Genomic DNA, 118420 nt, shown 5'->3' with positions numbered 1-118420 from the left:
CCCGTCCCATATAACTATTTTTTTCCATGTACTATAGCCACTTTTATGAAAATCTAAACCAAACACAATTGTATGAATTGTCTTTAATGTATATCTTAATCTGCGCGAGGGGAGATTCAGATTGAACGTTTGGGGCCATTTCTTCATAGAAAGACTGATTAGACATTGGAAGGGGCTGCCCAGGGAGGTGGTGGAGTCACTGTTCCTGGAGGTGTTCAGGGAAAGACTGGACGAGGCACACGGTGCTATGGTCTAGTTGACATGGTGGTGATTGGTCATAGGTTGGACTCAATGACCTCAGAGGTCTTTTCCAACCTGATTGATTCCGTGATTCTGTGCATTTGCACAAGCACTACAGCAGCTGCCAAAGGACAGTAGATTCGTGTGTCGTTTGGTGCCTTACAGATGAACCCGGCTTTGTGGAGAAAGGGAGGTTTACAATGCAGTTACTGCTGCAAATGCATCGAAATCCTCCAGTTTAACACCAGCAGCAACATCACAAAGACACCAGATATATCCAAAGTGGCATGCATGAAGTTAAATCAGAAAGATCTTCAGCTTCTCCTTGAGAAATAAGGGTGGGAGGTTGCTTGTTTAAGTAACAAGTTGAATCAAACCCATACAGCAACGATGCTATCTATCAGATGTCAAGATGCTTCAGATAGCTACTGTAATTTAAAAGTATGCTCACTAATAAGAGGTCTCTCCTTCTAGGTCAAAATCTCTTCCCTATTTGTACAGGATATGCCCAATGCAAAACTATAGAAGGACAATTCAAGCAGTCAACCGAAGGAAATATGAAACTGAAGAGAACAAACTTTAACTAAGGGTCTAATCCTGGAAGTTGCTTAATATCCTCTGACTGGATTACAACTAGTATTCTAGAAACAAAATGCTTTGTTTAGATCTGCAAACATTGCCACTAGGATGACAAAGATAAATATCATTCATTACTGAAGTAGGATCTCGCTCTACAAAGTGAAATGAACTGATGTAAATTGTTCTTTATGACATCCAGTAAAAGGTATTCTACATTTTTTAACAGTTTTAAAAAATCTAATTCAAGATTACATAGAAAAAAAATTTCTTACCTGCCCTCACATATGAAAAAAATACTAACATCTGATGAAGATGTCAGAAAGTTACATTTTTCCAAATAAGTATAACTCGCTTTGCTTCCAAAACAAATTACAAAACCAGCTCCAAATCACAAGCTCTGGGAAGGACTGCTGACTTTGTCAGGTGTCATTCAGTCCTCACATTCCCTGCGTCTGTTCATAGAATTCTGGGATATGCAGACACAATCACTGCTTTTTGGCACAGGTGCAAACTTTTCATTAACAATAAAATATAATACTGCCCTGTAGCCGTAGGTGACCCAGATGCAGTATGTGCTGGAGTTCAGTCACATGTTTACATTGCACCCAAATTGCTAAAATCTTAGTAACGTGCCACGCTTGGTATTCCTACTTAATTTGAGTCTACTATGATTTTATTCCAAGTAACTGAAAGCTGTTTGCCTTTGCAAAAGGGATGGCTTTTCTTAACAGCCTGATACACTGATGAAAACTTGGTTATCACCATAGCAATCACTTCCACATTCAGGAGACAATGATATAAACACCGGATTGTGACACCACTGACTAATCTGCCGGTCACAATCTAGACTCTGCAACACCACTGGTAGGTGTATTTATGTGATGTCACTAACTGGGTTGCATCATCACCAAGTAAAATCAGGCAAGAAGCACAAAGGGATTTAGCAGAGCTTTGGCTGGGGCATAAAGCCATGCCAGCCTGGTGTGGCAGCACTCTGGCAGGACTCCCCTTGCTCTGCACTGGTTGGTGTTCCCTACAACTTCTTCCCTCGCTCAGCCTTTTCACCTCAGTCGCACTGCTCCCCTCTGCCTTTCATGTCCTTCCCTTTACCTTTCCTTCTGCCTCTGTCCTGCCTTCAGCATTCTCCTTCCCTTCTTCATGCATTCATTTCCTTTCAAACGAATTCCACTACAAACACGTAAGGAACCTCACTGTAATTGTACGGCATTGGAAGCCATCTGGCCAAGCACTGTCTCGTTCACGCTTGCCCCTCTTCCTAGACTGTCTTTTGACACTGCCATCTAGAAAAACTGGGATTTATTCTGGACAAGAATTAGCTACTGTTATGACTTACTTAACAAATATGGTTTTAAAATCTCATACCTGATAATTACCATCTATGCGCACTGGTCATTCACACCTGTGTAATAAACAAACAAGTTGCATCAGGTTTGTAGCAGTACTTTTGATTTCACAAAATGTGCCAGAGAGTCAAAACAAGAAACTTTCTGCTTAATCTAAGCCCATAAGATACAAGGGCCAGGCTTCAGAGTAGTCTGTAAAGAGCAGCGAAGCTTCTATACCCTCCATTACACACCATGCCAGGAAGGCTTTCCTTCTCTGCAACAGGCCTGTGGTCGCTAAGGGTAGAGCTGGAAAAGTGAGCCCAAAGCTGATTGCTGATCCCTGCAGAATAAACCTGAAGGCATCAAAGGGCTTAAAAAGAAAAAGAAAAGCCCAGAGTTTTCTTGAACTCACTAGAAACTGAGGTGAAAGCAGGTATAGTGGAAAGGAATAGACAAGTGAGCAGAAAACGAAGCAGGAAATGCCTTGTAGGAAAGAGATGGAAAAGCTGGGGGTGGGGGGAAGGATGAAGAAATAAATGAAAGCACAATGTGTGAAATATGAAAGATAATGTAGACACTGTTGCAAGCATACAGACTATTCAGGGACAGGAGATGCAGTTCCATCAGCCGGACTGAGGACACTCTGAAATTACCACAATGTAAATTAATCAATTTTGCAGCAGCCTATATATTTTAAAAAGTCAGCCTGAAAACTGAAGTTTTACTGACGATAAAATCTTTAGCATGTCATCCGGACTCACTGAGCATTTATTGTCTTTACTCAGCACTGCGCTTTCTCCAGGACTGACTGCTGTGTCCATAGGTCTTGCCACATGGGCTGACACTGGTGTACCGAGAGAGCAGCATGTGCAGGTCCTTCACTGCACACTGTGCCCTGCCCTGATCCGCTTTGCTCCGCAGCACGGAAACCACCCAGCTGCCCAGTCAGGAGTTACAAATGCCCCGGGTCCCAGTTCAGCAAATAAAAATGGTTTGCTACAATTTTATACCAACACAGCATGACAGAAGCATCCCAGCATCCAGATCAAGCTCTAAGATCACAACACAGGCACCGAACACACTCAGTGGCATTGCCATGACGCAGTGGCAAGAGCTGCAGCCACTGCTGGGACAACAGCGTGGTCTATGAGCAGGCACAGAATGCTTCTAGAATAGAGAGCAGCCATGTGAGACTTAGAAGTAAATACAAGCACATTCCTCTGGTACAATACCTGATGTACTGCTGGAGGCAGAGTGCAGATGCTGAGGACTGGGGGGGTGTGTTCTGGCTCTGGAAATGTTGCCATTAACAGTTGTACAAGGGCAGCAATAAGCTCACGTGAGGACACAAGCATCCATCTCCTGTTCTGCTAATCCTTACTCTTGTTCACTGTTTCAGCAGCATCCTAGCAGAAACAGCAGTGAAAGGTCTTTCACATATGCCTATTTCCACTCTTGGCATCCCCTTTATGCTCTCCCTCATCTAATCTGTCCAGGAACCAAGGAGATTCACACATGAGGAGCAACAAAATCTGTAACTGTGGAGGAGATGGTGCAAAGAAAGCATCCTGCATGCAGTGAGAGACGCTGCTTTGACCAATCCACACACTAACATGCTCAGCCAGGAAATATGTGCTGGGAAGCCCATCTCATTTTGGATCAAAATAGGAGACTCATTACGCAGTCATCCTGACTTTTCTTTGTCTGTGAAGCAGAATAAAATTGACATGGGGAAAAGAACATATGAACTAAGGGCAGACACCTTATTCAGGGTTTTAACATTTTCAGGCTTTATCTGTTCCAAAGACCCTGTGGGTGCTGGTTCTTTTGCTCCTGACCCTGCAAAAGCATTCTCTTGACAATTTACCACAAATATCCTGAAATAATTTTTTTAATCAGATCAAGCTAAAGTCTTTTTTGTTCATAAAGGGAGAAAAGTAATTCAAGGAAAGAACTTGTGAGCTTTCCAAGAAGTTATGATATTCATTGCCTTGCCTGCAATACTGCACGAAACTCTCTCAAATCTTCTAAACACTATTTGTGTTCCAGGGTTTGTGCTAAAGATGGATTAGGAAAGATGTAATTGCAGTGAAGCCCATGCAACTCACTATGGCCAATAAATTAGACTAGCATTGGTTGCAGGCATTGGACTTTGCTGATTCTCATTCTCTGGTTAAATCAGGTTCAGGGCCTTCACTCTGTGTAAGAAGTCAAGGGGAAAGTCAAACACCTCTCCTTCACGTCTGGAAAACAGTAAAAAATTTAAAAAGAAAAATGTATTTGACCGAGACTAAGTTGATATTGAGAACACAGACATACTGAGGTAGTGAAAGACTAGAAAGGGTAAAATACAAGGTCTGCTGAAGGCTATAACTTTAAAAAGAAAATGAGACATCTGTCATATTTCTCCACTGAAACAACAGAAAGGTTGCATTATTTAGGAGACTTCATAAAGCAGATTTACTTTTGTACTCTTAAAGACAGGAAAAAACTGTGTTAAAATATAACATTCAAATTAGCAAAACAACTAAATTCACTTCAGAAGATACATAACAGTCTTAGAATAACTGATTTGCTACTAAGTTAATAATTAAGTCTTCTCAATATATACTGTTTCAAAAGTTTAGTCTAAAAAACTTCACTTGCCTTTATCTACATACTTAAGAACCGTCTGTCATTCAAGTTTTAGAGTGAGAAACAAAACACGGTGACCCTCTTTACTCAGCATTTCCAGAGGAGTAAGTACAAAAAAGTAGCCAGCAGAAAACTGAGCTTTACCTGGACACTTTCAGCAAATAATTACAGAAAGGAGCTTTAATTTCAAAATGGATAGAAGAGGTGGTTGGAAGTGCTGTGTTGTGCAGACACCCCACCCTTCAGCTATCCACAGGCAGCTGTCTGTTCCACCAGCTTGGCTCCTCCTTCGGGCTGTATTAACTGGACCCAGAGTAGCTGTCCCAATAGAGCTCAACTACACTTCACTGAACATAAGGCACTCCCGTGGCTCAATAGCTTCTTAAACATCATTACTCCAATGTAAGTGTTGATTGATTAAACTGGATAGAACTAACATTAAGCATTTTTGGGGCACACCCTTTATTTTAAACCTGACTCTTAACCTATGTGTCCAGAAGGCACATGGCTCTTGATGATTAACTACAAGCTTTATTCCAGTTTATTAAAGTACAGCCTTAATTTAGCCTAACATCTAAGGGAGCTTTCTTACGTTCGTAACAATGTAACAAAGAGCACAGTATTTTTAATTTACGAAGCTCAGATTTTACTACTACAGTAGTTTTAAAAGAAAGGTATACCTATAATTAAGTGCATAAGTCTTTCAAATAACGACTTCTGAATTAAATTAATCCTTTATGTATAACAAGGTGTCTTTTAAATAGTTAATTCAAAACTTTAACAGATATTACAGTAAAAAGCATGAGACAGTCGCTTGAGCAAGCAGTGTTGAAAACAGTGTATTATACTTCTGTAGATTTTTAACCTATACAAATACTCGTCTAGAAAAAGATCAATGAATAATCTTACCAAATACTTACAAACTTCAGTAATTCACTCAGGTGAGGTCAAACCTAATAGATAATGGCTAATTTTAAAACACAAACACCAGACACAAGATGAGATTTAAACTGGTACGTTCCAAGTCCACTAAGGTAAACATCAGTTCAAGACACACCTCACTAGAAGTTTGAGGTATCTGGCACAGACTTAGATGTACTAAACTGTACCCACTTATGAAATCTCTAAAATATACCAAGTAACAATTCAGTCTGCTCTTTCCTCTTCCTCTATCAAGCACAGTTTAGCTCTGTATGGCTAAAACTATGCCTTCTCATTTCCATGTTACAGTCACTTTATAGGACCACTGCTCTAAATCCCTGTGCTAAAATAACTAATTAAAATACCTGAAAAAGTAAAAACTTGCATCCAAACTGTGTCTTGTCTGTCACTTCAAGTCAGGACACCATTCCTAATTACCTCCTGCCTCTACTGAGTCAGCAGAGCCTCCTGGTTTGCCAGTATTTCCATGTAACTCTTTAAAACTTGCCTTTAATAGTCTTGTCTGCTCTACTTGTGCTTGAAATACTCCTTTATCACTTAGCTCCAGACAGGTAGGGCAGCACATCACCTCTTTTATCATTCACCTGTTCCCAACTTTTAAACAACAGCTTCATGGATTGAACTGCAACAGATTTGAAACTCTTCACAGTCTACTTGCTAAACTGATTACCTTCCCAGATTACATCTCACTGACGTGCTTGCTCAGGAAGGAAGCTATTACTCTTTGTGAAGTCTGCAGGCACCATTTTTCTTAGTTATAATAATACTTAGAAACAGCTGTTGATTTCAGTTTTGATCAAATAGATTTGGCAAGTTTCTGTACTCCATACTGGTGGTTGGAGTTGCTGAATTTAATTTCATTCAACTGAAAGCAGCAGTGTTCATTTGGGTATCTATACAACATCTCAGTTCAACATATGTATATGTTATGGTGTCTTTCATGTAGTGGCAGCACCCAACTCCATTTACACGTCATCTGGGACAGCGTAAAAACATGGTGCATAAATAAGATGGAGCATAAGAAACTGTAGAATGGCCAAGGCACAATCTGCTGAAGATGCTGAGCTATAAAGCAGTCAGAAGTTGTTCAAGGCTATGACAGTAGCCTTGCGAAAGAAGAACAAGAGGAGGACTTAGCAGTTACCACTGCACAAGGAATAGCATGGGATTTTACACCAGGTATAAAAGTATCTACAAAATCTGTGATGCCTGAAGTGGAACATGGACCTGTAAGGTGCTAACATGAATGAGAGGCTCAGCCATAAGAAGACACTGGAAGATATACAGGATGCAAGGAAATGTAGAAAACAGTGCCAGAGTTGTTCCAGAACAGCCTGTTTAGAAATAATGACTAAAAAGTAATGTGAAAGCATCAACCAACTGCTCCTTTTATTTGTTAACATAGTATTTAAAAACAAAACAAACATTATTTTCTAGAAATATATTTAATGTCATACAATGGTAGGTAAAAAAATAGATATTTTAATTGCAAAATCTCACAATAATTAGATGCTAACATGCTGTCCAGTATACTTCAAGTATGTACAACTTATGCCCCAAAAAATGGTTATTTCACAGCTTTCTGTTCACTCTGATGCAAAGTAATGAAATAAATGGTGATTTACAGTTTCCTTGGCAGTTTCCTTTCCCAGCTGGATAACCATGACTTAAATTATAGATAAAATGACATTAAAACTAAAGTACAGTAGTAGATCTCAGCACTACTATCTTAACAAAAAATTTCCATGCCGACAAAATAATCAGTATAAGTTTAGATGTACTACCATGGTTTGGGATCCAACCAACTAATTTACATGGGTTTAATATGGGGAGTTTTAGGCCACTTTTACTTCCTTAGGACTGTGTTGTATTTTAGCTTTTTATAGAGCTTTTTATTAAAAAGTTTGTGTTCTATCATACACACCTCGTCATGGATATAAGAGGGCTGAATCCTCAGAAGAAAGGAAAATAACCTTAATACAAAATGGTAACTCTGGGGAAAGTCCACTTCTCTGTAATGAGCCAGATGACCACACAGTCTGAAAAGAAATGGAGGGGAGAAAGGAAAAAAAGCCCTAAATTACAAGTGCATTTAGTTAGTATTTAGCTGCATTTATATATTTATTGTAATTAGAGGCAAACTCTACATTTTACCAATAGCATAAATCATGACTGTAGTTTACAATGTCAATTCTGTGAAGTGATCCGCTCCTGCAAAACCTTAAAGTAGAGGACTGGACCAAGACATGTTCAGAGCTGGTGCAAAGTAAGAAGGAAAAGCCTGCATAGCTTCTCACATTACGAATCACAATCTGACTCAACCAGGCAAAGAATATGTTCTTTGCCTTTTGGGACTAAATGGAAGCACTGTTTGTTCTGCCAGCTTTTAGCAAATGTAGCAAAGTATGAAAATGGCTACCTCACCCTATTTTTGAAATTTCTAAGAGTGTCCAATTCAGACACCCCAGGCTCTTTACTCTGTTCTTTGCATACTCTCTCCGTAGGGTTCCCCTCTCATCTTCCTCACAGTATGTCATGGGATAATAACCCATTCATTTATTGTCCTTTGTGTGCTAAATACAAATTGCTTGTCTAGAAACAAGAGAGAAAAGTTAAGTCAATGGAGTAACACCGGAAATATTGAAGCAAACATTGACCAGCTCAACAGAGAGTAATTAGTGCTGGAGCAGCCTTCTGCTTAATTACTTTGCAGCTTTCGTGGTGAAAATGTTAAGATGGGACAGAGGATAAACTGCAAAGATAGCTCTGTAAACATTAAGTTCAGCAGCTTAGGTTGGAAAAATACTCCTCTGAGTAAGTCTCAAAATTGTTTTTAATAAAAGTGGTAAGTTTAAAATACTACAAAATCTAGCTGCTTCAATTTTGGAAAAAAAATACTACACATTGATATGGGGATTCAGGTGCTATTCACCATATAAACCCTATGCATCTCCTAACTTACTGGGTATTGCCTTGGGATGTGACGAAGCACAGTTTAAAATTTTCCCTGTCTCTGATTCAGAGCAGCTGTCTTAAATATTCACCAGAACAAGGACTGGGATCTGTCTGTCCCAATTTACAGGTAAGTGTGCTAATTACTAGACTATAGAGCCATTTGCTCATTCCCTCTGGCCCAGCAAACATTTACATTTTACCTCAAACCGGAGGAACAGACAGACCTGTCCCAAGTGCCAGAGAAGCCGCACTTCAAGGAGTAGAGTCTTTGTTTAAAGCCTCCCGAAGTCTGGCAGATTGGAAATCTGAAACTAGGTCTCTCACACTGTATATCCCATTCTCTGCCCTACCTTACACTCCCCAAAAGCATTACAACATTTTTCACACATTGTAATACCTCATCACATATAGAATCATAGAATAATTTAGGTTGGAAAAGACTGTTAGGATTATTGAGTACAACTCCTGTCACTTAAAGACTTCCACAGAAAAACAGTTTAGAATCCAGTTTAAAACGGAAAGTTTTAAAATAAAAGAAAATGTAAAAGCATTTCAGCAACCATTTGACTGATCTCAGCTTTGCTGACACTGTAATCACACTTCAGTCCTAGGATTAAACCATTTCAGTAGTCCCAGTTAGGTCATGCTGATTTTTGGGGAAAGAGAATTTCTAAGTTTGTTTTCAGTTCTACTATACATACACACACTTGCATAGGATAAACCCTTATATCTGAGGGAATAGATGTTGTTTTCCAATGTTAAGTAAGTGTCAGATGTATAATTAACTACTTGCATTGCAAATTATATAATGGGAAATTTAACTGGTAAGAATTTAAATTCAAATCTTGTTTTATGAAGGCTATGACAGTTTGCCATTAACATTTTCATACATTACATATGAAAATGTAGGCTTAAAAACAGACTTTGCATGCAAGATTATTCACACAAACATACACCAAAATATCCACTCATTCAACGCGTACATAAGATTTACTCAAATCTGTGGTAAAAGGATTATTATCTATACTCCCTTAAAAAAAAAAAGGTTCTTATTCATACAAAAGAATGAATCTATAGAACCAAAGCTCTTGTAATGTAACACTGTGCTTGCATTATTCCAACCTATTTCTGTCACAGTGGATATGTGAAAAGTAACGTGAAAAGGAAAATAAAGATAAGGAAATAAATCCACAGAAAGACAGAAAAACTGCATTCATGTAAAAACTACTTATTTTAAAGGGGAATATCTAATACTTGAAAAATCCAGAACATATCACTAGGACTGCGTTGGGGCTATTGATCTCTGAAGAATACCATTCAGAAGTATATACAGATAAAGATTTAAGATGTTATTCAACAGACTAATGAAATCTCATTTTACGCGAATGTAACCCAACCTCTTTTCCAAAAAAATGCCCTCCAATTACACACATGAGAAATTCAGGAGACTCCAAGCCATCTACAGAGTTCATCTTTTCCCCTGATAATCACCAGTACATTCCTCTTCTGGATTAGGGTTTCATGATACAACCAATGGCAGAACCAAAGTCTGTGATCCAGAAGCCATATGTACTTTACCCAGGGAACTTATAAGAAACACTATTTTAGATATTTCCTATTCCTCGGAGCAAATACTGCCAAAGTCCTACATTCATTCAGCAGAGCTTTTGATGTCTGTCTCTGGCCATTGTCAGCACCCTTCCAGTAGAAAACTCACCCATTTTTGCTGAATGTGAAGTGAGAAGGTATTAAAGGAAGAGCGAGATGTTTGACACACATCAGGCAGATACTTAAATATCCATATAACTTAGTACAAGACTGGATTAGCTGGACTATCATTCTCCTTGCTATTTAGGTCCTCTGAAGAAAATAATTTTACTAACAAATAGCATGACTGTTTTGATATACACTTAATTGAAAGAAAAATTTTCCTTTCACTTGTAAAGGCAGGATTTGGGAACAGTTCTCCAGTAAAGACAGACGCTAAACTTCCTCAATAGCACAAAATATTTTCTTTTCTCACGTTTTGTCTTTTTCACTTTTCCAGTAAATGAAGTGTCTTCTTTTACTTTTCTCCATGCAAATAATACAACTTATGATTGCTGATACACTTAGATGAAATAGTGGTAAAGACCTTTTTACTTATAATTATTTTTTTAAAATATGTTCTGGAGGCATTAATTGCCTGCTTATTTGAACTCCTGTTAATTTTAACTTTGACTTTGATTAAGGACAACACAAAAGTTGTATAGTGACTTAGATAATCAATTTCCTATGCTTTTTTGGAAGCCGGGGACAGAGGAATGGAACCATTTTCCCATTCTTTGGAGAGCTGTGGCACAATTTTTTTTCTAAAATACTATGGAGAAGTGAAGTGAGTTAATCTAGCTGCTACTCTTGCCATGTGACTCTAGTTGTTGATTTTGTCTCATCTCCTCTCTTCTCAAAAGCTCACTTTGATCACTCCTCATGTTACAATTTGTCTACTCACAGCCCAAGACTATCCATTCCACACATGCCCCTTCCTACAAATGATTGGAACTATATGTGAACAAATAGCTGTGTACACACCCTGTACTTGTCATTTGTAAAAAAATATATACAGGTCTTTACTTTCAGGAGAACCTTCCAAAATATATTTTACAAAAATATTAATACTTACTTCTCATTACACAGTTTAACTGTACACAGCCAATAGTCAGGGTTCATGGCTGTAAGTAAACCACATTTTTCTTGCAAAATTCCCTTCAGGCTATGCCCATGAAAACAATTCCCATCTGTGTTTTCTTCAGACCACCTTAACTGAAAACTTGAAGGATTTGGCTTTTCACCACGTCGCACCGAACCAGACAGCTTGCCAAACTGATTTTGTAAATTCACAACCATTTCTGTACAAACAGAAAGAAAACAAACCAAGGCAAAAGTATTAAGTATCAGAATACTGTTTAGAATTGATTACTACAGGAAGAAAATGGGGTACCTGTGGGTTTTTTTATTTCTTTTTTTTTCTTTAAACCTCTCTGAGAAATACTGAGAAATCTTGTAAGTCTGTATGTTCTCTCTGCCACTCTATTTAAAATTCAAGCTTTTACATGTTTTAGTGAAAAGATTTTGAAATATAATTCAAAATGCCATGTCTTTCATACCTAATGATATTAGTAGTGGGGCACTCCTACTAGGATTTTTATGCTGATAGAAAGCACATTCATACACACACAGACTCAAGGTTAAGCTTTTCATAGTGCAAATTTCAACTGGGAAAAAAATCCAAGAAAAAAGCCCACTCTCCTTTGCCCACTGAATGAATGACAAACTTCCATAAGTTACTGAGAAGTGCAAGAAGGTATCACGATAGATCAGCACACACAGTATGACTGCCTAAGCCTGTTTTCCTAGGATAAAAAGAAGGTTAAAAACCATTGTTGTTGGAGCTTCGACTTCTTTTCATGACCTGGATTTGAAGAAACTCATTCATACATTGAAAAAAAATCCCTGAAAAAAAATCCTAAATTAATCCAAGGACTGGGAAGTTTATCTTTCAAGTGGATGCTAAAATCTATAATCAAAACCAAAAGCTTAGGAAGGTTTCTGAAAACCTGTATCTAGAATGTAAGTGTTCTTACATGTGATACTCTTTGTCTCTACTACTGTACATTTGTTTTAAGATGAATCTTGTCTGTTACAATGGCATTATGTGATATTCCCAATCACAGCAGCAGTGGTCTTCTTCTAGCTCCATGAGGAATCTCTTTTATTATAAATGCAGGAATTAAAGGGCATCTGAGCAATGATCAGTTTGAAATAAATCAATCTAAACATGCTTTTCCATGGAACATGAATTGACTGCAGGATCATCCTTACTGAATTTTGAAGAGTAAGAACACAAAAAAACTCTCACTGTATTCTTGAAAGAGAAATCCAACATGAGTAATTCAAACCAAATGGGATTATACAACTTGTTTAGAAGTCCCTGAAACTGAAAGAGTATATAAATGGAAAAATACCGCTTACCACACTTGACATCTCTCTCCAAATACCTGCTGCTTTCTAGATAATACTAAATGTAGAATGAAGAACTTCAGAACTAATTTGGTTGAATAAAATTCTAGTTTTACATATTTCCATAGATAAGTGGGTTTTTGTTGTTTTATTTGTTTGCTTTTATGTCAGTGTAAACCCCAGTAATTTCTTATAAGTACTGCTAGAGCTACTAAAATACAGTAACTGTAGCTGCATTCCACCATGTGCAGGTGGCTACTTAAGAAAAGCCTTCCTTGCTTTCTGCAGTAGATTCCAAGAAAGAGTGGGAGAGAAGAGGGACATGCAAGTCTACCAAAGGACATAACAGGGATATTCATACCAAAGGATATGGAAGCTATGGAAGTCCAACAACAATTCACAAGGAACACAGTGATATGAAGGTAGCTGACAAAACAGTGAAGATGGGGACAGAGTACTCCTTCCCAGATGTGTTTCAGTATGTTGTTGGGAAGACTGGCAAAGGCAGTTTCAGTCATGTATGTTTGAAAAATTCCAGCCACGGGTTGTAAAACAGTACTACATTAATTGTACCCAGAGATGAAAGAGAGGAGAGAAAGTATTTTACGATGTAAATGTTATCAGTCAGGCCTGCAGATTTCCTATGATGGGAAAAATCTGAGCAGATTTTTGCATTGCTGGGAAGAAGCAAAGTTTACTCACGTCTTCTCTTTAGAACTCTAGATTTATTCTTGACTGAATAAAACAGTGGTTTTTCACATCTCCACAGGTACCTACCAGTAAGAAACATAAGGATTGTTAAGAAAAAGAAAGCTAGAGCAAACAAATGAAAGAATAATAATTTCTTACAAATACTGCTGGAGTTTTAAATTAAAACCAAAATAATCTAATGGTTAGTGCTTTTAAAATCCACTCTCCCCCAACAGACTCAGAAAGTGTTTTTCAGAGCAGGTAAACCAAGGCATGTAAGCCTAGATGTACTGCAGTCAGTTAATTGTTCAGCTGTACAAACTATAGTCACAGAAAGTGAGTATTTAATTAATAAGCTTGATAAACATTATGAGTGTAAATAAAAAATTAAGATAGGGACTTAATCATACCATTCACTCAAGCTTGGTGGAGCAAATTTCTAACCTTTTTAATTTCTGTGAGGATCAGGATTTCATGTAAAACTGTCTACTTAAAGAAAAAATACTTTAAAACTTCTTACTTGGCTCTTTGTTCATCCAATTTCTTTTGCTCCACATCCAAGGAATGTTTTACCACTTCGTACCACTTCTTGAACTCAAAATACAGACCACCTGAATAAAATAGACACATTTTAGGTTGGGAAGAAATGAAAGAAATGTGCAGTACACAAATGTGCAGCACAGTTAGACCTTGCATTTTCTACCTGTATACAAACCTATCCCGAATGCGATGTGCTTAAAGAAAACATACCTGACCTACTACTTCTATAAGAAAGAGAAATGCAGAAATGCAGTGAAAGAATAGCATGTCATAAGAATTGTAAAGAAGTCCCTTAGCTTAGACTTCATAGATTTAGAACAAATCATGCCTTTTCCCTCTTTTCTGGAAAGTTAAGCCCAGCAACTACCTCCTCTCTACCAAATGAACTAGTGCTCCACTGTGTGAAGTACCTTCACTTGCTTGAAAGCTGAATTCAAGGGATTAATGAAACTATACCTCAAGCCTAGGTTTAAACAAATAAGATCTAAAGAAGCTCAGATGTAAAATTTCACACAATTTCATCAGCTCATCACTGTCCATACTACTACCCATGAAACTGTACAGGGTTGGAAGGATAAACTAGACAATGGTCTTCACTGCATATCAGCCTCCCATGCTTTTGAGCACAGGAACTTCACTCTGATATGTGAACAAATACTAACCAGCACATGTAAAAGCATGAAAGTATATGACATGTAGCACAAACTTTATCATTGATCCTCCAAAGAGGCACAAAACTGAAGCAGACCAACTGGGTACAGTAAGGATAAGAATTCCAAACAGAAATAAGGTGTAGATTTATATATTTAAAATACAATTAACTCTTCTTCCCTGTGGGTGGATTATCTGCATTGTGAATTAACCAGGCTTTGCATTTCCCCATCACCCCAGCTGCACTGCATGCAATGCTTGCATCATGCTTAGCTGTGCCAGCCAGCTATCTGAGCTGCTCTGAAGGTGAATATCCTGTTCTTACAATCAAACTTACGTATGTTTTGTATTATCTGCAGTTTTGCCATTTGTGTTATCCTGCCACAGGATGTCTAGATGAAACAAATATAAATGGGCTCGAAAAGCAACAGACACATAGAGGGAAGAAAGACCCTACAGTAGTTCTTGAAATTCAAAGGTGTGAATACAAGTTCTTTTAACAACTCCTTAAACTCAGAGGTTTAAGTAAATACTCCTAAACTGCTTGGAGGGCAGTTTGGGGGGTGGTAGAAATTTGTATTAAACTTCATATGAAATATTAAGCATCTGTCACACACAAAACCATTGTCAGAGACACGATGCTACACTGTAATAACCATTTACCTGTCCAGTACTGTCAGTCTGATGTTCATGTAGCTGAGCTGAGCGGAAAATACACAACTCTGTGACACACACATACATATACATGTATCAATCACATTTTATTTGAACATAAACTGTATTGTGTATAGTTCATAGAACACACATACTAGGTAACTACAAGTATCTATTGTACTGCTTCCAGTGTGTCTTGAAGAATTGTAGGAGCTGAAATACTATTTTTTAAGGACTAGAGAAAGGATAGTTAACAACTGGGAATGGAGTCAACATAAACTGAATCTTTAAAACTCAGTGTTAACCATTATTCACTTCAGCACTCTAACTTTGGGAAAATGCCAGAGGCAGTTTTGAGCTCTGGCACTAATCATTGCTCTAACAGAAATTCTCACATCAGCTCCTCTGCGCAGCTGCTCACCATCACCCCAACATTTAAAGGACAGGGACAACATAACAGAGCATATGGATCAATTTGCACCAGCAGATTTTAAAGTAAAAAAGTGGGCAAAGAATGAGCTGCTAATTCCCAAGGGCAATGAGACTCGTTAATAAGGGAGAAACCCCATTAAGACATTAATGGCTTTGAGCCTCAGCTTGTAAAGCAGCTGCACAACTCTCACTCTTGTCACTATCATGTACTTCGAGTTTTCAAGGGAAATAAAAAGGAAAAAAAGAATCCACAGTAAGTTGGTGTATCCACTTGAAAATTACCAGTTTTAGTTAACAGTGATGATTGTTTCTAATTACAGCAGTAATTCTGCTCACACATGGCTAACACCAATTTTATTATTGACTTAAGTTTTAAAAAATAGCAGAAGGGTCAAAACGGACCCAAAACTGGATGGAAGACTTAACAGATAAACCACTGTAACACATCTTGGATCTTATCTTCAACTGTGAGCTGGATGAGGCCATGGAACATCTTCCTGAAGATTTCTAATCTTTGATTTGGTCTTTCTGCCCTCAAAGAACCATGTTCACACCATTATCTTCTCTATCTTAATTGCTGCTAGCTTTTCCACACTCTCTCAAGATTATTTGGACTAAGAAACTAGATTACATCTGAAATATGTTACACACTAAGACATTTTATTTAACAAGACTAAACAAGTTTGGATTTTATCATAAATGTGGTTTGATGCCCCTAGTATTTGCCATTTACGATCAAAGTGCATTCCCTCTTTATGTGTATCCATTCATCTTCACCCAGCAAGCACAAAATCCTAAAACAAGAGGCAAACATGCACAAGCAGAAGCAGAGGTACCTAGCAAAATGTGTACCAAACTCCCTTATCGAGCACAACAAGAATTATGCAGGTGCACTGAGGCTATTTTATGTGAGCAGAATCTACTCTTTTCTCTGAATAAAGATTTGTCCTAAAAGAATAAATGACAAAACCACATTTTAATGATCAGTAAGACAAGTCTTTTTAAGCTTGATTACAAAGTTGTTTCACTTACTAAATCACAACATTGCTTCTACTAGAATATTTATATACCTTCTTTGTTATTTTTATTTCTTTCTTCAGCAAAGTTTGAAAGTAACCTGAAAAAAAATTAAAAAATCAGGCTGTTTTGTAGATCTAAATACTGCACTTTTTACATGAAGTTCAAATACAACTGACAAAAATGACACCCTAATTTTATTCTAAGTTTCAGATTCAAACCAATGATTTTTAAAAATAAGTAATATTTCATGTCTAAAATACTTTCAGGTGTACATTTTAACCTACTGAACTGAAATTCCAATACTATAAATTTAATTCTAAAGAAGGAACGATCCAAAAAACAATCATTTGCACTATTTGAAATTTGGGCGTTGCTACAGATTTGCCTTTACACTTACCATTCATAGTGATCATCTAATAAAAACAGTAATTTGAGCACAACTACAATAACTGCTGCAGCAAGAATATCATATTTCACTTTTCTTGTTGACTTATTTCCAGGTACAAGAGTCAGGAAATCCACTTCTCCAATACCAATTTTTTTCACCACTCGACATGTCCAATTATGCAATTCATCTGATTAATATAAATAAAAACATAAAAGGAGTAGGTTAAGACAAGCTAAAAATATTTTTACAGTGCAAGTATGTCGGTCATTTGAGGAAAACAATATTTAGATATTTTAGGACCATTTGACAGCCATTTTTTTCAGGCTGAGTATTTTTAAAAATACTCAGCAACCTTCACCACACTTCCATGGAAAACACTTATGACATTACATATTCACATGGAGAAAAAAAGAATCACATATTTAATAGTGTTTTGATGTTACTCGAATGATGTTGTGAGATCATCCTGAATGTTCTTCTGGGTAAGCCTATCACAAATCCACATAAATATAGTTTCAAAAGAAACCCCAAAAGCCAAAAATTCATCACAAGCTTTTTTCCTGCATGTTGACAGAATACCCATGGGAGGACGGATTCAGCACTGCATAGAAGAGGAACAGGGGCTAGTTTTAAAGCAGCTGTTGGGGTATGAATAGCAGTTGGATCGTGGCAGGGCAGCATTTGCTGCTCCCCTGGCAAAACCTGGCAGGTTAGACCCGGCTTTACCCCACGCAGCCCCATCGTACCCTCACGCCCGCTAGTGCAGGTTGTGCCAATAAGATACAACTGCAGCTCCACAAGCAACAGTGTATCTATACAGTCTCTTATTACTCTGCTTATTTTTCACAGATACAAATCCCCCAAATTTCTCACCTTTCCTGTTCAGCAAGAAATACAGGAGCTGATTACATCACCAACAGATTCCACAAAGGTTAGCAATGTATGACTAAGTACAACCTTAATCCAGCTATACTTACAGTCTCTTGCTGCTTACAAACAGGTCAGTAGGAACTTGTTTTTAATCCTCTCGTACAAAACAGTAAAAGTTAACCAAAGTCTGGAAATTATATCTTCTTATAAATACTAGCAGTATACTTTATTTCAGATACTTTAAAAGGCCTCTTCATTAGTACTTAAGTGTCCTAAGAAACATTGCCAATTTGTTGCTTATTTTTTGGGGGGAGTTGTTAGACAACAGCAGCAGTCCTTTTTCAATTCTTAAAAAAATGTTTCTACATGACAAAAAGTATAGTTGCAAGGAAAAAGTAACGGACATTATATTCTTCTTCTACAATAATTTTCAAAGAGTACTGTAAAAAATCTGAAAATGACAATTTTCTAGCCTTTGCTTTGATTCAACTGATACTTTACAATTTGCAAAATAAGGTGACCCTCTATAGGATCATAACACTGGTGTAAAGCTATGAAATCAGAATTTCTATTCCAGAATTTTAGGCCTAAATCTGTTGGTTATCTTATTTTCATTCAACTGTGAGTAAACAGAAAACCCAGGCACCTTTATTCAATGTAACTAACTGCAAAATAAGACACTAACCCCCTACCCTATTCCCAAATTGTTGGAATACTTTCAGGAAAAAAAATTAATTTACAGGCTGTTTGTCTGTATAACTCATCTTCAGTGACAGTGGTATTTGACAGAAAGTATGGTAACCCAGCAGATAGACCAATATGTCCTAGTGTGTGAACTTTCTTTGACAATTCAATATTCAAGACTTAAGGAGTCAATACTTTAACAACATACAGTCTTAGAACTAAATCATAAATACAGTGAAACAGCAGCTGATCTGTCACACAGTGTCAATATTAAAATTAATGCTAATATGCATTATTATATAATATACAAAACATATTCTATATTAGAGAATATACAGCCATTATTATATATGAGAATTCAAGAGCTAAGCAATCAGGTCCCAACTTCATGAATCAGTTAGCTAAAGTTAATAAATCACATGAATTCAACTAGTGCCTCTTAGTTCACATGGATACTAAAAGATTTGAAATGAAGTATCCACTCCACGACTTAGAGAGCCAACACCAGAGTGCCCTTGCATATCTGGGCCTATAATACGTACTCTAAATGTTTGATGAAGGTGCTTTCTATAGAAAAAATATCTTTCAGTTCAAGCTTAAATGGGAATAAATTAGGAGGAAAAGAGCAGCACATTTCAAGTAGTAATTCAAGCCTTTTGCCAGAGTTTAATAAACCACAGAAAAGTTTTATCAGTACAGGCTAGAAAAAATATTTACCAGGTAAATTAGCTTCCATCAAGTACTTGATGCACAACATGTCTGGATGAAGAAAGCAGCTGTCTGTTATATCTGGAAAACGAGGCAGGTCTAAAAACGCCGCAAGCTCAAGCATTTTGTTGTATACTTCTTCATATACAGGCCATGACTGAAAGACACCATTAGAAGGTGTTACTCATTTGCTCTATTACCATATTTGTTAATGATTTGAAATTAGTTATTAATGTTAAATTCTGTATTGTTTAATACAGGATTATTTATACAGACTCTTTTAGCACTCTATGACTAAACACACGTGCAAGAATGGAGCCAGAATGCAGTACTGCAAAGAGAGACCTGTGCTAGTTTCAAATCCCATGAAATATATAAGGAACAAATAGAAAGTTGTTTCAGACCCGCAACCAACACTCCACCTTTTTTGTAAAGCGATAAGTATGTCTCCAGATGCTACAAAACTGAAAGAGCTATCGGAAAAAAACCATTACAAGTCCAAGTGTCTAAAGAGCTAAGAGATCAGAAAACCACAAAAGATGGAGGTTGGCAGGGACTGCATAAAACCACCAGGTCCAAGTCACTGCTTGGGTCATCTAGAGCAGACTGCCCAACCCCATGTCCAGTTGGATTTAAATATTTCCATAGATGGCAGCTTCACAACACCTGTGGGAAATCTGCTCCAGTGTTTCTGTTTCACCAACCCCTATGTACAAAAGAAAAAACGTTTTGTTTTCCCTCACACTTAAATGGAATTTCTTGCATTTCAATTTGTGCCCGTTTCCTCTCATCCTGTCACTGGATACCATTAAGTAGGATCTGGTTTTCCTCCTTTGCACCCTCCTGCAGATATTACATCACACTCGCCCTGAGTATTCTCCAGTTCCAGGATGAACAGTCGCAGCTCTCTCAGCCTACCCTCATTTGTCAGATGCTCCACTCCATCAGCTTCACAGTCCTTTACTGGAGTCACTCCACTGCATTCACATCTCCTTTGCAGTGGATAGCCCAGAACTGGACCCCAGCACTCCCGGTGTATCTTACCAATGCTGAGGAGAGGAAGGATCACCTTCCCTGAGGACTTGTGCAGTCACCACAACCTTTCAAAAATTATTGACAGTGACACTGAGATGATGCCAGCCAGCTGCCTCAGTACTTGTGGCAGCATCCCATCACAGTCCATGAATCTTCATGCATCTAGTTTGTTCATATATTCCCTAACCTGCTTCTAAAAAACTGAGGTAAAAAAAACATTAATCACTTTAGCCTTCTCCTTGGTCTTTGTGACTGTATTCCCATTCAGCAGCAGGCCCACATTCCCTAGAACCCTTCCACAGAATCTTTAATGTAATGTCATTTAAAAAAAAATTCTATATTTGCATATTTATTAGTGAAAATAAATCTACAATTCTCTTTTCAAAACTGCATGAGGAAAATTCTCCCAATTTCTACTGAAGCTTTCCTGCTACTGAAGAATATAACTAACAGACAGATTTTGACATGTTTACTCATAATGAACTCAACAGGACCTGAGGTTTGCGTAAGTATAGACTGTAAGGTTTGACCCTCATTTCTTAATACCTGAACTGTTTCATTAAACATTCTTAATTCTCTGTATTTTAAGTGATTACTTGAATTTACCTCTCAAAGCAATAATTTAGGTTGTTCAGGCTACTTTACCATTTTAAATGCATAAAAAGCAATGCTTTTTCTGCTTTCATTGGTGGTTCTAATTCAGCAGAGCACTTTATCATGTATTTATATTTTATAAAGTCAATTTGTGCATATGGAACCCTCCTTTAATAGAAATTTAGCAAGTGTTTACACTTTGTGCACAACTTCAAAACTTCCTCCAACAAGGGTGAATTCAATGTGGTTTTATCCAATAATTTGTTTTCATCAATTTTAATATAAGCTATGCAGCCAGTGCTCAAATTTTGAGTGATTACCAACATTTCATTTTCTTTTTTTAAATGATCTCCCCTCAAACTGCGTTCAGACTTGCTTAACTGTATGAACACATGCTGAAGCAAATGAATAATTCTGCCGTCACTTACTATTACACATGTAACTTTTTGCAACAGTTAGGAAGTTGTATCATGTTCATTAAAGTTTCTAAACAGTGTTAAAAATTGGCTCAGACTGTTCCAGGACTACCTTGAGAAACAAGAAAAACATGCATTACAAGAGTTCTGCAGTAGACCAGGCTCACAGTACTTTCTATTCCTTTTAAAAAGCAGTGCTAAATTGAATACCAAAATTATCTTGGAACACAACCTGAATCATATGTAACTTCTCTTGAGTGTAGTGGGAGAAAACTTAAAGTCTCAGATAATTCAAATAAGAACATTACATAAATATTATTCCTAATTAGATATGAAGGAGATATGCTTTTCCCTTTAATGAAAAGAATTAGTAGCTTCTTAATAACATATCACAGATGAAAATAAATTACAACACCAGGAATTCAGTCACTTGAAGTAATCCCCTTCTCAAACATTAAACTATCACCAGTAGAGCTATCTGCACAGTCTAATTTAATATCAAGGTACTTTAGGAATACAGCTCTTAATTGAAGGACTCAAGGTAGACACCTCCATCACCTTCTACCTGAGCTTCTCTCACTGTACCAGGGCAAGGAGACAGCCTTCCTATCCTAGGCACTATTGAATCATACCTTCCTTGCCAGGCCCAACACTTACTTTTGTCTCAAAGCTTTTGTTTGCAATTTATAGGAGTCAAACTGGTTCTTTCTCAAAACGGCTAGAAAACACTCTGTTTTGCAATGACAACCAAGGCTTTCCTTTTTTTGAAGGCAAACGAGTGGTATAAAAACTACAAATAAAAATTAAGACTGAGAGCTACCACTTGGCTCATTTTAAAAAGAGTGTTAATAGACAAAAACAGTTCCTTGTTGATGTGTGTTCATAAGATATCTAAACACATTTGGGACATGCAGATTTAGGAAGGGCATCCTAATAGATCACAAAAATCAACCAAATCAATTTCTACTTTCCAGGGCTTAACCCCCTAAGCTCAAAAACATTCACTGCAGTACTCCTGTTGCTACAACGCAGCACTGAGTCATGACCACGCTTCCAGGAGTACAGTCATCTCTGGAACTGCAAGGATAAGCTGGATCCAGCACAAGATCACACCTCCACGGGACACATCACAGCAAAGGGCCAAAGGCTGAAAGGTCGAGGACTGAGGAGACTGCTGGGTTATTTTAGGAATCAAGCACTGGCTGTTTTCACCAGTCACTGCATACCCTGCTTAATTCTGGAAGAGCTGTGAGTTCATACAGCAAATCTTTTATTCTGCAAATATTTTATTCTTTTATTCAAACATACTGCAAGGGTTAAAAGAGAAAGAACTCCCAAATTCCACACAACCAACACCATAAGTGTTGGGACAATATTAAGAAAAAGCAAGATACAGCAAAAAAGCAGCCTCAAAATTAATAAAAGTTATCACCTTCTACCTAGCTATGTATCTCTAACAACAACAACAACAAACAAACAAACAAACAAACAAAAGAACTTGATAAAACAAGTTGCACTGGAAGTCAACCAGCAAATCCACAAGGAAAGTAAGATCCAGAGCTGGGGCCCCTTCTTTCAGGTAAAATAACTCTGCTGCCAGCACCCCATGATTAAACCCCAAGGGAGGAGTACTTGGACAACAGAGGACAGTATTAGATCATGTCATGCTCTCTCCAATTGCAACTTTCACTTATCCAATCATAAATTAAAAAATTCAAGCTGTATTTCTGTGCTAAATATTAGGACAACTCCCCTGTCCATCAACATGTGGAGTCACTGAGCTCTCACCTTGTTTCAAGAACCTGGGAAACAGTATAAAAGCCACAAATAAAACTCAAGTTACAAACCCTTGAGGGCACCTAATAATTCCAGGAAGACTGACAGAAAACCCTTTTAAAGTTATGCCACTTGCTAACCTTTTCTGGAGTGTCGCAAGCTGAGATTTCTTCAAGACTGATCAACAATGCTGACAGAGTCTGTAACTTGTCTAGATGGGGTACAGAGGTTACTAAGAACTTTTCTTAAGCTTTGTCTTTAAAATCTTTGCATGTTATTCCCACATGTGACAAATAAGGTAGCTACAGGTCTTCTCCAGAAAGGAGTACAGAAGATTAGTACTACTTGAGAGTACTTCCCCCTGCCCTCCTCCCCAACAACTTTAGCTGAGCACAGGAGAACAAAATACACACTTTTGAGTCAGTGAAGAAGTGTCTAGAACAAGATTTTTATGATAATAAGTAGTCATTAGACTATTTAAGTTGGTTGTCTTTATCTTTCAAAGTTAAGTGGCATTTTTCACCCATATTAGAAAACAAGCTGGTTTTCAGGAGCAGAGGAGTCAAACTATTAGCATGATAATCAGATCACAGTAACAGGTAATTGTTTTGGGTAAGCCAAGATTGCAGCCTCTCTTACTTGTTAGGACAATATCAGAATGTTGCTGATCAACAAGTAGAAAACAATATGCACTGGCTGGCTTTCTAGAATAATTTGCGGGCTCCATATTTTCTTGTTTTAAATGTGGTCTGACTGACTCTCCTCTTAGATGACTATATAGGCCATTTCCTTCTTGTGTATCAGGACAGTACCCCTGCAGGCATTAAGGCATTACTCACATATTCACAATACTCACAACTCAGTTTATTTTACAATGATAATGTTCTATCCTTTCTGAAAAGAATTAATTATACAGTTGCTTTAAATTTTCCCTTCTATTTTTCCTTGTTTCCTGTTCAGTATGTTTTTTGCAGCACAGTTCGCTTCCTCATCATCCTTCTACCTGTGAATTTCCACCTTGAGAACTGGTTTTTCCCATGCCTGTACATTCTCTAAAGTTCTACCTTCACTTAGGCTGCTTATGTTCCACAGTGGACGTTTTTTCCCAAGTGATTTGTTTAATGACCATTTAATACAGGAATCTAATATGGTCCAACTCATTTTTGCATTATTGGCCTTTTGTAGGTCTCTGGGAGTCATTTGACATTTAGAATTGGATATGATTGCAATTATCCAAAACTCAGCAAGGCTTCATCATTTTTAAGATGACAAATTCAGCCTAAACCAAGTTGGAACAAGAGTGTACAAAACTTGTCAGGAAACGGCCTAAGAAATCCCTTTAACTTGAAGGTTTGGGAAACATCAAGTTATGAGGGTTGGAGAAGGGGTCTTACGCAACACAATCCAGAATTTTGGTTCAAACCTTCTGTAAAGCAAGGCATGCCCATACAATAAAATATATTTACTGTAAAAATAAAAAATTAAATGGCTGCCCTAATGTGTGTAAATATCTTTGAACACAGACTGCATTGAAACACACATACTCAGGAACCCAAGCAACTTTAGTTTACATAAGGTAAAATTAGGTACCAACAATGAGCACAGCAGTCAAGTTCTCCACAACACTTTGTTCACCTTACTTTGCTCCTGCTGCTCAAGTGGTTCAGATATATCTGGTCATCTGTAGCAAGAGCCTGATGTGGGAAGACACCAGCCACAGTGCATGCAGGTTACATAAAAGAATTCACAGTAGAAACAATAACTGTATCAACTGTGAAATTTACATCCAAATAATATTTAAAACTGAATGAAATGACCTTGTGAACCAATCATTACACACTTGTGGTCAGCAAGTCTAAACTTCTAGATTACTAATGATTATTTTTGAAATGCTTTTTGCGTATTCTTACAGTACTAGTGATCTGGCTACCTCCCATACAAACACATACCAATGAATCTTGCTGATGTATTTTTAAATGACACTGTTTTTCTCCCTTACCTGACCACTATCTACCTCTCAGGGACCACCACCCACTTGAAACAGTTACAAACTAATACAACAGCCATCAAACACAAATTAAATGTGTATTGTGTATTATGAATACAAACTTTTAAAAAATAAGAAACGCTCAACATTTTTTTGCCATCTAACCTAGCTGGAAAAAACCTAATATAATCAAATTTGTTGCACAGTTAGATTCCATGTAGCCTCTTCAGGAAAGCCTTCTTTGCCAGAGCATAAGGTATACAGAAAAGACAAACGCAATGTTAAAGGGAATCTTTAAAGGTTCCTTCCAACCCAAACCATGTCGTGGTTTTGTGACATTGTAAGCACTGTTACCACTGCTGCACAGAAACGTCCCAGGCTTATGATTTGCTGGTGAGTGTGAAAGTATACTGGGGAGAACTACTGCACCCTGCTCCCACCCCCTTTCCTAGGTCACCACCTGAAACAGGAAAACAGATTCCATGAACCTCGAGCCTGACTCAATGCAGTCATTCTTATGTGGACTAAATTAGTGGATAGATGTCTTCAAATCCTGATACCCATGAATCACATACAGATGCTGATGTAACAGTGAGAGGGTGTGCCTGGAATTATTAAAAGGGAACCAAATGACAAGAAGAACAAAGACAGGTGAAACTGCTACAACTCCATTTAGATAACTGCTAAGAAATATGCATCTTGTGAGACTTCTGACACTGGGAAAGACATAAAGAGACCAAGCCTGCTGTCAAACAAGAAAGAGTAACTAAAAGTTTAAGACAGGAAAAGGAAATCAATTTGTCCATCTTGATGCCAGGCAAAGAAATTGCCCAAGTTATCTGTCTGGTAAAAAATGAGAAGGGGAAAAAAAATTCAAGTCATCATTTGAAAATCATAGATGTCACACTGGCAGCCTCTCTCTTGCTCTCTCCTTTAATAACTGTTTCAGCTGCAACAGCTATTACATCTTAAAATCCCAAATTACTCCTGATCCTTGTTGTAGGGGAAATGAGAAGGATCTTTGTACAGCAAAAAGATTAATGTTAGAAAATGACTCAATAAACAACAGTTTTGCACTTTTGAGAAAAAAATTAGGTGTGCTAGGATATTAGACTGCATTACATTGACACAGGCAATTTTTACTGAAGAATTCAAGATGGCACCAGGATGACTCAGCAACCCACAAACAAGAGAAAAAAGCTAACTGAACATCCAATATAGATGTACTCCTTTACTAGGAAAAAAAGTTTCATTGGTTACCTAGCAGACCTTTCAATAGGCTCCTTTAGAGGAAGGTATATTTTTCATTACACAGTACCCAGTTAAAGTGGTTTTTGAATGAATGAGTTTCAATATTATTAGAGAGACACATGCTCGAGCATTAACCTGTTCATGCTCACAGGGTAAGTCTGACAAATATCACTTTTGTAAAAAATGTAGTTTTTCTACAGAGAGTAAAGCTGAATGGTCATAATGTATTGAAATTTAAGAGATTGAGAACAAATTTTATTGAATTTCATAAATATTTCAGTAGGTTTGTTTTCTTTCTTCATTAAGTAATGCTTTAAGACAGGTATGGACAAGCTAGAGTTTCTGTTACACAACAGCAAGCTCCCATGATAAACTTGATTACAATAACCCTTTCAGCAGCGAACTTCCTCCTCAGTTTTTTTTTCTTTCAAATAAAAGCCTCACCCTTGCTTCTTTTCATTCTGCACTGCTTTCTACTGAACAAGTACTGCGTGCACCTGTTAAAATGCACAAAAAATACAGAGTTACACAGAAAAAAAAAAATCCCACAGATAGAAAAACACCCACCCCCAATCAAAGTAAGATTACAAGGTATCTCAAAACACCAGCAGACAAAAGCAGGAATCACCGGCTTGTTTTGGAAAGTAAAAGCAGCATAGATGATTAGCAGAACTTATATAGACAGAATTTTATCCCTCATAGAAATTATTTTTTTTTTAAATAAACAAGAATGACCGGCTTCTGTCTTAATTTGAATTCTTTAAATAGTTACCAGTAAGAGAAAGAAATAAAAAAATCTTATGGCAATTAAGGTCATTCAAATTTTAGCCAGGAAAAGAGGCTCTTACACATGAGACCTGGAATGTTTTGAGAAGAGGACCTCAGCAAACAGAGGAACATGTCTAAAAGCCAGTCTGGTGGATATACTTTCCAGGGAAGCAGAAAGCCTTTGTCATTCCAGTCCAAACACTCCAGGAGAAAACAGCAAGCATTTTGACCTGCATTCATGAGTTCATTAATAGATTTAGTCAGGAATTACTCCGTTTGAATCAGACCCAAACTAAAACATAAATATGCAATCCACCAAAACCTAGAGTGTTAGACAAACCAAACGGCAGCAGTTTCCTGTGAGCTATGTGATGACTTGAAGACATGGGCTTTAGCCAGTAGCACATTATTAAGGGATACAAAATCCTTTCAAAAAGCCAGTGCGAAAAAAACCCAACTAAATATAGGGACCACTTTATAGCATTTAGAAACTCTTCGGGTTTCCTCACGACTGTGCTGCAAACCCACCCCATTGCCTCAGGCAGGTGCCTTTGTCCCAGTGTTCCACCTTGTGACAGAGCAGCACAACACGACCCCTGAGAGCCCAGCCCTGGAGGAGCAGCCACCAGGCAGCGTCGCACGATGAGAAGGAATGACCAGCAGAAAAGGATGAGAAAGAACCAAATATTCTGCAACTGAGTTGGCTTCACGTGGTGTGCATTAATGTGGGCTTAAACTCACATACTAAATGAAGAAAAGGAAAAGACACACAGAGCATCTCACCACTTCCTGTATGCTGAACTGAGACGCTATCTTGGTTTAGAAACATTGTGAGATGAAATTATTAAGGACTACACCCTAGTGCACTTACACACAGTCTCAGCTAAAGCATATCCACTTCAGCAATTCCTAAATTCCATACGCTTAACTTTAAAACCTTAATCACTATTAAAAGAAATTAAAAGAAGATAGTATTAGCCTAATCTATTCATAAATCCAAGATATATGCTTACTTTTAGGGCCAGAAGAGGACTGCACATGACTGAAGACTGTTTAGAAATATTAAGGGTATAAGCATAAAGTGCAAAAATCCTTAAACTTCCACCTCTGTCAGCCAAGGATGGCTCCCCCATGACCTAGAATTTATTTACTCTTGCATGGCTTTTTGCATTTCTCCTCTTGCCACATTTCTAGGACAGGCTTCTTGCAAGCGTTCCTTCTTCCTCCTGGCATTGGGATCACTGCTACTACTCAACAGTAAGGAAATTTACATTGTGAGTTATTGAACAAGAAATTCCCTTAGTTCCTCCACCAAAACAAACCGAAAGATCACTAGGAAAATATAAGCATAAAAAATCTTTTTTCAAAAAGCAAAGGTTTTGCCTAAGAAAAATGTGCAGTCTTCATTGCTTAGAATTCTTTGTCATAGGTTAGACATACCCCTTTTATGCAATGATTTTGCATACTTTTACCACTTAGTCATTCCTCAACATTTTTCAAGTTGAATAAAAACATCCCCAGATCTCTAAATCTGAAACTTTGTGGGATCATATTTAGTTCACCTAACTTAAAGGTTTGAAGTATGACTTAAAATAGAGTTACTGTGAGATAACTAGTTAATGGAAAACAGAGTTTTATAATCTTTAAAAAACTCTCCCCAGAACACAAAAACCACAAACTGAAACCATAACTGAAATCCCAGAACAAACAAAAAAGTGGTTGTATTACATGAATCCAAAAAGATCTATTTAGCCTTGCATCCAGTAGCAAGGAAGCAAAATATGCATGGAGGGATTTATGAACCAAGCAAGCCATGACATCATCAAACGTCTGTCCAGCTTCACACCATTTGTGGCTGAGTCAGCAATGAGATCTCTTGCTTTTTTTTTTTTGTTCCAGATCCCTTCCTCTTCATGGCATTGGTACAGTCAGCATCTGGCACTTTTAACATCCAGAACATCCACTAACACAGGGAGTTTCACCAGTTACCTACAAATGTATGAAGCCTCATCTCCTGCTGTTTGATTCTGAACCTGCAGACCAGTAACCTCTTCTAACACCTCCCAGTCTTTGTATTGGAAGAGACAACAAACAATTGTCTCCTAAATATGTTCTACAAACTACCACCACATTTTCCTTTCAGTGACTTCTTCTTTAGGTTGAAAGGTAACCAGATAATATTGTTTCATTTAGGAAAATTGTCCCTAGGTTTGATGATCGTTGTTGTGACTCTCTCTACCTCTTAATTCTTCTGCAACTTTGAGAAAAGGGAGGGTAAGAAAAGCAAAACACCCAATCAAAATGCCATACGGTATTTAAGATACAGGTGCATGACAGTTTTATACATTAACATAAAATTGTTTTGATCTCCATTTTTTTATTAGATGTCAGGAGTTATTAGAAAATAATTCCAATGTAGCTGGGCTACAACAACCCCGTGTTCAAAAACTGCATCATGAAGGGATTACAGAAAACTGTATAATTAAAATCACACAGATATTTAAACTAAGGCTGGTACCTAAAAGTAATAGCATTGATAACACCAGCTTTCAGAGAACACTACAAATTAATTTTTCTTAATAGTATTTTCTCCACACAGAATAAAGATATTTAAGTGAACTGTTGCACAGGAAGAAAGTTTGAGAAATTTCAAGCAGTATTGCTCCCTTCGTATTCCCATAACTATGAAGCTCTGAGGTTATATATCTCATCAGACACAAAAAGAGGAAGGTTTGACTTGTTCCAAACTGCTCATAACAGAGGATTCACAATTATATCAAGAAAAAAGAGGAAAAGTGAAAAAAACCAAGACTGAATAGAATTTAGAGGACTAAGCAACCTGTAGGTATACTTTTGTTTTCACTGGAACTTTTTGTTTAAAATTATCATTATTCTCTAAAAATTACTTCTGCATCTCTAAGTAATGACATGCATTTTACTTTTTCCTACAAGGTTTACTCATCAAAAATGGTCAGCAGACCATTTTATTTAAAAAACCATCTTCAGACTAGAAAATCATTTAACATATCATTAGCATAGCATTGTTGTCATCTATCAAATTAGCAACACTAAAGCAGCCGCCAAGAGGTATAAATCATTTCCACAATAAAAATTTCAGCACAGTTACCACACACAATACTCAAAATACAAAAGTATACAGAGAATTTTACTCCTCCTTAGACATTGGGATAAAAAACATGAAGCCCTAGTACAGTGATTCAGTTCATCTGTCCCTCCTAGAAGAGCACTATAATTAGGAGACTAAATCCACACCCACAAATAAAGAAACACCAGCACTTAAGAAATACTGTCAAGTTTATAAACTTCTATTCACATACTCAAAGTCTGTAATGAAGCAAATGCTAATCCTTAGGCTTTTAAGTTGATGAAATTACAGTACCATAAATAGCATCTTTGATATAAAACAATCACAAAGGATGAACTATCGTTTGCTGTATAAAAGCACTCAGCCGCATTGCATCCAATTTAGGGTAAAAATAAAGGAATGACACCAGCAAACCTAAGGAATGCATCAGCCTGAAGAGCAGGACAAATACCTGTATTTTTAGCAATGGTAAAAAGTCATCATGAGATTTCCAAGGATCTTCAGTGGTCAGTATTACAGCTTTATATAAACATAGGCCATGAGCTGTGAGCTGAGTGTTCTACAGTGACACCATCCCCACAAACAATGTGCTTTACCCTGAGCACTTCATGGTTCAGGTACAGAACTTGCTCTTCCCCGTGCTGCAATAAAGGTCACTGGTCATCTGTTTTATTATGTGAGAAGATATTAAGTTTTTCAGTATTCGAAAGAATGATGAAAAAGTATGTAGGCTTTGTTCTCAGCGCAAAGTGGGAAGAATTATCATTGTGAGTGAAAACAGCATGCAAACTTTACAGGCTTGCACAGACCTCCAGGAAAAGAGCTGAGTGTAGGCAAGAAGAGAGAAGCATCAATACTCTAATAATAGTCTCTCTGCTAATCTCTATCTGTCCTTCCTCTTGGATCTGCATTTGAGTGATCTAATGAACATACTCTTAGTAAGTGAGAGAGGTAGATACTTTTCAAAGCTTCCCAGAGAAGATCCTATCTAAGTTTATACACTTCAAACACAGGAAAATATTTGAGATATGCTCCTGAATGCAGGAAATAAAACAAAAACAGCTTAAAGTATCTAAAACAAAATGCAAACAAGGGTTTCCAATGTAAGTCGAGCAATACACTAAGATACAGGAGTGATAGTTTCCTTTTGATATTTACAAATTCAAAAAACTAGTTTTCAATAAACCAGTAATACTGATGCTACTTCTGGTCAGAACATAGATAAATCGTTTAACCAAACCTAGAAGCATATTTTATACAAACCCCCTCACGCTTTATAACAAGCTAGCAGAGATTATTAGAAATTACTAGTGATTGAATGCCAAATGACTTCTAAAATTGAGCCACTACCCTCGATAGCCCAGGTCTACAACTAGTTCCTAATTTTGGTTATATACAACAGGTAACTGTCAAAGCACTGAGCAATTGTCTTTCCTTAATCCATGAGAAACCTTCCAATTTTATATTTTCCTCCAGGCTACTTGACAGTTCTTCTGCCCCCAACATTCACAGGGAAATCGAAATCAGGAGGCGTCTTAAACTACTTAAACTTGTCAGCTAAATTTACAAAACAAAATGGCTTTTACTATGCTTGAACAAAGCTGAATTGACTCACATACATTTTTGTGGCACATCCCCATGTAATTCAAACCAGTTTTTACAAAGCAACTGAGTTGTTGGATGGTCACAAGGCACAAAGTGCTTATATGGTGCAAATATTAACAACGACATTCCACCTGCAACATTGCCTGTAATAAAGACAATAAGAGAGAGGGTATAAATCTGAGGTTCTGTGTCTTTAACCTGCTCGCCACAGCAAAACTCTGTAACATTAAACCATATTGTAACATAAATTATTAACTTTACATCATCATTTCGAATGTGGATGACAAGTCTCACACTGGGTAATACTGCACAAGGACACAAGTCCCAAGTTTAAATCTTGTTCTCAAGTAGTATAGAAAACAACGTAAAAACATGTAACTCCTAAATGTGAAAGCAGAGGCATTAGACCTCTCCAAACACAGTCATGGTAGGTCACTACACTCACAGACAAGTCTGTAATATTCCTTTTTATTGTGGAATAATGGCATAAAGGGAAAACCACAGAAAAAAAAAGATGCCCTTTCTGAAGCAGAGGAGGTGTTTGACTGCAGTGCTGTTCCGGTAGCACTCCAGGGCAATCTCCTAGATTAAAAAAAAGAAGAGAAGAAATAGCACTATAGATATTCTGCAATGAAACAAGATGTTAAGGTGACTAAGCCATAAGCAGCAGGGAAACTAAAAAACCAAACAACCCCAAAATCTTGAATTTCAATGCCACAGGTAAATGGGGAAGTCATGAAACAAATATGAAGAAAAGTAAGATTGTTTTGTAACTGGAAAAAGAATACAAATCCATATCATTAAAATCATTTGTAAGGAAGAGAAAATTTATGTCTGCAAAAAACCAAACCACTATCTGATAAAACGGAGTATTTTACAAAGGAGAGGCACAGATAATTTACACACAAGAAGCTTCAAGGAAATAACTGAGGAGTTCTCTGAAACACAAATGTTTTTTAAATAATCTTAAGAAATTCTAAACATCAAAGGGTTCTCCACATTAATATGCAATATTTAAAAAAATGTAAAAGGGGAGATTCAGGAACTCTAGAATGATTAGCTTGGCATGGATCCTGAACAAAATAATACTATGGCAATGGGAAAAATAGAAGCTAAAAATATCCTGTCAGTCAAGTAACCTTCATAAGGTCAGGAGAGGAGAGCTGACTGAAGCTCCAGCTCCCACAAGAAGCTGATCTGAAAAACCTTTTTTCTTCTTCATGGGAAAGCTAAAGGGGACCCAAATCAAAATTACCACCAAGTCTCACTGGAAGAATGTAACTCATAATTTGCTCAAAAGCCAAGAGTGGCTCTGTGGGAAACAAAGCATGCAGAACAAAGGACCAAAACAGAAGCATCCTTGATGGCAGAGGAGTAGCTTGGCAAATTCATCTTAGAAATCAGATCTCTCATATCTTCAGCAGAAGTGAGCTTTTACTGAAGCTGACACAGAATGATGGGTGACAGAAGGATTAGTGTCAGAGAAATACGGATATAAAACTGCTGCCAAGAATAAAGTCAAGCAACACTAAAAAAAGGGGGAAAATGGAAAAGAAGAAGAAAATATAAACTATAGAATACTGTAAAAGAAGAAACCAAAGACCTGGAAAGTTTCCAGGCAGCATGGAAAAGAATGATCATCTCTCAATCGTTCAAGAAGCCTTTCACTGTTAAATAAAAGAGGAAAGAAATTTACCAATCCAAGCTAGGGAGGGTGTGTGTGTGAATGCTTAAGTGTAAGGTATATATTCCTCCAACACAAATAAAATAAATCCAAAGCATCTTACAGAATAAAGCATTCCACACTCAAGTGTCACATTCTCAAAAGAGCTGAAATTTTCCAGTCTGCTTTATAAATACATTATAGTATCTACTTCAACACCTATCACAGATTATTTTTGCTAAAAGGAAAGCCTTGGATGAATTAGAACTTTTCTTAGAGCAGCAAACATTTGTTTTTCAACCTTTCAATTTCCCATCAAAGCCAACATCAGTTCACAATGGAGCATGAATAAAAAGTCCTTATTAAACTGAACATAATGAGAGCTCCCCAGAGGTACCAGCCTAACCCAACACCGACAAAAGAGACATAACTTTAATGTAGAATGATAAGCTACTAAGCCTGAAAGGAAAAAAGGATCAGGTAGAAGAACGGAACAAGAAGACTTTCAGTTAAGTGGGATAAAGAGGAGAAAAGCCCAACAGGTTTTTGACTTTCATGATTGTTCTCTCTTGTCCACGGCAGTGATTTACAACAAGCAACAGCATACTGCTGTCACTTTTCAAGGGTTTTCCATGGATAAAGGTAAGGAAGATGCAAACATCAGTCTCAGACGGAAGTTTAGGAAACGTTTCTGTATCAAAGAAAAATCAGAAGAGTAACACTGGGAGTTTTTTAAGAATCAAGACACATAGGGATGGAAATAGGTGAATTATATAGAGCAGAATTCAAACTAAACAGTGATTCTGTTAATATAACTTGGAAGTTGGATGTGTAAAAAGAAACAAAAAATAAGAAGTTATACTAAAACAACCCAAAAGTAATGTGGATGGAAACTTTATCATGTTGCAAGGTCAAAGCTCTTAAAGTAAATACATTTCTTGTTATAGAACAGCACTACTCAAGGGATCATAAAAAACAAACAAAAAAACCACACAAAAAGAGAGGAATGGAATTAAATTACAAAACAAAAAAGGAAGTATTTTTAAGATGCAGGTTTCTAGACAGCAAGGTATATCAACAACATCGTCAACACTAAAACATTCAGTGGCCTTGTAAAAGAGAGAAGGTTTCAAGCAGACTTAGAATTGTGCAGTTACTTCCATCTAAGAGCAAGGAGGAGGTGGGAAGAAAGGGTTATATAGAGAAGCCATTCCATGACCACACTCCAGGGCAGAAGTAGCAAGGATAATTTAGTAAATACCCATTCCTTTCATCTTTGAGGGCAGGTTGGTGGACAGTTCTGAACAGAATTTGACTAACACCCACCAACTTCAACTTCCTCCTGCCCCCCCCCCCTTAAGAAAAAAAGATTCTTAACTCCTTCTTTCCTAAAACCATTATTTTAAAGTTGGAGAAGAGACTGAGAGAAGGGAATTTCACTGAAGTCACACACTGGGCTCCTTGCCAAGTCCAGATACTTGTGCATGTACAGATAACCATTCCCAAAGCTCCTTAGAACAGGATCTGAAAGATTCTTATAAGACTACACCTATCCTGTTGCACACAGCACATACTCCAAGGTGACGTGTTTGTTATCTTCAATACTTCAGTAAATCATGTTGCCCAATAGCCATGGGAGTGACCTGCTTACCCATATATACATGTAGATTTAAATTTGTGTGTGTGTGAAGGATGTGAGAATCAAAATCAAAAAGTACTTCTGGACTAAAAAATCCATTTACAATCCATTAAAGGTAAAATACACCAAAAAGTAAGGAGTTTTATAAAAAATAATGAAATCTAAAGGTAAATTTGAGACAGGAAAAGACAATCAACTTTAAAGCACAAACAAAATAATTACATCAAAGGTAATTTGGTAAACAGTCCTGAGTCAAAAATGTAAGGCCAGACAGATCTGGCAAGGACAAGCTGTTGCTAGTTTAAAAGAAAAGGGATGCTTTAATCAATTTTGTATGAGGATAAAGATGAAACCCTAAAAGCAAAATAGAGGATGTGTATCTTGAGGATGTGTATCTTAAGGATGTATCCCTACTTCAAGTAGAAATGGAAGAGGGAATTTGTGTGTAGCTCCAGTGTAGGACAAATGGTATCAATAAAATAAAACAAGCTGAAAGCAAATTATTCACTGACTTTTACAAATACTAGTACTGACTTACAAACACGTTTTAACTCCTACACTAATGGGTTTTGAAGGAAATAGATATCCTGTACATTAAAAAGGAAACTTATACCTAGAAGAGAAAAGATGATTGCGCTTATCAAAGACATACTGGTTACTGGCACAAGCCAGTGCATCTCAAAGCAGAGATTTACTGTAGTTAAACAAATTGCAAAACAGCAAAAAAACCCTCTTGACCTCCTGCACAGAACAAAACCAAAACCTTAAGTATCTTATTCTTTCTTGATACATAAACAAAGTTTTAATCAAATGGAATAAGAATACTTGTTTAAGAAAAAGGAAATTTTGTGTTTCCTCTCCTGTAGTGGCAAGTTAGAACTTCTGAACTAAGTAGGAGCATCTTGTTACTGCTGCTGTTTGCCCTGTGAACCCTCTAACTATGCATTAGGTAAAATCCATTTTCCAAAGGCTAACTTCTAACATACACATGATCTTAACAGAGGAAAGAATAAATAGGATGATAATAAGTAAAAGCTTAGAAAAGAGACTTGAAGCAATGGAAAGATAAACAACTCATTTTACACAAAGATCTTCTATAAAGTACTTTTATCCTTCCTAAAATACTTGTGAGGTAGTACTTAGCTCCAGCTAGGACCTGACACCTGTCTAATAGTTATGCATCATGATAAAGATGATGAGGAGAGCTGGAGGCTCCTTTTCTCTTTACTTATGAGACGGTCATGCCAGAGCTCCCAGACTTCTGGACAGCAGTGCCCACAACCTTTGTGGCAGGTATTTTAAATAAAGTTCAGTTTGAGCAGAACGAAGAATTATGCCCTTCTTATAAGCTGTTCCATTACTAAAATATGAAGGGCCTATCTGCCACCTACACTGAAAATGTGAAATAGAATACAAGGCATACCTGAGGTTGGAAGGGACACCCCAAGATTACACAGAGTCTAATGCATCTGCTCAGAGCAGTGTCAACTACAGTAACATGCTCAGGACTGTGTCCCATCAGGTTTTGTGCACCCCACAGTGGTTCAGGGTCACCTGTTCCAGCATTCAGTCATCCTTACAGTAAAACACTTTAGTATTTAAATGGAATTTTCTGTGTTACATTTTGTGCCCGTTGACTCCTGTCCTTCCACTGTGCACCACCAAGAGAGCCTGACTCCATCCCCACTCCTCCCTGACAGGTATTACTGAAATTACTGAAATGCCCCCCAGCCTTCTCTTCTCAGTGATAAAAAAACCAGCTCTCTCAGCCTCTCCTTGCACAGCAGACACTGTAATCACCTCTAATTCCTAAAGAGTATGCTGGACAGGGAAAAATGGTCAGTGATACAGACTCTATTCCTAAGTTACACAGCACAGAAGTTCATTACAGCTGGGAAGCCTGAGACTAGTCACAGTCTTTGTACATTAAATACTACTAATAAATGACAAGATATAAAAACCCCTTGTGCATGTATATATAAACATGTCACTACATAGAAAGTAGATGTTGTAATAATGTTGCATTTATTTTTCTAAAATCTATAACAACTTCAACCTTTTACAAATTCAGCATATTTTGGGTATGTGGGAAATTGTTACTGAAAAAAAATCTTTAAGCCACTAAGAATATTTTTCTACAAGGTAAGTCTTATCAAGTTAGGCTTCATCTGCACTTAACTGATAAAATGATACTGAAAATGACTTCAAATCCTTCAAGCTACTACAATATAATTACTTCTTCATCAAATTTGGGCTGCACAGGACACAATTTAACGCACTAAACACCTGTTCAAAATAAAAAAGAAGACATATGGAACAGTCCTGTCAGTTATCAGAATTTTGGAACATGCTTGCAGCTTATATTCACCAGACTTGAAGCACAACAAATAATGGCACTAGGGCAACCTACCTGCCTGGTTATAATGGCCTTAATATCATAAACCTCTTTAAGATAATTGTCTATAAAATATTCTATACATAACACAAAGGAGAAAAGAATGCAGGCTGTATTTTCAGGATGGAGTAATACACAATCTCACTTCCTGCTCCAGGACAATAACCTCATCTCTTGTACTTCTCAAAACTCAGAAGTCAAAACTAGATACAGTAAGCCATGGGTAATCTCAGTGCTACAGTGAGAAACATACGATGTAGGAAAGAGCTAGCAAGGTTTTTGCAATTATCAGCCCAATGATGTAGTAAAAAACCCATTAAAATTAAATAAACCTGAGGAGGTATTACTAAAGTAGCATTGAGAGTAAAGTAGGAGCAGATATTCCTAAAAAGAGGAAGCCACAATGACACTGGAGAGGCTGGAAAACAAATGGTACAGTAAGCTTACAGAACTTTACCCATGTATCTCAATGAAAACAAAGTTAAGAGATTTCTTGATTAGCATCCATATCTACCTATACTTTGGAAGTGAGGGGTGCACCTCTATCTCGAAAGTAGTAAGATTATCCAAGGGCAACTGTCACCTCCTCTCTGCAAACAAGATCTCCCACTTTGGCATATGGTACAAGCTTTACAGTTGCAATTCATAAGACAAAAACACATCCAAAGGATGGAGGCAAAGAAGGACAGAGAGAACGAGAATTTAAAAGGCTTTAAAAAAAAGGTTACACCCATATTAGAACCTAACATATCTTTTCTTTTAAGGAAATATCTAAGACAGAAAAAGAAATCAAGAGGTTTTATATTAAATTGATCCTCTCATTTTTAAAAGTTGAGGTCATAATTCTCATTTATCTAAACAAGAAAGCAGTGGTATAAAAACAAAAATATAAATGCTACAACTTCTGAAGCTACAGCTCCTGAACAACTCATGACCTGCTGAATATAAGCAATATATTGGAGAATGGTAATGCTACTTGCAACATCATTATCGAGGGTTTGGGCTACAAAACCATTATAGCAGAGTAAAACTCAGCTTCTCCTGTCAGCAGAATTGCTGCTTTCTGCTCTTAAAAGCTAAGATTTTGTTTGCACACTTCAAAAATCCATAATAAATCTTTTTTATCTGTGTCACAAACACCATTGGGCAACTGTTACCACAATATATAATAATCTTAAATAAGGGAAATTTACATTTCACTCAAGACTTGTCCATCACTATTGAGCTCCTAAAAGGGTTGTAAGCCCTTATGTAGATTTTAGGCTTGGTATATTTCAACTAGTACAGCAAGAAACAGAACAAGAGATAGCACCTAAACCGTATTTTATGAAAAGAATATGGAATTACAAATTCGAAAGATAACTTAAATAAGCATAATATAATATATTATCCGAAAAGGATAATATATTGCCCTTAGATGTCAAGCCAAATCCTATTTCTGAGTATTTCAAGAGCAATTCCAAATACCTTCTTCTCCACAAGCACTTATTGATTTTATTTTAACTTAGGTAATCAGCTTAATAAGACTGGTTAAAGATTAAAGCACTTAAGAGTCACAGAGTGCACTGGTTTCTACACAGGCTCCAACACTGTGAAACATGAACCCTACTACATAACAATAGATTTAATCAGTTTATTAGTACAGTGAACAAAAGAACTAAAATGCCACAAAATAACTAGGTTTTGGTTGATTTTTTTTTTAATCTTTCCCTTTAAGAAAAAAATTACCTCTACACAAAAGATCTTAAGATCAAGTCCACATAATTTCATCTTCTCCGGAAAATGCTGAAAAACATTCAGATATGGAATATGACCTTCAACAACAAACCTGCATTAAAAAAAATGAAGACCAAATCAAGAAAGTATTTAGGATGATAAATGCATAGGTTTATTATAAAATTAATGTACAAATTAACTTCTGATTTGAAATAACATCAGTATTATGCTGCCTAAGCAATTCAATATGAAGTTACACACCCCTAAATGCTCCACAGAACAAAAATCAGTTCAATCATTTAACAGGTTTTTAAGTTCCAGCTCAGATATGACTGACAAATGATAACGTTATGGCAGTAAGCATACAATCAACATCCTTACATCGAGTTTATTCTGCACATTCTTCAGCTACTGCATTTTTGTGAAACTGCTTTAAGCCTCCTTTGAATGGTATGGAATTTATTTTTTTCAAATTTCTAAAGCCTTAAGTAAATTTTACTTTGAAAAAAACACACACTTTCTGCTGGAGGAGTTTGAATCAGGTAATGTGATAGGGAGGAAAGTCACAGAATGATGAGCAAATACATAGAACTGAATCCACATTAATTACATCTGTATGATGATTTAAAAAAAAAGTATTATTCAGGAATGAATAGAAATGGTCTCCTATACTAATAAATCAATATAGTTTAACTTTTATTTGCACTCAAGTAACGTATTTTTTTGTTAAAAATTGGCTTTGGTAAGTGGTTGACAGTATTATTTGATTTTTCTTAATTTTTTCATATATATACATATATATAAAAAATGGGACTCAACAGCACATATCAATAAAAAGCCACCTCCACACCAAACCCTTGCTCTTATCTAGAATCTTAGCAGACATCCACAACAAGCAAAGCAAGCAGAGAACAGCACAGACCCTCATAAGGGAACACACTCATTCCACAGTAAAGCACGCTGGTAGCCTCCCATAGGACTAAGATGGAAATGCCTTCCTGTCTCCTCTTCTGCAACCTAATTTTGTTATGAGTACATAAAACTTGTAGAATTTAACATTACAAACAGAGAAGACTCTTCTTTAAATAATCTTAAGCAACTGAAAACTATTTTCTCTCCTGCTGACTGTGTTATCTGCACAGGACCTCTCTGATCTCACTACACAGATTAGTAACTTCTTGGTCTACAAATATTTCATGTCCCTCCTGAGCCTACAGCAATTCATAAGTTCATCTGCCCTCTCTCAGTCCAGTGCCCTCATCACTAATTGTTCCACCTAGTGTGTATCTATTGAAGTTGACTAAAATTCTATTTAAAAGCTAGTTACTGCAAAGTTTACAGTTATATTCTATTTTTTTTAAGCACTTATCTGAATTTTCAGTTTAATTGAAAAAATTAATTAAAAACAAGATTAAAATAAAAAGTGTAGACAAGGTGGTGTTAGGTCAAAGGTTGGACTCGATCTCAGAGGTCTTTTCCAACCTAGTTGATTCTGTGATAATCAAAACTCTGTCTCAGAATTAACCCGTTGTTTATAGTAGTTTCTGAAAAACAAGAGCAATATGAAAAATCACAGTTCCCAATAGTTTTTATTCCAAGACTTTGTGTATTGATCTCTTAAATGAAGAGGTAAAAGTTGCTGCACAATCCTTTCTAATAAAATTGTGTGATGAACATTTTGCTAATGAAATTTCAGTAGCTTTCCTCAACCAGTATTAGTGTTTCCCACTCCAAGTAGAGTTGTGCACTGGCCCACGTGGTCAGTGAGGCCATCTGGCAAATCTATCCCCAGTCACTTGCCCTCGCCATCCCACCTGACCTGCTGAGCAGCTTGCACATCAGTTTCTCAGCTCATTTGAGTCACTCACACTAAATTGAAGAACATAAGCTTGAGGTATGGTTTCACAAAATTGATTGAGGCAACCTAAAATCTCAACATAACTAGCAGGACTTCCCTCCTGGTGATCTGGCTGTGTGTACTCCTGTTGCTCCTCATCCTCTTCCCCAAATGTAATCACAACAGCAGCAGAAAACCACCCATTACTCTGTTGCCTGAAAGGGTTTCTTTCCCATCATCTAAAGAACTGAGGAGGCTCACAGATGGTTCCACGAGTGAAAGAGTTGGCTGAGGGAAGGGGATGCATCACACAGGCAGGAGAACAAAAAGAAGCAAGATTGTCCTCTTTCAGCGGTGCCCCATTACTGGCTCAGCTGGGTGCCCCATTACTGGCTCAGCTGATAAGCTCTGGCTGAGTCGAGTTAAGGCACAATCACACCATTAGACCTGAAGAGCTGGAACCAGAGAGCAGCAACCTTCCGAGCCAGCACAGCAGAAGCTTGAGGAGGACAGACTATCAGGACCTTCCCTCGGGTGTGGTGTAGTGCTGATGCAGCCAAACCACCCCAACAGCTTGCTGCCTCTGAAATAGGAAATCCCACCCTCCCTTCAATCCCCTGCCACACACTCCTCCCTGCTGACAAAAGCACTTGTGTGACTTCTCAGAGGATCAGATGGAGAATCAGTCTCTTCCAGGGTTTGACTCCAACCAGATAGATACCCAGACTCAGCTGACTGCAGGAACATTACTGCATATAGGCAGAAAGAGACTGCAATGAAGCACATTAACCTGCACTAAAAATGTCCAGTTAAACTTTTACAAAATAAATTTTGTACAGATCTTCTTCTTTCAATTACTAAACCCTCCATTGGATAAATGCTACTACTAGGGCAAGAGAAAGAACAAGAATGTTTATGCAGGACCACAGCAACAGAAATTTGGAGCAGTTTAAACTGATGCTGGAACCACATCCTTCTGCTGCAAGAGACAACCAATGTCCATCAAAATGTCTTTTTTAAAAAAGTTTTCACTAACTTGGCTGTACCAAGTCAAAGCACCGCAACTGTTTAAAAAATAATGACATATTTTCTAGCTTGAAATTACTGTCTCAATAAAAAAGAATGCTCTTTTCTCTCAGGTTAAGAGCTGCTTTTACATTCTAAAATTACAGCATAAAAAGCCTGCTATGAATACAATGTGCTGCTTATCAAGTTTTTAACACTTAATCCAAAAGTCCAGATTTGGAATAGCACTTCAGAACAGTTTCTTCTGTCTGCGGTTCCTCCAAACCTCCCATTTAACAGAGAGATTGACAAAACACCTGCAAGACTATGTTGTCAGGAAAGTGCTTGAAAATGTGACTGGCACATACAGTACACAGGCCATGTTCTCTTAATTACAACAGCAATGTACATTAGTAAGGTCCAAGTATGAAAATAATCCTAGGGCCTCAGCGTGCTCCAAGGAAATGATGCATCTGTTAAAGCCACACAGTAATGCCACAAACTGATTACAAGTTCAGTCCTGCCAGCACAACTAGGTATAACCTTATTTGAAAGGCATTATTTCTCAGAATCTCAAAGTCTAGTATCTTGAAACTTTGTCCAGAACTCAACTATTTTATTATTTAGATAAATAATATACCTCTCATGGAACACCGTGAGACTATTCACAATGGAAAAGGATTTAATGTGTAGCATAGGCTTGAGAAGAAGGTTATTTTTAAACCAAAATGTTCCTTCCAGAGGAAGTAATTGTAGTGTTTTTCTGCTACGTGTGTCAAGTAGCAAGGAGGAGTATATTTTTGGTGTTGTAAATCCTTTAAAAGCTGGCAGATTGCCCCACCATAGTGCCTAAGTATGTATCACAAGGGAGGAGTGGTAGTCAGCTGACTTCAGGGTACAGAGAAAACCAAACTGAGGAAAAAACAAAGCAGAACTTTAAACAGAACTCTAATTCAGTTGGTTTAAATAAAACAATTTGCCTACAAAGACTTAAAAGGTAATGCTGAATACTTAATGTTTTCTCTGAATAATTTTCATCTTTAGTCTGTCGTTATTTTGATCTGTGTATCTTAATGCATGCAAAAATGTGAACATTGTCTGATTTTTTTAAACTTAAATATTCAGAAGTAAGAAAATAAGTATTTTATGGTAGTTCATGCAATTTAAAATTCTTTCCCCTTCTTCATCAAACCTGTTGAAAGGCAAAGACCTTAAGGGTAGGGAGGGAAGCATGATAACGTAATTACAGTCTTATACAACTATCGTATCATGGTAAAACTTTGCAATACAAATGACATTCTTTTAAACGTCATTTTCTGTGCTTAATTCAGTTTGTATGTTCAGTGCATTTAAAGTCACTGATTCATTATGATTTACTCCATTTTACACACATACATTGTATCTAATTAAATGGTATCGTCTCATTCAAATCATCTTATTTCCATTTCCAATTATTCATTTCAGATTATGCCCTTCTGTGCTATATTTGGTACTTGATTTTTTTTATCTCTTCCAGCTTTTTTTACTGCTTCATGTTTTCTCTAAATCCTTTCATGTAAGTGTGCTCACCTCTTCAGGATCTCGGTCCAAAGGATGTTCTGCAGGTTCTGAACCATTTTCCTGGATCTTTTCTGTAGCTGCCAGTTTTTAAAGTGCTAAATACAACAATATACCATTCATATGCAAACAAACTTTGACAGTTGTTGTTTGGTAGGGTTTCTTTTCCAACCACACCATTGTACTAAGACAGGAACTTGTGAGGATGTCTTTGCCTGGTATAACCCAACAGTGCTTCCAGATAAAATTTCCAAGATACAATAACCAAAGAAGAGATACTTAACTATTTATTTTTCTCTCCAAATGGGTAATTAATAATTGCTTAGTGTGAAACAACTGCTCTGTCCCAGTAATTGCATTTTACTACTCGGATTTTTGTCATATGCAAACATTATCAGACAGGTTTTACATTATTTATTTTCTAATCATTGACAAAATTACAGAGCATGCTATGGGAGTTGTGACTCGTACAGAATTTCCTTTGGAAGACAGTAGCCAGTAATAAATCTTGTTATTGAAAACCACTTTTGAGTTCTACTAGATCTTAATCTACTCAATAAACGCTTCTGTATTGCAGAGTGCTAGTTTGAATTCTGAATACTACAGCATTTTACTGAAAATTTTACAAGCATCTTTTATACAACAACATATCCAATTCTGCAAATACACAATGGCTTGTGCAATTCTGGCCAATGAAGGACACGGCCACCCTTAAAGTAAAATCAAAGGGTTAAACTGTTTTGCATAGAAATTAATTACCTAGTACCAACTACTGTACTTCAAGACATACAAACCTCCCCTTTTTCAAAAGTACTTGCAAAAGAGCATCCTTCAAAACCCACCCTTCTTGGGAAGTGGAACAGGCACTCCAGGGGAGAGAGGCCACAATGGCTCTAAGGTAAAACCTCCCTTGCATTCACTATGCTTTCAGCAGCTACATCAGTTATAAGCACCACAGGTGGGGAATGACGTACTCATTGCCTTCCCTTTTAACTCACAGGTTACATATTTAAAAAATAAAAATTAAAGAGCTGAAATCCACCATATCAACTGAAATTTGAATCAGTTTTTCCTTTATTTTATCTGAGTTTTCAATCTGATTTGCCAATGTAGTTACTTGAGTATTTCTGTTCCTTAAATTTTGGCAAAGTAGTGCTTTTTCACCTGTATTTCAGAAACACCCAATATTTCAAAAGTCATTTTAAAAGGAGTATCAGTATATGAAAGGTCTTCCAATGAAAATCTAGGAATTCCTGAACTTAAACTATTTGGGCCTGATTTAAAATATTTATTGCCATCAAGAAGAGTTGATGAACTAATTTTTATTCCTGAAGTAAATAAGGAATGTGTTCATAGCCTCATAGTAGGGGAGAGAAGGGAACTGCATTGTCAGCAAGAGCTTGACAGTCTCCATTTAGCATCAAACCCTATTATTAGAACAATTTATTTCTACTATATTAAAAGGTGTATTATTCTGAACTCTCATAATTACAGATACAAAGATACGAAGACAAAACGAACTTCCTATATTAATTTCTGTGCCCAACTTCATTGCATGAAGCAACTTTGCTACCTTTCAGATCACTATATAATGCTGGTATTGTTTATATGACGACACTGATGTAAGTCCTGGAGAATGTTTACTCATTTATATCTGACATGCTGACAACAGCAAGTATCACAAAAGTGTCATACAGACCTCCAGTGAACCTTATGAAATTTTGGAGAAGGATAAAAAGCTTCTTTAGCTCCAAAACCTTCATCCTTACAGGTCTTTGAAATTCATTGCAACTGACAGAGAAGAACCTCCTCCAAGAGCAGCTGCACAAATTGTTATGTCAAATGAAAGATAAGACAATTAAATATAGAGAACTTCTCACTATTACTGAGCAAATTAGTAAGAGGGTAACAGATCTAATTTCTTAAAAAATTGTTATTTATAAAGGCAAAAATTCTTCACTAGAGACTATTCATACCTTAAGAGCTCAGACAACGTAATCGGTTCTCTCAACCAGAGTAACGCCATGTAACAAAATGAAAGGGTCATTGGCATTGTCATCTTCAGTTTCTCCTTTTGGTTCTTCATTAAATACAAGCTGCCATCTACTGATCCAGAGTATATAGAGGTGCTTTCTTGGGTTTATGTAAAAACAGAAGAGGAAAAAAGTAATTGATATGATAGACACATGATCCATGGTATACAGAAAACAAGATAAATGAACATAACAAGGACCCTTGTTCAACAACCAGTAACATTCTGAAATAATTACACAGAGTAGTTTGGTTGGCTGTGTACTTTTCTACTAAACAGTTTAACTCTAATTTACTCATCTACCATGACATGTAATAACAATCTATTTCATAAACTGCTAATTCAATTGATTAAGACACCAGATCACATGAAAAGACAGAACTCCCTATGGTACCCATCAAAACAGACCTTTTGTTGGGAACTATACTTAAACCTGGATGTCTGGAAGGACATTAACTCCTATACAACATATAAATAACATTACTTATGAGCTGGAAATACTATTTTCCATTTGAGAGATAAGGGAACAGTGAGGAAACAAGGGAAAATTTGATGTACTTTAATCAGTGACTCCCAGTTGAGGATTAAAACACAGTTTTAAACTTCAGCACAGCCAGGACTTGAACGAAAACGTCATTTACATTGCAGAAATTTTACTGATGTTAAGGTCTGCCCTATAATCTCTAACTGTGGAAACACAGGTGTTCTTTTAAAAACTGTATTTAAATTCAATGTCAAAGAAACAACTTTAAAAAAGAATGTAGCAAATGGTGAAGAGGGTGGAAAAACCCCAAACAAATAAACAACCAAACCTCCCTACTTCCTTACTGAGATGAATCACTAAAAACTAAGAGGAACAGCAAAGAGAAAATTTAATTTAGTAGCATGATTTATGAGTTACGAATCTTTTCAGACAAATAATTTAAAAAAAAGCTTCTCTTCCCTACATCATGACCCAGCCAGGATGAAGGAAAATGCATTTAAAGCAAACCATCACAAAATCCAGCATTGACTCTGCAGAGATTTTTCTCTCTGTGTTTCCCCACAGACTGTTCACTGGTTCAGACAGGAACAGTGAGAGCTGGATGCACAGCTCCCCAGCTGGGAGCTGCAGGGCCATGGCAAGCAGCCTGCACAGAACAGTTTGGAACTGCACAGAGCTTGGCAGCTCTGAGGTTACACCGGCAGGCGACAGCCACGCCTGCGAGGGGGCAGCGGTGGAGGTCCAGCCCGCTGATACGCGGGAGGAGGACACCGCCAACAGCACTTCCATCGGCAGGGCTGGGCTGGGATGCCACCTACCGGCTCCCGAGCCGGCAGTGCTGTGGGCAGGTAACAGAGCCGGCTCCAACACACCCGGGACAGAGTAGAGTAACCTGTGTGGCTCTCACACACAGGTACGTCAGAGAACAAAAGCAGGAACATCGGTTTAATCCTTGTAGTCAACGGCTTCACCTTTCACAGGGATGCCTGTCCTCGAAGGCAGCTTCGTTATTAATTTCACATTCAATTCAATTTAAAATAATCCTCATTATATTCGTGGCCTTAATGACGGCACACCATTTCCTTTTATTTCCTCTAGCTTATGCAAGGCATGACAACACACAGTTACACACAGCTAATAATTTAAGAGTTTTTATAGGCTTCTCCAGCAGTATCTCAATGCCATATTCAGTGGAATTTGCTATTAAACCTGCAGAAAAAATAACAAAAACAATGCTTGCCGTCTGGACAAGCCTCTTAGGCAAAGAAGAGTGTTGAGGTTTCTAGTTTGTGGCAATAACAGCTCAGCAAAAATGGCACTGAAGAGCAAATTTATGAACCTTCACAAGAGTTTACAATAGACTAGAGCACACTTACTATTACTTGTGTAAAAACTTCAATATACAAAAATGTTTCTATGTTTGTCTAATTTCACAAAAATTTACTTTTAGTGTCATTGAACTCTTAATTAATTTCAAGTTAATATAGTGAAATTGATGACTACTGGAAGTTGAATTCAACTTCTGAAACAATAAACCAATAACATGAAAAATTATAGCTATTTAGGATTACCTAGCTGTTCTAAAACTCTAACAAACATAACTATAAAAGGCACAAGTACCAAGGAAGAAAGGAGTTCCTCTAGACATCAAAAAGGGGAAGAAAATTCAAGGGAATATTTTCACTAGAAAATCTTCACTCAGTTCTTTCCTCTTCATATTATATTTGTGTAACACCCAAGATTCTACATGTACAAACATACAGTGGCTCTTTACCTGAAAATGTTGTCATTTTAACATCTAAGGGTGAAAGTACTTGAATAATATTCATAAAAATTTGCGTCACCATTTTTGCACCTTTGCCCCCCTCCCTATTTCTGTTTGGATTTTCTAAAATGCATTTATTTTTCTAATTGCTTCTGATCACATTTCTCATTCTATTACCATTTCTGGATTTTACAAAATAAAGAGAAAAGCACAAAATAACAGGACTGCATTCTTCTGAGGGCAGACAGGCAATATCACAGAAGAACAGAAATGGGACATAAAGAGGGTAGTACATAACATGGAAATAAGAAACACTGAGACAGATGAAGGAAAAGGCAAGCGAAGAATAAAGCAAAAAATAAAACCTCAGGAATTTAAAATGCAAGCAAAGCTTTCAAATGGGCCTTGAAATGTACTTCCAGTATTGGATATTGCAGCACTGTCTGGCATTACACTTACTCAGTAGCACCAAACAGTCCAATTTTCTATAACAGTTGAATTTAAAAGTTTATCATTCTGCAAATATTTTCAAGCTGGTATTGCAAGCAGAAAGCAGAAACTCACGGAACACTAAAATATGACTTTTCAGAGAAGGGGTTATAGGGAAATTAGTAAAAAGAATGCAGAGACAAAAGATACAGAAGTACCAAAATACTTTAAAGAAAAAAAATTAAAAAGCTAAATATATCTATAGGATGGAAAAAAATACCCCCCTCAAAGAACAAACTCATGTTTTTTAACATCAAAGTCATGACTGACAGTTCTGGTACTGGCTAAACAAGTGCTTACTCTTCAAAGCTGCTGTGTTTGTAAACATTTAGCTTTGCAGATAAAATAGCAACTTTTTCCCAATCCAAACAGGAGGCATGGAGCAAACTTGTTATAAAACAGAACTTCCTTCTGCATTTCTCATTGTATTTACAGGTCCCGTTCAACTTTCATCTTCTAGAGTGGGGGTTGAGGGGGGAAGTCTTCCATTTCTGCTAGAATATAAAGTACTGCAGTGTCAAACAGGACTGAAAACTTTACATCTTCCAACCAGTTCCTCCAATTCACTGTGCACAAATACATTTTATATTTATTTATATTTAAAAACTACAGAAAAACTGGTTTCTAGATGGTTCAGTTCACTGCTCCTACCTGAAACCTTGCTCATGGACGAGGCAAAGCTGCAGTCAGTCTGCAGATCCCCCTCACTTTCAGAGAGGGACAGCAAGTGCAGAAGGCTGGGTCTTTCTGGTTCACTGTCCACATCAGTACTGCTCTCACGTACCTGTTTTTTGTAAATACATATTTGTATTAGCTACTGTTAGTTACTGTTTCAGTCTTAACAAACAACATAAAGCAGGACAGACACAAAATCAACAGTAAAAGTTAAAACCCAAACTGTTCACATTTTTACTTTCTCTATAAATCAACAGTACATGAAGAAATCATGGGGAAAAAAGTATTTTTAGAGGATTTCTCAATATTAAAAGACTTGTAGTGAATACATTTCAATCTGCCACAACGACCAGAAAGTTGGCAGCATATAGAATCAAAGCTTGATGAAATAAGTAACTTTAAGGGAGCAGGCAGGACACGATTGTAGCTGCTGATGCATTTTGCATGGTGATTTCTATCTACTGATTTTCTATGTCAAGACAAAGCAATATTTTTAAACAAGCAGTTTTAAATACTCACAGAAGTATTTATCTCTTGAAATAGGTAAAAAACCCCCCAGAAATAACAAAATAGACATGTGGAACCCTGTTCAGATGACATCCCTCATAATGAAATGACATTATTACCAGCCACATATCTTGAACAAAGAATGTTTCTGTTGTTGCTTTAAAAAGATATCAAACATCTCAAGGGATTTGAGCTTTCACTTACTGATAATGCTTTGACAGTTTCCCCAGCTGGTCTGTTGCAATATGCCTGTTTGCTCTTCTGAAGGTAACACCTCCAAAAATTGTACAGAACTTCATCCTTATAAATACAAATGGATGATTAGTACAATGTTTACAAGACCATTAATTGCTGAGAGAACAGAGTGTAATTTCTAACTCAGGAATCTGAGTAATATTCCATCTCTAATTTTACTAACTGTGATTTATAAAATATTTTTTAAAATTACCAGAGATACAAAATTTGATTTTATATGGTCAATGTTTTTAAAGAGGGAGTTGAGTCATTTTAAAAATTAAAATTTGTTAAAATAACACCTTCTGTAACACAACTCACTGACACCTACATACCTTCATTTGTGGACATACTCCTAATGCTTCTAAAGCTTCAGCTTGTTTCTTGAGTATAAGTTGAAAGCCTTCACAAACATACCATTCACAGACTCTATCTAAGGGGGAAAAGAAGGGGGTTTCTGTTTGTTTGCACTGGTTTGGGTTTCTTTAACCTTATGCGCACTTATTTCCACTTAACATTGTTCCTTTGGTACCAGGACAAAGACAAGTCTCTCTGTTTAAGACTTTCAGATCCTAGTGCACAGACCAGCTACACTGAATACTCCATTAACTTCCACTTATTCACAGCCTTAAAAGAAGAAAAGTTACTGAACAAGTACTGTTCTCCACACGTTTCCCAAGAATAATGTATTTCACTATAACATCTAGTGTGGGATTTGTAATTCAGTGGAGCATTGTTACATGACCAGTTTTAAAATAACTAAGAATCTGCCATTAAAAAATGAAATATGAACATTTCTTTCCCATCCTTGGCACAGAAACCTGGAACGTTACAGTAGTGAGTCAGGCAAAAAACAACCAAACCATCACGTGCTTCACCATTCTCTCCCACAGAATCATACAAGTTTAAACGAAAGAAACTTTCTCAGATATTCTGAGGTTCTAGCAAATCTCAGCACAACATGAATTTCATAAGGAGTGGGCCTGCTCCAGTCGATTCTCTATTTCTTCAGGCTGCATTACATCTACTTTTCACCCTTACCTCTCTCTGTTTACTACTAGTCTCTTCCACAAGCTTTCAGTTTTAGAAATTTTCTCTGCATTTCTCAACACTCTTTTCATTCCCCCCACACCTGTTCTTCATTACCTTTCCTCCCAATCACACCTTGCCTCTTGCCATCTTATAGGTTATCTGCTCAAAGCTTCTGCTCTGCTTCAGTGATGCTGGCTTTAACTGTTACCCACAGATACAGCTTACTCCTATAAATGCCTGAAAACATAGTGTAACATGACTGCACTCACAGAAGGGACTGTGTGAAGGTAAGGATTTCTTTCTGCAGAAGCCTGGGGGTCAATTAATGACCTTCCTAACAGGAGAAACAAAAAGCATGAAGTGCTGAGTACATGGCCCAGGCTTTAGGAGCTACATAGGATAAGGACAAGTAGAGGTGTTCAAAGGAATGTAGCAATCCACTACCACTGCAGCAGAGCAATGGTAGATCAGGACATCAGAGACAAGGATAACCCCATGCTTCATTTGGTATTGTAATGCAGCTTTATTTCTGAAAGTGGCCACAACAGTAAGAGATCTATCCAGTCATCACAGAACACACACACACACCTCCAGCAACAGCCTCACCATGATATTCTTATGGTACAGATCCTCATACATAATGAGCAGTATTCTTCTGAATCATGAAAGTATAAAAGTGACTCTGGATGAAGGATGTAATACTGGTTCAGCTACTGGAACTCCATGAAAACTCTTCTATGTAGTTTTGTGCAGGTTACAGGGACAAGTACCTTTAACACAAGCCAGTCTGAAACTCTCTAAGAGCTGGACCACCGTCATACCTCACCAAGACAAACAACTTCTCTGGTTTTGTGATAGCCATCACAAGGAAGGAACAAAGAGATCACCACACCTGAATGCACGCCACCAGTATCTTCAGCGAGTATTTACTTCCACGAATCAAAGCAGCAACACGTAACACATAGCTCACTTCAATCAAAAAAAACCAAAACACCACTGGGCTCGCAGAGGTCACCTGTGGCTCAGGAAGTCACCAAAAGTGATTGCTGAAGGTTATAGCAGCATCTAGGGGGTGTGTTTTGTTTCCACTCCCACAGTCTTTCCTAGCTATCTGCTTTTGGTCTCCATCAAAGACATAATGGCCTAGGTGAACCCTGGCTGAACAGCCACTGATGCAAAATACAGACAGAAACTCATACATACCAGTTTTTTCCTGCTTTCTTGAACCTTTAGAGATTGTCTGGACTCTTGAATTAGTCATAAAATCAGTGTTTACAACTTCTCTAGTTCTCTGCAAAACAGGAGTATTATCTCATCCAGAAATACACCAAGTCTAACTTCCATGGATTGCCCCACCACATAAAACATAATGGAGGAACTTATTCAAATTTCCTAAACTAAGAAGAGGACAGGACACTCTGAACTCTTCATTCAGAAATTGCTAAAATAGAGAATTGCTATCACAGCCATACAGGTGATGTGCACCAGAGTTTGCCTACATTTGTACTGTAGTAAAATGCAGCAACACCCAGGCAACGCTTCTAAGGCATCCAGAGAGCATCACAGGACTACAGCAACACAGCAGGCCAAGATGGCTCATTCCAAATTTTGTGATTTCAAGGAACATTAGTCTTAGTGTCAAGTAAAGCATGAAAAAGGAAGAATAACAATACTGCCTTCAACTCCTTATGTCAAGGAGAAAAACCTAACATTCTCTTAGTATACAGAAAGAAGCAATCAAAATAAACCTTTTTCAAGGCCAGTAACTTAGCTTTTTACCTCAGTAACATTGTGGCAAGATCTGCAATAATATCTGCCTCCATCAGTGAGACCCCAGTTCACTTCTGAACATTGGGCACAGCGTTCATTAAAATCTCTCTGAAAGAAAAAAAAAAAATCACAAGAGTGTTTCACAAGTGTTTGGGTATAAAAAATGGCACTATTACCAGCTACTGCACAGCTTTTGGGATTATTCATAGAGAATATTTACACCTTTTGTGTTGGCTCTGGTTGGTAACAAGTGATCATCTCCTTTGTTATCAGCCACAGGTAACTCTAAACACAGAATTTTACCTGGCAAGCACTAAGAAGTGCGTGTGTAAGCATTAGAAATCAGGGGAATGGTGATCCACGCCTCGCACACACGTGGCGTGGCTTAGAAAAATAAAAGCCACACATCAGAAATGAAAGCGGAGACAAAAACTAGAGCGGAAGGTGAAAGGAAAAATAAACTTCTGGAAATGCGAAGAAAGCCTGCACGCGCCGGGAGAGAGGGAAACCAACAGATTAAAACTAAGTGGTTTTCAGAGGCGCCCCACACGTGCGTGCTGGGGACGGGCAGCTCCGCCGGGCCCATCCCCGGCCAGGACCGAGCACCGGCCAACGCCGAGGGGCCGCGCAGGGCCTCGCCCGCCGCCGCCGGGCCCCGCTGTGGGCAGGGCCGGGCAGGACCGGGCCGGGGAAGGCAGCGCCCACCGGCGCCTCCCCCACTACCCCCGCAGCCGCCGCACGCCCGGCGGGGAAGCACTGCCCGCGCCCCGCCGGCGAACCCCGGCCCGGCGAACCCCGGCCCCACCGTGTCCTCCTCCTCCATGGCGGCCGCGCCCGGGCCCGCACCATGACAACCGCGCTCCGCGCCACTGCGGCCCGTCTGGAAACGGCGTCCCCGGCGCTGGCGTTCCGGGCGCCGCGGGGCCCCGGCCGGACGTGGGGACCTCGGGGGGGACGTGGGTGCTTCACTGAGGGGACGTAGATACAGGTGTTAGACATTAGATAAAAGGAAGAAATTCTTTACCGTGAGGGTGCTTAGGCAGCGGAACAGGTTGCCCAGGGAGGTTGTGGATGCCCCATCCCTGGAAATGTCCAAGGCCAGGTGGGATAGGGCTTTGAGCAACCTGGTCTAGTGGGAGGTGTCTCTGCCCGTGGCAGGGGAATTGGGGCTGGGTGATCTTTAAAGACTCTTTCGACCTCTTAACATTTTGTGATTCTATGATATGTGTGCTTCACCTTTGAAGGGGACTTGGCTGCTTCAAGGGTTGGAAAAGACTTCTGAGATCATCAAGTCCAACCTATGACCAAACACCACCATATCAAGTAAACCGTGGCACTGAGTGCCATGTCCAGTCTTTCCTTAAACACCTCCAGGGACAGTGACTCCACCACCTCCCTGGGCAGCCCATTCCAATGTCTAATCACCCTCTCTATGAATAAATTCATCCTAATGTCCAACCTAAACCTCCCCTGGCGCAGTTAGAGACTACAATCACGTGCAGTTTAAGACTAAGACTATATGTGCCCTCCCAGCCCGCCACCATCCTCTGTGCTGAGCTCCTGCATCCTCCCCCTCCATCTCCCTGATCAGGTACACTTGGCTGGTGACCACTGAGGCTGAGCTGAGGCTGTTGGACACAGATTACTACTGCCTGTACAAAAGGAGGCCACAGGAACTCATTTAACTATGTAAAAGTGCTTGGAGATCCTTGATGAGGGAAACTATGATCTGAAATTCACTTTCAATTAAAAAACAACACCCAAACCTCCAGATCTTGATGTAGGTCTCTAATTTCTTGCACACTAATAATAATGTTTAAAGATGTCTAAACAGCAAGATCTGTTATTGCAGTGAATTTGCCCACAAAATTGGAGAACAGGTTTAGAACCTTTTAAAAAAAAAAAAAAAAAAAAAAGGTCCACTAAGTGAAAGCATGGGAAAAAATTAAAGCTAAAATATACATAGAAAGAGGTGAGGCTGCTTTGACAGCTGTGGTTACATTGATGTTGGAGGATATGTACAGAGCTAGAGGGGAACTATTTGTGTTCAAGAAAAAAGTTATTACTCATACCAACTGTGATCTTTTTTCAGTGTGGGATGAACATTTGTAACACCCTTTAAAGAGAATTGCACATGTAATTCCTGCCATGTTAAAAAGGTGATTGTCAACCTCACAGAAATGTAGCTAATACTTTGATGAAACAGATCCTACTTGTGATTGTAATTTCCATATTTTTTTTGTGTGGAAATACTGTTCTGGGAAAGCAAGGCTGTTTCATGTGACAGAAGGCATTAGATCTATTTCTAATGAATTTCCAAGATGAAATACTACCTTGAAAAAATATCAGGGCATCTGTATCTGCGATAAAAGAGGAAGAGTTGTGCTCCAGTACGAAAGATAGGGCTTGGCTGCTGAGAGCGGTGCTCATGTGTGACTCCAGGCTGTGAGCCAGCATTAGGCCTGCTCAGTGGATTTAACTAAATTGAGGAACTCGTTTAAATTAAGCCTGGATGTGCCACTTTGATGAGGCAGGACCTTGGAGTCTGTTTTCTAATTACAGCTGGTCAATAAAATATTAAAGAAAGTGTGATCATTGGACTGCCATTTTGTAAAAACTTGAACACTTCATATTCAATGGCAGCAGTTGCAGATAAACAAGGGAAGAAGATGGGTGACTGTACAGGGAACTGTATTGATGTAATTGTAGGCATATTGGTGCAAGGCGCCAATAAAGTTTTTGAACAGGCAAGCCCTTACTCTCTGCTTTTGGACAGCCCACACTGCTTTTCTGAGTTGCATTTTCCATGTAGGTGAAACAGATGTGAAAAAGTAGCAAACTTTGGAAGAGAACTTGTACAGTGACTGATACTGATATTACTAGTTACTTATTAGTATCCAGGCTCTCCATAAAGGCAAAGCTTCTATCCGTATTTCTTCTGAAGTCCATCAACTAATTAGTGCACACTACTAATCTGGTAGAAAAAAATCAAAGCATAATAGGGTTAGCAAGTCTTATATCTGTTTCTTAAATATTTTTTGAAATGACAGGTATAAAACCGGTTTTTCAGCATATAAAATTATGTGTAACCTTTGTCCCTAATTACAAGTTACCCAAGCATACTGATAGGGGTATGATAATTTCAAAGCCAGGAGACAGACTGTCTTCCTGCTTTGGCTCACTTTTCTAATTAAGATCATTATGCGTAGTAGTCAGATTGATTTGAGGCTTAGATAAATAATACGTCCTGTTGTTTCCATTGATTTGAATTTTTAATGAACTGAGTTCCATTGCTGATATCACATTTCTGGCTCTTGACTGCAGACTTTCTACATGTGAAAATGTAAAAACTACATGTTGGACTGAAAGACATGTCCCTTGGCCTATCCTTTGGGATATTGCTCATGAAATTGTGCTGGCTCCAGGATATAAACTTCTGTAGCAGAGATTCTCCCCAGAGTCCTTACTCGTTGTCAGACACCTACTACAAAGAGTTAGAGCAGAAAAGCAACCTCAGCTGCTCCAAAGATTGTGCAGATGAACACAGGGCAGATCTACCAGATTCAAGTTTATGGCAAACGTACACAGTTATTAGCACCCGCAATTTCATCTTTGCACCATCTCTCCATGGAAGAACTCATGTTTAAAGACAGACAGAAAACAAAAGGGAAATTAGGAGAACAAGAAGTAAATGGCTTCACTCTAACCAATCCTTAGAGGAGAAAAGAGACCACACTGCAGAAGGGGTCAAGGGGAAAAGCTGTGCCAGCAGAAGTGTGGTGGAGGCAAAGGCACAACGAGTTGTGCAAGGAGCCGACAGAAGAAGGGACAAAGGTGGGAACAGCAGCAAGGCGTAGGGGTTGCAGCAAGCTCGGCAGGGGAGGATAACCAGGGAGGGGCTGAGCTCAGCGGAGCTTTGAAGGAAGCGACAAGAAGAATGAATTTAACGTTACAGCTTAGACACACCCAACATTGCCTTGTGATAGTTACTGTTTATTATACAGCTTCAGCTTTCAAATTTTATTAGTTAAATACGTTTCTAGCCCTGCCGTGAAAAACTGAAAGTACTACCTCAAACACCCAGAAGGGAAAGCGAGTATTTTTTTTTCCAAAGTTTAGTCAGGTTTTCTTAACATTTTCTTAGAACGTAAGCAACATGAATTTTGATTTTTGACTACCAAAAGCAGCAATGTTGCACCCAGGAGGGAGGGCAGTCCTGTGCACCCAATCTGGGGTTTACACCATCAGCATTTGCTTTGCACATATGCTGCAGCCCAGCCTATCTCACACAGTCACACTGCGGGGCCACAGTCTTGTTCCAGTTTCACCTGTGGCTCTCCATGCTCAGAGAACTGTTAATGCTGCATGGCCACCCAGCCAGGGGTGTTTGGAGACACAGACTGCAGGGCAGGACCTCACATTCAGATGAGCTGCTGTAGGAGGCAAAATTGTTTGGGAGGCCATGGTCATATGAGGCCAGCCACAAAGTGATTTGGGAGGTCTGTTTGGGGATGCTGAAGTCTGACTGGAGTCAAGTAAATACCTCATTGTAGGTCCTGGCCTTCTAAGGCAAAATCTCTGTCCTGAGGAGCACCAAGCTGCTATCCTGCTGTCCACACTAACAGAGACTGCACCCCTTGGTACATGATGACTATGTTAACATGATCCTACAGAGACACAGAGTAGGGTAAGGACACTTCTAGGAGAGAAGGTGATATTAGCAACCACAAAGGAGCAGAGAAGGCACTGAATGTCCCATTTCACATTCCAGGCATATATAATGCTTTTATTTTCTTATTTGTCAGAATTTATTGAGCAGTTAACATGAAATATTCCTTGAAGTTGTAATACTTAAGTTTTGTCTGTGTCAGACTTTGTCTAGTTTCCAGCTCTAAAGGGAATCTTGGGTTTCGCTATAGTGTTGTGCATCCATAGAGCACTAAAGATTGTTCTTAAGATCATTCTTGGATGCGTTTAATCCACAAATGCAGTGGTATTTTTAAAGGAATCGAGAGCCACCTTGTGGAGCTGGGATTCACAAAGGGTCTCCAAATAATACTGCTGGCAACAGCAGCTACTCACTGCTAGAAATTCAGATCCAACATGGTCCTGGAGATTGTCAGTCTGGGAAACATGCACCATGCACATGTCTGAGCATATTCATTGCACAGTGCATTACAGAGCTGCTCTGCTGACTAAACCTGGAGAGCAAGCAAAGATGCTTGTGGACAGTGGCAGACAGGAATACAAAACTGTCAGAAAAGTGCAGAAAGCAGCAGAATCAGGGAAGCAAAGTAACATATTCATTATGTACTACACAGCCTTGTTGTGTATGGGGTGTTGCTCACAGGGCATTTTTCACCATATAATTAATTAAGCCCCAAAAATGCTGATAAATTTTCTTAAGATTTCTGTCACAGGCTTTTTTTCTTGTGCAGTCATTCATTAACATTGAGAATTAGGATTGTCAGAACTCAAATACCAGCCCATGCTCTATAACCAGAGAAATAATAAAGATGGGATTACTTATGTGACACCAGTAGTTGTTTCTTTGTGGAAGTAAAGAATAGTCATGGTTCTGAGGCTGCAGCAGGGACTATGAAATGTTTCATTTACCATTTCTCTCCCACTGTTTCTTACGATGGACTCTGAGCTGCTTGTCAGTACCAATACGTGCATACCAGCATATGGTCTTGCCAAAGAAAGAGGAATTAAATTTTTTTTCAAACTCTCTTGGTCTTTTCCAAGACCTTTATGCAGCAGCAACTTTATCTTCAGCAGATTAGATCATGTCTTAAGAATGTATTTTATATAAAGACAAATTTTAAAAAGTCACTCTAAGTAATAATAGGTCTTAAATACCTAAAGAAACACACACATACACATACCCAAAAAAACCAAAAAAGAGAGCTGTGATGCTCGAGTCATTCTCCAGGTGCTAGAGAAGCCAGTGTTGAGGTAAATGGTTGATAGTCCACTGATAATCAGCCTGGTTATTGAATCATGACACAACCGAGTCCAGTGCAGTCCTATAGGCTTTTACCCACCTTCTGCTGAGTGAATTTTAGGTTCCAGAATCTTTTTAAATTAGTTACACACTGGCAGAGCTCTAAGTTAAGTTACATTTCAAAATAGATGCAACTTTCAAAATCCATGTTAAACCAATAGTCACTTGTATCTGAAAGCACAACAAAGCATGTGAAAGCAACCTGAGAAGTCATTTTTTTTAGACCAAGTCTTAACAGCCAAGCCCACCAGATCCTTTATGCTTAATAGAGCTCAGTTTTCCCCTTTGTTCAAATGTTGTTTTTGTAAACAGGAGATATCTGTGAGTATCCTTAATGGTTGTTTCAGACTGGATTAATTTTTCCCCCAGTAATTTAAATGTAACCACATATAAAATGACATGTGGTAGTAGGAGAAAATTCATAAAAAGATGCCACAAGGCTATGGCAAAGAGTCAACAACTTCTGGTTTTAAAAATATGAAAGTCTCAAAAAAACCCTGCACCTTTTCCTGTCGTACTTCATTCCATCATGCTTCCAAGAGGGCATGGTGCATGTATGCATAGAACACTGGGAGCAGGTTTCCAGTGCTTGTTCCAAAATAACATGATAGATGATTCCACATTATAATAGGTAGAGGTGAAGGACAACCAAATCTAGAAGAAATAGAAATGAGTAGAATGCAATCCTCTATTTTCAGAATGTTCCCAAGCTTTGGTCTCAAGTCTGCACTTTTCAAGTTGTCTCTGTCAAGAAGGGAATGCAGCAGCATTCAGGAGAATCCAGAAGAACCAGTAGGATCACCTTAGTCAGGGTGCTGTACTCTTCAAAACCGACATGCTTGTTCAAGGTTACAAAGAATGTTTGATAAATGCTGCTCTAAACTAGACATGGTCCTGGCAAAGTGAATGTTCTGCAAAGACAATTAAACCTACAATAGTATTAATTATACCCTTAAAGTAAAGAAAAAAGTATTGTTTCTCAATTTCTATTCCTAACCCACAATACAAAGCTTTTATGATAGCTTTTATTGTAAAGACTTACACAGGATTGTGGAGTTTAAAAGAAGAGTTTAGAAAGAAAAATCTTCTGACCTAACTACAACATTTTAAAAAGCTGCAATTAAATTTATAGGACCCCCTACAATTCATGATCTTTTTTTTGAAGAGTAGGTAATAAAAAGTAATTGTGAGTGCTATTAATAAAAATGAAAATATAGTAAAATAGAGGCATAGCTTTGCTTTGATTTACAATCTCATTTCCCCAATGGCTTCTGCCCTCCATTTCTCAACATCTATTTTTCTGTCTTTTCTTTCTGAAGAAAGAAAAGGTCACCATCCCTATTCAAAACTTGATTAAGCCCGTAAGTTACAGCATGCTATGAGACCTGGAATGCTTCACAGCAGTGTGAACATATTATGCTTCAGCAAGGCTCAGTGCTGTTTTGAGCTCACCTGTGCACTGGGGTATTTGTGGTGGTGGTGTTACTAAATAGACCAAAATGACAAAGGGATAGAGCCATGATGATTCCTTTTTTGGTCTCGCCCCTGCACAATATACTCAAAAGAACTTATTTTTGTAGATACACAGGAAGGACACAAAGGAGAGCTTTGTTCCTGCAATGATGAATCACGGAATCATTACAGAACAACACTAAATGGTTGAAACATCCAGTTCCAACCCCACTTCCATGGGCAGGGGTTCCTTTCACTAGACCAGGTTGCTCCATACTCCACACAACCTGGCCTTGAACACTTCCAGGGATGGGGGAGCCACACCTCTGGGCAACCTGTTCCAGTGCCTCACCAGCCTCACAGTAAATAATTTCTTTCTAATATCTGATCTAAACATATCTTTCCACATCTTTATTTTAATTATTAATTATATGATGGGGACATCAAAAATGCAGAAAGCTAGAACTGAGGTGCACCTGAGACCTGTTTGTTCACAGCAAATTGTATTTCAGACCTGTTTTGTCAGTACAGTTCTAGCAAACTTTTAGCTTAAGAGGGTGCATTTTGCATTGACAAAGGGATCATGCATTATAATTAGGAGGAAAATGCTGAAACAGAATTTTAAGAGCTTTTGTGCAATGAGGGTGAGAAAAGAAAAGCTAGGGATGTGTCATGCTATTTTCAGCTTTTTTATATGTTCCATCTTAATAGTTTTTAAACAATGTAGTTTCTATTGAGGACAGTAATTTAATTATGATTGAAAGTTGTCCATCTGGTGGCCTTTTAATGCCATTAAAAGTACTGATTGTTTTCCTGCACTGGTTGATTAGCTGGTTTTAAACATAAAGCTGTTTGGTTGTTCGTTAAAATATAAGCTTCAAGATGCCATCCAAAACTCATTAAAAGACAGTAGAAATTTTTTCACTTATTTCAGTGGTCATGCTCTCTTGGACACTGACTTCGCATACTGCATGTAACTTGACATACTTATGTGTGCATGCTGCAGCAATTATCACAGAAGAATGTATTTAGCCTTAGCTCACCCTTGGGAAACAGAAGTATCGCTGTCACCACTTGCAGATGCATCTGTAGATCTGCACACCACGAGTTGTCTTAGTCAGATCAGCGTGTAATCCTGGAGTACATAATTCTGGAGCAATAGCTTACTATTGCATCAGGGATTTCTCTCCCTGCCATGTTTTTATTATTTGTTTATTTATTGATACCTTCATTTCTGTTCCTGGCACATGAAGAACTTTTAAGTAATTAATTTCCTTACAGCCTCCCCTTCTGGGTTCAGTCTGCACACAGAAAACGTTTCACTTTTGCTATGGAGGTTTAAAAAATAGCAAATCTCTTTCCTTATCCCTGCTGCCCAACCAAGGTACCTCTTCAAACGAGCTGTCCTTGGAAGACACTTTGAAAAGAGGAAGGTGGGATGCAAATCTGCAACATATGGAGTGCTTTGGGAATCTCACCCTTACCCAGAGGAAAATCCAGCACACTACTCTGTAATAAAGTCACCTTTGCTTAGTGGTCTGCTCATGGTCTGAAGGTAGTGTGTGGAATCTTGTGGCCTCATGGAATGGGGATTTGGGGCTTGATTTTACTCAGGGATTTTTCTTCCATTGTAGCTTGCTTTCTCACATGAATATAATGTGTGGTAAAAAGGCCACGTGCCCAAATCACTGGTGCCTTCATAATCTTTATTCCATTTCTTCTTTTTAGCCATGCACATAAGGCACTATGTTCTAATTCAAGAATATATCCAAGATAGGGAAGGTATAATTTATTGATTTAAAAATTCTAATATACTCTAAGTATCCTCCACAATTGTCAGAAAGGAAAAAACTGGAGATCTGAAAGTCAGACCAGGAATCTTATTTTCATCTTATCCCTGTCCATAAGACAAGGGCAAACAAACCCAAACAAGAGCATAAACAGCATCCACCCATCCCCAGAATTGCTCACACCATTTAGGCAATTTAGAGCAGTAAACAAAGATAAGCAATCTGCATAGAAGCAGCTTTAGGTGACCGCAAATGGATACCGCTGTTTAATTCAACCCTCTCTCACCTAAACAAGTTTGTTTTCTCAGCAGTGTTTATTTGTATTAGGGAGTGCTGGGGAAAAAATTCCATCCTCCTCCAGATTATCTGCTTCAATGTTGTGAAAATTCAGTATTTCCCCAGCATGAGAATATATTCCTCCTACAGACACACTCTGTATTTTGTGGTCTTGCCAACATTTGTTAGCTGTTGCTTTTTCCCCTGTAGCTCATAGCATTTAGCTGGGACTAGAGCTGATCTCCAAAATGGGAGAAGTCCTACAAATCTCAGTCTGGAAGGGAAACCCTATCTGATCAGCATTTCTGTCTTGAGAGGCAGGAGAATGGGGGAAAGGATAAGTAAGGCAGAAGCAGACGTGAAGGTTTGAAAAAATAAATTGGGGGATAGTGATGGGGAATGTTTTTCCTCTTTTTATAACTTTTCTGCTGCTGAACAATGGAAATGGTGAGAAAAAAAAGTAAGAAAAACTTTTGCGTGAAATATATTTTTTTAAATCCACAATGAAATAATTGCTTGGCTAAAAGTTGAAAATTACAAACACTTAAAGTTTTAAAAATGTTTTTGCCCTAGCTCATACACATTTCAATAATTTTCACTTTCTTGAGAAAACATACAGTATTAGGGAATGGCTCATTCTCTGTGGTGCTGATGGCCTGGACACTGGAGGCCAAGCTTACTTAGTCCTTACTGAGACATAGATCCGGTGACCTCCCAGGTATGGGAATTCAGTAGAAAGAGTCCATCCATTCCAGCTTGCCTTCGTCTGTCTTCCTTCTTGACTTCCTGTGCAAAACCAGACTTGAGAGGGTAGAATAAAGGAGCCTCTGCTGTTTTTTCCCTCTCTGGAGTTTTGTGGTCTCCCTGATCAGGCAGAGGGGAGCACCTGGGGCTGGATGTGGGCGTGGAGCAGCACTAGTGTATGTGCTGGGAATGGAAAAGGGAAAACAGATGTAGGATGAGAATTTCTGTGCCAGCAACTACATTCCAGAAATGTGGGGATATCACAGTTCTCCCCTATCTACACCCAAAGACAAGAAAATCCTAGAAATATCAAGAGGCAGATCAAAACCCACAACTTCTCCAAAGAAATTTGGGCTAGTTGCCTGATACTTAGGGCCTGGCACATGAGCTTTGAACTTTTGGGGTGATAGTCCCTGAGATATCTAAAGCTTTGCAAAGGTAGTGAGAAATTGTCTATATTTGCTCCTCTACTGCACCCCAGTGCAATCTTTTACCTGACAAACAAAAGATCTGCATATACAAAGTGAGTACATGAAATTGGTTATAGAATTAACATCTGAAGTGAAAATCTGCCCACTTTCCAAGCCTATTCATTCACGAATCCATGAGAAAAAATGACACATGGTTTATTAGTTTACTTTGTGATTTCTAAACTTGCAGGAAGGTTCTTTCAACAAAATAGTGTAATAAAGTATGTTAAAATAATCCATTCACACAGCAAGTCTGAAATAACTTTGAAGCACAGGCTGACAATGACAGAAAATATTCATATGTGACCCTTAGCTTCCATAGAGTTAAGAAAGTGCTGGCAAAGGCACAGAGATTTATATCCACCCACACAGGAGAACATACATGGCAGTGTAGCTCTGTAGCACACAGGGAAACAAAACAGTCTAGCTCAGAATTATCCTCGTGAAGGAAAAAGTGCACTCTACTGGGTAGCAGAGAGCTTCCAACCCGGCAAACAGATCAGAGATTTGCACTCAGGGCTGAATGCTCCATCCTTATGTCTCCATCACTCTTTGGATAGTGCATAACAACAGCTAAAACGTACACACATTCTGGCTAAAAAAAAAAAAAATTAAAAAAAAAAAGGTGGAAAATATGTTCTAGGTCTTTGTAGCATCCCTTGATATCAATGGTCTGGATGTCCCATGCAGACACTGACCAGCTGCTGCAGGGCACTCCCCAATGCTCCTGCAGAGCTGCAACATTGCTGTTCCCTGGGTTTACCAGGCACTTTCCACAAAAATGCTGTTGTGCATACCTGGCTCCAAAGGCTTCATCATTGAGGAAGGTAAAGTAAAACATGAGGAGACTGAGGAGAAGCAAAATTAACTATTTCTATATCTCAATATTTAATATGTAGCAGCAATTCTCACAGCTCTTCACTCAAACTTCATGTTCTGGGAAGGTCTTGTATTAAGAAGCAGGACTTAAGGATGGCTTTAAACTCAGCTTAAATATTCTCTGGGCCTACCTGAGGATACTATCATGAAGAACATTTCCACTAGAACCAGAAAATAAGTGTTCACATCTTTTGTCTCCTAGTCACTCTTATCAGTAGCTTTTTAACCCCAAACGCATAAAGTGAGGCCTCTGAAGGAGGCAATTTCTTAACTCTGAGGGTTTTCACTCTAGGACCCTTAGGGATCAGCTGACAACCCTTTGCAAAGTTTCCTATTTACTTCCCTTCTTTTCCCAGGTATTGCTGAATGGAAAATCCATTGGTGGCTAAGAAGCAGTGGTGACATCCACCAGTATCCCAGGGCTGGGGAAAACCTGGTGGATGCTCTGGCATGGATGGCAGGAGGCTGCTGAGGCAGGAGATCATCTGTCCAGTTGCATTCAGGTGTCAGGTGTATTTAGGATTTCACATGATTAACAGCATGAAGCTGTGTTGGAGGAAGTTTAGGATAGATGTTAGGAAAAGGTTCTTCATCCAGAGTGTGGCTGGGCACTGAAACTCCCCAAGGAAGTGGTTACAGCACCAAGCCTGCCAGAATTCAAGAATCATTTGGACAACGCTTTCAGTCACGTGGTGTGATTATCTGGACTGTCCTTTGCAGGATCAGGAGTTGGACTTCAGTGATCCTTGGGAGTCCCTTCCAATTCAGGCTATTCAATGATTCTATGATATAACTCCATACAAATTCGCTTGTACTTGGGTTTCTGCAATGTAGGCTCTTGGTGCTGCCAATAGCACCCTCACTCAGAAAGTGCATTCCTGTCCTCTCATTTCAGCTTATTAGGAACATCTCTAATAAAGTCAAGCTCCTAATTTCAGTCATTTGGATCATATTTGGGTTACATGTCTAAAGTGAGCAGTATGATAACCAAACATACCTTGCTTCCACAGTTATAGCCACTGAAACAATATAGCCATACTTCTATAATTGCATGCCTTCATCTGTATATGCAGGGGCCTGTGATAGTTCCCCGTCTGAAAAATTGGAAAAGATTTTCGTAGCTATTCCCACTTCCTTTTCTAAGCACCCTCAGTGCCAGCTAGGCGAAACCAAGGTTCCGTGGAGGTTTGCTACAGCACAGGGTATTGCTGATGCAGCTTCCCTTGCTGCAGTGACTGCTGTCAAATCTGTCCTGAGGAAAACCTTTTCCTCCTTTCCCATCTCCTACAATGGTAGTTTGTCTTCTCATATTGCAATTTCTAAAGCATCAGTATGGATACACACTTTTAAACCACATTTCAGTATTTCCTAAGAAAAAACAGCTAGGAAGCTTTCTGTGCTTAACAAGAGTTCAGTTTGGCTGCTGCATTGCAGCGAGGCTGGTATCATTATGTTGCCTTGATAACACAGATTGACTGCCAATAGAGTTTATACTTCTACACTTCTAAATGCTTGGTTGCCAAGTTAGAAACAAGTAAATATGGTAAAACAAATACAAACAGAGCAAAGGAGTTTTCAAGCTTTCAAATGTAGCCCTGGTTTGCAGAAGCTGTGCAGCTGTGCCCAGCCCTGGCTTGGGGATGCAAATCTGGCTGATGGCCATCAGCACTGTAAATACAACCAGTGTTTTCTGGCTCTTTAATAAATAACAGCTATGGGAGGTCTGGTGATGACACTCTTGAAGTAAAAGGTTAATAGATAAGAGACGACTTTCCTAGAAAAAAAAAAAAAGGGAAAAAGGAAAAATAACTAATTCAGAGGCTGAGAAGCAGTGAGGAAGTATCTCTGTATGGGCACCTACTTCTAGTTTTACTCCTATAAGCAAGACGCATTAATCATTCTCTTCATGCTGGAACAAAGGTGCAGCCCCAGGACTGGTAGCAGTGGTGGAACGTTTGACTTCATTTTAGCATTGTGCAGATACACATATCCCTCTGAAATACTGGTGGAGTGGTTAAGCCATGTACACACAACAGCTCCTACATTTACTGCTGCACAGGAGCTGTGTCATCTTGTGTGGATCCAGTCTGCAGGCAAAGACCTTTGTGTTATGGTGAGACAGTGCATTAGGTAGAAAATCATACTGTCTCATGAAGGCGAGATTCCAACATTCAGGTGGTGGCCAAAAGCAGCATTTGGAGAAGATGCGCAAGATTTGCATCAGGAGGAGAGCTTCAGTTCTTCCCTTCACGGCTTCCTTTGGTTGGTTGGCAAGCAAACCATATTGCTTGAAATAGGGTCCAGTTCCTCTCCAGCTCTCACCAAAGTCCTTTCCTTACCTTAGCTGATGGGAATGGCAAAGGCAATGTCCTTTCTGCTAGAGAGTCATTTCCTCAGAGAGATCCCAGGACATTCTGGGGGTTATAACATGGAGGTTATTCACAAAAGTGAGCTTCTCCTGGAGATGGAAGCTGCACCTGCAAGAGACATGCAGATTTAGGTCTTTCAGCACACTCTTCAATACAAAATGACACCATATTACTTCCAAGCAATGCAAATAAAGATGCTTATGGCATATTGTTTTTAGAAATATACATTTTCCATCTCAAACTGTACAACTAAGAGATCACAAAGTACTAGTGTGCACTTCAGAGCTTTTGCATAATAATCCTGTATTTTAATCTGAGGCAGTTAAACCACCAAATAAACAAATTCTTGCATTTTCAATAAATGTGTGTATCTGGATGCCTCCCAGTAAAAAATCACAGGACTACATTAATAACATACATTGCATTATACAAGTTAATTTATCCTTGAACAGACCATTAAATATATATTGGTTTTACATTACACCACTCGTACCCACCGAAGTCTACTGATAAACCACATATAGCAGAAACAGCTGCATAAGTATTTATTGAGCCCCTAAGCAAATGGCTACAGTAATAAATCATTTACTGTGTTTCCAAATAACAAAATTATGTTGAATTCTTAACTGACGCAATGCCACTGTCTTCAGAATACCCTATTTATCTCATTGTCCTTAGATAACTTGTTGCTTGCCCTTGACAAAACATCAAGGAGGGACCATGGTCATTCTCCTAGGAAAAAAAAAAACGTTACTGAACTATGTAGGTTTGGAGGACTCCTTTCTAAGCAGGGCTCAGAGAGAGAGAAACAAAGGTATTTCTCTCACACCTGGCCAAAATTACAAACAGTTACTGTGTGAGCAGATTTAATAATCCCATTATCAATCTTGGAGCTCAATGTGATTTAGTTGCCAGTGGGCACCAGTGCAAGTGTGCCCAGCACCCCAGCAGCCAGCCCTGTGGCTCCCCAGGGGTCCCCAGGGGAGGTTTGGCCATGCTCATCTCCCATTTATATTCAGCCTTCTCTGACAGCTGAATCCAGACACAGTAAATCCCACAGAGCAGGGAATTTACTGCTTGTAAAGCTGCAACAGAGCAGCCCAGCCATAAAACTCTGTTCCATAAGCACTGATCTGAATTAACCCCCAATCAAGCCCTAAAGCCTGGGTTGCAGAGGCTGCTCTTTTGTATATCTTCCACAGATTTTTTTCTTTCTAGTCAACTTTCCCTGAACCCAGGAGGAGCAGAATTGCCTTAAACGTGTTGTATGATCGACTGTAGGAGCTGCCTTGGTGACCGTGCTTTATTTTCACAATAATGGCATTCTCCAGGATTCTTCCTCTGCAATTTGCATAGTTTATCTATTGATCGAATGAATTGCTGCATTTGCCAGCTATTTGTCATCTCTCACTACCATCTGAACTACAGGAATACATTTTAGAGTGGAGACTCATTTTATTTTTGTTTTTGGCAGTGTGGTGAAGCTTTTATTCCAGTAGCAACACTGAGCTGTGCTTGATGTATTACAGCTACCTCTTAAGATTTAAGACTGGGGATGTAAAGATGTTCTTGGCTCAGCATACACTATCATCACATATGGAAAACATAAATGGTCACAAAAACTTCTTGATTTAAAAGGTGAGATTTATTTTAATTTTATTAAAGCCCTCTAATTTCCCGAGTGTCATGTATCTGCTATGTTGACCTCTGCTTTGCTTCTTATTGCAATGGAGAAAATTTTATCTGGGGATTGAAGCTGTTAGGTTAATACAAGGGTTTTCATGGGGGGATTTGTCAGAGCAGGTTGAACAGTGCAGCATAAAGGTGAAGACTCATTTATAGCTGTGGAAAATAGTTCCCTTTCTTTGCTCCAAAGCTTTATGCTTGGAACAACTTAAATTTTCCTTGCCTTTACACACTGTGCAATCCTGATAACTGTCCTGTCATTACTATTATTTTGGACAAGTTGTATAGAAATAATAGTTTTATTCTGTTTTTGTCCTTAGTACGTTGGCTCAGTACGATGGGGAGGACTACATTTTCCTACAAGGAAAATTCATGAACTCAGTGGCTTCCATTCCCTTTTTGACTGTGAAGCTTCTGAATTTCTTGCCAAGAATTTCAGGGCTTACCTAAAAAAACTCATGCCAGGATTCAACAGCTCATGTAATCTGCAAGATCCTGTCAAAAGTCATTAAACTATGATGCTATTAAAGCCAGTTAGCAGATATATATGCCCAAACCTACATCTAACTTCTGCTGCATTTCCAGTATGATCTCACAGTGAGGGAGTGGAAGTGATGGGGAAGGGGCTCCTTTTTTTGCTATCCCACCTGGCAGGATCCACCTGAAATGTATCTCCTGAGACATGAAGGGGCTCTGCCCTGGAGAACACAAAAAAGGAAAGGGTCCTTGGCTTTTTTCAACATCATCAGGTCAAAAGAGATTTTTCAGAGATCTAAGAGAGGCCTCACTTTAACTGCTGCAATGCTGTTGGAGATGTCCCATATGGAAAAGAAAGAGCTCTTCTAAGAGTTCCTTTAAAAACCTTTAAAATGAAAAATATTAGGTAACCTAAGTGTATGCTAATGGTCTCCTCATTAACACTGTTCTTGCAATACGTAATATATTAGGTCTAGCTGATGTGAAAAGGGGAGGCCCACAAAGGGTGTAACTAAACCACTGAAGATGTGAGGATTTAAGTTGTTCTGAGAATCAAACCATTCTGAAAAATTAGTGCAATTGATAGTGTATCTTTTCATCTGTCATCTTTTATAGTGCAGATAAATCATCTACAAATATTCACAGAATCATAGATTCACAGAATATTCTGAGTTGGAAGGGACCCACAAGGATCATCGAGTCCAACTCTTAAGGGAATGGCCCATACAGGGATTGAACCCACAAACTTGATGTTATTAGCACCATGCTTTTTCACAAAATCCCTAATGAAAAGTAAATACATATGTAAACAAAACATATATATGCACACATCATAAAATGCTGCAATTTAGCAAAGAGCAATACTCTAGAAATATTTTTTGTCTCTGTCTATATATGCATCAAGGTTAAGAGTTGCCATGCAAGGCGGCTGTTTAAGAGGCATGACTATAAAAAACTCCTTGAGTCTATGGAGGACAATATGTTTAGTGCACAAAAATAAATACTCATGTAAAATTGATTGGGGAAAAATGAAAATAAGATAATTATAGTTATAAATCCACTGGAACAGTGGGATGTGAACAGCATGGTTTGATTAGACGATTTGCAAGTTGATTAGCGATCCTTATCTTCTCCTCCAGCATTTAATTGCCCCTGTTGGTCTTACTTGGCCTGATGAGAGATCTCAAGGCAGAATTTGGCACCTAATCATGCGGGCAGGTGCTCAGAAAGAAACCGTATCACTGCAATGGAAATCCAAACTCTTCTCAACGCAATCTTTACAAGGGATTTTCACCATGCCAGGTGAATTTGATACAGCATGACTTTACTCACAAGTCTCTGTGGCATATGTCAAACAGTTTTTCCATCTCAGTCCAGTAGCTCTGCCTGACCTACAGTCCACAAATGATTGCTTTCCATTGGAGGGTCCTGGGGGTTTACTACTCATGCATAAACCTTTTCCTTTTCCTGGAAACTTTTTTTTTTTTTTTTTTTTTTTTTTTTTTTTTCAGTAGTGCCTAGACCTTTCCCCTGGGTAGCTCCAGAATCTTTGCTGATGGCAGAGGAGAGTGATGTATTCCAGTTTTTCCTGCACGCCAAACTCACCTTTCAGCACCCAGTGGTCCTTATTGCATGGGGATGAGGAAGGCTGGTAGCACCCCCATTGTGCATCCCCTTTCCCTTGGTTTTCTTAGGAAAAAGCAATAGACCAAGACAAAGAGGATACAAAATAAACTGAGACCGTCTGTGCTGTGTGTCCATCCCACCTCCTTGGACTTCCAGCGCCTTCGTCTTTGCAATGCAACCATCAATAGGGGTCACCAACTGCATAAAAATACGACCCCGTACATTGGTGATGTAACTGCAAGTGTTTGCAGAGCATTCAGCAGCTATTCGTGGCATGAATCAGTGCAATCACACTTACCCAGCCTTGTTGCAGGAAGGCCTCCGCCCACAGCAGCACTTTACTGGGGCTGAGCTCACCACCCCCGCTGGTTTCAAAAGGCAGACAGCAAAAGTGTTTCAAAGACAGGGTTGAGACAGTGGGTTCTTTCAAAAATAATTGAAACTTTAGGTGTCTGGCTTTTATAGCCTTACTTGCCTCCCATGAACTACTTCAAGAGAAAGTCAACAGCACCATGCAGGGTGAAACGCTGTCTAACGTGGGGCTTTCATGCCAAATATTTCTCAGGAAGATTCATCTAATCTAACTTCAGACATTCAAGATTTGTTGTCTAAGTTTAAGGTAAGTTCCATATAAAGATCATTCATCTCACTTTAAAATAGGAAATTGTGGTGTCTTATTTCTTTTCACTGGTTGTAAAAGAAACCTCAGTGTAAAACACCAAGTTTACATTTTTCTTCACCATAGTTAACTGGTTTAAAGGCACCAGTGGTCAGCTAATCCACTGAGGTCTCTTGCCCACCAACAGATTAATTCCAAGCTCACGGCAAAACCACAAAAAAATTTTGGTGCATGGCTCTGCCCTTAAAAGTCCATCATTTGCTTACTATTGTAATCCTGAAAGCCCTTTAGATTTTTCTAAACTGTATTCTGATTCTTCTGTCTTTGTCAGTGACAAATGTCAACATTGGAATGCTTTTTTGTCATTTTCACTAATAGAATGTTCATTCCAAGCCCAGTTTTTTCGTAGCTCCCTAAATAGTTGTCTTCTACCCCAATAGTATATTTAGCTACTATTTCCATATTAGTCAGTTCTTCACGTGCCTTGGATATGTTCCTCATGTAGTTGTTTCTAAAGACACATTGTTATGAAATACTTAAAATAAGATGAGAAAAAAGTTGGGAGTTTTCCCTACTAAGAATCAATTAAACTTATCAGAGAAAGGGAGGTTAGTAACCTACCTTGGATTAAGCTGTGCTAAACTAAACTTTCTTTTGCCTACCTCTGCTGACTGTTGAAATCAAACTAACAATTGGCATTCAGCTAGATCAAAAATGCTTTCTATAATGTAGAAGATACCCTTGCTCAGCTCCCAGCATCCATTCCTGAGATAACATATCAATTTACTAGTTTTGGCAGGTTCCTGTGTAGGTTCTTTCAGGGTTTTGGATTGAGATGAGACTGCTGTCTTTGACCAAAAATAATAATCCCTTAGACTTTTTCCACTCCAGATGTTTTCTCGTTCCCATGAGTCCCACCATCTTTGCTCCACATGTCACTGTGCTTACTAAAAACTGAAGTAAAGCTTTCGGGTTTTTTTTGGCCCACGCTTAGGTTACCTTTATCCCCCACCCCCAATCTTTACTGCATAGCTGTCTCAAATTCCTCTTTTCGCTCTCTCTTTGTTTATATGACTAAAGAACATTTTACAACGTGTTTTTAATTTCCTCTGCAAGGTGTAACATAACCCAGCTTTTGACAGATCTCGCTTTCTCCCCACATTTTCTGACCTCCAAGATGCAATTTTCCATGTTAGTCAGCCCCTTTTTTTCCATTTCTTGCAGACTCTTTGCCTACTGCTCGTATCCTTTTAAGTTGGATTGTCACCAGTTGGGTCTGGAGTTCTTCTCTGTGAATTTTTTCTTCCCGAAATGCAGACTCAATTATGTATCTTTGACTTCAGGAATCTCCTTTGCAGCCAAGTCTCCAAGTTCCTCAGTTTAGTTCAGTTGAATACACTCCTCTGAGATTGAAAAAAGCCAAACATGAGAACCCAGAAAAGCATAGGGTTTTTTTATCTTTCCATTCAGTTTAATCAGAAAGCTCTATGATCTGTTTGATCAGGGCTATTTTCTACAGCCTCCTCTTCTATAACATCCTCGTTATGTCTGAATTAGCACTACTTCCTGAAGGCTTAATAAATATCTTAGAAACAGTCTGTCAGCAGTCCAGATTTAAGAACATCAGAGCTGTGTCATCACCTGTAGCCTCCATTTTTTTATTGATATAATTCTGCTCTGATCTATTTCTAGGAGCAGGTGTCCTGTAGGTTCTGTTGACTAATACTATTCCACTGTCATGCAGACAGTCAAATTTTATCTAGAGGGTCTTTAGTGGATCTGTGCTACTGCTGTAATAACGTAGTTTTACAGTGCTTTTCAACAAGGCATTGGACCTTGATTAGTTTTATTGTATCATGCTTTTCCTTCTCTACGCGCTACTACATCAGTGGTGTACTGTGTTTTCCTCTCACCACTACCTCCCTGCCCCTCTGTCCTGAGTTCTTACAACCCTGTACTCCAACCAGAAGGAACATCCCATGTTGCAAATGCCTGGTTTCAGGTCCTATACCACAACATTTGCCTCCTATATCTCACTGCATGGGCTCATTGTTCTGTGTCTGAGCACTCAGTTCTTGCACTCTGACCTCTCTCAATTTCCTTGCAAGTGAAGTTGTTTCACTGCCTTTTGCTTACCTGGCCACCCATCTTGTGAATATAACTTTATGTTTTCTCCTTGCTTGCAGATTTCTATCTTGGCTATGCTGGTTTTTTTCCTTCTTCCTCACTTATTCCATTTTGCGTTTCCTACCTATTAACCTGGGTGAGATAACTTGAGTCTGTTCCAGCCATAATCCTGGCACTTTGATACTCCATGTACAAAGGCAGTTCAGCCACTGAAGACAATTTTCCTCCTGTGAAAGCTTTCCAGTAATTGAATGTGCCAAAACCCTCCTTTCCAGCTCTGTCCTTGAGCTATTTGTTGGTTTTGTAAGCTTGACAAGCTTTCAGCTTTACTTGTTAGGAGCTCTGAGACTTAAACTGCAGGTTACTTAAGCCTTCAGTTCTTTGGCTGACAGAAATCACTTTAGAAAAACATCACTGGATGATTTTTTCCCTTGTAGTCTACTCTTGTGTCATAAAGAGATCTAAAAATGCACGTACATGTGCAAAAAATAAACAGAGCAACAAATAAAAACAAGATTCAAAAGAAATGTGCAAATTAAAACCAACCTCTGTCATTCTTAAAAATATATTTTTCTGTACTGCTGGAGCTTTGCACAGCAATCCTATGGAGCTGCTGTGTATTACTGATAACTTCCCATCTTACGTGCTACATCAAAAGAGTTGTTCCCTTGTACAGTTGTTAATGTGACATATACTCTTAAAACGTTAAAGAGATGAAACTTATACTTTAAATGTCTGCCTAAAATTCCACGTGCTTCATTAATATATATTGGGAAATGAGGAGGTTGCTCTAAATGAGAATATATTGACAAATATTTAAGATAGAATCAATACAGTCTTTCTAAGTTTCATATTAAGCTATAAAAAATTTTAAATGAACAGTCTGTAGTACAGTTTCTTACACAGGCTTTCCAAGAGTCAGCACTTAATGCCTTCTTTGACACATGTACATTAATTTAATATGTATGCTTTGCCCAAGAACATGAATAAATCATTCCTTTTAATGTTTTCATTTGCATGTTTAATTTAAGTATGGGAATCAGTGGAAACACACTTAAATGCTTATGCTAGTTTATTCAGTTTGTTTTGAAAATTATTGCGTGCAGCATGGGCAAGAAAGAAGCAATCTAGGTAGAAGCAGAGTTGATGGGAAAGTAAGTTGTAATTTACTCACACGTTGTCTGTGTAGTGGACATGCGGTCAAATCTGTAGGGAAATCAGTATTTTCTATTGCATTAGAATGGGATTAAAAAACAATGTCAACATGATCGGAACCAGTTTCTATAAAAATGTAAGTTAATTGACTAAATTTCCCAAGTTCTATATTTCCTGGCCTAGCCCTGCTATAAGGACTATCCTGCCTGCTTCTACCTAACTTCGGAGAAATGGCACCATTAGGGGAGGCAGAACTGAGGCTTTCATGAACATCTGTGAGCATTTTGATTTTCAGTTACAAGATCATGATTACTTTTCCGTGATTCTCTGGAAGTGCCTACTCCACGGGAACTTCAGGATTTCTTTAAAAACTAATTGAAGAAACTGCAGAATTTTTATGGGAATTTCTGTAGGATATTTCTGGAATTGGTATTTTTGAACAAGGCTGTCATAACAGGAGTCAATCAGGAGAGGGATATTAATCCTGATGAAATTATAAAACATGATCAGAAACTATAAGGAAGACCTTTATTTATAATATCAAGGAATGTCTGTGGATGGGCAGATGAAGGGAAAAGGATACGAGAGGGTGCTGTTACTTCTGTGACAGCACCCCAGGGATGTTTTAATGCATTTCTCTGGAAGAGTTTCACAGATCTCTTACAAGAAATGTGGTGCTTCCCTGTGCAGGTGCTCATCTCTCACACAAAAGTCTCTTAGCAAGGATGTGGTCTGGCAAAAAGAGGACTTGTGAGCCCAACAAAGCACCTTATGGTTCTGCCTTTTAGAGGGGCAGAGCTGGGGCTCACAGCTTCCTCCTGAAAAAAGAGAGATCCCCCCATCCACCCAATCCTTTTCAGTAGAAGCTGTGATTGAAGGGGACGCCCCATGACATCCCACCCATCCTTTGCCCTTGTGGAACTTAGAGCTCATCGTGCTGACCCCAGCCCTGCAATTCTTCCTCCTTCCTCTGTAGCCTGAGACATCTTTGGTTTTGATAATTTCCTTCTCCTGCTCCTCATCCAAGGGACCTGGGCTTGCTCTTCATTTCATACCACCCCTCACCCTCCTTCCTGTCCCTCTCTTCCTACAAGGGATCGTGCACCCCCTGAGCACTCCCTGCCCAGTTCCTCTGCCTCTCCTGTCCCTTTGCCCAGCACATACCCTTAAACCCTTCTGTCCAAAATCAGGCCTTTAGCAGCTACCATCACCCTCAGTTTGCAAGAAGTCAACTTCTTGCCCCAGAATAAAATTTTCAGCGAACTCTTGCATTTGGATTTTCAGTGGATTTCTCTCTTGTAGGCGCTGCATGAGGGCTGCAGGTTTCAGCCTGAAAATCCTTGCTGGATGTAAGAAGGATCCTTCAGAATCTGGCTGCTTTGCTTGTTGCCTTTAACTACTTTGCAAATAAATGCACCCAGGGATCTGACATCTCCAGACCAGCATCTCAGCAAGCCTTTTCTACAGCAACCAGAGAAACCACCACATGTACCATGGGGTAACTTCTTGCCTGAGCCAAAGAGGTGATGGACAACAGGGGAGGGATGAAGTTAGAGAAGACTAGAAGGTCTCACAATTACTCAGTTTTAGGTTATGTACTTCCAGAAGGTTTTACATGTTTGTTTTATACCTGTTTGACAGTTAACATGGTCTCACACTTTGTAGACATCTCTGAAGAGTGAATGTTGAGCAAAGATACACGGGAGCTACACAGGAAAAGGCTTTCTTCGGATTTTCTGTCTGTTTTGTTTAATTGCAGAGTTCAGTGGTGCAGAACTAGTTATGCATCACAAAATTTGTGGGTCTTCAGGTGTCTTTAAGTCTCTCCTCTTTTTGTTATAACAAAACAGTCCAAAAGTCTTGCATTTGCCCTATTACATTTAAGAGCATAGCACAATATCCTTATGAATTTGGAAAAATTAATAAAAGCTTGGTTTTTTGTTCTTCTGGACCTATGATCCTAATTTTTGAAAAGCAAGGGATGATTTACTGCATGACATTGAACTTTCTCCTCTTTTAGAAGTGAATACTCCTGCCATTACACTAGTTAAAGCTAATTTGCTGACAAGACAGTTGCAGAATCCCAGCTTACCTACTTTCTTCTACTTATTAAATAACATTTCAATGCAGAAGAACTCAGGCTCAGTCTTCCTTTTTCCTCCATAAATAAACATACAAAACCAAACAAACAATATCAACAAGATTTTTACTGGAGACTAAACAGTAAAAAGCAAGTAACAGACCACATTTTCCTGATGTGTTTTCCATGAAGTACAAAATGCCTGGAACACAATTCAATCTAAAACGAGAAGCTGGAGTTCATGTTTTACAGCACTGTAAGACATTATAATAAATTTAACAATGTGTTGTGAGGCACAAAGTGAGCACCACATACAGACAAGTGCCAGTTGAAGAGGAACTACTTTCACACATGGCAGAACTGCTCTGCCCCTCCCAGGGTTCTGGCTGCCTGCAACCCAGCTGCAGGTCACTCCAAAAGGCCAAGAAACGATGTGGACCAGCTCCATACCCCCTATGGAAGGACTCCTCTGCCTCTTGGACCTGCAAATCTCCACAAGTCTGTATATGCTTCAGCAGCTACACAACACAACCAAAGTGTTTCGTACTCCACCTCAGTACTTGGTTACTGCTCAAAACTCCACTCACATGTTACACAGTGAGAAATCTGTCAGCAGTGAGCAGGGACTGTACACATGTCGCTTGCCTGTTAATGCATCCAGATATCTACAATCCCTCCTGAACTGCTTTACTTTCTGGCAATATGGAGAGAGCTATTTCTCACCCCCAGTTCTACACACTCTGACATGTAAAAGCCAATCGAAGCATTGGCACTTACAAGCTGGAGTGGGATGCATTTTGTGTGTTTTTAACGAACTAAAATTGCAAAAGGAAATTCCTGCTCTTGCTTAGATGGTGTTTTAAGATGGGGCAAATGCTCCCTCTGGAGGTGCTCATCTCTGCAGCGTGCAGAGGTAACGCGGGGGATGCATGCTCTGCCTCAGGCAGAAGTCAACAGAAATTCCCAGAAATTCTCTAAGAGAGTATGATCATCAGGAGGAGGGGAAAGGCTGGGGTTCCTAAACCAGCTGGCCAATTCTGGTCACAAAACAGTACAATGGCTGAGACCTCAAAGGTATACAAGTCGCTCTGGCAAGTCCCTGCTTGTACCCCTTTGGCATGGGAGAACTCATGGGAGACACTGGAGATGCTCACAATATGGGGTACAGAGACTGGTGACCCAAAGCTGTGTGAAGTGGGGTTTCCCCTGAGTTGTTGTTCAACGAACACCTTTCAAAGGTGACGCCAACCTGTGTGTGCTGCAGCCAGGCTGAGCTCAGGTGCTGTGCCCAGTGTATCCTGCCATCCACACAGCAGGCTTTGTGCTGGATATAGAAAATTGCAGCATATCCTTCCTGATTTTGGCATGAATTAACTCATCCTGCTACAGGTGCACAGAAAAATGCAGTTCCAGGTGTAGGGAAAATTAGCCCTGTTGATTTTTGCACCATTGATAGGGAAAAGCTTGGTGGAAAACTGATACCAAATTTGGCTCAGTGTTAGTATGGGACAGGAAGATCATAAGCTCATTGGACATGTCTGTGTCTGTACTTGTGTGGCCAGACACTTCATAACCAAGAAAATATATGTCATGCTGAGCAGATTTGAAAGAGAAACCTATCCTAGTAAACCCAGCATTTAAAGATGGAGAGAAATAAGTAAGATGAAAGTGTGTTTCTACCCGCTACAGCTCTGTTGTGGTGTACAAAATTAGCCTAAAGCACTTTCCAAAATAATTTCCAAGACTCCTGAACACTTGCAAATCATTTGTTTTGTTTGGTTTGGGGTTGTTTGGGTTTTTTAATTTGGAGGAAGAAAATGCATCCTTTCTTCTGGATTTTCTGACATATAAGAGCAAGAGCTGTAATGCATCATTCTGATTAGTGGTGCAGGATATTGTGGATTATGGGTCTCCCTCTTCCTAAATGCTGCCTGTTCTTTCACTGGCAGGTGATGGAGACCAACTAGCCCAGGCAGAGTCACTGTTCAGGTCATCTGGAGATGTGGCAGCACCAAGTGCAACAGGAAGTATAATCATGGCTATTTCTAATGTAAATTCTCTACTTTTAGAGAAAAAAGGTAAAACCTGTGTAAAACTGCCTTAGGTTGCTGTAAGTCACCGTGGTGGTTGGGATTACACAAGAAAGACACTGCGTTATTTTCTATTACTATTTTATCACAAATATGTCTGTTTTCTGATTATTTGGACTGGCCTTCCCTTTACCTGTGCTCCTTTTTAGCTGTGTGTGTAGCCATTAGCCATCAGTCTGTCACCCACAGTGCCTCAATAGTGTACTGTCTGACAGAGACAGCAGGACAGAGCTCAAAATTGAACCTGGAAACCATTGCGTCTGTAAAAAGATTCATTGTAAGTATTCTAGTGACCACATTGGTCCTCTTCATCCATCATCAGCAGAGTACTTGATAATTTATGTTATGTATGCATGTGTTTTTGTTTATTATTATATTATTAATAGTAATATTATTATATTTATGTTATATAATTCTATATTTGCTTCTTTGGGGGAATTGAAAACGTCTTTGTTAAAGATGCATCAAAGCAGAGCTGTGCCAGGAGGAAACCGCAATCTCGACATCTCTGCAGACTGATCCAAAGACATCAGAGCACCTCCAGCACACAGCTTGTCCCCTCACACAACATCTCTGCCACTACACCACATGAAGCAGCCTCAGAGAGTCACTGCTCAAGGGATCAATGTGAGAAACCTCTGGGTCAGAAACCCCTTTGAAGCTGAAAACTCTGGGCCTTGTTCTCACATCTGGCCAATTCATATTTGTCCCAGAAGTGTGAGCGAAATGCAATAGTCACTTTAGTGACAGGAGATTTGGGCAGACAGATCCTAAGGCTGGCTTTAGCCTGGGCTTTATTACTGACATGGAGATGTCTGTGTGCTCAGCTCTGATTTTCATGCAGACCAGCCTGTGCCAGGCTGCCCCATGGCTGCTCCACACCAGTAGTAACCCCTGTACTCGGGAGTCACACCAGCCACTCTTAGTTTTTTGCTATTCCCAGCACAAGGATATTTGTCAGGAGATAAGATGGTCTTTTTATAGTCAGACCTGGAGTTTCCATGGTGAAATTAGCCAACAGGAGTTTCCTCTGCAAAGAAGAGCATATCCTTTACGGGCAAAAACATGTTACTCCCTTGGTTGTGAGGAAGTGTCATTGTCTGAAATCTATTCTGGTGTTTAAGGGCTCTCTATCCTCAAAGAAATATTTTTAACCTGAAAGAAATATTTATACTGTCCAGTGAGAGCGGTTCACCAGGTTATTCTTAGTTCTACTTCCGTGTTTGCTTTGTCTGTGTATCATTTTTTTCCTATTGATCTTTTTTTTATAAACATTTAATAGAAAATGAAAGCAAAGGTAATAGATTAAAGTAATTCCGGGAATTAATCCACTGACAACGACAAAGTAGCACCAGGGATTAATTTGATTTCCCACAGTCAATGTGTATGCTACCCAACAGGAATGATTTTGATACAATATTTTCTAAAAATTTTGTAAGCCTTTGAAGATGCCCAGAGCCAGCACGTGGGCTGGATCAGCTCTTCATACCAGGCATTAAGCAGAAAACCACCTCTCATCCTTCTGATATTCAATGTGCTGGGCTAGAAAATGAAAAATCATTTTATTTTAAACTAGGCACCTTGAAGCAGGAATTAATAAAGAGCTGATTATGAAACCATATGCAAAAGCTCTGGTGTTGGCATAGAGTTCTGTTCATGGGCTAACCCTGACCTCACCCATGGTGGCTGAGAACCAGGTCCATTAAAACCCACAGGATTACAACACTATAAGCCTGGTGTGTGACCACAGTCACAACCAAAAGGCAGCAGAGGATTATACATGTAATAAGTTAAAGAAATGTGGGGGTTTTTTCCCTTAGACCTGGTCATCTTAATAAATTGGCATTTTGCTGATGCTGACTATCTAAGTCCATGGTTTTTTTCCCTGCCTGCTGAAGTGAGCCTGACTGAAATGCCCATATTTCAGCGTTTTGCAGAACGAGGTCCTTACAGTGCTTATCTGCTCCAGCATCCTTGTCTTTCTTTCCTTGATGCTCCCCCGAGGGAGTGAAGTGACTGTGATGGATGTGTTTTACATTGCTAACAGTCAGTTAGAGCTACCTGCTACCCCCTGATGAAATGGCTCTGATTCTGCTGCAGAATAATGAGAATTAATGACTCATTCACTAATTACGTTTTTGTTGTATGCTTCTCTGCTTATTTTCTGCAGGAGCTGAGCACCCTTGACTTACTGATGGCAAGACATGAAGCACCCTTGAAAATCAGAGTACTGGATGATGTATAAAAAACATGCTGGAGCTGTGGCATGTTGATCTCATCTGCATTGCTGAAGTCACCAGGGCAGATCTGCCTTCTACAAAGGGAGGGTTGCTTCAGGCATTTCAGAAGTGCCCCTCTAAATACATCCATGGTTGTGACAAATGTCAGTGCAAAGCAGTTCTTCGACATAAATGTGAAGAGAAAGTTTTGATAAAATCATTCATATTGGAAATCTCAAGCATTCTGTTCAAAACATATGGATAATAAATCTTATATCTTATTCTTCTAAAATAATCAATTCACCAAAATAAAAATGCATGTGCTAGAGAATATGATCTTGAATTTTTATATTTACATGAGTCAAAAAAGTTTGGGGTAAAAAGCAGTAAATCTCAACTTTTCATTGAACAAAACAGATAAATATCTGTAGAGGCATAGAGATGCTTCCAGAGAGAAAGACCCTCCAAAACTTCCCCCAGCAAGCTTTGGAAATAGGCTCCAACCTTATCTAATACTCTAAACCCACACACCAAATCCAAACCAGGATGCTGGATTTTAGGTTTGATTTGAACTCTGAGGCTTAATGTCCTGATTCCCATGTGCAATATTAATGATGGTATCGAGCAGTGGGGTGCTTTATAGTCACTTTAAGGTCTTGTTTGTGACTTTAGGATCCCCTTGCTCCCAGAAGAAAAAACTAATATTAATGGCAGGTTGTTATAAATAAATGCCATATAAAAACCTTAACAATTTTATGCATTTGGCTTCTTTTTTCTTTTTTTGTTAGTTTTACATATATTTGAGAGTCTGTGGCATGTAAGGGCATGAAGAGGAGAGGCATGGGGTCAGAGTGTGCCAGCAGCAGCGATCCCAGCCCTCCTCTGCCCCTCACTTTCTGTGGCCCACAGTAACTCATTTAACCTCTCTGTTTCATCTTCTTCAGAATAATTATGCTTAGCCCACAGGGGTGTTGAAATAGGTTAATTAACTCAGGTTTGTAGAGACCTTTGAAGATGTCAAGCACTGTAAGTGCTGCTTGTTATGGATGTATATTGTTGCACACTGTATGCATGGTGGGATTAGGGAGTGTTTGATATTGTGCAACTGGAGAGAAAAAAGAAATAAGGAACATCCTTAGGGAGTCTGAGCAGTGTACGTTTCTAAGCACAGTTCTTTCCCCATCATCCCCATTCCATTTAAATACCTTTCTCGGGGGCCTAATTATTTGCAGTGAAGTTATCAGATATCCATATGCAAACTCCTAAGAAAAGTTATAATTAGAAATTTAATATTTCCATTAGCTTTTTGGCTTCATAACTGCTGTGGCCACAGCTCCTAAAACAATAGTAACTTTCAGCCAAAATCAGTTAGTTTTTACTTTCAGCTGTATTAGTGTCTTAATCCAGCTGTCTGTGTGGCCACAGAGGTACTAGTCTCTTGGATGAAACAGAGATATATCCCAGAGGAACTCAGGTCTCAGCTCAGGGCTTTGAGTTTCAATATGCTTATCCTCACACAATCTTTGGGATTAAAAAAACAAAAAGTGCAGTTATCATTTACAAATGGGTTTGCTCACAAAGCACCACCACTATGGATAAAGTTGTAGAAAATGGGTTTGGTGACTTCAATCTGTTTAAAAGTCACCTGGCTCCTTCAGTACTGATGGCAACATGCAATTTCCTTTCTCTCTTATCAGCATTATTAGAAATTTGGAAATCCTTATAACTCTCCCTCTCTCCCCTCTGGCTGTTAAGCAAACTGAGCCTAAGCACTACAGTCTCTCTCTTAATGAAGAAATTCTCTTCTCCTTCAATACTTTCACCTTTCACTCTTTTCCTAACACCTTTTAAAGATGAAGCAGAAGAGACCAGGAAGTGTTCTCACCCAAAAATGTGCACTGTTTTCCATGTAACAGCTCATCCATTGGTGATCATTGTGAAATATCAATTTTAGTATTTGTGAATTATTATTTATGATTATGAATCATAGTATAATATTAAAAATACTTGCTAACAATTTATTTATGACTGTTACAAACAGATTAAATAAAAATTGTCTCAAATTATTATAAATTTGGTATCTGATGGCACTGTAACAGAGATAAAACTTGAAGAGTTTCTATTCCCTGCATTGTGATGTCTTTGACCTTGGTTATAATGTGTCCAATCTGATGTCAGCCCACTCTTATTTAAATCACCACAAGACCCTCCACATTACTCCTCTCTCGCTGCAGACCAAGGGCAATTGGTCATCCTTTAGAGAGCTGTGCACCGTCTCTGCCTTCACTCATACCTTGCTGAGAACCATTCCTTCTGTGTGATCATCATGTGCACCACTTGGATAGATTACACTGTTTAATTTGTTGTGATTCTTCCTGAAGGAATTTGGACATATCTTCTCTGTTTCCTCTCCTCAGCTGTGGAAGAACATAGCTTGTGTCTTCCGCTTATATTTTTAGCACTTAAAAACTAAGCCTAAGATGACTGATACGGCAGTATGGTGGCTGATTTTCTCTCTGGACAGTTTCCCCTTGCCAGAAAAATGGTCCCACATGGGGAAGTTCTTGCAGATAACACTGTTCCCCTGTGCCACATTCCCATCCCTGGTATGTCTGGTGGGAATTCATTTCAACAAAACAATAGTTTCAAGGATGGATCTTGCTGGATATCTCTGCCCATTCTGAGGACCTGTTCCCCCATGCAAGCTGAAAAGCAGAAACCACAACCACATTAGAAATGTGGCTGTGGAAATTTACACACTAATAAAGAAAGAGAAGATGTTGTGCTTTAATGAACATGTTTTTTCCATGCCAAAACTCTGTGTGTTTGTAAGCTTTTCCTGTCCATTCAGCCTTTTTTCCTTCTCCTGGCATTTCTGCACCAGGAGGTGCCCAAACTTGAGAAGGCTGGATGGTTCAGACAGGTTGCCTTTTCAATGAGAAAACTACTATTCACCGGTGAAACCAGTCAAAGAAGTTGAAATATTCTGATTTGCCGGTGCACTGCAAGCCACAGATTCCACATGAGACGATATCTGTGATCTCCAGCCTAAAACCCATGTTCTGTGAGAAGGGGCTGGTGCGCAAGTGCACATTCATCATCAAGACACAATTCAATTACAATTTAGTTTAGTGCATCCACAGTTTAACTCCCTAGGAGTCAGCGAGGAAAAGACATGTGAGTGTTGTTGAAAGTCTCAGATTCTCAGAGATGTATTGTTAAGATGAATCCTTTCTGTTTGTCTCCAGAGGAGTCAGGGTGCAAAAATAAATACATCACTGTGAAAAAACACGAATATAATAGAAGTCAGAGAGGCAATTACTGTCTTGCAGACACTGTCTTCCAGGGCTGGATTCTTCTCTAGTTTCTCGTTTAGTGCTACCCCGTTCAGTTTTAAGCATCCTGAGCGACAACATTTCTGCTTTTCCACATGAGACATGACTGTATGAAAGCAGTCTCATTCCCTAAATAGGGAATCAACCTAGCTCACTTTTAAAATTGCCTAATTGTGACATTTTCACTGGAACATATGATAAAAGACCAAAAAAAAAAAAAAAGTACAAAAAAAAGAAGCACCTTTTGGCTCTTTAAGTCAGTTTAGTTGTAAAGAATCATTCTTTCACGTATTTTAAAAGCTCCATCTTAAAACTGGTCACCCCCCACCAAGGTTTCTGATGAAAATGGTTTCATTCCTAGAACAATGCATTGGGATTTTGTACCTTGCTTAAAGTTATGGTCATTGTGAAGAGTCCTAAAATATTTCTCTTTGAAATCTCTGATTTGAGTCAGCGTTTGCATGAATTGTTGGTGATTTAAATTTCGCGCTCAGGAGGTACACCAAGGGTGTATTTTGTTCTGACAACATCTAGTGTATAAGGAAACTCACAGCACAAGAATGCCCCTCCCCTACTTTTTCCCTATGGCAGGACCATGCAACAGTAACGGTTTTGGATGAAGATGGAAAGTTCTTGTCACATGTTTCATTAAAGTGAAAAAAAAAAAAAGTTGTTCTTTCTGCCTCTTCCCCACATTCTTCAAATCAGTGACACTGAAAAGGGGAAAAGAAAAAAACCAAGTACAAGCTAAAGGAAAGAAGAGGTTTTAGATGGAGAAGCAGTTGAAGTCCTCTGCTATCCTCTCCTCTCCTTGCTCTTGCCCTGTCAGCTAAAGGCTTGTCAGTTTCTGATCTGATTTCAGCTTCCGAGCTGGGTGTGCTGAGTTACCTGACAGAGTCAGTGGTGTGGCCAGAGCCTCTCAGCCATCGTGTTTCTTGAAACTACAGAAAAGCAGCAACAGCATTTCCCCTCCCTGCTGGGAACTGAGCGCTCAAAAGACAGGGCTGGTAGAGGATTATGAGCAGCCAAGGGTGGAGGTAGTTTCAGCAGGAAAACAAACTATTTGGATGTGTATAGGCCTAAATTAAGGTTTTAAGATAAGCTGATGAGATTGTTATACTGATGAATTATTTAGAATTTGCATACAAAGATTTCTGCATAAAAACAATAACACTTTATGTATTCAAATAGATTTAGATACTGTGTGCAATGTAGACTTCTTGCAGATTTTCACTGACAGCAAAAATCAGGCTTCTACCCTGCTACCCTTTCTTCAATACCCCCTGCTATTTGGGTAAGCATCCACCTACACTTCTAAGTTGTCAAGGAAAAGGTAGCTAATGACCAGTTTTTCTGAGCAGTGAAGATCAAAACATCACAATCTCTTAGAAATTACAAGACGTGCTGCAATGGGTTGAAACCCCTGGTAAAGCAATTGATAACCAGCAGATCTGATGAAGACAACTTGTGCCTGATTGAGGTGATGAAAGGCCACAGATGAGTTGTCTTGGAGGAAGGTCAACCCACAGGTCAAGGGAGGTGATTCTCCACTACTCCACTCCCATAAGACCTCACATGGAGTACTGCAGCCAGCTCTGAGACCCCCAACATAAGAAGGACATTGACCTGTTTTAGCAACTCCAGAGGAGGCCATAAAGATACTTCAAGGGCTGGAGAATCTCTAATATGAAGACAGGCCAAAGAGCTGGGGTTTATTCAGCCTGGGGAAGAGAAGGTTCCGGAGTGACCTTGCAGTAGTTAGGGTACATCACTAGGCTGTACTCAGATAACCCTTACAGAAAGTAGGAGCCACAGTAAGGCATCGTCCCTGTGCAAAGGTTGGACTGTTTTCTTTAGTGAACAGACAAATCAAAGCAATGCTGAAAGGCTCCATGAGCAAACAGTTGAATACAAGCCCTGAAATGAAGATTTTGATTGTGAAATCAGTACCTAAGTGTGGGAAGGGAGAAGCCGTCATCTTAATTCACCTCCTAATCTTCTATAACATTTTGTTCCCATTCTGTTTCTCCACATCTTCCACTTAAGCCGTGTTTAACATCATTTACACTCTGAGTATTTTTTGTCTGTCCTTACCTCATACAAGGTGAACTTCCTGCTGAACTTATATCCGCTGTTCATACTAAGAAAACATGTTTGAGCCTAATGCTGAAAGTTGCTAAATATCTTTCCATTGCTGCAAAGTCTCAGCTTTCATTTACTTCAAGATGAGTGGCTGACACACTGCACATTGTAGGACGTTCTTCTGCTGGGTCTATGCAAAGAAGAGCTCAGGTAATTATTAAAATCCTAATTTCAGCTGTCAGTAATAAATTCCCTTCTGCCTGTCAAAGAGGGTTGGACCCCATGATGGAGCAGGGGAAGAGTGTGAGGAATCCTCCCCCTGAGGAGGAAGGAGCAGCAGAGACAAGGTGTGGTGAGCTAACTGTAGCCTCTATTCCCACTGGGAGAGGAGGGAGGGAATTAGGGAGTAAAGTTGAACCCAGAAAGTAGGGAGGAGTGGAGGGGAAGGATTTGGTTTATTTCTCATTACTCTACTCTGGTTTGATTGCTAATAAATTAAAAAAAATTCCCCAAGTGGAGTCTCTTTTGCCCATGACAGTCACTAGTGGCTGATCTCTCCCTGCCCATATCTTGACCCATGAGCCTTTTGTTCTATTTTCTGGTGCCTGCCCAGCTGAGGAGGGGAGTCATAGGCTTTGGTGGGCACCTGGCATCCAGACAGGATCAACCTGCCATATGCAGTGTAACTGCACATTTGAGAAGAATCCTGATTATCTCCAAGGAGAATGTGTGGGAGCACAGGGAAGTCCTTGCACTCAGTCCCCAAAGCCTCTGCCTGTCCTTCCTGTATGCCTTTTCTCTTTGTGCTCTTCCCCTTTCAAAATGCATGTAGTTGGCCACTGAAGAACAAGAATAGATTATATATTTGATATTCAGGAAAAAGCAGTCCACAACCATTGAGTTTTGGGAATCCAGACCCTTCCATAGTGATGGCCAAGGCAGTATGGGGAAGCACATCTGAGATTCAATATTGGAAACCCTCAGGACCATGGATTAGTTGGGTGCTTGGGCAGCTGGGCTACAGAGGTGCTGATAGGAAACAAAGAGGTTCTATTGCCCTCTGGAAGAGAATGTCAGCAATTTGATAGCTACCCTAAGTGCGCAGATCAAAAGAGACATTTTAAAATCATCTCATTTGTTTTAAAGGATTTAAATATGTCCTGGCCTCTTTCAACTAATTTATTTCATCTTGATCAAGCATATAGTCTTGCCAATTGCTCATTGCTACAAAGTCCCTGTTTCTGTAAGAAAACATTCGTATTACGCTAAAATCTAAATTACATTTCAACCTCACAGTTTCTCTACTGGTGTAGCTACATAGTGGTGTGTCTTTTTTTCAACTGAGATAATTTCACTAATAGCTGTGCTCCCACATTACAGCACAACCCAGAGGTGGTTGCATCAATGGGGAAATGCCTTGCTGAAGGGGTAGCAGTGGGCTGGGCAAGCAGTGTCAACTCTGCACACCATCTTGACCAGTATCAAAATTTTTAGGCAGCCACACAGTGATTTCAATATGAAGATAGACTGATAGACATATTCTATATGTGCTTACAACTACCTTGCACTGAAGCAGATGTTAATATAAATGTGTGTACTACTTAAAGCTACATGACAGTGTTGTTTGATTAATATAGAAGACATTGGTTTTTTTACTTCTGCTACAACATTAAATTCAATAAGCAGAAGAACCATTTGTGATGGGGGGACTTTTTTTCTTCCTAACATCCCTCTTGCTGATTCAGCCTCTATGCAACGATAAAGAATCCCATATAACTCTGCATAGAGCAGTTTTCAGTTTCACAGAAATGTATCAATCTAGAATTCAACAGTGTGTAACCTAATCTCTTATTATTATTTACATTTTTTATAGCACACATATACAGATAATATGCATTGAGGTATTTAGGGCAAATAATATGCTTAAAAATTGTAGTAGAAAACCGCCACCAAACAGTCTGGTTTGCAGATACTACCTAGGCATTCAAAGCTTAATTATATTCTTAGTCAATTCTGATTTACATTTAAATTACAAATTACGTTTTGGTAGCATTCATTTACAATGCTACTTAAAAAATACATATTCCATGGTACATGAATAATAATTCAAAGTAGTCAGATCTTGTTGGATTGCTATGATCTCTTGATAGTGGGGGGTGAATAATAATATTTCTAGAAAGTTTTCTCCATTTGAATATAACATTTCTTTATGTATACGTCTTGCACATTTGAATTCAGCCAACCAGCCATGATGCAAACAGTTGCCATAGGATTTGTAGAATGAGCTGCCTGCACATGCGGTTTTTAGAAGACTTCAGTATAGCTACGTGGAAAAATGCTCTAAACCCATATACACTCATTGCTGGGCCAGAACAAGGAGGTTTTTGTCAATGACTTTACTCTGTGACCCTGTTAAATGTCAGGAATGGAGTAGGATCCATTGACATCACTGTGTGGCTGAGAGGTTGTCAAGAAAGGCTCAGAAGTGAGTGGGAGAGTTCACTGGGCCCCACAGCAGGAGGATCTCTCCTGTGTTTCCCAGGGGGGAGCTTTTGCTTCCATAGAGTTATCTCAAGTGTTTTCACTCTTCTACCAGTAGCACCAGCACCATGGTCTCCTGTTGACTACAGGCATGTATTTATGGTGCTTGTGGAGCACATTTTGCTCTGATGGACAATCATTTCCATAAATCTCAAAGAAAATTATTTTTAAAATCACCTTTAATTAATCCCATTCCAGTGCAATGACAAGTATCTTCCTTTGAGTAAAACCCCAAAACTGGACATTTGCTTCTTATTGCAAATTTTGTTGTTGTAAGTATGTGCTATTACTGCTGTACTACTCCCAGCAAAGGCCAACTCTGGTATTTATATTTCGTGTAGCCTGGGCTGTTCCCATTATTTCACTTGCAGATGATGTCCTGTAGTTCATGAGAGTGTGTGGCTTAAGTCAGTTGGAATGAGAGCGAGGCAGGGTTCTACAGCAATAAATTCCTTTTAAAACTGAAGTTTAAAAAAATATCAGTCTTGAGATTCAGAAACATTGAAGACATATTCTCAGTTAAAAAATCCATGGTCTTCTGTAAGGGAGAATGGAAAGAGGTTGTGAACACAAAGCACAAAATAGAGCAGAAACACAGTCACTCTCACAAACAGCAGCAATGACAAATGATGAATAGCCATGACTAGTCATAAATCTGAATTTATCTTTAATTTCATCTCAAAAACTTTTTGGGAGCATGAGTAATATTGTTTGACCATTATTTTCCAAGAAAGCTCCCTCTGGGGGATGGGAAAGCAGTTGTCCTGTAAATGCTGTAACGAGTTCACTCGGACTGTATCACACACAGGTGATTGATTCTCCCTGAGAGAATTTGCTGTAGAAAGGACCCATTTTTAATGGCTGCTTCAAAACTTTCAAGAAAAATTATTAAAAGAGAGCCTAGCTATTTTGAAAATCCTTTTCCATTCCAGTGAAACTGAAGGAGAAAACCAAGTGCTAGCTTTATAGAGATACACTATCTTCAACAGCACATCTGGGAGGAAGTTTGCTAAGAAACTGCCTCCAAAATTAAGTGAATATGGATGAAACAATGGGAAAGGAGATAGAGATGGGATTTACCTTCATTCATAAAGATTTTATTTCTTGTTACTCTTCAGGACAAGTGTGGTGGGGGAAAACAGTTTCCCCCCTGAAGTTATAAAATGGTAAATCCCCAGGGGGTGGTGACCCTTGAGGTTTGAACCAGCAAGCGCTTCTGCAAAATATAAACATATCACACTTAGACTGGAAAAGAAAGGTAGTTGTAGTTGTTGTTGTTGAAGTAGCCATGTTGTGAAGCCACAAGCTGAGGGGCCTGCAGCCCCACTAGGGGCTGAACCCCCCCAGTCCCCGGCTGGGGGGCTACAGGGACTTGGAACAGTGTAAGACTGGGCTAAGTATCTGTAGCTAATGAGCTGGGGGAAGTTTCTCCACCATGAGCAGCAGCAGCAGACCAGCACTGACTGGAGAAACGGTGGCAGAGAGCCAGAGAGAGAGAAGAACTGAAGAAGCAGCAAACAAACATGCAGGCAAGCAGGAAGACACAGAGTTGTCTGAGAGAGCCGAGAGAGAGCCAGCAGCAGAGAGAGCAGGAGTAAGCTCTACAGACAGAGACAGAGTTTTGGGGTAAGAACTGGACCAGAAGTCCCCAAACCCCTCTGAGACCTCCTAGAGAGAGGAGGATGATGGACTTTTAGTCTTGGAGTGCTACAGCACTGCAGAAAGGAGCTGAAAAGCTCAGAGAAGGAATGCAGAGGGGTGACCTTGGTTCCCCCACGCTGCTGCTAGCAGTTTTGAGTCAGAGCACGGGAGCTCTGCAAAGGGGGCTTGAATCCCCTGAAGATATGGACCGTCACGAAGACCCCTGTGCTTCGTGGTATGATGTGGTGAAACGACCGTTGTCCGGGTGAACGCAGCCCACGGAAGAGAAGACCCTCACTTGGAGACCAAGGGCTGAGAGAGGCTTGAATACCCCCCTACAAAAAACATTGTAGATTTAGTTAACAAAACAGAATTGGTTTTTAAAGCCATTTTCAGCTTTTTAAAGCCCTGTTACTAATGGGCTATTGTAGATATATGATCAGCACCCCATGTTCCAGGATGGATGAAGGAAGAACTTCTCCTTTTACTCCCATTATGGTAGCTAGTAATCCTTTAGCTTCGGTCTTGGTATTCAGGCCTGTGGGTTGGGAAGGATCTAAGGTTACTCATCTATCTCTAATGCAATGGTGCTAATGGTGGTACTGTGCAACACAATACTAATGCGAAGCCAGGGAAGCCGTGGATTAGTGTTGGCATTGTCACTGCTCATTGGTGCTGCCACTTCCTTGTCTAGGAATGGGCAATGAACATCTCCCACACTCCTTTCTTGCATCCCTGAGGAGCATGAGGGGAGCTTAGGGTCTGGTCTTGCTGCTCCATTTCGGTGCCTCTAGGCTGTCCTCCCCATTGTCCCGTGTGGGGACAATGTGTGTCCGTGTGTCCTGCTCCATACCTCACCCCAGCCCTGTGTGAGCCATGGCACCCACAGCCAGCTAGGCGGTGCTGATGCAGAGATGGCATCCTTCCTCACTCCTGTCCACCTCTGTGCATCTACAAACTTCAAGTGTTGATACCTCATGTGAGTACCATGAGAATTAACTACTTTCACCTCTGTAACACCCAAAGCTGTCACAAAGGCCATACAGATGTTGATAAGAGGATCCATAAACATGAGTCTCCATACACTGCATTTCAGATATGTCTTATGGGTCTGGACCTGTCAAAGTCCCTTCTTCAGCCACAACCTATCCAGGGACAGAGACAAGGCAGGATCTCTTCAGGCTTAGACAGGTTGGGGAAAAACTCATTTGTGACTTCATTTTTCATTATGGAGGGATGGTCCCACCACATCCCCAACTGTACATGTGCTGTCCACGAAGCAAGGCAGCTCCACTTTATGAGCTATGTCATTGTATTCACCTTTAATGATTTCCAACGTGTGAAGTTACCCTCTTTGGGTAGAGGGGAAGACTCTAGGTTGAATATTCACTTGTGTGTTTTCACAGTGTGGGACTGTATGGAAAAGGAGAGAAACCATCCCACCACCTCCCCACTGATATCTTCTCATGGGCCTCCCCTGCAGGTGCGGGAGACCCACAAGCAGTTCCTGGAGGCTTGGTCAGCTCATGTGCTAAGATCCACTGCACTGGTGGCTTCACTGAAATGAAATTCACTGAATTTTATTCTGAAATGTCATTTTTATACATCCCACTTGTACTTTTATTTACTGTTTAATTTGTAGACTTCTTCACTACCCTTTCCACTGTGACTTGATGCTGTGCTTCCAGACGTGTGCTGTTGCCAAACTATGTACTTGTGGCTGTGGTTTTTAAGAACAAAAGAGAATTTGTGATGACCAAAATGCATCACATTTGATACTGCCTCATTTGTTCACCTCCTGGCTCACCCATGGCATAGCTGCTATCCTGCAATCCCTTTCGTCTCTGTCCTGTTCACTTGGAGGTGCTTTTTTCAGAGCATGCACCTGTCTCCAAAGCAACTAACCACTTTTGCTGGAGCAAAGGTGCTGTTCGCCGCCACCTACACATGATACCTCCCATCACAGTTGTTCTCCATTGCCATAGAAACTACCCTCCCTCTGCGGTCCCATCCCAGCTGACCCGGTATTCGTTTTATCAATCTGTTGGTTTATTCCCAGTGCCCATGCCAGTTTCTAATAATAGAAACACCTTGCAAATTATATCTCATGCCAGGACCAAGTTACTTCTCTTTTATGTGCTTTCAGGTGTTGAGGGGTTGGGTTTGGGTTTGTCAATTCTGGCAACAAGGAAAGTAAGTTTTTACCTTGCCATCACTTGCCTAAAATATGTTTGTTTCACGTTTGGTTTTAACAGCTTAATCCCTCAGGTGGAGACAAGGAACAGAGTTGACAGCTAGGGGTTGTATTGCTTTTTCTTTCTCCCTCTCTAATTTCCTTCAAAGCAAATTAGTTCCTGGGGCAGGTTATTACTTTTAAAAACCTCTCATGATTTCCAGGAGCCTGAGAATGACCCCATTAACCACTCCAGAGTGAGCTTCCCACCAGTGTTCCCATCCCAGCAGTGTGGGTTTGGTTTGTCTGCTGGAGACCTGGAGGAGATCCAGTATGTGCCGGGACTCTCTCCTCACCTCCAAAACCTGGGAAAATATCACATTGGGCTGCACCCTCCCCACATGGAAGGCAAGAGAGGATGTGACCAGGTAAGAGCTTCTGGGAGACCCACCTGGGAGTCCCCTCTTTACTCTTGGCAAGGTTTTACACTCTTGAGGAGCACCTGCTTGGTATATAGCAATGTATGTGCAAACTATGGTGGCTGCAATTGCATGTCAGACATTGAAGTCAAATGAATTTATGAAAATTTTGTCCCAGCTCTGTCTTCTCTTTCTTCTTGCTATATTACTTGGGTTTATACGCCAGACAGATGGGAAAATAAAAGGAAACAAAGAGGCAGTATTGCTTACATAGCCTTTTTAGTATGCACTGCACTGAACTGTTCATGAGCAAGGACTTTTTTCCAAGCCTTCAAATAATTTTTCTGGCTCTTCACCTCTTCTGAATTTTCAGGATCAATTTCAGCCTTTCAGCCTGATGGTCTTTGGATTCATATTTTCTTGTATCCTGTCACAGTTTGCTAAATCTCAGTCCAAAGGTTCTCACGTTTTCCATGTTGTCTCTGGAATGAAAAGCTTCTTATGATCATGGGTGAAATTACATAGTACAGCTTTCCTTTGGAATGACTGTGTTGATCTTCGCCCTTCACCTGGTGTGAATCAATCCCCCAGGAGCCCTCTTCGTTGAGTGCTCTCCAGCGTGATTTGTATTCATTTACTACAACAGCGCCTCAACAGCCTCTGCACCTTGAGGGAGGGATGCAAATTCTTGGAGGAAGTTTCAGGAATCCTGTTCTGCCACTGCTGTGTTGAACGGTGTCCCACCCCGTACAAAACAGAACTTTCTCATGTAAATACTCACACACACATGAGTTTATTATCTATTTTGTATAAGCATTTTTCTCTCACACTGGAATGGTCACAGGAGCTATGAACAAAATGGCAGGGATTCCAAACTCACGTCTGTCTTTATTTCCAATGGGTAGCCAGAGAATGTTTGTCAGTATTCATCCAGCTCTATTTTTAATATTGTGTTTACATGTGTAATGACCATGTACACATAATAGCTGTCCCCCTCCCTGCTCCACCCAGCACTTTCCAGTATTGCTCACTATAGCTTCAAGCAGACATGCCTTATGGCCATTCCGGAATTTGTGATGGCATAATCCAGGGAAAGCACCTCGATCGTTTGAAATGCAAATGCACTAACTATCAAGAACATTATTTTAATAGATTTTTCACAGATAGCTTCCCCTGTTTGTCCCACTCACCAACCCAGAGACCCATTCAGACTGGGATACAGGGAAGGGGAGACACCAAGAGGGAGGTGGAGATGCAGCAGTCAATGTGTTTTACTGCTGCCAGTGCTTCACAAGACCATCACAGCTGGAGCTTCACAGGCAGGCAGGAGAAACAAGGCAGTCACTTGGCCACTGCTGGCAGGTAGCTTTGCTTGAAGATAAAACACCTGGAATCATGGTCAGACTGGCCTGAACCCAAGTAGAAGGGGCCCAAGTGCTTTAGCTCCCCCTTGGTCAAAATGCCCCTTGATTTCTGGCTGCCCAGAGCAGCAGTCAGCAGCAGTGGCCAGCTCATATAGCCAACCTCCCCTCTCAGCTATTTCCAGCTCTGCAGTCATCTTTTCAGATCCTCTCCTGCAGCGATCTTGTTGATGCAGCTTTCAGCATGAACACAATATGGGCTCCCTTAGCAGCAGCAGAAAATTATATATGAGTGATGGTCAAGACTGTGGGGACTGTGCAGTACAGAGCTTCCATGGAAATGGAAGCATGATGGAGCATGATGAAAAGCAGGATTTAGCATCACTGAGGACATTTCTAGCAACACTTTCCAAACCTGTACCTTCAAACTTTGCTGGGAACATTATTTGTCAAGCTGTGGCCAGTGCAGGAAATCAGTTTTAGACATCTTAGTAGAAACAACCATTTACTGTGCTTGGTTTTTTATGAGGTCTCCTGGGATTCAAGTATACAGGATGGCCACTTGGCTCCCCATTGCAGCAAGTGCAGAGCTCAGGTTCCCATGACCCTGGCAACAATCAGGATCCACCTTTATTTTAGTTGCTGCTATCAGAGCCGGAGAAGCTGAGGGTGTGACAGTACCACTGAGTTGGGCTGGAGAGGTGGGAAACGCAGTGGGGACACACACCCCACTGTTTGGGCACATTGCATTGGGCTGTGTGTGACCTGTGTGTGACATGTACCAATGCTGCATGGCACTTGCACATCATAAACACCCCATTTAAATTATAAAGCCATCCAATTTCACTCCAAAAGAAGCACATCCTTTACTGTAATCCACACTGCTACCCAGGTAGCAGTGAACACACGGCACCACAATGCTGCACTATTGTGTGGTAAAATAAGATGCTAGGACTAAAATCAGTTTTAAGATCTCAGTGCATCATTCCTGGCCTTATATATTATTAAACTGTTCTCTAATTCCCAGTGCAGCAGGATGAAAGTGAGTAGGAGTTGGTGACAACCTACAGCTGACATTTGTGGTTATTTTTCCCACAAGAGGGGAAATATCTCAGCTATTGTCCTGTATTAAAAATCGGGTTTGTGTTGCTTACTGAGCTGGGATAATATGATGGAAGGATGAAGTAGTGGAGTAGAAAACACCAAACTGCCAGCCCACAGCCATAGAAGTGTTTCTCCGTTATCTTATTGTGCAATGCCTGGCTGTGGGGACCACAGGCCTGCGGGGATGACAGCAGTGCAGATCCTCCTCAGCATCACAGTGATGGGAAATGACACAGGAGGAAGGAGAACAAGCAAACAGCTAAACTGACTGCACTCATTGTGTTTGCCATGGCCACGGGCTGCTGTATTCTACCTGCTGGCCATGCATTTACAATGGGATTGCTCTGGGACGTGATTTCTTTAGCGAATGAATTCTTTAGGGAATGAATTCTTTAGGGAATGAATTTTCATAACAAATTCAGCCTTTGAAAAGCATGATGTTCATCGAGTGCTCTATGAATAATGGCAGTCTCACTGACCGGTCATGCTATGGACAGCCCTATTTTATCACTAGATGGCTGATGGAGATGATAATCCTGTCTTTATCTGTTCTGCACTCCCCATGAAAAGCTCATTGCTTACCCCATACTTTTCTTTCCAAGTACTTCTTCACAAAAGTAGTGAGTGGGATCAACCACTGTTAATGGAGAGGAACAGAGGGCTTCCCAGTCTTTCTAGAAGGAAATGGAAAGAAAGATGGCATGGCAACTATCTACTACCAAACCACTGCTCATGAGCACTTCCAAAGAGCTGCCTCACTAGAGCAAGGCCTGAACTGTCAAGTGCCAAGAGACATTACTGACTCCATGATTTTCTAGAAATTTTTGCAGTTAAATTCTGTTGTCATGTCACTAAAGGTATTCAGGAACATTTTGATATGGCTTACCCTGTTATTATCCTCCCAGGGATAATTAAGATGGCAATTACCCACCATTTAATTACACTCTCTATTAGTTAAGTTTTTTCTTCTCATGCACAAAAAGGCTTCGTCCAAGATGAATCCCTGCTCTGCGGAAGTACGAAAGTGGCCAATAGCCTGAGCAGTCCCAGCCATCTGCAGGTGGAGTGAACCAAACAACCCCCAGCTGCACTACCTGCTCCTCAGCAATGCAAAGCTCCTTCTCTCCTGTATCAGCTCAACCCTCTCCTCTGTGCAAGGTGTAGTGAGACCTTGGGGGTTCAAACAGAGCCCATGTGAGGTAGAGTGAGCAACCCCAGAGGTTTCCCCTTTTTAAGGAAGTCACCAATATTTGTCTCTTCACCCAAAAGTGTTTGTGCTTGCATGGCAGCAGCAGAAGATGCTGCAGTATTTCACACTGGGGAAAAAACCTGCCCTCTTTATTTTTTCTGAATAGACAAATAGCCTTTGGGAAAAGTGGCAACTCAAAGTGTGCTCTTTCCCTCCCCTACAACTTTGAAATAATGACAAGGCTGCATTTTTTTTTTAGCAAACAAGACATCTCAATGTGGAGAGCATGGAAGAAGAGCATGAGTCAGGACACCTGGGTGAGATCCTTTGATGTGCTGTGGTTTGAGAGGCTGGAAGAGCTCAGCAGCTTTCCATGTTTCCCTGACTCCAGTGCCACCAGGGCTTGCCCAGCCCTCTGAGCAGAAGGGGAAGTTGGGAAAAGCATAAGATGCTTTTTAGGTCGAGGAAGTCCCATAACGTGCAAAATTACGAATAGCTTTGTGCTACCCAAGCCACAAAACTGATTCAGAGTGGACAAAGAAACCCAACTCTAAATCTTTTCCCTGTTAAACTAGAAGCTCTTCAGCTTCGTCTTCACATATTCATGTAAGGCAAGATGCACGTCCCTTGATTTCAGCCATGAACATTGTGGACACCTCATCTAAACACTTTTGGAGAGGGAGAAACAGGATGATGAGTTTAGCTATGATTTAAGAATATAAAGTAACATGCAGGCACTGTGGATTGTGAGGGCTTTGGGACTGCTGCCATGACCCATGGGAGCAGGGAGATTAATGTGCATCTGGAACAACAGTATAATTTCAAACCTAGTACTGTTAGCCAAAACAAACACTGCCAAAGCAGTATTGCCATAATTTTTTAAGAATTTTTTTTGCATTAAAAATTTTGAAAGAAAATACTGACTTTGCTCTTTGAGAGAGGTGCTTAGAGAAACAGATTCTGCTCTCTCTTCTGTGGGCTTTACTATGCAAACTCTCTAACTGAGAGGACCACTTATGAACAAAGGTGACAGAATTGTGCTTTTCATTTAGACAGAGACAGGGAAATATAATTTGTATCTCTTCATAAGCCTTCAGAGCCAAAGTCGATTAAATCCAAAACTTACACCCCTCAATATAAAGTCCTACTTTCTTAGCTAATAAAACCTCTAAAGCAAAATAGACTCGAAAAGAGCATCTTCTTAACCATTGTAACATCCCTAGGTGAAAAGCTGCATCTTTTTTCCCCTTGTGTTTTCTCTTGTGTTAGATTCAGTGTTTCACAACAATTTACAATATAATTAAAATTTAGAGTCCTTGGGATGGGATGGAATAATTACAATTACTTGTTGTGAAAATGGGTGTGAAAAAAATCTTATGACCTGTTTTTAATAATGCAACTCACACTTCATTACAGTACATGCAATGCTTAATTTGTGAAACCAGTGTAATTGCATTTGCAATCTCTGCTATCGTGATGGTGTGAGGAAAACAAGCAGCCTGCTTGCATGGCGGCCACAGAGCACTGAAATCGCCAGCAAAGCAAAATAAATTGCTTTTGCTTAGCAGAAACAACACTCTGATCTCACCCTCCAAACAGAGAATTTCCTGCTCCTGCTGCTCTGATTCAGCAGCTTGCTCTGAGCAACAGGAAGAAAACAAAGAGAAAGAGGTCAGGGAGGAAGGCAGAGGTGGGAACCAAGAGCTCTCCTGCTGGTCCTCCTGCCCCAGCCTCTCACATCCTGCTGCTCTGGCTCTTGGGGCTGGTCCTGGTCACAGTGCTGAGGTCCATCCATAACCCTGGTGTGGCTTCACCCTACAGCCACACCAATCCCTGACTCCTGCCTCTCCCCAGGTCCACCTGCAGAGTCGGTACTGGAAGGGTCTGTATGACACCAAAATACATTTTTGGGGGTGGATGGAAGGATCCTACATGATTTTACCAACTCATAAGCACCATCCACAACCATGGAAACATGAGGCACTAGGAATTCAATGTGGCTCCTGTAAACCCATCTCCTTCCCACTGACACACTAAAGCTCCTCATTAGGACAGAGGAAAGGATGGCACTAGAGGCGTGGAGGGGAAGAGGAAGGGCAAGCTGTGGCTATTCCCTTCCCTTTGCATCCACAACAGCCATGCAAGCCTAGCCTGCAAATAGTAAGGCAGTGAATCACCCTGCTGTGCTGGATGTGGCTCTTATTGCTTTTACGCTGATGCCATGGGTGCTCATGAGATTCCTCCTGATTTACTACAGCAGCCTGAGATGAACAGGAGTGTGCAAGACTCACGAAGCAGAGCCATGTAATTGCAGTGCAGCCTCCTGAAAAGCAAGACACAGAGGCAAAGATGTGACTGGGAGCAGTATAGCAGAGCCCTCAAGGTCACAGTCAATGTTGGACAGAAGCCAGACTAAAACAAGAAATTGTGTGCGAAGACCATACTGCTTACTTAAATGCTGATTAAATATTACCTTTTCAATTTGTATTTTCCTGAGGAATTAAATGTCTATACTGCTGGTGGTATTCAAAAGGTACCTGCAGACTTATCTGCAGCTCGTGATGACAGGCTTCCAAGCGGAACGCTGGCACTCAGTACCAGCAGCACAGCAGCGGTAGGTCCCACACCAAAATCTTCCCAGCTGAGCATTTACTGTGGATGATTATTTATGGAGTGACTCATGAAAAACAAATAAGGAGGGAAGGGAATTAAGTGTTCTCAGTTTTTCTGTAATTGAGTTAGTAACCCACAGGGTGAAAAACCCAGGCTTGAAGCTCCTGCACTCTCCAGTGAAAGCAGGGCTGTCCCTGCAGGCAGGCAGCATAAGGCTGGTTTGCCTCACAGCTCCTGTACTAGGTAACCTGGGCAGATGAATATCCTTAAATAGCAGTCCCTGCTTTTGTCTCGAGCCCCTAGAAACACTGTCTCTGTGCTGGTACACTAACTAGGTCCAGGGCTCCATCCCAAATACTGTCAGGCAGGTGTCCATGCACTGCTATGCTTGTGGCCAGAAGCCACAGTCCCTCAGAGGCATTCTGGAAGGGACCACCTTATCCTTGAGATGTGAACTCTGCCCCCAAGCCAGAGTCCTTTCTCATGCAGGGTGGAGGCAAGGATGGAGGCTTTTGCAGAGCTGGGCCAGGGCAGTGCCACAGGCACCCAAAATTCAACCTGGAAGCCTCCTCTCCTTTGTTGTGAAGGCAATAGTACCCCACGAGTTACCACTTGGGGAGCTCCTGGGGCTCCAGGAGTTTGCTTTTGGCAGAGCTCTGTGGGGAACTCCAGCAGCTGGCCCCAATACTCACCTGCAATCCCTGCACAGCCCTCATGTGCAGCAGCTGTCGGTGCAGCCCGGGTTTTTCATCATCAGAAAAACCAATGCCATGTACACTTAACTACCTAGACAGATTATGTGAGTCAGTATGATGTCATCACTAACCCACAGTGTCACCATGTACTGCAGCTACATCCATGTACCATACCCCTCCCAGCTTTGGACTTTGTTCTTGGAAAGTGCTGTGTCTAATATGGGGTGTTTGCCCATGCAATAAGGAAATAACACTACAATTTTTTTCCTTCTTTTTTATTTTCTTAACAATCCCATGTAATGGGCTGACAACACGTTGATTATATATGATGTAAAATTTCCTGGAGTTTCATTCTGCTGTGCAGCGCATGTGTGTGACAGATCTGAATTGTGTTTAGTACTCACTTATGTGAGTATCAGTATAATAGCCCAGTGGATCTTGCTGCTTAAACTATGGAAATAGGGGAAAAAACCCTCTATCTGCATGTGTATGGCCATTTCCTATCATGGCTTGATCCAGTTTTACGCAATCCAAACATATTCTGTGATTAAAAGCACTTCACCTGATAATGTATTTGTAGACTTAAGACTTGTACCGGGTGCAGAACTGAGCAGCCTGCTTTATTTCACAGGCAGGGTGCTTGGCAGAAGTTTGGCAGCTGCCTCCAGCTGTGGAGCTCTTTCTCTTGCCAGGTGCAGATGGCAGCAAATCTCCTTCCTCCGTGCTAAAATGCAAATTCTATCCCTTTCCAAGCTAGTGCACTGTATAATAACTGCTCTCTTTTGTAATAAAACCCACATACATTGCCAGGCACATCCTCAGGAAACGGTAGAGAGAAAGGAAAAGGGAGAGACAGAGGTGTATCCAACCTGTAGCAGACAAAACAAAGGAGAAAACTTGGGCACTGGTGTAGATCAATAAAAAAAGATTGCAGTTGAACAAGAATCATGGGGTTTGCAACTATTTAAAGTGGGATTGACTATACTTTTAAAGAATGCTGTTGATATGCAATGCTTTCATTTTTTGATTTAAGTATCACCTTAGCAGCCAGCAAAAGTCTGCAAATGCCTTCTAAGCAGGTGGGAGAGGGGTGCAGGGTACAGGATGTACATGGGCCATCCTGGGGGCCGGGTAGAAGGAGCACGTTGCTGAAATCTGTTCAGGGACAACTTCTATCAATAGCCTTAGCATCAATATCCATGTTTGCATCAGGAAAGAAACATATAGGAATGCACAAGCTTAACTGTATTTTCCTACATGCTGCTTATTTGGGAGGAAATCCCATCACCCACCATACTAACACAGTCCCTTTTCCCCTCTGCCATCACACACACAGATATATTTTTGCTAATTGCAGATTGCTCACAAACACAGGGCACAAAATTTAGGTTGAAGACATGTTTGTTTGAAAACAAACAAAGCAAAATAATTACAGGAGTTCTGCAAGTGAATACAATTAAAATCGAAACAGAAGCAAAATAGTACTTTTAATTTCTAGAGCTCAAGCACCTCTGCAAAGCTGCATCAGGGTCGGTGCCTCCTCCTTGCTGAAAGGAAAATAAAGCACTTTAATCCACTCAAGAGCCCATGGCAGAATTAGGAAAACCTTCTGGGTTTCTTGCCTCTGAAGAGCCAATTGGAAAGATCTGAGGTGGGGATGCCTTTTTGAGACAGATTTTTTTTCTCAGTATCATGCAATATGAAATACAATTCTTGATTTGCTTAAAGGCTTCCCATGCCAACCAAAAGCAGACAGTGCCACTCCAGACCCTCAAATCCAACACTGAAGATTCATGGTAGGGAAGAACCCATGTGATTTATCTCTCAAACCCACACTAGCTCTGCCATGCTGGTTCTTACCTACTACCAAGGCATGTTTTTTTCCATTTTCTACTTGGACCTGGTGGGAATGCTGTGCAACCCCCCAAGCTTTCCAGCAACCACCAACCACAACAGCACTCAAGATGCTGAGATTTTGGTAAACTGCTTCAGCCTTGAACTCTAAGTGTACCCCCAAATACATTGAAAGCCCAAATCCTTTCTCATTTTCTCCCTGTAAAAACAGAGGGGAGCACTGCTTTGAGAGATGCGGAAAATGATCAACTGCTGCCCATCTGGCTGTATCCCGTGCACTCCTCAGGCGTATTCATGCATTCCTCTCACCTTCAGCAACTAAAGTACTGTCAGGGAAAGAGGCTGGCTGAGAAAGGTGTGTTAGGAAGCCCACAGCAAACTCCTGCTCATGTCAACTGTGTGGAAAACCAAACCAAACCAAACAAACAAAAAACCTCCCCCCCACAGAAAAACAAATGCATTTTAGGAAATAACTGCAATCATTAAAACTATTCTTTGTCCTCATCTGACCAACTGAATTGTTGGATAACTCTTTGGAGTGCAGACAGGAGCTCGCACATTCAGCATGAAGCAGCTACTCGGTGTCACTGCAGAGTGATGCAGCTGGTAAAATTATTGTTTGGAGTCCTGGCTGGCCAGAAATATGCAGGGGAAGTATGATCTGGAGCTGGATGTCTAGGAGCAGCACCACCAGCCAGGGATGCAGAAGAGCTGGCTCTGGGAACACTGGGTATGAGTTAATATTCAGACAAACTGGGTCTAGCTGTAAGGACTTGCTCCTGCAGAGTCCTGATGGTGGGGTGCTTTGGGTGTGCTGGCCTTTCCCTGGGAGCTCAAAAGTAGCAGCTCTGGGGACACTGGGGTATGACCTCCCCATAACAGCCTGCTGCTGGAGATCTAGGAAATAACAGCAGGTATAGGAAGCATCCCACTGAACAGGGTGTTGGCAGTGCTGGGTACCAGATCTCACTCAAGATACTTAGCTGATGCTTGGTTATCCAAAGGGATGCTCACAGCACACGCAGAGGGCTGAGGGCTGTATATCAAAACTTGCTCTGGTCCAGCTTGTAACCAAGTTTGTACAGAGCAAAACATTTGTTTTCCTCTATAGGCTCCTCAGTCCAGGATCAGATGCTCCAGGCTCATTTTGCTCATGGACTATTTTGGTCTGCTCTGGTTTTAAGTCTTCTAAAAATGTCTTCACTAACACATGCCTTTTCTATTTATTTATTTCCTCTATTTTCTTATCAGCTACCAGGAGGTTATATTTAAACTTCACATATGGCATTAGCTCTTTGGAAGTATTTAAATTCTTACGGGACATGAGTGGTCTGGAAAATGAAAAATTAGGTTAATTGTTTGACCAATTCAATAAAGCAGAGCAGCATCTCTGTGATCTAAACTCAGACCTGTGTTATCTGACAGGGAGGATGTTTTTTGTTTGTGTCACCTGGTCAACTCTCCCACAAACATCACGACATAGCCCCTGACATCAGTGCAGGTGGTATTTCCATGATTCCCATATTTGTCTGTCACTGCCCTCTGGATCCCTAGGGCAGGAGCTGGCAGCCTGCTCGCTGCCTTTGGTAGGTGCTGTAGGCATGATTCTGGTCCTTAAACGTTGCCTCTGAGTCAGCAGTGATCCCACGATTATTGCTTGGGGAAGGAGCACTTTGCATTATTCACTTCTCATCAGTGATTCCCAGATGACTCACAAGTGGCAGGAGCTGGCATAGCTCAGTTGGAGACTTTTGGGGAGTGGTAGGCCCTGCCCTCTCCTGCACACCCCACTCCCATGTCCAGGTACGTCGGTTGTGCAGAGCAAGAGATAAAGACAACCCTGAGCAGTGCAGGTCAGTCAGCAACCCCCAGGCAGATGTCTGGGGTCCCATGGGAAGGCTGAACCCCTCTGACACATGGTTCTCTTTGATTGGAAGGGGTCTCTGTTTATTGGAAAGGGTCTCTGTTGTTTTTTAAAGATATATTAAATAGTCTAGTCAGCTTCAAAGTCCAAGAGAAGAAAGGTCCTTGAATGAAAGGGGGAAAAAAAAGCCCATGGTAGCAAAAATGATGAAGAGAAACTGAGGGTGATGCACAGAATGCAGGTAGGGGATTCAGACAGCCCAGTGTAATGGGCAACAGATGCCTGTCATATGAGTAGCACCACATGCACCTGCACACCACCCCTGTAGCAAGTAAAACATAAACCAATATCATAGAATCATAGAATTTTTAAGGTTGGAAAAGACCTTTAAGTTCAGCCATTAACCTACTATCACCACCACCACATTCACTATTAAACTATGTTCTCAAGTGCCACACCCACAAGTTTTTTGAACACTTCCAGGGGTGGTGACTCCACCATTCTGTGGGCAGTCTGTTCCAATGCTTTGCAACTCTTTTGGTGGAGAATTTTTTCCTAATATCCTAATCTAAACCTCCACTGACACAATTTGAGGCCATTTCTTCTTGTCCTGTCACTTGCTACGTGGGAGAAGAGACCAACCTCCTGTCTGGCTACACTCTCCTTTCAGATACCTGTAGAGAGTGATAAGGTCTCCCCTGAGCCTCCTTTTCTCCAGACTAAACCATCTCAGCTCCTTCAGCTGCTCCTCATCAGACTTGTGCTCCAGACCCTTCACCAGCTCTGTTGCCCTTCCCTGGACATGCTCCAGCACCTCAGTGTCTTTCTTGTAGTGAGGGGCCCAGAACTGAACACAGCGCTCAAAGTGCAGCCTCACCAGTGCTGAGTACAGGGGGACAGTGACTGCCCTAGTCCTGCTGGCCACACTATTTCTGATACAGGCCAGGATGTCAAATGTAAAAGACGAAACAACAGAAAAAAAGTGTCTTGCCTCTTTATTTTCTACTCATTCCTGAAGATGACATGCAGGCAAGAAGCACTCAGAGATCTCAGCTCCTCTACTCCTCTGTGTCATTCTGAGCCTGCCTGTAGAGATGCAGACTTGACACAGCTCCTTCTGCCGGTGAATTTTACAGCACGAAAACTTGAACTGGCTGGACAACTGACCTATTGTGTTTTCAATTGATCAAAACTATACACCCTTCAAACTACGGGACATAGTTTGCTGGGAAGCACTGGCAGGACCCTGGAGATTGTCCTCGAACTCTTCATCAGAGGAAGAACAAAACTGCCACAGCCCCTTGGGTACCAGAGATGTATGTGATATGGATAGGGAGTGATTTGTGATATGGATAGGAAGTGGTTTTTCACACATCAAGACCCTAAGGGAAGTATCCATTCAGTCCTCTGCCTCAGGGCACTGATGATACACTCCCCTCCTGTGAGTGCCCTGCTATTCCTGTGAGGAATCCTCACAGCTAGAAACTCCATGCTGGCAAGCCTGCAGCAGCCGTGTTTGTCAGCTCTGGCAGCCCCTGATGCTGCGGCTGCACATTAGCTGTGCTCATAGCTGAGCTCCCTCAAAGCTCTCTCCTTGTTCACAGCTGTTCACCATGGTGTGGATATTGTTCTGCGCTTACAGGCATTTATTTTGCTTCCCAGGGCTCAGGGGAGCCCAAAGGATTGGCATTTTACTCAGTACCTCGTTCTGCTACCAGCTAGTTGGGCTCTGACAGACAAGCAGTGGCAACACTTGCACTACTGCTGCAACACCCACTCTCACTATTCTTATTGCAACAAATAACCAGAGACACCATAATTTTTCTTAAGTGGCTTTAAGCTACAGCTTTTTGTCCCCGTAGGCCTTGCCAATTGGCAGTCAGTGGCTTATGGCAGGTTAAGTGCCCTTTAATTTGGCTGTAGATGCCATTGGGCAACACGAGGTTTGGAGGAGTCCAGAGGCTGAGCACAGCCTGACACAGCTAATGCCATCCAGTGCTGGGCAGGCTGGCAAGTCACACCACAGGCACCCCAAAATGTCAGCTGGCATGTGTCCCCACTGCAGCATGTGGGCAGGGGATTTGGCTTCCCCCCAGGACTGTAGGAGGATACTACCAGGTGCTCTTCTACATTCATGGTATCCCAACAAATGTAGAGCAGCACCAACCTGCCAAAAGGCCACCTGAAGCTATGTATGAAAGTACTGAGTGATAGACGTATGGTTTCTTTAAACAGACCTGCCTTAATGAGCAATGGAAACTCTACGTGGCAATGAGGGAAGCAAACCCCACCAACATTCTGCTTCCTAGGGATGTGCAGGACCCTCCTGTCTGGAGAGGGCTCTCCTACACGGTATTCCTCCACATGCTATGAAGCTCCTCACTAAGGTGGGGGATGCCCAAATCAGACCCCCCAATCTCTGGGCAAGAGTCTCCAATGGTTTGCTCACTGGTGAGGCACGTGTGAAGCACCTGACAGCACTTTAGCCACATGTTCCTTTGCAGCAGGTAACATGGAGCTGATAAGAAGGGATTACAATGACTTAGAAGACTTAGGAAAAAGCCTCCCTCCCATTTCGGTGATGACATCTGGGAGAAATTATAATGTGTGGGTTCTCCATCTGCTCCCCATCAAATGCTGTCAAAACCTCCTTCTGCACATCCCCATTCTTCCACATCCATCCTCCATTACTACCCACTGTGAACCAATCTTTGTCACAAGTGGACTCTTGCTTTCTTTTCTTTTTTCAGTGTGAAGCTGGTGACATTCCTCTGTCTCAAAGGCAAATTGTGACTCCCAGCCCTTCCGCCCTCTGCACCCAGGAGAGAGCTGCCCTCCCTGGGAATGGTGCTCTGCAGACAAACCATGTGTGATGGGGAAAGACCCTGCTGTTCTATCGACCCGTTCTCTTCCCAGGATATTTAAGACACCCAGCATTTCAGAAAAATGGTCATTTTTATCAGCAATTTGGCTTGTCCCACAACCAACACTTTTCACTTGCATCTTAACATTCATCAGCAAACCTCTTGAGATGCAAAATCGCCATAAACTGCATCAAGCTTCTTGGTGCCCTGGGCCATCACCTTTCCAGCTCATGCTGCACCAGAGTAGCAGCTTTCACTTTTCTTGCCCCTTCCCCCTTCTTGGTTTTCAGTCTGCCACCAGTCCTGCACTTGGTTTTCAGGCAACCAGAGACTTTCCCTGGATGGAGGGGAGGCAAAGGCACCTCTGACCTCAGGATGGGGCAGTATTGGTAAGATATATAAATCTGGGGAGAGAATCATAGAATCATAGAATCATAGAATTGATTGGGTTGGAAAAGACCTCCGAGATCATCGAGTCCAACCCGTGGTCCAAATCCAGTCCATTTACTAGATCATGGCACTCAGTGCCATGTCCAATCTGCGTTTAAAAATCTCCAGGGATGGTGAATCCACCACCTCTCTGGGCAGCCCATTCCAATGCCTGATTACTCTCTCTGTAAAGAATTTTCTCCTGATATCCAACTTAAATTTCCCCTGGTGGAGCTTAAACCCATGCCCCCTTGTCCTATTGCTGAGTGCCTGAGAGAAGAGACCAATCCCCACCTGGCTAGAACTTCCCTTCAGGTAGTTACAGACGGTGATGAGGTCACCTCTGAGCCTCCTCTTCTCCAGGCTAAACAACCCCAGCTCCCTCAGCCTCTCCCCATAGGACTTATGCTCCAGTCCCTTCATCAGCCTTGTTGCTCTTCTCTGGACCCGCTCCAGCACCTCAATATCCTTTTTGAACTGAGAGGCCCAGAACTGAACACAATACTCAAGGTGTGGCCTCACCAACGCAGAGTACAGGGGAAGGATCACTTCCCTGGTCCTGCTGGCCATGCTATTTTTGATACAGGACAAGATCCCATTGGCCTTCTTGGCCACCTGGGCACACTGCTGGCTCATGTTGAGCTTCCTGTCAATTAGTACCCCCAGGTCCCTTTCTGCCTGGCTGCTCTCCAGCCACTCTGTCTCCAGCCTGTAGCACTGCATGGGGTTGTTGTGGCCAAAGTGCAGGACCCGGCACCTGGCTTTATTGAACTTCATCCCATTGGAATCAGCCCATCTCTCAAGTCTATCCAGATCCCTCTGCAGAGCCCTCCTGCCTTCCAGCAGGTCAACACTCCCTCCCAATTTGGTGTCATCAGCAAATTTGCTGATGATGGACTCAATCCCCTCATCTAAATCATCAATAAAGATGTTAAACAGGACTGGACCCAACACAGACCCCTGGGGAACACCACTAGTGACTGGTTGCCAGCTGGATGCAGCTCCATTCACCAGCACTCTCTGGGCCCGACCCTCCAGCCAGCTCCTAATCCAGGAGAGGATGCACTTGTCCAAGCCATGGGCTACCAGCTTTTCCAGGAGTATATTATGGGAGACCGTGTCAAAGGCCTTGCTGAAGTCTAGATAGACCACATCCACAGCCTTCCCCTCATCTACCAGGTGGGTCACCTGATCGTAAAAGAGAGGAACAGGCAAATTTGCATCAGGTCTGTTACCACTCTGACCACATTCCTGCTGAGAAAGGTGAAATGTGGAAGGACCCACAGCCCAAAAGATGCTATACCATAAGACAGATGGATCCCTGCGTGGGGAGGAGGCATCCGAGAATGGTTGAACTGGCCTGACATGGCCAGTTAAGGCCATCCAAAAGGCTGACATTTTATTTCATTTTTATATTTGTGCATTATTGCCTGCCTTTATTTCCCCGCTGCTAGTTGAAATCAAAATAGCATTTATTTCCTTCAGAATTAGCCATCATTAGACCACTGGAACTACCACAGCAGCAAGTGTCTGGCCAAGGAGAGTTTGCTGAGGGATGCACAAGTCTCCTGGCCAGAAAAAAATAAAGGAGTATTTGCTTTGTGCCACAGAGATGCCCCGGCACAGGGAAACGGGGGTGAGTCTGCACCTCTTCCACTTACACACTGCCTTCCTGCAGCTCCTCAGGAGAGAGGAAGGCAGCTTCTGCATTTACATTCTTGGTTATCGAGGGAGACAGAGCACCTTTGATTGCAAATCTCCATGGCTGTTGTTTCGCACCTCCTGGTGCTTGCTGCTGGGAGGAGGAAGGACTGAAGCAACTGCTTTCTCCTGATCACTGCACCACATCTCCTCTGGTGCTCAGAAATCACCAGGGACTGTGCCTGGGAAGCGCCTGTTGAGTCCCATATCTTGCTGGCCTTTTGGTTAAGACTGTGATGAGGGAATTAAATGAGATAAGGAATCTTCTAAAGCATTTATGTTGGTTTTTGTCCTTCTGTATATTACAAATCACACGTTTTGTGACAGGAGTTAGCACGTCAGATTGTTTTTCCAAATAATTATGCACAATACACTCCTTCAGTCAGCCCTCCAGTGACTCACCAGCAGGTAAAGCTTTGAATAGGAGGAAAAAAAATTCTCAGGCATGTTTCAATGGGCTCTGCGCAGCCACCAAACAAACATCAAGTCTAGCCTCTTTGTACTGCTGTCTGACTGCTGAATCCCATGTCAGATGCAATGAAAGAAGTTTCGTGCAGAACAAAGTCTACTTTGGAAAGAAGTGGGGATTTCAGTGGTTTTGGATCTATCTCCCATTCCTTGCTTTGCTTTGTTGTTCTGAGCCACTAAATCTGCCAAAATGACCTGCAGAAAATGAAAATCATCTTCTTCAGGTGGAGCAAAACTTTACAGCTGGGTTTGTGGAGTAATGTTATATACCAGGGATGGCCATGCTAACAAAGGGTATCAGAAATGTTGAATCTCTTCACCCATGTCTCTTCCCTCCTGTGACTGTGGGGCTGGGAAGAGGCAAGACCCTGGTGAGTGTTGAGGGGGTCTCAGCTGTGCTGCTGAAGCTGGGAATGGGGCTTGCACATGGCTGCCTTAGCAAAGCATGGTCATGCATAGCAGGGGAGTGCATACCCTGGCAGCCTGTCTTTTGTTTTCAGAGAGGATGGTCAGGGGAAACCGGGGTTCAAGTTTAATTAAGCAGTGCCTCAGAGAGAAAAGACCCACCTGGAAACTTACTGTCAGATATGATTTCACAGGAGCCCAAGAACATGATCTTTTTAAAAGTAGCTTTACTTTTGCATGGCTAACAGGCATGATACTTCACAGAAAAGCAGATCCCTGCTGGGAGGGAATGCAATACAATCTGTTTGCTCTGGCAACAGCGCTGCAAAGGGGAGTGGCAGAGGCTCAGGCACCCAGAGCCAGCAGGTCACATCCTGCCTTGGGGTCATGAAACCTTCTGGCCACTCTCCTCTCACAAGGCTGATACCACCATGGGGTGAGGTCAGGGCCATCAAGCCCCAGCCCCTACAGCCATCACATGACCAGAAACATCCCCTGTTCACCCTGTGCCCCCACTGCCCACCAGAGCCCAGCTGGCTTTGGTAGCACAGCCCAGATGTCGAGTGCTGGAGAAAGTGGTCACCAGCTGCAGCAGCTGGACTAGGAGGACCTGCAGATAAAGTGGCAGATTTCCATAGGAAACCAGAGCAACAAACTGCTAGGAGGGTGAACAAGCCAAAGCAAACTCTTCTCCTTCATTCAGTAATGGTACATAGGCACAGAATGACAATGGGGTAAAACCTCTGAAGTATGGGTGTGCAAATCCTCTTTTTTATTAATGGGAGTAAAGGGACTGATGGCTTTGAAAATGTGGGCTATGGTACGTCTGGTTACAAGACCCCATTCTTGATCATCAGGAAAATCCAGTGCAGGGACTCAAATGTGGGAGGATACAGAGGAACACGTTGAGAGATTGGAAACTTTGGGGAAAATGAAGATTTGGAAGAAAAAAAAATTCCTGTTTAATTCCTTTTTTTTTTTTTATGTGGAAAATTGAATACTTGCAGAAGAATTGTAGAAGAAACATTCTTGTAAATTAATTTTGCTCAGAGTGAACAGTGAAATAAGGTTAGAGAGATCTTTTACATGACATGACTTCTGCCATTCTCAGCTCTTCAAAATGCTTTTAATAACTAAAGTACTTCAAATTAAGGTCTTTTATTTCAAAACTGAATGGTATCAAGCAATTAAAATGCTTACAGACTTTAGGCTTCAGTACCGTGGGCCTAATTTAATGCTGGTCTTGACTGCAATGTTGTGTCAGCTCCCTCACAGAGACTGTGGAGAGAGAGGACAAATGTTCATTTTTCAAGCCTTTGCTCTATTCTGTTAAGTCACTGTTGATATCTTGTTGCCAAGCCATAGCAGACAGCCTCCCCTCTTGCTGAAAAGACAGATAGATGGCTCCTTTTAATTTGCAGCATTTTATTTTAGCTCCAGTTAGAAATATATTAGTGAGCAACACATGCCTAAATACTTCAGCGTATGTGATGCTGTCTCTCATAGTTTGAAAGTAGAAAACTGGAACTCTGCTTTTTAAATGTATCCATCAGCTCCTTTGCTGTACTAATGGCATACAACATATTTTCACTCTTTAAGAATTAAAAACACATCATCCTGATAAGCAGTATAACTACTGAAATTATTTGCATTTTCTCAAATTTGTTTGTTCAGTTTTTGGTGGTGGGTTTTTTTTTTGCTTTTTTTTTTAATATATTTTTCCCCTTAAGCCTTCAAAACTTCCAGAAATTTTCCATCTCCAGGCAGAACAAGATTTGCCTGACAGACCCCAGCATCACATATTGATACACGCCAGACGTGATGTCTTTAGCAGCAGCCAGCAGCCCCAAGCCAACCATGCTCATGAAGCCAGGTGGGTATTTCATTTAGTTGCCTTCCCCCAGTACCCACTTGGCCTCCACCCTCCACCTCATAGCCTCCAGTCACCCCTCCCCACTTCTCCACTACCACCTCCCTCCAACCCAGGAATTTGGGAAGTTGTTTGGTGTTCACTTGGGGTGCTGGCTGACATCCTCTCCATGAAATCCAGCTGGAAAGCAGGATCCACAGATCTGGTAAGAAATGCCATGTTTCATGGCAGGGTTAAAAGGGGCTTGCTCCCTCTAACGAACTGTACTGCAGGCTTTTTGGATAAAAAACAGTCACCCTGCGGAGATGTTTTTTCAAAATTTTAGTAGAAGAGACTGTACTGCAGTGAATTCTATGCTTTCCCCAGAAAAGGATTGGAAAGTCATCCTCGTTTCCATGGATACCATATAATGGGACTGAAAACAAAGCTGAAGCTGTACTTTTTGATATGGCTCCCTGAGCCTCCCCCTGTGCCCTCATGCACAGCGGAGAGACAAACAGCCCCTGCAGCATGAGGGGGTCATGCCCATGTCTAACCTCATGGCTGAACAAGACTGGAAACTATCAAGGCATCTTCTTATTTTATGGAAACTCTGGGTAAGCTGAGCAGGGCAGGGCTCTTTCTCTCCTCCTTGTTAAATCTAATCAAGTAAATGTTTTATATAAGACCTTGAAAAGCTATTTGATCAAATAGATTTTATTTCATCTACCTGTAAATGTCAGTATTATCTGGCACATTGAAAGAAACCCTATATGTTTAATAAGCTGTGCACTGCCCTGTTGTTCTGTTCCAGGCTGCTTGCCACTCTCTTTTTTCTCCTTCAAGAAGATGCAGACCATCAAGAAGATGCTCCACCTGCATTGCTGCAACCTTGATGCTGATGGGTACAGCAAAGAGAGGGTTGGCTATTTTATGCTTCAGGGGCCTCATGCAGAGTTCATCCCAGAGATATTTCCTGCAGCATTGTAGCAAACCATTTCCCAAACATGCATTGTCTCACTATTTACCAATGTGTCTCTCCTGGAAGCATTTGGAGAACTGTAAAAGTCCAGGTTTCTGTTGTGCCAGCTGCTGGCCAGGGCAGAGCTAAGCCTCCTCTTACCCTGCTTTTAGCACATGCTGGGTAACAGCCCTGTCTTCCCAGTACTGCTGTGCCCTGTCTGGGTCATCTGTGATGTTAATTGTAAAATAAAATGAGAAAAGAAGGAGTATATTAATGTCAAAAAAAGAAAGATGTGAATATCATTGCTACAAGAGCACCTCAACAGTCTTTGGAAGCCTCTGTTTGCTTTGAAGAAGCTCTGTGAGGTGGAAGGAGGACCTGGTGGAGCTTGAGTCCTGGTTTCAGCCAGGGTTTCTGTTCCAGGCTTGGCAGCCCACTCTAGGGCTCATCAGTCTCAGTGCTTCAGTCTGATAATTCCGTGGGAAATGGGAAGCCCAGCAAGGACCAGATCCACAACACAACTACCACACTGTTTTACACCAGTGGAGGACCTGGACTTGTAGGAGATGGAAACACTCAATGAGCAGAAGTGAGCATGAGGGAGAGAAACAGAGAGTTAACTGAATATTCTAGATAGCATTAATGTAAAGTATAGCTTGACAAGGTTTTCTTTCAATATTGTCTTCTGTCATTTAGTAATTGTATGTACACACACTCATGCATGAAATACAAAGTGGTGGGATGTGAAGTTTTTGGCATGGACTTCAACAAATGCATGATGTATGGGGGGAAGAGGCACAAGTCAGCTGTTCGGATCATCCCTCACGAGTGCCAATATAGTCCTTTATACCATGCCATCAGGCATTCACAGTGCACCATCTGGACTGCAGGAATGCTAATTTTGGAATGTTTTAGACACAGCAGTTCATAATCTCTGGTGCATTAGTTACCTAGTTACCTGGAGGGCAGTGTTGCAGGGTTCAGAGAGAAATGGTAAAAGGCACAAACAAACTGAACCTGTAATTTGGTTGTTTCCAAGTCCTCCCCGTTCCAGGCTCATGCAAAAACCCTAAGGTCTCTGTTGTGTGCTGGGAAGCTACAGACTTTCCCAGTCACAGTGGGTAAGCTCTCCTTTTCCAGTCAAATACTGAAATTCCTTTTTTTGGTATTTTTTACCTCTAGCTGATGTTGGCCAAATTTCCCTGACCAGGAGCAGTGGAGATAAAGGACATTGGCTCCCACACTCTAAATGATGGAGAGAAGGAGGATGAAGAAGAGGAGAAGGAAGAAGCCAGCAGGTGGACGGGGTTCTCTATGCAATCAGTGGCTCTTTGGACTGGTTTGGGGCTTGGCAGGCTCCAGTGAGTTGCTGGCTGCAGGCCAGGCTGTGGTCAGGGTTATTTATTTTCCCCCTTCCTTGGGAGTTGATCCCAATCACTGTGTGTGCAGCCTGTGCCGCCCCACTCAAGCACTGTGGTTTGTTCTCAGTCAAAACTCAAGGCTGGAAGGAGACTTTCCAAGCAGGTGAGCAGTCTGGATAAACTCTTCCAGCCTGAAAACAGGCATTTTCCTCTTGTCCCCCTGAACACAAAGGAGCACTACCAGGGGCTCCATTGCTCTGCTTCCCCCCGGGGCCACTCAGCCCCATGCCTGCAGGCAGGAGCCCTCCAGCCCCTGCTCTGCTTTTGTAATCAGAAAAGCTCTGGTTAACCCACCTAATTTATCTCTGCTCCAGCCAAGTAGCCTAATGCCTTCATAAGGTCCTTGTCTGCAGCTGCTTTTAACACCTAAAGGCATTTGGCTACTCTTTCTGCTGGCTTGGACCCACTGCTACCTTAATGAGACTTCCAATTTTATTGACACTTCCCTTCCCAGTGATGACCATTAACACCTGCAGAGCTATAACTGCACACACACACGATCACATCTTTTGGGGAAAAAAACCCACCTGAAAATAAGGAATGCACATATAAAATTGCCACGTCTCACATATTAAATGGTTTTACTAACCAGTAACATTTTGAATAAAAATTTCTTATATTTGAAATTAGCAAAGTTTTCTACATATTTTTGTAGAAGTAGAAATAGTTGCCAAGCTAAAATATTATGCCTTTCTCTTTTCCTAGCTTCTTTGCAACAGTGTATATTTGCCTTTTTTACACTTCACACCTAAGGAAGATGAAATCTGGCTTTAGCTGCAGAAGGCTTCGGATTTTTAGTCTTCTCTGAGCTGTTGTTTTGTGCTGACTTTTCCTTGGAAAGGCCAGCACCTCCCTTCCACCTCAGAAACTTATTTTATTCTATAGGAATAGAAAACCTTTCACAAGGTGCTTGGCTGCTCTCAATGCCACAGGATGTGTCCTCTTTGCTACATTCGTGTGAGGACACCAAGAAGGTTTTGCTCTCCATTCTGGTGCAGAGGGCAGGTACATGAAGGGGAACACTCCATCACTGAGGTAGAGAGTCTGGGATCCGTGGCAGCCCCTTGCATGCCTGCACAACACAGCTTCCCCATGTCCCTGTTTCTAGAGGTGGTATCTGACACTCCAAAAGCTGGGATGATGCAGTGAGATGAGTCCTTAGAGTATGCATGTGTGGGTAAATATAACAATAAACTGTCGGGAAAGATGGTAGTCCAAGGTGTGTAAGGGCAGCAGCAATAAGAGTCAATGAGGTGTCTCTTAAGAGATTTTCTCACATCCTAGAGTTATGATTAAATGATGGATAAGTCAAAACCACCTGCTCACAAGACGAAATGTCAGCCCTGATATGTGGACTCCCTTTTGGTCTGCACAGGGACTCATGCCCTTGACTAGGTCCACAGTGTTGGAAGATGTGCAGCACGCTATCTCAAGCATGGACAGGTCCATGATCAGGCTGGAGAGAGCTGGGAGAAAGTCCTGTAGTGAGGGTTATTTGGGAATACCATGAGAGATTTCCAGCTCAATGAACCAGAAACGTCATTACAGCATCCAGGGTTTGAGCAACCATACAAGACTGTGAGATGCTTTTCAAGAAAGGAGGTGCAGCTTTATCATTTTAATGATGACAAAGGTAGCCCCCACTTTCCTTTTCACTAAACCCCCATAGGTCCCCTCAGCTCTTTTCTACCTGCCCCCAAACACACTCACACCCACTCACTTCCTACCCAGCACCAATCACATCCTGGTGGGTGCATTTCTGTGATTACCAGGTCTGAACAATTTTTATTGGTCTTCCTGGTGCTTTCTCTGCTTTTCTCTTCACCTTGGAAATTGTGGAATGGGAATCAGAAGCAGTAAACTTTCAATTAGCATTGCTAAAAAAATACCTTAACAAGGATCATCAGCTGGAAATGAGATGCTTCCCATACCGGCAGCTGCAGACTACTGGGGAGACAAATGTTTGTATCAGTCTTCTCAATAGCAAATTACATCCATCTTTGGCTGGTGCAGGGTGAGGGGAAGGGTCTCCCCTGCCCTGAGACTTACTGGAGCCTTAGGAGATGCTGGAGTAGCAGCTGATCAAGGCTGCAAAGTTCAGAAAACTGAGGCATGGAGATGGGTCAAAATTTTCAGTACAGAAAGTACTTCCTCGCTTTGTGGTTGGTTTTGTTTTGGTTTGGTTTTTTCTTCAATGTGTAAATTCTGCCTAAGGAATGTGGAAGGTCTAGGGCAGAGAATTAGCATATCATCAGCCTAATCACACAATAAAACCTGCCACAGAAAAGCCAGAATAACCATTTATGGAGTGAGACTATGCTGAAAAAAAATGTTGTTTACAGCTTAGCATCTCCTCTGTCTGAAAATCACCCAAAGAGAGGAAGAACTGAAAGAGGATTCATTAGATGATTTAGTGTTTAAATAAGACCATGAAATGGGTATTTGTCTCCACTCCAGAGGATTCAGGATTTGATTCCTCCAACTCCCTGCAGCCATTCTTAGGGGATGAACGCATAGGTCTATGCCCTGGGTGTCCCCTGAAATGGGTGCTAGCAGATGGGAAAAAAACCACAGGAATGGGGTGCTGTCACACTCCTTAGTGGAGAAGGGGAGAGGGAAACCCACATTTTCAATGATTAATTTATCAGGACTGTTTTATTAGTGACAGATAAGGGATGTGAGTCCATCCTATCAATTGCTTTAGGAAGAGCAGGCACTGTGGAAGGAGCAGATCCCAATTTTCATATTTCCAGCCCATGGACTCCTGACCTGGAGTAGGGTGGTGGCAGGGTTGTACCTGCACAGCTGTACAGCTCCAGTACGGGGATTCCAGCCAGGATTTTACATGGATAAAAAGCCTTTGACACAGTCCCCCACAATATCCTTCTCTCTAAATTGGAGAGATATGGATTCAACGGGTGGACTGTTACACGGATAAGAAATTTGGTTGGATGGACGCATCCAGAGGGTGGTGCACAATGGCTCAGAGTCCTGATGGACATCTGTGACATGTGGTGTCTCTCAGGAGTCTGTGCTATTTAATATTTTCTTTAAAGATGTAGCCAAAGCATTGAGGGCACCCTTAGCAAGTTTGCACATGACACCAAACTGAGTGGTGCTGACACATCTAAAGGATGGGATGCCATCCAGAGGGACCTGGACAAGCTTGAGAATTGAGCCCATGGGAATTGAGCCATGGGACAAACTTGAGAATTGAGCCCATGGGAATCTCCTGTGCTACTCCTGGGTCAGGGCAACTCCTGGTATCAATCCAGGCTGGGGGATGAACAGATTGAGAGCAGCCCTGTTGAGAAGGACTTGGGGGTGCTGGTGGATGAGAGGCTGGACATGACCCTGCAATGTGCACTCACAGCCCAGAAAGCCAAACGTGTCCTGGGCTGCATCCAAAGCAGTGTGGGCAGCAAAGGGATTCTGCCCCTCTGCTCTGGTGAGACCTCACCTGGAGTGCTGCATCCAGCCCTGGGTCCTCAGCACAGGAAAGACATTCACCTGTTGGAGTGAGTCCAGAGGAGGCCACCAAGATGACTAGAGGGACAGAGGACCTCTCCTGTGAGGAAAGGCTGAGAGAAATGGGTTTTTTCAGCCTGGAGAAGAGAAGACTTGAGAGTGACTTAATTGCAGCCTTCCAGTAGCTGAAAGAAGCCCACAAGAAAGATGGAGAGGGACTTTTTACAAGGGTATGTAGCAGTAGGACAAGGGGGAATGGCTTCACCCTGACAGACAGTAGGTTTAGGTTAGATATAAGGAAGAAATTCTGTACTGTGAGGGTGGTGAGGCACTGGAACAGGTTGCCCAGAGAAATTGTGGATGCCTTGTTCCTGGAAGCATTCAAGGCCAGACTGTCTGGGACTTTGAGCAGCCTGGTCTTCTGGACCTCCATGGCAGGGGGGATGAAAGTAGGTGATCTTTAAGGTCTCATTCAACCCAAACCATTCTATGATTCTATGATGCTATGATTACATGGATTTTATAGGTGGCAGTCTGAGTCATCTATAATTTAACCTCTTCAAAATTAAGAGCTACATCAATAGCAAATGGAATCATGTCCTGTTTATTTCAACTAGTTGAAAGAAATTGGTACCTTCTTCCAATTACTAAAACTAATGATATCTAGCTCCTATATGAAGGAGCTTATATAGCTTGTATAGCTCCTTGTATAGCTTTTGCAGGGTAAGTAACTATGATCAATGTGGAGTAGCATGGAGCACTTACAGGCAGAAAAAAATATAATTAGGAATCACAGCAGTTGAAATAAGACTATCAGGGCTTCCCATGCCACCTGCAGCACTGTGCTCTTCCTGGAAAAATCCTGTATGGATGCCCAACTCCATTATGTGTGTACCTGCCCAAGCCCCAATGCTTGTTCCTCAGCAGGCTGTTTACATTTGGTGTGCTGCTGTGCATCCTCGAGGCTGCATCTGCACCAGGACCCAGCAGCACTGTGGACCAGTAGCCCCAGAAGAAGTTAGGGCTATTGCAAAAGGCATGGAGGGTCATGCCACCCAGCAGTGTGGCAGTGCCCCTAAGTGTTCAGCCAAGCTGAACCCCATTTTTACCTGTTCAGCCACTTCACAGCAGCCTGCACAATATAAAATGAGATATTGTTCCTTTGATTAGTGTATTCTTTTCACTACTTTTAGACTTGAAAACAGTCACTTGACAAATCTGGCCTGGGATTTATCTGCTTTCCT

General features: G+C 40.6%; 1 protein-coding gene across 2 annotated transcripts; it reads right to left on the bottom strand.

Annotated features, from left to right (window-relative positions):
- Positions 1-7167: 7167 nt before the first annotated feature.
- On the bottom strand, positions 7168-53554 carry TAF1B (TATA-box binding protein associated factor, RNA polymerase I subunit B). Of its 2 annotated transcripts, none has more exons than XM_027641106.1 (15): positions 53476-53554; positions 52680-52778; positions 52104-52191; positions 50204-50301; positions 49839-49934; positions 49104-49236; positions 45659-45815; positions 39296-39395; positions 19342-19489; positions 17080-17257; positions 16733-16779; positions 13906-13996; positions 13398-13468; positions 11359-11584; positions 7168-7780 (listed from the first exon to the last, which is right to left on the bottom strand). In XM_027641106.1, the coding sequence occupies exons 1-15, from the start codon at positions 53491-53493 to the stop codon at positions 7588-7590; spliced, it is 1743 nt and encodes a 580-aa protein (XP_027496907.1). In that variant the 5' UTR covers positions 53494-53554; the 3' UTR covers positions 7168-7587. The 2 variants fall into 2 exon arrangements, with proteins under 2 accessions (XP_027496907.1, XP_027496906.1); XM_027641105.1 differs by lacking the exon at positions 53476-53554 and adding an exon at positions 52974-53234.
- Between the last annotated feature and the right edge of the window lie 64866 nt (positions 53555-118420).

The sequence above is a fragment of the Corapipo altera genome, unplaced genomic scaffold (assembly GCF_003945725.1).
Source record: "Corapipo altera isolate COAL_440 unplaced genomic scaffold, ASM394572v1 46, whole genome shotgun sequence".
NCBI classification, from domain to species: Eukaryota; Metazoa; Chordata; class Aves; order Passeriformes; family Pipridae; genus Corapipo; species Corapipo altera.
This window is presented reverse-complemented; position numbering and strand designations above follow the sequence as displayed.

What these genes read in the sequence shown, in the direction of transcription:
- TAF1B (XM_027641105.1), bottom strand. Translation starts at nt 53,006, where the DNA reads ATGCTTACACACGCACTTCTTAGTGCTTGCCAG. An exon ending in CACTTCTTAGTGCTTGCCAG is followed by an intron (nt 52,779 to 52,973) that starts GTAAAATTCTGT and finishes TTTTTCTTTCAG; the next exon opens with AGAGATTTTAATGAACGCTG. An exon ending in GATGGAAGCTAATTTACCTG is followed by an intron (nt 17,258 to 19,341) that starts GTAAATATTTTT and finishes TATATTAATCAG; the next exon opens with ATGAATTGCATAATTGGACA.